At 41.7% G+C, this 144,179-nt stretch overlaps 4 protein-coding genes and 1 pseudogene across 5 annotated transcripts; 2 read left to right on the forward strand and 3 right to left on the reverse strand.

Annotated features, from left to right (window-relative positions):
* Window positions 1–13,952: 13,952 nt before the first annotated feature.
* LOC146614762 (protein Niban 1-like) lies at window positions 13,953–47,033 on the reverse strand. The gene is made up of 14 exons (XM_085376141.1): window positions 46,916–47,033; window positions 31,511–31,641; window positions 30,638–30,766; window positions 30,439–30,553; window positions 23,018–23,182; window positions 22,026–22,141; window positions 20,476–20,580; window positions 20,046–20,208; window positions 19,696–19,883; window positions 19,149–19,295; window positions 18,230–18,340; window positions 17,878–17,985; window positions 16,829–16,940; window positions 13,953–16,722 (listed from the first exon to the last, which is right to left on the reverse strand). Exons 1-14 carry the CDS (start codon window positions 46,968–46,970, stop codon window positions 15,509–15,511), a joined length of 2,859 nt encoding a protein of 952 aa, XP_085232267.1. The 5' UTR covers window positions 46,971–47,033; the 3' UTR covers window positions 13,953–15,508.
* A 1,925-nt stretch (window positions 47,034–48,958) lies between these two features.
* Window positions 48,959–65,946, reverse strand: trmt1l (tRNA methyltransferase 1-like). The gene is made up of 16 exons (XM_085375934.1): window positions 65,886–65,946; window positions 62,600–62,695; window positions 62,391–62,453; window positions 57,933–58,046; window positions 57,656–57,720; window positions 55,282–55,438; window positions 53,430–53,550; window positions 53,266–53,345; window positions 52,719–52,971; window positions 52,048–52,260; window positions 51,776–51,966; window positions 51,174–51,240; window positions 50,131–50,294; window positions 49,988–50,053; window positions 49,441–49,567; window positions 48,959–49,282 (listed from the first exon to the last, which is right to left on the reverse strand). Exons 1-16 carry the CDS (start codon window positions 65,944–65,946, stop codon window positions 49,093–49,095), a joined length of 2,028 nt encoding a protein of 675 aa, XP_085232060.1. The 3' UTR covers window positions 48,959–49,092.
* Window positions 65,947–68,527: 2,581 nt separating this feature from the next.
* Window positions 68,528–76,739, reverse strand: prpf38a (pre-mRNA processing factor 38A). The gene is made up of 10 exons (XM_085376106.1): window positions 76,561–76,739; window positions 74,344–74,503; window positions 73,135–73,256; window positions 71,868–71,953; window positions 71,673–71,783; window positions 70,708–70,814; window positions 70,539–70,565; window positions 70,348–70,439; window positions 69,534–69,582; window positions 68,528–68,695 (listed from the first exon to the last, which is right to left on the reverse strand). Exons 1-10 carry the CDS (start codon window positions 76,688–76,690, stop codon window positions 68,650–68,652), a joined length of 930 nt encoding a protein of 309 aa, XP_085232232.1. The 5' UTR covers window positions 76,691–76,739; the 3' UTR covers window positions 68,528–68,649.
* Window positions 76,740–78,518: 1,779 nt separating this feature from the next.
* On the forward strand, window positions 78,519–95,637 carry orc1 (origin recognition complex, subunit 1). Of its 2 annotated transcripts, none has more exons than XM_085376219.1 (17): window positions 78,519–78,613; window positions 80,372–80,496; window positions 81,515–81,687; window positions 81,762–82,194; window positions 83,472–83,724; window positions 86,019–86,081; window positions 86,396–86,497; window positions 89,567–89,810; window positions 89,888–89,994; window positions 90,406–90,507; window positions 90,648–90,819; window positions 91,130–91,237; window positions 92,866–93,015; window positions 93,419–93,538; window positions 93,636–93,805; window positions 93,904–93,991; window positions 95,443–95,637. In XM_085376219.1, the coding sequence occupies exons 1-17, from the start codon at window positions 78,519–78,521 to the stop codon at window positions 95,635–95,637; spliced, it is 2,700 nt and encodes an 899-aa protein (XP_085232345.1). The 2 variants fall into 2 exon arrangements, with proteins under 2 accessions (XP_085232345.1, XP_085232346.1); XM_085376220.1 differs by having other exon boundaries at window positions 83,472–83,697.
* Window positions 95,638–126,511: 30,874 nt separating this feature from the next.
* The window catches only part of LOC146614766 (desmoglein-2.1-like), a 21,823-nt pseudogene continuing 4,155 nt past the window's right edge, over window positions 126,512–144,179 (forward strand).

Below are 144,179 nucleotides of genomic sequence, written 5' to 3' on the forward strand. Positions count from 1 at the left end.
GTGCTGAGCAGTTTCGGACAAAACAATAAATATAATACAATAATAAAACCAACAAATTACATAAAAATAAAAAGGGTTCTGTGGATCTGTCGATCATTTCAGTGTCAAAAAGATCTTATACTGCTAAGATCAGAAGACTAAAGGTTTGAATTAATTGAATCTTCCAAGGAAGAACTGTTATAATGTGATGTATATTACAGAATTCTGTATTTTCGTTGTATTTATTAAATTGAATCAGAGCCCAAATTACAAAAGAAATGTTTTATTGTTCTACAACAAAAATGTAATAATTAATCTAAATTCAAATTCCAGAACCAATTCACTGAACTTCAATCTATGCGCTAGCATTTCTGCACTCTGTGGAGCATTCCTACAACAGATGCTCTGAGTGCTCAGAGTAGAAAAGCACTATATAAGAACATTTATGATTTCTATTCAAAAGTGATTTTCTCTGTTGATCCTCTCTTTAAGTCAGAGCTTCTCTCAAATTTCACATCAGTGATTAACTAACTGATGAATTTCTTGTGACTGACACGTGTGGTCAGCTCCCAGTCAGTGTGTGATCACTACCAGACCTCAGATCAACATAATTAGCTGTAGATTAGAGACAGGCAGTGCAACAGGGCAAAGGAAGTGTTTCATTGAAATTATCAGTGAGACCTATTAAGTTGTGAACCACATGAAAGGTAGCCATTGGGGCTCTGGAGTGTGTCAGCAGCTGGACAGCAGAGGTGAGAGAGAAAGCAGAACTGTGGACACAAACACACATCATTATTGCTTGGCAATGTGGGATCCTTTTGGCAGCACACGCCATAACTGCGCAGTCCTGAAATGCTTGCCTTTGATCATTGCAGCTCTGCTCATGTACAAATACACATTAACATAGTGATGGTTTCATGTGAAACTTTATAGATGCTCCAAGTGGGACACAGGCCCAATTCACAATGATATTCTTAGCCTGGGTGTATTTCCTTAGGAACATGTTCAAAAGCTCCCAAAACCTGTTATGTGCTTCCTTAGCCCTGCTGTCAGCTTATTTATATGAAATTAGCCATGTAAGAAATGCTGAAGGACCTTTAAGTGCTCAATCAAATTCTGTGTCATGATGTTGTGTCACCCTCTTGGTGACAAAACATGTCAGGACTAGTGCAAGATGGAGGGTGAAGGAGGGGAGGGGAGGTCTGAGTAACACTGTAATAGTCCAGGGATTTGGGTGGTTGCATAATCTTCTTTCTTACCCCTCCTATCTCATCTTTTTCTGTCCTCAGAAGCATGATGAGGATTGGGGCCCTCTGCAAAGATCCAGATGGAAAAATTCTGCTTGCACAACAGTAAGTGGTTAGAAATGATGGAGAACCACTAACTGTAACGGTCCTGTGTCGGTGACCCAGTGTGTTCCGTTTTATATTATTAATCTTTGATTTCTTGATGTCTTGTTAGTTCTTAGGTTTTGGTTCTGTATCAGTATTGAGTCCTGTGTGTGTGTTTTCTTAGATTTTGCCCAGTTTAGGTTTTGTATGGTTTTTCTGTTCAGCAATAAAGTTGCTTTTTGACTTTCACTCCCGCCTCAGTTGAGTCTGCATTTGGGTTCTTTTCCTGCCTGCACACAGCTGTAACATGACACTAACTATTGGACCTATATTTTTTTCTTTTTTTGACATTCAACAGTAAGTCACTACAAAATAAAATGACTGTTTGTGATCAAAACAGCAGACCATCGTGTGCTAACTACCTGTCTAGTGATGTCCTGTGTCACTCATCCTCTGTATTGGGTCAGTGTCCAATCCCTTAGGTTTTCAGCCTTTTGTTGAATATAATGATTTTAAAATTATACGAAGTGTTTTGTATTTATGAGAAAGGTTTTCCAGAATTGTAAAATGTTTTAATCTTAGCGGGGGATTAGTAAAGGTTTTTTAAATAGGGTAGGGCCTCTGGTTCGGTGTTTTAAGGTCCTTACCAAACCTGATGAAGGTTAGGGCCTGGGGGCTCCTGTTTGGGTGGTTCGGGGTGTTGAATGGTTGTGGTTAGGGGCAATCCTCAGGGTTGGGGATAGGATTGGGGGGGTATTTCTGTGGGTGGCAAGGTGTGATGGATGGTTGTGGTTAGGGCCAATTTCCCGGGTTGGGGCTAGAATCGGACGTGATTTGGATTTTAGATTGGATGTGTGTGCCAAATCAAATTCCAAAGGGGGTTTTAAGACTCCTATAGGATTCACAATGCGAGTAATATCCAATTTAGATCTATTTTATCATCGCCAATTATTTGTAATTTCTATGAGCGAGACTCCATATGGTGTCTTAGCCCCATCTAATATTCAGACCTCCAGGAACCAAGGTGTTAAGTAATCAGATCCACTTCTTTTCACATCTCCTTCTTTCACCATCCGTCCAGAAGAAGTTTCCTTCAATACCCGCAATTTTAAGTCACTGTAAACCGTGATAGGCAGCACGGTGGTTAGCACTGTTGCTGCACAGCAAGAAGGTCCTGAGTTCAATTCCACCATCAGGCCAGGGTCTTTCTGTGTGGAGTTTGCATGTTCTCCCTGTGTTTGCGTGGGTTCCCTCCAGGTACTCCGGCTTCCTCCCACAGTCCAAAGACATGCAGCTTGTGGGGATAGGTTAATTGGATAATCCATGAATGAATAAAATGTCTGACAAGAGGAGTATGGCCTTCTTTGTTATGTGTAATGTTATATTTATGTTGCCACATGTGAGTGGAAATTGAGCTTTTGGTTTCCCCAATGTACTGGATGTGGCATCTTGTACAGACAATCATGTAAACGCAATTGGAGGTCCTAGGACTAAAATTTTGTGAGAGTTTGTACAACCTGTTTCTTGTCCTGTTCTTAACATATGCTAATTTGACAAATGGTATAGATTAATTTCTGGTTTTCTTTGGTTGTGCCGGGCTAAGTCTCGCCCTCAATAAGTAATCCCTGAGGTTTTTGTTACGTCTATATGCCAAAATCACCTTGTGGTTTCCAATTATCCCGTGTTGCCCAATTAGGGTTGGGGTTAGGTTTAGTCACAAGTCACTGTCAAATTATAATATGGGCAGGACGATTTGTCAAAGTAGGACAGTTTCTCAGAACACCGATGAGAACAGCAAACTCCCGGCACATCGTTTTCAAACTGCTGCGGTCTTTCGCTACTCAGGGAAAACATGATATATAAGTCACTTAGATAAATGTTATTCTTTGGCTTTTTTCAGTGTTTTATTTGTTCGTGAGTAAATTGGTTTGGCTGAGATTAAAGTGATTAATTTAGATTAAATAAAACTATTAATCCCTCGGGTGGGTTCCTCCGAGGTTTTCACACAGCTGAATAAACGTCAAACAGAAAACTGATTAAATAGAAGTGTGAGATGGTTGAGAATTTATGCCAGCGTCCGGTTATATTTTAGATAGCAAGGAGCAGACGGCAGAGTTTAACTACATCGAGAGAGCTCTTGATGTAAATCTGAGGGCTAGACCGTCCAGTTTCACAGTCGCTCACTTCCGGCCTACCCGGCTTTCGGAGGGCCCGGCTCACTTAGGGGGTGTCCAAATTCATGGGCTGCAGTTGCAGGAGTTTGGAAGAGAACTGAACAAATATTTAAAACATAATCTGATCATTTTTGAAGCAGCCTTCAGAATCTCCACGTATTAACATGCTGTTTTTCTTCCCGGTGAAAATGTTTCCTCCTGAATTAAAATATTTTTAAGGTTAGGTTTAATTCAGAGTCAGCTAATCTCAGCCAAATCGATTTACTCAGGAACAAATAAAACACTGAAATAAACCAAACATTAACATGTAGAAGTTATCTAAGAGACTTGTGCATCATGTTTAACTTGAGTAGCGAAAGACCGCGGGGGATTTGAAAACGATGTGCGGGAGGCCGCTGTTCACTAGAGTCCGGGCTCTAGTGATCCTTGACCTCCCGGTCTGTTATCGAGCTGGCGGGTAACAGATGTCTCCGAAAGCATCGGAGCACTTTTGGAAATATGTGATATCTTGATAAATCAAGCAGATATTTGAAGTTCACACAACTACAGTCTCGCATGAAAATATCTTAAAAGTTTATTTTGCAAAATGGCCTGTATTTGTATAGCACTTTACTTAGTCCCTAAGGACCCCAAAGCGCTTTACACTACATCCAGTCATCCACCCATTCACACACTGGTGATGGCAAGCTACATTGTAGCCACAGCTGCCCTGGGGTGCACTGACAGAGGCGAGGCTGCCTGACACCAGGCCCTCTGACCACCACTAGTAGGAAATGGGCGAAGTGTCTTGCCCAAGTGCACAATGACTGTTGGAGCCGGGGCTCGAACCGGCAACCTTCAAGACGATTACAAGACAAACTGCCAACTCTTGAGCCACGACGCCCCATTTGTGACCCAGAGAGAGTAATATTTAAAAGTTTTTAGCTGCGCTCCTCTGGGTTTGAGATTTGGACGAAATGAATTCTGGGATATCAGAATCAGAATCAGAATCTAGCTGTACCAAGTACACACAAGTCACCACCGATGCATGCTCGATAAAACGGGCAGAGCGAGAACACATCCGGAATTTTTTGCGTTCTTGGCTTGATGTGTACTTTGAGTTGGAACAGTACTTGGTTTCTGACTGATGACATATCGCGAGTACACGAGAATGCAAGTATGCACAAGTACGCATATCCGGTCTTTAAGTCTGCCGTCATTACCCATGTCTGGGTCCAAAACTCCTCTACAGGTCTCTAAGTCACACAATCACTGCAACATTACTGAGAGTTGAAAAAATGTCTAAATCCTTTCGTCTGTAATAAAATGATCATTGTGGCTGCTCTACCAAGTTAAACATCCAGGCATCCATGAAAACAGAATTTATGAAATTCAGTGGAGTTAGAAGTTAGCAGGGAGTTAGCTCGCTAGCTTCCACCTAAATAAACACTGTAAATGCTGTAAACGGACCAAACTTCAGTCAGGAGAACAACCGAGATAATCCATCCACAATACAAGGTTAGTCATTAATATACTGCTGCATAGGCTGGGCTATCGTTACATCGTAAGACTTTAAAAACCGAGCTTTAAAATGATTAGCGGTAATAAAAACTGAGAGAAGCCGACAGTGATTACTGACTGTTTTTAGGGGCTTGTTGAAATTAAATAGAACAAGATACAAAGCATTAAAACATGTCAAAAACACAACAGCCTTATTAAATGCAGAGTACTTTGGGCCCAGAAGGATCTTCACTTAAAGACCGGATTGAGACAGGCCATGCGTCCTCCTTTTCCCCGAATTTGAAGGATGGCTCGAGTGTATCCTTCACGGCCCACCATATCTCAGAATTCATAGCGAGGCCCAGCCAATTTCAGTTTCCAACAATGGCGACCGCTATTAAATTTTAATATTACTCTTATTACTCTTTCTGGGTCACAAAATAAACTTTTAAGATATTTTCAGGTATAATGTAGCTGTGCAAACTTCAAATATCTGTTTATCAAGATATCACATATTTGCAAAAGTGCTCCAACGTTTTCGGAGACGTCTGTTACCCACCAGCTCAATAGCTAGCTGGGAGGTCGAGGGTCACTAGAGCCGGTGAGAACTGTGTTGCCAAAGTAGGTATCCCAGACAGAATTTGTTTTCCCTGCATTGGGAGCACGCAAGAAGTACTGATGTTTTAGTTTAGTGAAAAAGTGAAAAATTAGTACCATTACCATTCAGTTTGAGGGTTACAACAGAAAATTATACATTTATTGTTGTCATGTGGTATCGGATGGGATTATTTTAACAAACCAAGAACATTTTGGCTGATAATTATTTTTATCCTCCTGTTACTTTACTATATAAAGTGCTAAATCCTCCAAAGTTTCAGGAGTCATACGTCATAATAAGAAGTGACCTACAAATCAAGAATGTGGGATACTGTTTGTCCGTGATTTACACAGGGGGAACAAATTGTGACAGGACCATCCTGATATTATTACCCACTATAACTCCTAGTATAAAGAGCTAACATCTCAACAATTTAAGGAGTAGTTAGTCAATATAAGAAGTATTTGTATGTATATGTATATCCTCACCCCCCAACAGCCCTTTTGAATGTCTCCCTAATTCTGAGGTCTCAAGGTTGGCAAGTATACCTTCTTCTAGTCCTGCACCACAGATGAGTACTATTAGTAGCTCAAGTTAGAAACAACAAAAATTCAGGCATAAAACTTTGCTATTATGTTTCCTTTACTGACAAATCAAAATTATCTTAAGAGGGATGTTACTAATGATCACAATCTGTTTTGGACAACACTAATATTTTAATTACATTGATATTAGCTGATTATTGTTGAGATTTTTGTATGGTTTGTTTGGATGTGAAATGATAATAGTCTTAAAAATGTTATTTAAAAATCTAACTTCTTTAACCCTTATTTGTCCTTGTTTCCATGCCAACAGTACCAAAAATCCTTTTTATAACACCTTTCCTAAAGAGACCCAGCTCACTAAAACACACAGCAATGTATGCAGCGTTGTTGTGAATGCGAGTGTATGACAACAGCTGTAAGCAGGGCAGGTTGCCTTGTCCATAAACACTGGCTGTGTGAAAGCACTGAATTGCAGGTGTTTACCTTCAGCTCTCAGTGACTCCGTCAGCTCGTCCAGCAGCAGTACTTTCATACTGTTATTTCGAATCACCATTCACTGATCTGTGTTATTGAACCAGCCCGGGCCTAAATCAACAGCCCCCCTCGCCAATCCCAGAAGACATCACTCAATAGCATTGCTCCAGCTTTGAGAACAAACATTCTCCGGCTGTCTCTGTGTCACCATGTTCTTGTTGTACTCTCCAGGTTTCTCTCATTCCTCTGTGAAACTATGAAACTAGAGCCAGGGAATCCTGTTATCAGTAAATTCAAGTTTCAGTTTTGTAGTCCCAGTATTAAGCACCAGTTAATTCGATATGCTGCTGAGATGATGAATAGTCAGGGAAACAGAGAGTTTATTCATAGTAATTTGTCTTATTTAGCGAACCAGTACTTTTTGCCAATTATTTTATTTATTTATTTATTTATTTTTGCTTCTACCAGCAAGGATTGTTTAGTTTGGCTGACATTGAGAAGCTGACTGTGACTAGCTGAATCCACTGCAGAGTCAGTCTGAAAGGACTGGAACTTGGAAAGAACCAGAGTGAAATCCCAATCAGTGCTCCCTTCGCTCATTGCTCTGCTGTCTGTTTTTGCCCTTTCTCCTTCCTCCCTCTGTCGCTTGTCTCTCTCCCAGGTTTGTTACTGATACCTTTTAAATATACTGTGAGCACCAGGGGAATTGGCATCTGTGAGGCTGTTTTAATTTGGCCCCTGTACTCTAAGGAATCCAGGTTAACATAATAATCAAAACCAGATCTGCTGCCTGCTCTAAACTATGTGTGAAACAGAGTGTGAATGAGGCCTTTGAAAATGGACACATTCTTGTTCAGTCACCTGTATTATAATGAGCTGTTTGTACTATTAGCAGAGTAGTAATGAGGCTGATATAATGTTATTGATGATTTCATATGAACCATGAAAATAAATCTTAATTTAATCATGGAAATGTGGTATCCAAGGCAAGAATATAGTTTATACAATTCAAACAAGTTTAAAGGTCAATAATATTGGGGTAACTGTATTTCAGGAGATAGATCAGGTCACCTACTAATCAGAAAGTGGTGGTTTGATCCCTGGTGTGCATGCCAAATATCCTTCAGCAAAAGAAACTAACCCCAAGTTGCTCTCCAGTGCATCCATGTGTTTAATCTGTGTGAATGTTAGATAGAAAGCACGTCCGTATAGTGCTTGTATGAATGGGTGTGAAGCGATCAATGAGGCGTGTTGTACAAAGCACTTCGAGTGCTCGGGTAGAGTCAAAAAGTGCTAAATAAGAACCAGTCGATTTACCATATTTGGTATGACCATCTTTATCCTGTATTTTTTTATTGTTTTGCAAAATCCATGTATGTTTTTGCAGCATTGGCAGGGTCTTGGGGATCACTGTCATGCTGAAAAATGAAGCCATTGCCAATCAGACATTTTATTGCATGCTTTTTAAATCTCATGATACTTTTCTACATTTATAATTCCATCAATTTAGTTCCCAAGACCAATAGCTGAAATGGTTTATAACAGAATCTCCAGTGTGTTTTTAAGGGTGACTGTAGACGCACTATTGTACCTCTTCCTGACCTTCTCTGTACATACTGACAACAATTTGAACCAAGACCTCTTGCCACATGTTTTCAGTCCAGTTCTTGTATAATTTGGCTTGCCTCATCTTTTTCTCCTTGTTTCCCTTAAGAATGTCTTCTTGACAGCCACCTTTACACTGTGACCATTTCTGATGAGGCCTCTACACACACTGTATGGATCTGTTCATGGGCTAGATGAATTGCAGGTCCCGTGTCAGGTCTTTATTCCTATTTCTTAAGGGGAAGACTTTCAGATACTGCTCATCTGCTGTCGAACCTTTTAGGCATGCCACTTCTTTCTTTTGTTCCTTTATCCTCAACTTGTTCCTTAAAATTGCAAGAACACAGTGCACAATTTTGGCTAACAGCACTTTGAGGATCACTGGTAATATTTAATGGTAAATGGCCTGTATTTGTAAAGCGCTTTACTAGTTCCTAAGGACCCCAAAGCGCTTTACACATCCAGTCATCCACACGCTGGTGATGGAAAGCTACATTGTAGCCACAGCCACCCTGGGGCGCACTGACAGAGGCGAGGCTGCCTGACACTGGCGCCACCGGGCCCTCTGACCACCACCAGTAGGTAACGGGTGAAGTGTCTTGCCCAAGGACACAACGACCAAGACTGTCCAAGCCGGGGCTCAAACCGGCCATCTTCCAATTACAAGGCGAACTCCCAACTCTTGAGCCACGATCGCCCCATAAATGCCTGTCAAACTGTTTTAACTTTGGCATTTTTCGTAATGAAAAATCATTTTTAATGCTAAAGAAACAACAAACTATGTGTTAAACACTATAAAGAAAATGTATGAAGACAGAGTTTGAAATAGTTTTTTTGCCAAGTTATCTGTTATCTGACCTAACGCTGGTTCATCCCTGAAGTTTGTGCATTATTTCCTACTTGAATGATTCATACATCAGTGTTGAGTAACTTAACAAACAAAAAACCTGCCCACTGAAATTGGTCAGGTGCAAAAAAAATCAGGACTAATACATGTAGTACAAGAATGCAAGAGTAAAGTATATGCAAATACAAAAAAATAGGTCTAACTGCTTGGGGCCGTCTAACAGTGAGGGGCTGTCAGGAGACGTGACCTGAGCAATGACAGCAGGCAAAGTTCAAAGCGAAACCCTGGAAGAGTCAGACATATGTGAAGGAGAACACGCCAAAGGAGGAAAAGGGCCATATTCCCTTTCCTGTTCATTCCAGGAGAATTTTCCCAGTATGATATATTCTGCTCGGGCTTCTCCTCTGAGGCCAAACAGACATCTATGAGAACACTGGGCCCCATTATCCCAGTTGCCACCCTCCTCATTTTGTTGCCCTCATTTTGTCAGCTTCTCACAACACACATGATGTATATAATGTAGCAGACAGGCTGATTTCCATATTTCATCATCACAAATATCAGAGCTTACAGCAGCCATGTCATGTGTCATTTCTGGTGTTCAGTCCTGCTGGGCTTATAGAATATCTCAGTTACATCCTAAAAAAAATGTAGTAGATATTCTGAGGCGCTACACTGACAGAAATAGGAAAAGCATCAGTTGACCTGTTGGATAAATCAGGTTCTTCAACTGTAGTGTTTTCAAAGTGATCATTATCCACTGCCTGGAAGGTTTGTGGTTTGATCCCATTGTCACAATACCAAAACGTACGTTTTGTCAGCATGTTTCAGCAACAAAGTTCAATTCAGTTCAATTTTAGTTTTATGGCGACAAATCACAACAAATTTCCCTCAAGCTGTTTGCGCATTGAGCAAAACGCAGCGTAAATGTGTGTCTGAGTAAATGAATGTGACTTATATTGTAAAATCACTCGGATGGGTTAACTTCTGATTTTAAAAAACAGAACAAAACATATTTCGATTCTCAGTTTAGCCTGCTTTTTAAGCTGTTGCACTATAAAAGATAACCATCATAACAACCATGACTCTCACCAATTGGCTTTACACTTCACATTTAGCATTTTGGCTTCTACCACGCTTTTTTAGAGAGCCACAAACAATCACAGGGTGTAATGCTGAAGTTGTCATCTACACACAAACACATGTATTTGTTAATAAACCAACTAATAAAATACAACAATTTCACTCACCAAAACTGAAGCATGAACGTCTTGGAGGTTTCTTTACCACACAGCAGTCGTGTTATTTGTCACATAATTACATAAAAATGCTCCATAAGCCACCAATTTCACAAACATATCAAAAGGTTTTAATGAGCTGAAGTAGTGTTGATGAGGCCCAGCAGCTACAGCTGCCTGTGTCACTACCACCATGTTATTTCTGTTGGTAACGTTGGCATTTTAACATGGGAGATTGTTTTGGTACTAAAAGCTACAACTTAGCTGGTACCAACTCCTATTTAGGTCTTACTACATTGACATGAATTAAATCAAGTCGTCCATACATTTAGAGTGAATGGTCTGATTCTTATATAGTGCTTTTCTACTCTCCTGGAGTACTCAAAGCGTTGTATACAACATGCCTCATTCACCCCCTTCACACCCACTCATACAAGCACTTCTAAACTTAAGTGCAATCTAACCAACATTCACACTCCGATGTTAGTATTTTGCCCAAAGATATTTGGAATGCAGACTGGAGAAGCCAACCTTCCGATCAGTAGCTGATCTCCTCGACCACCTGAGCCACACACTTTATGCACCTTAATATAAATTTCAGTATAGATAAGAAGTTTACCTGGACAAAAAAAGGCCTAACTTATAAATGTATTTCATTATACTGATGTTTCAGAAAGCAAGTTTAACAAATCGGTAGACATCAAATACTTAATTTTACTAACACAATAAATAAAGAGATGAGGCTACGTTTTAATCAGGTGCATCTTAATGAGGTCGAGGATGTTTCATTAACTAACAGGGACAAATGCCAGTAATGGCAACTGCGAATTAGTTTAATTATGGAGTTTTCCATTAGGAAGTGAGGTGTGAGTGTGTATTAGACAAAGAGCTTAGGCTCTATATAACTGTGTGTGAATGAGTTTTGTAGTAAATATGAATTGAAACAAAAGTTAGCTTGAAGTTCATAAGACATGAACTTCACATCATCTCCAACATGATGTCAGTAAATGGGGCATTTTTCCATCACGGCAACAGATTACAGCATGAAAAAGATCATTGTTCTCAGTCGATATCACGAACCTCAATCAATACCAAAGCTTAGGTCTTCACTCAAACCTGCAGTTTTAGAACTTTTATATCATAAGTAAATGACTAAAGTAAACCAGGAGGACTCATACAGGTCCTATACAGAGCCTCGAGGTCCGGTAAGTGTAACCAGTAAAGCCACAAAAAGGGTAGACAGGCATGCGGATGGTGTGACTCAGAGCTCCAGTGGTTCTCCAGCCACCTTTAGCCTGGCTCTCAAATCCCCCCCTGACAACCGTAGCGTGCAGAAAATAAAAAGACATATTTCTACCCTAAGAGGAGAGAGAGGAAGATTGTGGAGGAGGTGAAGTGGCAGGGGGCAAAAGCAAAACATCAAGCAAGGAGATGAACCCAGTGGGGGTTGGGTGGGTGTTGCTGCAAGCTGAGCAACTGATCGCTGGAAGTGATTTGGCTAAAAACAACATGTCATTATAGGAGCTTGCAGGGGCAAAGTAAACAGCTCGTATTTTTAGAAGGCCAGGAGAGGACAACGGCTGGGTAGCAGAATTCTCCCACTTCCACTGAAGAACGAAGGAATTTGCGAGATGTGGCGTCATCCATCACAGCCTGCTTTATCCATCAGCTGCTCTGTCCTGACAAGGCAACCGGGCCCAACCCATTGACCCCTTCACCAGGCTCAAACTCCAAGCAGCTGGTCAGAAGATGGAGCATGAAAAAAGCCCCCAACCTTCAAATCCACGCCCCATAGTAACTGATTTATATGGTGTAGATACAAGCCCTTTATCATTGCTCCTCAACAGGCCCCTATTGAGGAGGGCAGCCAGGTCCTCTAGGCTTGGCTGTCAGTCCTCGCTCTCATCATGGTGGGGCTTTTGTTTTTTTGGCATATCTTTGGTTTTTATGGCTTGGCCACTCTGATGTTTACCCCTCCAGCTATTAGCGAAGTGTAATTCATAGAGTCACTGTGATGTCCAATGTATGCGTCATTGTAGATGAATATTGCATTTACTTTTTATGAGGCTTTTTTAAAGTCCCATACCATGACTGAGTGAGTGGACGGGTAGGGCTGATGGAGGGGCTTCTTTATGAGATGTTTGGTGTCATAGCGCCATCTAGTGGTGTGCGTTTAACAGTATTTAACTGTCATTCATTTATGGCATCAACGCTGATGCTGATTGATAAGATGCAGCTCACAGTCTGTCTCACTCTCTATCCAGTTGCGTTTACTCTTCTTGTGGGAGAAAACAGCAGTAGCTGTATTTCATTTAATTGAATTTCTGCTTTATACAAGCTGAAGTTCCTCAAAGCACTTCATGTTCTAAGATAAATACTCTAAAATATTAGAGAGTAAGTTACAACAATCTGAAATTCTGATTAATCTGAATAATTCACTTTTAACAGGAAGAAAGCAGGAAGACAGCAAAACCAGACTGCAAGCCTTTTTTATATGTTTATTTTGTTAAATAAATGCAGTCTAAGGATGTTTTAAAAACAAAAAGTCAAGAGGAAAAAAATCATCATGTGTTTCTCTCCCATTTTTCACTCTCAGTGCTGCTTAACCTGAACAAGATATGACTCTGGGAATGCTAATCTCCTCCTTTTGATTACTGACCTAAAATAAAGTCGAATCTAAACTATTTCTTCTTCGTTCTACATGTCAGACCTCATTGTTTGTCTGGGATTTTTCCCCCCCAAGCTTTTTCAAATATTTTCATTATTTCCAGCTTCACGTTAAAACATGACACACATTTGATGCAGCCTCAGACTTCTGGACGTCACTGCATTGACACACTGGCTGTGAGGCAGCTGTGACTAATGTTAGTCTGTTAAAGCACCGGCTTGCCGATTTCCCTCTCTTCTGTTCACTGCTCTGATTCGATTGATTCACCGCTGAACACAAGCTTACCTGAATGTTTTCAAACTTTGCGCCTGCCCTGCTATGATAAGTAGCGTAAAAAGTCCATTGGACATTTGCATAGGAAAATAGAGATGGAGTCAGTTTTTGTATACAATGAGGTTTATAAAACACAGCACATATATTTCAAGACATACTACCTTGCACTTGTTTCTTCAACATAGCTTTCAGTCAGGTAATACTTTCTACCTGTATCAAAGAGTGTAACTCTTTTTCCTCATCTCCTTTTGTCCTTCAGTGACTATTTTGTTTCTTCAGCTCAAATCCCAGGAGATCAATCACTCCGAGAGCTTCCATCCTGATAAACACGTCTACTACAAACCTATAATACTGCACAATTAATTAAATTAGCCTTGAAACAAACTTGATCTCTCACCTGAGCACTGGAAGATATTTTACTTATATTAATGTTATGCTGTTGTTAACTGCCTTTTATCGTTTTATTGTGAACAATCCGTTTTAAATATGAACATTTGAAAAATAGTATATTGATATTTTCTTATTTTGCTTGTCCTTGATGCACCTGGAGTACTGCTGAAATATGACAATATATCAAATCAGAAAATAATATTACAGTCAAATTTTTTCTGTGGTTCATTAAAAATGCTGAGGATAATAAATGATTAAATCATTCTGCTGCATTTGATTTACTGGCTGATAAAAGTATTTATCAATTGTTTCCAAAACACAAAGTTTTCACACGAAAAGCTTTCAGGGAAAGTTTGTTTAATATATGTATTTACAGGCTTTTACTAATGAGACATATTCAGCCGGTGGACAGTTTACGGTCAATATGCTATAAACAGGCACTGTTAGGAATACATGCATGCATGGACACATGCATGCACGCACACACACATGCACACACGCATGCACGCACGCACACACACATACTCCTCTGCATGTCCCCTGATAAGAGGAAGTAAATGAATGAATGGATGGATTTACAGACCAGTCTCTATAGCAACTGCATCCAGTTGTATATCTGGTGAAATCTAAGGCAACGTGGATGTACTACAGAGGCACTTTAGGCTGATCCATAGTAGTATTTAGGTGGATATTTAAATTTTTAAAAAAATCACAATAAGGAGAAATAATGTAAATATTGTATGTGTATGTTAAATTATCTGTTAAAGTGATTTCCAAACACCCTGAAACTTGAAAATACCAAATAAATACAGGGCCAGTATTTTAAGCTTATGTCGGGGAGATCAGTGTGATTTTTGCTTCCCATCTTGTTTTTTCTTTTTCTTGAGACCTGGAACGTATGTAAAGTACTTTGAGTCAACTTCTATTGTGTAAATGTGCTACAGGATATAAATAAAATATATGTGACAATCAACACAAAAAGATTCAGACATTTTTCATAGTGCATATTTTTCATTCCCCCCCCCCCAAAAAAAAGAAAACAAATGAGTGGACTACATACTGAACACAATAGTATTTATCCTATCGTGCTAGTATTGACCTGATGCCAATACCAGCATTGGTTTAGATACTATCGACATTTGGAACGATCCACCACCCCCAGTGCTCATACTTTGAGGAGCCGGTTACATCACTCTGATCTAAGGGGACCCTCACATACTTGCGGACACCTTAAATACAACTTTTCTAAGTGGAGCATCGTCCCTCAGAAACAACATCTGGCCAAGTCACACTTTCAGTAGACAGCAGGAAAATCTTCCCTGCAGTCACACTACTTCAGAAAAAACATGCTACATTTGGTGTTTATCTTTGGTATAAATGACAAGCTGCTAACTAAAGGTTTAACAAAAAAAGTAACACCATTAGCACTGAACCTGTATTCTGCAAAAGTATATTTGAATCAGTTGCACTCAAACACTTCATCCATTTTCTTCTTGGAAAGAAGAGCAGAAATGAGGAAATGTGTTCTTTATGGCCCTTATAATCAAACATAACACTCATATGAACCCCATCCCAAATGCATTGATCCTTCATATCAGATTAATTTACAGAAATTTCTTCACTTATAAAATTGTTCTAAATTCTTTTTTTTAATAATTTAAGAGTTGTAGTGTTTAAAAAAAGCCCTGTCCAAGTCACTGAGTGGAGAAGACATTTTGGTTTAGCCACTTTTCAGCTGAAATCAAGACTAATTTATTCATATAAATAATCATGCTATCATGCATATTTATAGGAAGGAAGCTGAGGAGGCTTCCCATCTGTCACATGGTCGCGTTTAAATATAATGGATACAGACTGGTATCAGAAGTGGAAGCCGTTCTATATAGAAGTGACAACTACTGGAATATTTAATCTTCTTTGGAGATCCCGCTGGGGTAATGCTGCACAGGTTCCTCCACCTCAATCACCTCCACCACCAGGTCACGGATCTCCTTGACGCAGTCCAGAGGCCGTGCTTGGGCAGGACTGGAAGGTGTCTCCTCTTGAACGGGTTCACTAGACAGAGATGCTTTCATTTTCTCCACCTCCTCTGCTTCCACCTCTACAATGGCTCCAGTTCCAATGACAGTCCCACTCTTCACCTCTGTCTGGACTGGCACCTTGTCACTTGCTGTTATGTCCTCAGTAGCATCTCCTGAACCCACTGGTGACTTCCTGATGTTAGCTTCGCCCTCCAAAATGTCTGAGGATGTTGACACGTCATCTGTGGACTCAACATCTGAGGGATGAGACTCGCTTCCCACTGACACAGCCAGAGAGCTCGTCTCTGAGAAAGCAACTGGTTCTGCGTCCCCTACGTTCTCACTGAGGACTATTCCTCCTAGTGCTTCACCACTAGGTGGAGCCTCGACCATGATTTCTGGGTTCTCACACTGTGTCTTTGCTTCAGTATTGGCAGGCAAGGATTCAGTTCCTTCTGCTGAAAGGTTAGAAGCATTGAGAGATTCTGCCTGCTTTGGTGCTTCTGTTGTTGTTATACTTCCTACAGCAGTGGGAGGTTCTTGTGGAGCATCTGCGCTGTTCGTTTCAGGCTCAGCAGCTGTCTTAGTTTCTTCTGTTTTGACAGAAATCACATCTTCATGCATCACAATCGCTGGAACTGCTGCTGCTGTATCATTTGTGCAGCTCTCTGGCATGTTCTCTATTAAATCAGGGCTGTTGAGGTTACTATTGCTTCCTGCTTCTTCTGCAGCAGTTTGGATGACATCCTCTGCTTTAAGTGCTGGTAGGTCTGATTCCTGACTGCCAGAGGAACTAGTACCAACCCCTGTTTCAACCTTCCCCAGAGGTGTCTCACCCACTATCATGTCCTTTAAGGCCTCACTCTGAAGCTGGTCTTTCCCTTCCTCCTGCTGTTCTTGCTTCTGGGAGCTGGCGAAGACATCATTAGAAGCAAGTGGAGAAGGCTGCGGCTCTAAAGAAGGTTTATTGAGGGAAGCCAGTGTCATGGCTGGGCTGCCAGGAATAGATGCTGGCAAGGAAGAGAGGCTAGACTGACTGGTCAGGTCTCGCTTGTCTGTGAACAAGTTGTACTTCTTTAGGTTGGCTGCCTCCTTCACCACTGCAGAATGACAGAACAAACAGGAGGATCGATTAGACGTAACTCTACACCTGTGTCTGGGGAAAGGCTGTGTGTTGCTAAGTTGCCATTATTAGTCTTTTTGTACCTTTAGTGACTTCCTTGTCCAGAATTTGCAGAAGGATGTTTTCATAAACATTGTCAACATGAACGAAGCTTGAATGGTCACTATAGATGATCTGTTCAAGACCCTGAAGCTCCTGTATAGAGGGACAAAGACAAAAGTGTCAGGCTTTGTTGAGGGATATGTGTGTTACATAGTGTATACAAATATAAAATCCCATAGACCTGGCGTCCACATATGTGGACATCACATTTTGCTTTACAAGGGCCTGATATCCACTTTCCACTTACGAGGACATTATACTGCCTTTATTCTATCAAAATTTAAAGCGAATGTCATTTTTCTCAGAAACAAAAATCAGGTACAAAAAAAATAAAAAATATCACATAATTCTTTGTTTTTACATTCATCAGGTCCCAATCAGCCCAAATAGCAAACAGAAATTTAAAATGCATGCCATGGAAGAGTTCGGGTCTTTAAATTTTCATCAAATCAAAATACAAGAGAACGTGATAAATTTCCTTGAAAATTTTATTTGAAAGACACATAAACTATACAGGCTATTCCCTATAAATTGCTAATGCTGCTCAGTCATATGCTAACTGTTAAGCCAATGTATGTCCCACCTGCCAATGGGACACAAATGTCAATATAAGAGCAGTAAATTTAGGTCAGAGTTATGAGTAATATCACAAACTGACCACCTCCAAAATTGGCAGTTTGCTATACCTGTATGGACCAACAGCCATTATGGGGACAAATTCCCGTCCCCATGAGTTTGGAGGCATTTTTGAGACTCAAAATGTGGTTTTAGTGTCAGGGTTACAATTAAGTTATTGTTAGGTTTAGCCTAAGGATTAGAGTTAGGCATTAATTTTTGATGTTTAGGGTTAGGGTAAGCATTTTGTCAATTAGATGTCCCCGGGGTTAGGGGTATGGTTAGGGTTCAAATAAGCTAGGGTTGATAAAGCAACTACTATTAATTGTAGAGTTATGGTAGGAACAGATGTGCTGGAATTTAATGTCCATAGAAAGACATTATGCTGTGTGTGTGTGAAAGACAGAGCCCTCACAGGTTTGCAGGTAGACACCAGGCTCTTCTTGATGAAGGGCAGAGTGATGGAAACCAGAGCTTCCTGGAAGATTCTCTTCCTCACCGTGCTGCTGTCATAGTCGTATTTCTGCAAGAAGATGGAATAAAACCAGTCAGTGCATCTGGAGGAGAGTTTATTAGTTTTAGATAAACAGGACCTATTCTGATTGTTATCTCTTACAAGCATTTGGCCTACAGTTCTGATGACATTTCTGTATACAAGTGAACATTTCATATTAGGGGGTAGATGTGAACCTCACCTGCACCTGGTTACAATTTTCTCATGTCTTAACTAGAAACTTGGGAAGTTTTGTTTTAGATGACAAACTGACCTTGAGCACTATGTGTTTGACCTTCTCAGTGGCAGAGCTGGCGTTGTCTGGGTTGTCCTGGATGGCTTTGTAGAGCAGCTGCTCGAAGGTAAAAGCTGCATTCTCAATCAGCTAAAATGAAGAAGCAGAGAATTAAATTGGACTTAACACTCCCAATATGTTATGATTTTTTTTTTGCTATCACTGTACACTATAAAAACTTAATCCAAATTTTCTGGAGCTAATCTAAGGAGCTTGGAAAGAAAAGTTGCTTGAAGACGTTTCACCTCTCATCCGAGGGGCCAGGTTTCACAATGAGCTCACCCGAAACTCCATTGTGACCCACACCCGTTTTCACACCTTGGCTCATGTGATTAGGTAGAGGATCATCAGGGGGTCCCTTTGTGTCCACCATTTGACCTTAGAACTGAAGAAGCTTCTCGGATGAGAGGTGAAACGTCTTCAAGCAACTTAAAGAAGTCCAGACGCTTTTCTTTCCAAGCTCCTTAGATTACGATGACCTGGATGACTGAGAACCTTCACAGACATATTTCTGGAGCTAGTTTTCTGGCATCTTCTGGTTTAATCAAGGGTAAGTAGCAAAGTTAAAGCAATTTAAGAAACAACCTTTCTGCTTTTTGTTTCTACTTTGTTTACTGCCACTCAACAGGAGTGAACTCACATTTAGCTAATTATCCAGTTGATTTGACAAAATCAACAGTTTTTTTTCTAATAAGAAAAGTGAAGCTCATATTACGAATCACCAGCAATCATAAACTACACTAAGTAAATAAACTATCGCCAGTGTTTCATAAAATGCTGATTCACAAACGAGTTGTGAAATCCTTACACTCACTCCATCTCAGTAGAAATACCCTCTCAGAAGGAGGGAAAGGGAATTCAAATAAATTGCCATGTGAATGACAGCATGAAGCTGTACCTGCTGCAAATCGATCTGAGCACTGTGCATCACTCCTGTGGTGTCGGAGAATCCAAACCTCGCCTCCAAGTGCTGCAGTTTAACCTGCAGGGAGCCGATCTTCTCATAGCAGTTCAGCAGGTTCGGTTTTGCCATGGCGTCGAGAGACTGAGAGACAAAGAGAGAAGAAGACAGAGTAGAAATTAATGAGATTAATAGCCAAGGTTTGTCTGTTCACTTTCACAAGGTATGAAAGTGAATGCAAATGGACACTTTGTGTCAGCCGTGCAACAGACTGGTGACCTGTCCAGCATGTATCCAGCTTAATATCTAATAGGTCACCAACAACTTATGTAGAGGTAAATTTGGGCTTGAGGAAACATCTAGTTTCTGAAAAAATCCCCTGTATTAAAGAAAAACACTACTCCTAACCTTAGTTAACTCTTTCCTGTGAATGTTATAAAGTTGAAGGTTTAAAATGAGATGAATCAGCCCAACCAAAAGTAATTCTCAGGAGGTTTGTTCCGTTATATCAGAAAAAAACCAAACAAGTGAAATTCCAACCAACCTGTTTCAGCTGTTCGTTACCACATCCCTGCTTGATGTCCTGATACACTTGGTCCATCGTGTTTTCACTTAGTCGCCGTCCTTCCTGGAACCCAGCGCTGATTGGCTCCATCAGCTCCTCCAGGACTGAGCCTAGGTACGGCTGGACAGAGTCGGAACACAGCTTCTCAGCTGGCTCTGACACTTTGGCTGGAGAAAAAAAAATTACATTTGAGAAAACAGCCCAATTCCGTCACCCTTATTCCCTATACGAAGCTGCACTTCATTAGATCATTACATGGAGAGGAATGCAACACATCATTCTGTTTCTGAATGTTCTAAGTAACAAGGCTATCAGATAGATGAGAATACCTCGGATTTTTTCCTCGAGTTGCCTTCTTGAGTTGAGGATCTGGTCCATGTCGGAGTGAATCAGCACCTCTTGCTGCCGAACAGACACCCGACATTCCTCCTTCAATGCTGATAGCCCCTCAAACATGTCCTCCTGGACCAGGATATATACTGCCTCCACCATCTGAAGGTAGCAAATTCATGAAAAAGATGGGGTTTTTTTCTTGTTTTTCCTCTTTTTAAATGAATTTCAGCTCTTTTTTAAAAAATAAAAATGACTTCCAAGAGTGCAGAAAAGAGCCCGGAGACTTCATGAATAATGTATTAGTGCACGACTTTTTCAGATATAACCCTGAAAAACAGACTTCCATTCATTTTTCCTTTCAACAGCTGGGAAATGAAATCATATATTTCTTAGAAACTGCATCAGTTGCAAACATAAATGACTCACAGCAAACCAAACTCTCTTCCTCTCAGTCTTTTTGGCTTTGAGGCCAGGCAGCATGTCTTTCTCCAGAGACGGCAGCAGCTGCTCCATCACCATGTTGGCCATCACCTAGAGTTAACAGACACAGAAAATATCTCAGGTTTGTCTCATCATCATCCAAACGAGGCCAGAATAAACTTTTATAAACTCTCAGGTTTTACTAGTAAGACAGGATTTCAATATTTTTTAAAAAACGAAAAAAACAAAACAAAAGCAAACAAAGCAACAAAAACACACCATTTATATAGCGATATATACACACATAAAAAGAGTGTTCTCTGGAATATTTCGCAAACCTATGTCAGGAAAAATGTCCAACAAACCCCGAGTTTAGAAATTAACTCTGAGCTGATTAACTCTGAGAATATTAGCTAGTTACTTCAATCAACTCTGAGTATATTCAAAGAGTTCAGCACGTACATGAGTAGAGAAAGGAAGCCATCGTGAATTGAGCTCCAGTAACACACGTTGCTCTGTGGCAACAGGTAAATAAAGAGCAAAGCCTCCATTATAATCTGAGGGATACTGATGCATGGGAGTGTGGACATTTTAATTAGCTTAAAATATTTATTTATTTTCCTTTGGTCATCATTTACCCCATTGGTACTTTAATTTCTTGAAGATAAACTGTATATAAACTGTATGAAGGCCTGATAGCCGATGTCTTTGTGTGCAGACCCACTCAGACTGATTTAGCTGATTTTCAGTGGAAAAAAATATAAATTTTCTGTGAATTTCAGACTCTGTGCCTTGTAAAATACTGTTTGACAACATTTAAATTTACACTGTTCTTGAATATACTCCAGTGGCTCCAGCAAGTGTTTGTGTTTTACGCATGTTTAGTTTGTTGTTATATCAGAGGACAAATTCCTTCTATAATGCTAAGAGGAAGGATTGGAGACTGTTACGAAAATGTCATGTGGGTAAAGGCATAGTTTATGTTCACTGCCCCAAATTATTATATCTCTTTCTAATAGTCTGTGCTAGTGGCTTATATAATGGGAAAAGTACGGGGACAAAGAATCAACATTGCCGGTAGCCTCTTTCAAGGTCCACATGGTGAGACAAATGATTTCACACCTCTGATTATACAGACATCAAAGCCAAAACAGTATCCCCAAAAAAACTGAATCAAAGCCCTTTTAAGTTTCAAGGCTTAAAACTATTAATTCTTCAGAGGAATTTTGCATCTGGTCAATGAGATTCCTAACATAAGCCAATGTGTGTGTTTTATAAGAAGCCTGTTTGATCTACATCTATAAGGTAGAATAGACAGAATGCCTTTTGTTGCCACTATACACATGTACATGTCCAGGGGTGCGTTACACAGCTAATAAGTCAACCTAGCTTTCCTGTACCATCCTTTATCCGTTTAATTTTCATTTTGTAAATGTATTTACATGTATTAATTATGTAGCCATTTCACTATTTATACTTAAGTAAATATTCATCCTCAGTATTACTATGTTGGGAGAAATAACTGTTGCTAAGAAAAATAAAGAAAAGAGACATACCCTTGCATCACTTCCTATCAGCATGTCCCAGGCTTCGTATTTGCCTTTGTCCTGTCTGTAGAGCTGAATAGCTTTAAGGAAGGCCTGAACTTCACAAGTCTTTTTCTTCAGGAAGTCTGACAGAGGGAAGAGAAAAAAGTCAGACATGCAGGGAGCTTTGAGAAAATGAATTCACTGTCAAAACATTGGGCCATTGCGCTCGCTTGTTTTATCTTTATCATTTATTCATCAGCTGATTTTAACAGTACTTCACTGATCGCACACAGCAGATATTTATCTTTCATCTTGATGCTCAGATGACAAAATCGTCACACGACAGTCTTTGTGGCACAACGGCCAGTCATAATCCTCTCAGTTTTTTGTAATCCGGCCACAGCTGGGTAGAAGACACGACTGTATGATCATGTTGGTTTTTACCACCATTTTAATGATCTTGCGTGGGTTCTCTCTGGGTACTTCGGCTTCCTTCCACAGTCCAAAGACATGCAGTTAGCTGGGATAGGTTAACTGGAAACTCTAAATTACCCATAGGTGTGAATGCAGCAGCTTCCTGCAGCTTAACTGCAGGTGTAAATACAAGCGACTGTGAGACGAGGTTGTGGGGCCGAGCGAAGCGACCATTGTGGCGGGTATACTGTGGCCACTCTGTCAGCACTCAATGCTCCATCCACAACCCATTCAGCCTGCCATTATTATTCATCTTTTCTCTGACTACAGTCCACAAACTGCTGGGTTAATGTTAACAGATGGCTCATGTGACTACCAGAGAACTGCTAGTTTAATGGATAATGTTAACATGTGTACTGGCCAAGTTAACATTTAAAATATGTAATTAACACTTCAGTCTTGTTGAAACAGGAACTTTATGAAGACTTTCAGAGAGATCAGTAAAGGGTTGTTCGGTGTTATGAACATTAATTACTCACACTATTAGTAAGAGGAGGAACTGTGTGCCTGAGGAGGTAAGAACATCCTTTTCTGTAGCATCTTACCTTGGTTCTGGTGTCTGATGCAGTCTGATAGGATGGAAATGAAGGTAGCCTGTGTGGCCTGTTGTTTGAAGCAGAAATAGGAGTCCCTTCTGTAGGGCAGACGCAGGTAGACTGGAAACTGTCCCGGCATCCCTGCCATAGGTGGAGCAAAGTCCTCTTTTGCACCTGAAACAGAAAAGAGTAGATGAAAGTCTACATGTGCTGCTAGTGAGCAGCTGTCAAATGGCCAGAACCATTTATTCTTTAACTTTGTAGTGCACTAAAAATTAGAGATGGCACGATACCACTTTTTTATGTCCGATACCGATACCAATATCATAAATTTGGATATCTGCCGATACCGATATGAATCCGATATAGTGTTTTTTAATCAACAAAACTGTTTTTTAAAATATCTTGCTGCATTTTGCAAGTCTGCAAGTTCATACTCAAGTTTAAAACAACAACTACACTAAAGCTATTCTGTTATACCTGTATACAAAAAAAATATTTCATAGTTCAGCAATACTGATCAATCTAATAAACTTAGACCTACACCATCCTCCCTATTCTGGTATTTTAAAGAGTACTTAGCGTAAATATTAAGCAACCTAACTAATAGGGTTCCAACTCCCAGCAACAACAAAATTAAATAAATAAAAAATAGGGAACCACCCCTCACGCTCCACCTCATGATGCTTAATCGACGTAATCAACCTTAATTTGATGCAGTGTGGAAAAAAATGCACAGAAATCAATTATTTTTCAAGAAATATTAAATAGATTCAACATCTTTCTTCAACAAAATTGCAGACTGCACAGATGGTACCTTCCCAAAGTAAAAAGTACTATAGCTTACTAGGGTATATATATTAGACTTAATAGTCACTATGTACAGTAATTGACTTCTATTCATTTTACATCAAATTAAAACTTTGGGTGTCAGATAATTATTTATTAAAAGCTAGACATTTTAAATGAGAATAAGAAAGAAAAGTATGTCTTTGTGCCCCCTTTTCCCTGTTAATGCCCTATCAGCCCCCCTGGCTAAACTTTGCTAGATCCGCCCCTGCACAGTTACCAGCGTCAGCTACGTAGAAAAAGATCCTGGTGTAGAAATTAATATTAAATAAATTCTAACAACAGCTTATCAAGCTTAAACGTGCTGCTGTTGTTCAGCCGCTGGTTTGCTCTTTCTGGCGCAAAGTGGGCCAAAAACAAACGAGAGACAGACTCGCGACAGAAAAGCCGATCAGCTGATTTAAGCAGTTTCACGATTGAAGTAGCAGCCGGAGAGCGATAGGCAGTCGCTTGTTAAGCTTAACGTGGGAATGCTTTACAAACATTCAGAGATGGACTTACACACTTGCTTTACTTCTCTCGGGATAACTTTGTCGGAGATGAAATGCCAGGTTGCTAGCGAAGCTCCACATGCTATCCAGACCACCGACAGGTCCTGCATGCCACAGCTGCTCTATCACGTGATGCATACGTTCTGAGGTGAGTTACGGCGTGTTGCAAGTTTTGTGAGGTGCTTTCGTGATATTTAATGGATCGGATTACATTTTTTATTTTTCTCCGATATCCGATCCAGTAATTTAGGTCAGTATCGGACCGATACCGATACGTAATATCGGATCGGTCCATCTCTACTAAAAATTAGATGACAGTAGCAGGCTAGACAAGATTACTTTGATTATGATGTAGGAGAAGGTAATGGAAAATAGGTATTGACTTGGAGATGAATAACTTAGGCTTATTACTATAAACAGTATGATACTGCAGTATATTTCTAACTAAGCAGCTCTTTCTATTTCGCTTGACAATACTTTCCTTAACAAATACCATGCATTTTGGGATCAACTTGAAAGAAAGGCAGATATGAAATGTAAAAGTGAGATCAGAGGTCAAATGTGAACGATATTAGAAAGCAATCTTTAATGTGATTTTATCATATCTTAGATGTTGCCATTACAAAGGCAGTATCATTTTAAGCATAATTTTAAAGACAAACATTTTATGAGGGTTTGACAGTCTTAAACATTGAACCTTTGATCTCTTCTTAATGTGATATTTATAATTTTCTTATCATTCCCTACATGCCTACAGACAATATTGCCAAAAGCATTTGCCTGTTTGCCTTCTCATACATATGAACTTGAGAATTGTTAATCCAGAGGGTTTAATCCAAGATGGCGCCGCGTATGGATGCCCTGGTGCTTCAGTGCATTACTTTTGTCTTGTTTTTGTGCATTTCTTCTGTGTCTGGGAACTCCTCTGGATACTCGTACACCAGAGAAGAGCTCCTTAACTGCAGGACTACAACGCCTGTGGATTTATTTCCAATATTTGTCGCATCTGCGGCAGATTTACTGCTGACTCTGATCAGGAAAGTGAGACGTCGAAAGAGAGGTAAGCGAGCCGGCGTACTCGTGCGTTTGAGGAAACGCGGACTGAGAACGGCCCTTCCTGGGATCTTCCTTTCTAATGTACGCTCACTCTGGAATAAGATAGACGAACTGGCCCTGATGAGAAGCATGAACAGAGACTTTGCCTCCTCCTGTGTCTTATGTTTTACGGAGTCGTGGCTCAGTGAGGACATCCCGGACTGCGCGCTCAAGCTGGAGGGCTTTCATCTGCTGCGCGCGGACCGGCAGACCGCTCTCTCCGGTAAAACCAAAGGTGGAGGTGTCTGCTTCTACATCAATAGTGGCTGGTGCACAGATGTAACAGTGATTGCTCAGCACTGCTCTCCCTCTCTGGAATATCTTTTTATTCACTGCAAACCGTTTTATTCTCCGCGGGAGTTTGCTTCATTCATCCTGGCCGCTGTTTACATCCCGCCAGACGCGGATGCGCAAGCAGCTCAGTGCGTACTCGCAGAGCAGATTCTCCACACGGAGCGGACATACCCGGACTCTCTCATCATTGCTCTTGGGGACTTTAACAAAGCCAATCTGAGCCATGAGCTTCCGAAATACAAGCAGTATATTAAATGCCCGACCAGAGAGGAGAGGACATTGGACCACTGCTACAGCACGATCAGCGGGGCCTATCGCGCGGTGCCGCGCGCTTCACTCGGACTTTCTGACCACGTCATGATCCACCTAATCCCCGCGTACAGACAGAGGCTGAAGCTCTCCAAACCTGTCGTGAGGACCAAAAAACTGTGGAGCAACGAGGCTGTGGAGGAGCTTCGCACGTGTTTGGAGACCACAGACTGGGACACAATGAAGGCTGCTTCTAACAGCTTGGACGAGTTTACGGACACTGTCACCTCCTATATCCACTTCTGTGAGGACAGCATTGTGCCATCACGCACCAGGGTGAGTTATAACAATGACAAACCCTGGTTTACTCCTAAACTCAAAAAGCTGTGGCTGGAAAAGAGTAAGGCGTTCAGAAGCGGAGACAGGGACTGCTACAGAGAGGCCAAGTACAGGTTCACTAAGGAAGTGGACATTGCCAAACATCAGCACTCTGAGAAGATGCAGCAGCAGATCTCAGAGAATGACTCGGCCTCTGTGTGGAAAGGTTTTAGGAATATCACAAACTACAAGCCTAAAACCCCCCACTCCACTGATGACTTGCTCTTAGCCAACACCCTCAACGACTTTTACTGCCGTTTTGACGAGCCATCAGGCAGCCTTCACACCTCCAACGACCCCAACAATAGAGGCACTTTGGACACTCATTCCCCCACCTCTCCCCCCTCCATAGAGCCATCACCACCTTCAAACTGTTCACCTGCAACACCCGCCCCCTCACCCCACACAAAAGAGGATTTCACACCACCTCCTCCGACCACAACTCTTCATATTCATGAAGCAGATGTGAGGAAGCAGTTTAGGAGTCTGAATGCTCGGAAAGCTCCCGGCCCAGACGGTGTGTCTCCTGCCACCCTCAGACACTGTGCAAACGAGCTGGCCCCAGTGTTTTCTGGCATCTTCAACTCCTCACTGCAGGCATGTCATGTGCCTGCCTGCTTCAAGTCCTCTACCATAATCCCTGTCCCCAAGAAACCTAGGATCACTGGACTAAATGACTACAGACCCGTGGCTCTGACATCTGTGGTCATGAAGTCATTTGAGCGCCTAGTTCTCTCCCATCTCAAGACCCTCACGGCCCCCCTCCTGGACCCCCTGCAGTTTGCATATAGAGCCAACAGGTCTGTAGACGACGCCATCAACATGGCCCTACACTTCATCCTGCAGCATCTGGACTCCCCAGGAACCTACGCCAGGATCCTGTTTGTGGACTTCAGCTCTGCCTTCAACACCATCCTTCCAGACCATCTCCGAGGCAAGCTTTCCCAGATGAATGTGCCTGATCCCATCTGCCGGTGGATCACTGACTTCCTGACGGACAGGAAGCAGCATGTGAGGCTGGGGAAGAATGTCTCGGACTCCCGGACCATCAGCACCGGCTCCCCTCAGGGCTGTGTTCTTTCTCCTCTGCTCTTCTCCCTGTACACCAACTGCTGCACCTCCACCCACCAGTCTGTCAAGCTAATCAAGTTCGCAGATGACACCACCGTCATTGGGCTCATCTCTGACGGGGATGAGTCTGCCTACAGGAGGGAGGTTGAACGTCTGGTGTCTTGGTGCAGCCACAACAACCTGGTGCTGAATGCCCAGAAGACAGTGGAGATTATTGTGGACTTCAGGAAGCACACAGCCCCACTCCCCCCCATCATCCTGACTGACACCCCCATCACCTCTGTGGACTCATTCCGCTTCCTGGGTACCACCATCACCCAGGACCTGAAGTGGGAGCCCACCATCACCTCCGTCATTAAGAAAGCCCAGCAGAGGATGTACTTCCTGAGGCAGCTGAAGAAATTCAACCTGCCAACACGGACGATGATGCAATTCTACACTGCAATCATCGAGTCCATCCTCACCTCCTCCATCACCGTGTGGTACGCTGGAGCCACTATCAGGGACAAACAGAGACTGCAGCGTGTTGTGCGCTCTGCTGAGAAGGTGATTGGCTGCAGACTCCCATCTCTGCAGGACCTGTACACCTCCAGGACACTGCGGCGTGCAGCCCGGATCTCAGCTGACCCTTCTCACCCTGGACACAGTCTGTTTGACCTGCTCCCCTCAGGCAGGAGGCTCCGGTCCATTCGCACCAGAACCTCTCGCCACAAGAACAGTTTCTTCCCCTCTGCTGTTGGACACATGAACAATAACCACATGACTGTCCCCGCCACTAACACATGACCCTACGCTGTGTCACTGCATCATCTCATGTCTGGCACTGATCACCACCTGCACTCATGTATATATCTTTCTACGTAGCACTCATAATTCTTATTCTCATGTATATATCTCATGTATATCTCATGCACATATCTTTCTTTCTACATAGCACTTTAATTCTTATTGTCTGCACTGAAGCACCGCAGCAATTTCCTAATGTTGTAAACCTCAACATCTGGCAATAAACCCATTCTGATTCTGATTCTGATTAATGTGATGTCGACACTCCCTTTGCAGCTATAACAGCTTCAACTCTTCTGGGAAGCGCCTTCCACAAAGTTTAGGAGTGCGTTTATTTAATTTTTGATGATTCTTCTAGAGGCACATTTGTGAGATCAGACACTGGTGTTGGACAAGAAGGTCTAGGTCTCCGTTTCTATTCATCCCACAAGTGTTAAAGTTCTTTATGAACCTTGTTTTGTACACTGGAAAATAGTTGTATTGGAACAGGAAAGGTCCGTCCCCCCTTCCACAAAGTTGGGCACCCTCCAAACCCAGATTCGTCCCATGGATTACCAGACAGAAATGCGTGACTCTAGAAATATGTTGTTGGTCATGAAGTAGTGTACAGGCAACATCCATTGAAAAATACAAATGAAACACATGCAAACAGAGAACATCACATTTACAGGGGGACAATGAAATGAACATAATATATAGGAAAATCAAAAATATTAGGATTTATAATGAATCCTTTTTGAAAAGCATATAGATTTTAATAATAACTGTGTGTGACACAATGTGTGTAGAAGGTTTAGTTCAGATTGGCCCACCCTCTGAGGAGCTACGGTACATACGAACATATATACGCTAAGATTATTGTTGATTATTATTATAAAATAATAATTGATAAAATAACCATTTCTGTTTGGACATTTAAATTCTCATGATTTCGTCTTTAGCTGTGCTTCTTAAGAGGCTTGATGCTTTATGTACCCTTTTCCCATCTCTAACTGTTACCAGTTTGAAAATTTGAGCTTTTCATACGTAATAGTACGGTGTTAGAGGCTGTTCTACTATTAAACCAAAAGCAACTGACTTTTTCCAGCTAAAGAAAGGTCTAAGATAAAGCCTATGATGTCATCACGAGCCAAAACTATGGTTTTATTACAGAAATGACGGCGAAAGGTAGATAAAAGCATTGGCTGTGAGTAGAGCAATGTGGAAAATGAACCCATCACACAGTTACACATTATTCTTACTAAAATATAAAGCGTAATATAAACTTTCATCATTCAGCTGGCTTTTTAAATATACTAACTAATTGATATAACATTAATATTAGCAGTGGAAGAAAGGGTATTATCTAATATTCTACAATTGGTTTTTCCAAATTTGTCAAAGATTTTTAATAAAAATTCAGCTGACGTTACTAACACTGATATTACAGAATCTCCTAACAAGGTGGCTTTAAAGAGAGAGTAGCTAATACTAATGGAAGTTTAAGGTAAGCGTTATTTTGAACTGCCAGTTATCGGGAGTTAATTTAGAAGAAGAGATTTGAAGACAGGAGACAGACACGACCATAGTCCCCTTTATAGCACATATAAACGTATCGTGCAATGCCTACATATAGTTTAGACAATATTAAATTGAAAATGTTCTCTACTGGAATTCAATATCTTCTAAAATTACTGTCTGATGATTGCTTTGTTGTGTGATAGAGGAAATTTGCAAAGCTTTATTAAGAACCCAGTACCATAAGGCGATGTCATAAAAGTGTAAGTGAATCTAATGACTCTTAAACCATATGTTAATCCAGTGGTTCCCAAATTTTTTCTGCTAGGCCTCCCTTTGTTTTACAAACACATCCTCACACAACCATATTTTGTTTCCAAACTCTAACATTTCATAAACAATTAAACAAAAACAAGTAAACTGCAATAAATCACAGGCAGTAATAAAATACACTACTAATTCTTTTACGCTACATCCACACCTACACGGGTATTTTTGAAAACGCAGCTGTTTCTATGCGTTTGGGCCTTTCGGTCACACGTAAACGGTGTTTCGAATCACCGACAATAGAGACCCCTTTTTTGCGCTTACGTGTGGACGAGGAATACAGAGTTCGTCACGCAACGTCAAAGGTATGTGCCCTTTTTCACGTCACGCTGTGCGCCACGTTATTGTGACAAAAAAAGAAAGAAAAATAGTTGTTTTAGGTGTTTTACTCACAGCTTTCATCAGGAAAACATTTATCCACTACAGCCATGTACGCCTCTTCTGCCGTCAGAACCTTGCCCCCTGTAGGCAGGAGCTTGTGGCATGGAGGAGCTCCTTTAACAAAGGTCTGAAGAAAGAAGACACAGAATGAATAAGAGGGGCCCCTTATGTAGATGCCTTTGATTTGCTGACATCACTTTCACAGACTCACCTCAACGCTTTCGTGACACTCCAGGCAGTAGTTGGCTCTCACCACCACATACCTCTCCCGCCACTTCCTGGTGTCATCAAAGTAAAAGACACTTTCCTCATATAGCACTTCACCCTCCTCTGGAGCCGCCTGGTGAACACGAACACGTGCATGAAAATTTGTGCCTGCTCGTCTTTGAGTTGACTATAAACTCAGTTTGCATATCAGCACATATCAGAGTTGAGCCTCCAGGCTATTGTGGACTGCATGATGAACTTTAACTGTTTCTGCTTTTAAAATAATTCATTAAAATGAGTTTCTTACTGCCAGCTGCCAGGTCAATTTTAAAATGCAGGACGTGATCAGGTCTTTCACAGTGAATGCTCTGTTTTTTATACCTTCCTTATTTTAGTATAGCTTTTCCAAAATGCAGCTATTCTACAATTATTAAATTGTTTAGAGGTTATCGTGTTGTATTCTCTATTTATTAGTAGATGGTCAAATATAGATTTACCTTGACAATCCTCTTTTCCAGTCTTATTGACAGAAGAGCTTAAAGCACTCACGTTTAGTGCTCTATATAAAGAGTGCTTTTACCTCTCACACATATTGCAGTGTTACTTCAGTCTCTATTGTGTGTTTAACATCTTCATTTTCCCCTCAGTATAGGGTTATCTTCTTTTGTAAAATCAGCTGCTCTGTTCCCAGCAGCCTACACTTCCCGGTATTTGTGTTTGTGATTGGCCAGATGCTGCAAGCACCACCCCTTTCATGGGGAAACCCCTGTGTGTTTATTATTGATTCAGCTCGGGTGAAAAGTTGCTAAGATAAGGTTTGTACGAAGCACATGCATCATGGATGTTACATTTCTCCAGTACATTTTAAAAGACATACCCTCTGTTTGAGCAGCTGTGTGATCTTCTGTTTGTGCTGTTCCACATCATCTTCTACCTGAGAGAACTGAGCCACAGAGAACTGTTTCCTGTAGTACGGGCTGAACTCTTCCAGCACAGCCTCGGCCTGGCCTGCAACAATACAGAAGAAAGGCCGCGTTTTTAATACATTGCTTTTGAAGCTTAGAAAAGCACATATTATTGTTGGGGATGGGTGGTGAAAACTGAACACTGAAGCTGTGAATGGATGGTGGTCAGATTACAGACAGACTAACAAAGAGACTGAAATGCAAACCAGCAAGTTTAGACCAAGGGGAAAGCTGTAGAGCTGCACTTAGTGTGAATTGAGTTATTTTGCAATACCAAAAATACAAAAATTAGTTTACAGCAGCGTGAAGACCAATTTTGAAGACCAAAGGAAATGAGATAAGAGAGCCACAATTTGTCAGTGTGAAACAAAATACTGTAAAACCCATATGGACCCATAACCCGGTGTTTTAAAGATCTTTAAAGTTAAAGATCACCTTTCCCTCTCCTGCATTTTATAAACTATAAAATATGTGTGTGTGTTCATAAACAGTTTTAAAGTTAATGTACATACAGAAAACAGGCTAATGTTATGACTTTATTTTATTAGACTAAAAAGATTTAAAATCATGACTTGGCCTTCTGGAGCAGGAAAAAATTAACAGCAACAGAAGTAGGTTAATATGTAAAACTACATTACTGGTAATAGATAACCTATAAATAATGAATACATCACTGCAATAGCTGTGAATATGAGGTTAGAATGTTTAGCTAAATTATCATGAATTTTCTATTATTCAAGGCCCACTTTAGTGTCTGCTGGTCTTGAAAAAACATTAAAACAAGTAAAGAGAATGATGACGGCTTACAAGAAGTCAAGGAAAAGGTTAAATTCTAACGCTAATGACACTTGATCGATAAACTGCAGACACATTTATCCCTGCTTCACTACTACAAGCCAAATTAAAAACGTCTTAACTGGTGAAACAGTTCAACCACTTCAAAAAAAAAAAAAAAAAAAAAAAAAAATTGTATAAAATGGGCCGTGCTTGACTAACAAAACAAACACATGAAGTCCGAGTTGAAATTTCCATATCTGATTCAAACTTTTCCAGATGCCTTTTAGGAAATATTGAAGAAAAATGGCTCTTCTTTCTGCTTATTTTCAGTGTCTTTCAGTGTCCTCTAACATAGTATTCCAGTCTTAATACATACCAGATGGTATCTCGCTGTACCTGATGTGACCCGTATAATTCTCCTATAATTAGGTGACTGAGGTTGTTGTTAGTAGCTCTCGAGACTATATGAGTCATCTCTATCCAGATTACAATTGGCACATCAGACTCCAAGACCTGTCACCAATAATCGTCAACCAGAACCCCTTTCTCTTTCTGCTTTTCTTAGTCCTTCCTGTTGTCAGCCGTACAGTTGCCAACACAGAGAGAAAAGAAAACCTCTCAGATTTCTCTCCATTCTTATTAAATCAGGTCAGACGCCTTGTGTGAAGGGATCCTGATTCCTGGGGGGGGAATAAAATTGAGCTCACCAATTCTTTCCACTGTTGCTTGCCTTTGCAAACCAAATCACACCACCAGAGAGATGAGGAGGGGTAGGGATGCGTTAAATGTGTATTTATGCTCCCCCAAATGTTCAGTATCCCCAATTCCCAGTGATACATCATTCACTTACTGGACGAGCAGCGACAAATATTTGGCTGCTGCTTGTTGTGTCTCCCAGTATAGGTATGCTAATGCTGGGGTTAATGCCTCTGCCGTTATGCCTGCATTCTGCCTTCAGACTAGTATGGAACTGGAGCTCTGTTACACTGTATTAATGCACTGAAGAACAGAGCACTCACGGAGCAGAGTTGGGAAGTGAAGTATGTGTTTGTGTAGCATTGTCCAAGGCAAAAGCATTTACTAATGTAGCTATTAATTTATGCATTTTTCACAGACTCTTATTGGAATCATAATGGGAAATAATATAGTATAGCAGCCTTAATGGCCTTCATGTACTGGCTACAGCATATAAACTAATGGCTGTAATTTCATAATGGTTTATGGAACATTTCAATTCAACCCATGTCAAATTATCTACTTGATACTGACTCACAATCAGCTAAAACTGTGCTAGCATCCAAACTGAGGGTTAAAAACCTTTAAGGGGACAACAAGACCTAATTGTGGATTGAGGAAGGAAAAGAACAAAGAAAAAGTGGCGTAGTAGTAGTAGTAGTTTGTCATAGTCATAGTCAGAAGTACTCGGAAGCTAGGAGAAAGGGAAAGAGAAAGGTGGCAAAGGTGAAGGCTAGTGAGTTCTAAGGAAGCCTGAAGGAAGAGTGGGACAAAATTCCACCCAGTGTGCACTAGGAGTGACAGGTGGGTTGGGATAACATCAAGTATCAGGCTCTGAGCCCATTCTTGCTTGCAGTGGTGATGGACAGGTCTATATGGACGACTTGCAGTACACACTGTGATTTGTAGTGAGAGTATGGAGCACAATATATGTGTGCATGACAGGAAGGCAAGTGTAAGGTAAACGTGTGGTCAACCATTCAAAGCAACAGACAGTCCGCAAGAGACGTGCAGAAAAGAGTACAAGCAAGGTGAGGAGTGGGTGGAAATGAATGTCACGGTCATTTATGACAGAAGAATACATCGAGAATGAAGACTTCAGAGAAGTTCACGTATGTTGTGCATAAAATAAAGGATAATGGAGTGTGTTTTAATGGACTATTGTGTCACTAGGTACTGATAAGGAGGATGTAGTGGAGGAGGACATGGAAAACGGTTGGTGTGACAGAACAGGATGCTAGCAATATGGTGAGATTGAGGAAAATCATCCACTGTGGCAATGCCTAAAAGGAGCAGCCGAAAGATGAAGACAACAACTATGAAACATTTAAATACCCTTGATCTAAAGTTGAGTAAAATTCCTTTCTGTAAAACAGTTTACATGGCCAGACACTTTCCATCACGGCAAAGACAGACGATGATGTAATGATGTAAACTGCTGGCTGTTCTGCTTCAAGAGAACATAGAGGAAAAGGTGAGATGATTTGGACATGTGCATACAAGGGATAGTGGATATACTGGACAAAATGTTGAAGATGGAAAACAGGAAGACCTCAGAGAAGTTCATGTATGTAGTGAATAAAACAAAGGTGAATGGTGTTTTAATGGATTATTGTGTCACTAAGTACTAAAACATAAGCTGTGAATCATTTAGTAGCTGGTTTCACCTTATTGATGCAGATGTGTGTGGGCGGGGATCCTCTGCACTGCAGCTACAAACAAGGAAATACTAGGGGTGGTGGAAAAAATCAATACTGTGTAGTATCGCGATATTTTGTTTGCTAATGATGTATCGATACAGGGACAGCAGAAATCGATATTTTGTTACAAAAAGGTTTTTGTGCTCTGACTTCAGAGCATGTTGATCCTTTTTCTGAGCAAGAATCCTGACATTCCTTCACTGTCCAAATGTGTTTAACTTTTTTTTTGGCAGCAATAAACATGACAGTTTACTTATTTTAATTTAAGACATGTTTTATTTTAATTAAGTTTAAAACTTTTTTATTTAACGCAAAATTATATTTTGTTTTAATTTACTTTCAAATTCTTCAGTTGCTGAAGGGGCTGCATAGTTTTCATAAATTGCATAGTTCAGAATAGCTATAATTGTACCAGATGGTTGCATTCAGTTAAGTTGGACTAGACTGTAATACAAACCGTTCAGTTTGTCAACAATAAAACTGACTGAAATGAGAGAAAGACTGAGTGCGAGACTTTGATATTAGATAAAATGAATATTGATAAAGTTTACCTTTATGTACAGAATCTGAATATCGCAAAATATTTTTTAAAATTGCAATAATATCGTATTGTGCATTAAGTATTGTGATAATATCGTATCGTGGGATGTATGGTGATTCCCACCTCCAGGAAATACCCCTACTAACTTATATATACACACTTACAGGCACACTTATTCTGGCTGCCAGCTCTCTAAGCTTTCTGTTAGAATACATTTAACAATAAAAAATAAAAAGTTATTTTCGTAGTCTCAGTGGAGCCTCTTCACAAGGTTATCTCAAATCGTCTCTGACGAGACTGAGCTAAGTGTCTGTGAACCTTCAGCTCAAATCTGCTGCTGTTTATGCAAAATGTCTGCAGCCACTATTTGGTTAATGTATCCTCTTTTTCAGGTTAAGTGATCATGCAAACACAGAAAGGTGCCTTTAGCACCTTTTCATAAATCACTGATTTAAATAAATAAATAAATACATGATAACAACTAAGGTCATGGCTTGCTGTATGATACATCCTTTCCAAGACAGGATGTATCTTTTTGTTTAGGAAAATTCTGATTCTGATTCAGACGTGTGTCCATGTGTTACGCCTGTACAATTTATGACTGCTGCTAGCAAGTTTGCTAGTGTTAGCATGTAGCTTAGCTGGGCTTCCTTTCAATCAACTTTCAACTTATTGCTCTAAAATACAAAACAAAAAAAATTATTGACACAGTGTGGTTAGCTGTCACAAAAATTCCCTTATGAAGTGAGACACACAGAGGAGCGAGTTCTAATGCATTTATTTTCACTCTCGGTGAACGTCTATGTGAGTGCTTGTCAGAGCAATCCTGTTGGGCCTTTTTATACATTTCTCCCAACGTTATCCTGGGAACAGATATGTGTGTGTCGCTCTTACAGAGAAACAATTCAGCCACATGGTGTGCTACATGATGCTAACGATGCTTTGGATAACAGATAGCAGAAGAGTCAGAGAGAGAGATACAAGGACTTTGAGAAAGACTGATTAGCGGGACAAGGAAACTGACTGACAGAGAGAGCGATTCCTTTAGCTTACTGAATGTCGTGTTTTAAGTTCATAGAGTCTGTTATTGTTAAGCTGTCCCTTACTGAAGGAAATGCACTTATCACATTGCCACGGTAATTAAGTGATTTAGAAAATGATTAGAAAATTGTTCTACTTTATTTCAGTCTACTGTTAAGCCTTTTACACTGCTGGAATTATAGCTACTAGAACAAAGAACACACACCAAGAATACTTGTTCAACCATTTAATTAATTTAACCACAATCTACCTACAGATCTGCTTTTTATTCACTATTTTATTATCATCTGATAATGTCTCTGTTTGGAGTACGTGGCACTCAGAGGAATCCATCTGCCTTAAAGAAGAGTCACGTGATCCACGAAATGCCCCTTTTAGATTGGCTAGATTCTGACGACACAATCCTTTTTATGTGAACATGTAAGGGAAAACCTGGGTTTACCTTAACAAGCTGATAACCATCTTTATGTGGACAATGTTAGGGTAAGTGAATCCTGACAACAACAACATACCATAGGCATGTATGCTGTACTTGCTTTGTAGCACAGAGCCAAAGATTTATAATAACTAATGATTCAATGCAGGATTCAGGGTCACCTGATCCAGCCCTGATAAAGAAAGGGAGGAGCTAACAAGCCATGTGATAAATAGAAGAGACAATGATAGTGAGTGACAAACAGAGGTAACTGCATACCTGGAGATACTGGGGCTAAAAATGTTATAGCCATGGGCTGTCTACAGCTGACAGGGAAAATGTTGGACTTTTAAACCAGATGCAAGATAACATTACTAAAATGTACCCAGAGCTAAAATTAGCATTTTTGCATTGTATTATACGTGAGACCTATCGAGAGCTAACTTGAATAGGGGCTTCAAGAAGGCCAAACACTGGTATAAAGGGTATATGTTTTGATTAATATCATCTTATGTGTCGGATTAATTCTTGTTATGTTTCTGGAGAATTTCTAGTTCTTAGGCTTTGGTTCCCGTGCTTCCTCTGTTCTCCATGTCTGTGTCTGTCATGTGCTTGTTTTGTTTTGACATTCCCTGTTCTGCGTTCAGTCTCTGTCCTCATGTTTTCTCTGTGCCCGTCCTGGTTCCACGTTTCCTGTCTAGTCATCCCCGTCTTTATGTTCCCTCAGTATCGTGTCAGCTTGTGTCTCTGAGTCTGGGTCTGTAAGTTAAGTCGGTGTGTTTCCTGTTTTACTTTGAAGGTCCGTGTCTTAAGTCAATGCATTCAGTTTTGCTTCCCTTGTCTCGTCCTGCCTGATTAGTCCCAGCTGTGTTTCCCTTCCGTTTCCCGTTTCCTGATTACTCCGCCGTGTATTTTAGTCCTCTGTCATCCCATGCTTGTTGTCAGAATACATTCAGAATGCATTTCTTTTAATACCGGTCTTTTCTGTGTAGGGTTAACAGATCTAATTTATTAGTGTGAGCTCGTTTAACTTATGTTCACTACTAACTCCCATGACTAGTTTTTTTTTTCCCTTTTACAGGCAATCAAATGTTAACAAAATTACTTTTGGGTATAGTGACCCTTTAGGTTAGAGTACCTATATGTAGAGGAGGGGTCCAGGCCTCATCCAACACCCAGAAAACTCTCTGAAGTAGAAAAACAAACAAAAAAACTCCATCTACAGTATAAGAATTACTATAAAGAATCAAAATGAACAGTTTCTGCATCGGTGAGAAAAGGAAAATAGCAGCAGTTCCTCCTCTCAATGCCATCCTAATGCAATATAATACAAATGCATGTTCAAACAACATGTTCTCACTCCCACAGCGCAACATTTTACGCTAGGTGACAAATCGCCTGTATATTATGCTTCCGGGCACCCAACACGTCCCTATATACGAGATCGGAAGAATTAGGAAACATGAGAACCGTTTGGAATGAATCTACACATGTACGTTCGTTTTACTTAAATTGCTTTGGAAAACACTAACGTCATTAAAGTGCTGGTTAAGCTTAGGGATAAGCTTAGGGTTAAAGCTGAAATACATGTCCGGAAAGTGTATTACCCCAGGAGCGTCATTCTACTGGATTCCTTCCATAACATAAGATGGCGCATAGCATAAGAATGTGGAAGGTCACCTTTCGCGTTCCTCAGGATCCCCTCGGGACTTGACAAATCATCATTATATTACACCTCGGGAGTGAGAACAGGCTGTCGAATCACAATTAAAAACCAAATGCACCTACATTTGGTCACATAAGTCATAAGTCAAAACTCAAATCTACTGTATTATAGATTCAGCCTGTATCAGTATCTTTGTATTCAGTAGTAATCCATCCATCTCAGGAATTATTCCATGTCTGCAAGCCTATGCTGGTTTCAGGTACCCGTTACAGCTTTCTGTGAGATTTCTTGCAGACATTGAAATATACTTAAAAGGTTCATGACTCCAGCAAATCCAACCGTCTTCTTAATGAAGCCATTTCTTTTACTAATGACTCTTCTGTTTGCTGATGGAAAGACAAGCTCAGGCCATTTTTGATTTGTGTGTTTATTAAAGGTGACACACAAAAGCACAAATGTGTTTCTGTTGTCAGACTCGGTAGAAACTGATGACACTGCAATGAAATATGTGAACAGGTGCAGTGCAGTAGGTGTTGTGCGTTACACCACTTACACTTGTTGCATGTTAACAAGAATATGAAACCCAAAGGATCTCACCTAAGTCTATAATCTGGATTATCCTATAAGTAAAACAACCATTATGAACGGAATAATCTTTAATTGTGTGCAAAGGAATTCACTTACTAGCTAAAAAAAAAACAACAACAAACAAACAAACATCAGGGAACACTACAACCCAAAAGGAATGTAGACAACAGTCACTGCAATGCAGTACAGGCAGGTGCCCAGTTTCTTACCTGAACAATATCTTGGTATGTGAACTATGAGTATGTGCAGGGGAGTGTTGCAGGATTTCAACTGCAAGTCCTAGTTTCACAGGAGAGACCTGCTCTTCCACTTCCACTTCATGTCACAGGATAATCATGGACTAGATTATTCATTCAGTTTCATGCAGATGCTTCCAAGTTAATGCAACTGTTCAGAAATGTCCTCTCTTGAAATTCTTTGAATATTTTCTGAGTCTGTTTCTGCAGCAACAAGTAAACTCAAAAGAAAAAGACTAAAAATGAGACATCCTGAGCCAGAGTAAAAACTTTTCCTGCAGTCTTTTATGGCAAAAGTCTGTTTTATAAGTGAGGCAACATGAAAATAGTTTTGTGGCTCGCCAAAATAAACTGAAGGGCCCCTGTATGGTACAAACTTCACATTACCAGACCAGAAAGCTGTCCATAGTCTGACTGCACAGAAGCAAGTGTTTGGTAGTGAGCAGTTTTATATAAAAAAAAAAAAAAAGTATTTTACAAAATATATGTTTTAACAATCATGATGTATATATTTTTCAGTAATATTGCAAATACAGCATCAAAGAAAAAGTACTATTTTGATATACTTGTACACTTCCGTTCCTGTTGGGAATCCAAGTTTTCTCTATTTTCCTTCTTTAGGAATGCCTTTTTGAAAGCAACCCTTTGATTAAGATCATTTTTAAAATGGTTTTTAGAACCTTGAACATGACCTCTGAGACGATTACTGGGATTGTTATTATGATGACATGACAGTGTATAAGAGGAGAATGCCAGAAAGAAGGTCTTTCAGAGGTAAAGTTGGAGAGAGGTTCATTTAGATACCAGGTTTACGGTTTACCGTCTAGTGGAAAAATCCCAAAGTTCTTCCAGGACAACAAATGTTGAAACATTAACATGTCGGCTCATGTCATGCATGCTTTTACATGCATTCATGTAAACATGTAAACCCACATGAGCAAATGGACAAGCATCAAGTTTGTAGTTACAGCACATGGCTTTTACCAAGTCAGACTTCAGTAAACAGGTTTAAGAAACAAGTATAGTTAATAGTAAATACTGGGAGCATTGTGCTAAGAGGAATAACACTAAATTGAAGTCCAGTGTCTGCACTGAAGGTTTGGCAAGTCAGGAAATACCTGAAACAGTAACTCGCTGAAAGGCAGAAAAAAAACAATGGCCCATAGAGACAAAGGCAGAGTGAGTGGAGAGGAAGACGGCACGAGCGCATGCGTGTGGGTGTCTTTGACAGAAATACAAGTATTGTGAGAACACACACAGAGAAATGAAAATACGCCACAGCAACACAGTGCAGTACGTCAACTTGTACTGTACATTTCACCGCTGCATGTAGAGCTGTCAGAAGTATCAGGCTATAATGGCTGAAATGTACAACTGTATGAATATAATTCATGAGCATAACTGGTTTGCTCATTGCCTGTTTTTGTAGAACAATGGAAAATATAAAAGCATTTGCATGTTTACAAAAGCTAATTAACTTAAATAAATTAATGACAGAAAATACTTCATTGGTCATTTGTAAGAAATAATAGTCTCCTTGGGAGCCACATTAATAATATTTTAATGTGCAGCAGAGAAGCTTTGGAATCCCTGTGGTTTAAGAATTATTTGAGAAACGTAGTCGTTCAGGTGCTGTCAAATAAAGTTACCAATAAAATTAAACATGGCAGCAACAGTTAGTGCCAACGTTACTCCATTCCACCCATAGCTGAAAGGTTTTGCTGCACTAAGAAATGCCACTCTCATTAGAGATGTTCTCTCTATCAGGCTTACATAACCTGAGAAATTGCTACAGATGGCTGACACTCATCATAAGCTCTTCTTGAACAACTGCATTTCAGCAAGTTTCATGGCTTGTAGAGCCAGTTTAACAGTTGCATGCCATCGTGACTTGATTACATAAGTAAAAAATAAAGGTCTTTTGTCCACAGTCCTTATGTTTACACTCACAACAGCCTTAAACAGACTTCCCTTGCAACTTCATCGACAAAATATTAACTTCTGTCTGTGCTTCAACTTCCCTGATTGAAAAGTAATATATAAATATACACTGTCGCTGTTTATTATTACTATTATTAAGTATCACACATAAACTTGTGGAAAGAATAAACAAGTAGTTTATGAATGAAGGTCATTTAACAAGCTTGTTGGTGTTATCAGATAACCATCAGCTAACAAGCTTGTGTTGACCTCCAGCTCCAAAACCACAGCATCTGCTAAAGTTGAGACGTCAGAATGTGGAGCTCAGAATCACCTGTGCCATCGCCATCTTTCATGTACAGGCCACAGTGCTCATTTGAGATTTAAATGAGCAGAAGCAGCACCAATGCAAACTCTATACACATCTTCATCAGTAGATGCAGGGTGGATTCATGTTGAGGATCCTCACTCATGACTAATGTTGAGTAAGTAACCAAGAGACAGTTTTTACAGTGAAAGACGTCCCACCCTCGAAATCTAAAGAGTACAACCCAAAGAAGGCTTCGACCTACACCCGTTTCCACGCCTTGGCTCGTGTGATTAAGTAGAGGATCAATAAGAGGACCATTGTCGCTCTTTGAGGGAAACTCCCACAGGGCTTAAATCTGGGACTCTCCACCATTTGACTCTAGAACTGAAGAAGCTTCTTGGATGAGACGTGAAACGTCTTCAAGGAACTTAAGGAAGCCCAGATGCTTTTTTCTTTCCAAGCTCCTTAGACTTTGTGCTTTTAGTTTTTATTCACTTGATGATCAGAGGCTGTGTATCAACCAGCATATAATGTCAAATCATATATAGTGTTCCAAGGTCATTTGGTGGAAACAATCCAAACTATGAAAACAGTAGTTAGTTGTTGGTCAGTTGTTCGGAGTAAACAACAGGTGGGTTTCCAGCTGAGAGCCTGAGCAGCAGCAGTTTCCTCTCTTTGTACAGAGCAGTGCATTCAGATCCAAAGGGTGGAAAAGTCCCACAGTTTCTCTCAGCTCTCTGAATATCTGAGGGATTGTGTAATGGCAGCTGGAGGCAGAGTGACACAGCATGAAGGATGGCAGGCTTACAGCAAAAACAGACTCTCCACAACACTACAGCAATGAAAGCCCCCTTAACTGCCACAATAAACTTTTATTACAGCTAATATAAAGTCCCGAATTATTTGTTACATATATGATTATTCGCCAACATTTGGCCAAATGACATATTTTGCTGATTAAGTAAATACCGACACTTCAGAAAACACAAATTAAAGCATATCTTAATAACCTCCTAAGTAAGTGTGGGGAACTGCTGAAAACTGCTTGACCATTACTTACAAGTGAATACAAAATGTTGCAGTTACCTTAGTCTGTAACCTTCACACCAGCAACACGTGTTCAAGCCAAAAGAAGTAGATTTAAGAGGATAAAGGGAAATCTTTGACATTTAGACCACATGCATATAATCACCAACTAAAAAGAGGGAGAGTGTGTAAATGAAATATCTAAAAACATCTTTTAAAGTTTACTTAGGAATTAAGAGGGGAGAGTTTGTTTTCTTTAACAATGGCTCATTTTCTCTCTCAGATTTATGAGTTCATTCAAACACACATACAGACATATCAGCTTTTGTGCTCTCAGACACAGCAACACAGCCTCTCCTCTGGTGTAGTTCATATACAGGCAGTTTGATCATCACTGAGGACTACGTTTTTCAAGTTTAGGTTTGTTGCTGAGGAAGGAACAACAACAACACACACACACATACACAGCTACAGTATATGGACAAAAATATTGGGCCACCTACACATTACACCTCCAGGAGCTGCTTGGCAATAAAAACCCACACCATGAACCTACCGGTGCATGTGCCTCAGCACTCGACAGTCCTGCTCTGTAACATTACGTGGTCAGCGACTTCGTGAAAGAGTTGCTGTGGTTCCTAATTGCTTCCATTAGGCAGTAATACCACTTACAGTGGCCCGTGAAATGTCTGGTTGGGTATTACAGTACCGTGCTCTAATTTAGTGAGCTCTTCAGAATGATCCACTCTTTCAGAAACGCTAGGCAGGCTGCATGTCTACGTGCTTGATTGTATACATTTGTGGCAATGGGTCTGAAAACACCTGAATTCAAAGATTAACAGGTGCAACCCACTACTTTTGTCCATATAGTTTATGTGTCAGAATGTGCAGAGAGCCTTGAAAATTAGCAGCTATTTCACTGAAATATATCTCATCTGTTAAAGTGCAAAGATTGATAAATTCAACTATATTTATAATCAGCATGAAAAACTGAAAAAGCTGATAACTGTCATAATGAAAAGACACAAAAGCAGCCTGATATCAGACAGAACTGTCAAGTAAATATCCCTGCATGTAGGGCTGGGCGATATGGCCTAAAATCCATATCGCGATATAATTTGAAGAACGTGCGGTAACGATATATATCACGATATATAAGCTCAGTTTTTGGCTTTCCCCATATTTCAAAAGTGCTTCATCTCTCTTGCTGTGACTGACGCCCGGCATAATTTGCAGATGATAATGGTTGTAGCCGCTGCAATGCTTTCGACCAAAACAGGCACCGCTTGATGACATCATCAACATGCGCTATCGCGATAGAGCGGTATAGTCAAAATCTCTATCGTTGGCCAAATTTATATCGTTTCTATCGTTTATATCGCCCACCCCTACCTGCATGTCTCCTGACACAGCAGCAGTAATGTTAGATGTGAAAAGTTGATCATTTTTTGAAAGCAATGCCAGCAATCAGAATGCAGGAAGCAAAGTTTCTGATGCTCCAAGTTTCTTGCAGACCCTCTGCCCTAAGCTCAAGTGAAGCATATGGTAGCCTATGACAATGTTAACCCTGAAATCTTTTACTATAGAGAGAATTACAGGTAAATTTACATCTAAGCACTGTAATGCTTGGAAATATTAACACTTGCAGTGTATTATGAAGTCCACAAAACTACCCCTCAGACTCCTAGTAGATGCAGTTTTCAGTTTTTAGTAGGTCCCTAATTAAATAAAGGCTTAAGTTCAATGACTTTTCCCCAAAATGAGGTCTGGAGAGATTTTCTTCCATGCTGGTTACAATTACTATGCACAAATTTACGCACCAATGTGATTGCATCAGAGAGCTGCAGACTATGCTTGTACATGAACGTAAGTAGGCGAGATATTTGATGTAATGGAATTTTCCTATACATTTGTATTCAGGATTTTTCAAGAGATTTGTCTCTGCCTTATAGTATAATGGCTCAAAGTATTGGATGAAGCCTAGCAGACTCCTGGGACAACTGTGAATCAATGCAGGGCCTAGATGACCTATAATTTTTGCCTCTGCATTTGCTTGTTTTTTCAGCTTTAGAGGTTGTATCTTGGTCAACTGTCAGAAAACACAAATTCAAAGAGAATCAATTTTGTAAACACAAGACTAGGAAAAGCAGCATATCGTTAAAAATAACAGGTTGCAAGAGTGTGGAACGTGGCACAACTTTTCTTCAAAACAGATTCATCTGCAGCTGATCAACTCATATTTTCAAGTCTGATTAACACTACAAAAAAAATAAATAACGAAAGATTGCTTCGCCCCCCCCCCCAAAATAAACATAAAACTGAATTCATTTCAATGCTAAACATTTGATATTTCTAAGGCCACTGTAATAATTTAAGCTTAATAACCTGGAGAATAATGACACCAAACCAAACTGGAACTGAATGACAACACACCATGAATCAAACATTCAAGCCCCCTTTATCCTGTGTGAATCTGGGGTATGTGGGATGTAAGGTCTGGGGTTTTTCTGAGGGGCGGGTGGGGGGTGGTATCCCATATTCCTTCTCTACTCCCCTTTTTATAACTCCAATGTGTTAACATGCAGCACCAAGCAACACAGCCCTCTGCTAACAGTTTAACAACAAGAAGACATCGCTTTGGAGAATGATATAGTCAGAGTTAGAAATATGTTCAGACACAGTCAGAAAAAGGTCAAATTACATCAGTCAGAAAAACTGCTAGTGAGTGTCAAGGGACGGAGCTCCATCAAAACTGGACCTTTGTCAGCTTATGAATCATACACTATGTACTGCAGTAGGATCACTTCATCTAACCCAACCTTGGAAACTACTCACCAAATTGCCACGCTCCACCCTGTACACACATTTCACAGCTACATAACGATAGACAAGAATGCTCTGGCCATGAGAAATAGATCTAGAGTGTCACTGATCTTGACTGTTTTAAGCCTCCCCTCAGTAGCAGCCAGGAAAATCTGACAAGGCAAACGTGAAAGCACACGCTTCACCCCAAGACTGAGTGTACAAACAGCTTGTACAGACCATAAGCATAAACTCCAGAAGATAGAAAGTTCCCAGGGGATGTCATTAAATGAAGGTCTGAACACTGGCTTCCTAACATACAGAGCATTTCCACTCTGATATTATTAAGAACGGCAACAAAAATAAACACAGACTGCCCCAGTTGAACCCATTTTACAGCTGAGTACTGCAAACTGGTATCAGGTCCAAAATCAGTCCAAATTTTGTCACAGCATGGTGTCTTCTGGTATGCCTGTTAATCAGGAAATAGAGTGGGGCTGATTTAATAGCCGACTCCCCACATTGCATGTTGAAGTGGGAAAGAAAAGTCCAACTTGCCCTGAGTGTATTCATTTAAGTGTGTGTGAGACAAGGCACTTACTCATGGAATAAAGGGCTGTATGAATGTGTGTGTGACTAAGCGAACAAAGCTATTCTAAAAAGCACTCTGAAACTGCTCAGTTGGCTTTGAAAAGCACTATAAGTACCAGTCCCTCTGAAATAAACCATATTTGTGGTTAAAAAAAACTTGAATTATGAAGCTCAGATTCGCTTTAATAAAAAAAAACAAAAAAAACCTCCCTACAGCAGCCTGTATGATGAAGAAAGCATGAGGGAAGATGCTGCATGAAGGATTGCCTTCAAATCAGATTTCACTATTTACGCAACACACATCACCACATGTGCACCTGTCTGCTGTGCACGCATACACACAATAAAAGACAGGTAACATTAGTCCACACCCCTGGACACGCCCAAAAGAAAGAGAGAAAAAAGAAAGAAAGTTCGATCTCTCTGATTTTCCTTTTTCCTAGCAGTACTGGAAATACTGGAGTGACCTCCACGAGCCCCCCAGACTAACCAGGCGGAAGTGATAAATGCATGAACTAATGTTTTTGCCATGAAAAATACATGTAAAGTGTCCCCCGCCCCCCCTCCAGAGAGCTTATTGGGAGAGGGACAAAATGCCTGGTTAAAGATAACCAGGCATAACCAGACGGACAGCTTTGCGAGTAGCCTGATACTCGGCTCTCTGGAAAATCGACGGGAACTGTTTCCCACTCTAACTCACATTTTCACGTAAAAAAAAGCTCAAACTGGCATTACAATTCAAATTAAAATCGCGCTTCTTATATTTATGCGCAAACTAACAGCTTCAAGCGCCTCGACTCCAAACAGTGATGTGAAACGTCGCTCTAAACCCGACAGAAACAGCCCACTCTCTTCATCGGTGCTCAATGAAACGCGCTGAGGAGTGCGCTGCGCCCTCGTTGCGTCGCTCACCCAACGCATACCAAAATTTCAACCTCAAACTTTCTCGGTTATTTAATTTTTTTTTACCTTTAATGTACTTGGATTTGTTTTCATCCAACAGGCTGGACGCGGAACCCCCCATGATGCTTCTGACAGGAGACGATCCGCAGGTAGTGTTCTGCACTCAGGTACTTACACCGTCACATCAGCTAGCAGGGCGTGCTCTCCTCCTCCTCCTGCCAGTGTGTCATTCAGTGACGCTCCGCCACTTAGGCCAGCCCCAATAGCGCCTGTGGTCTCCCTAATCATCCACCGTGACTTGTTGAATCACAGCTGTAAAAAGCTCTATTCAGTTCGGTTCATCAAACGACTAATAATGAATAAACAAATAATATTAATGTAACTGACCCTTTGGATTCAGGAGTGCTCTATCTAGACAAGGAGACAAGAGGGTAGAATGTAAAATATTTACTTCAAACATCAAACTTAGAAAGGGACAATCTTGTGATAGATTTATAAAAATACTAGAATTTTACCAACCCAAACTGTGCTGTCCCGGAGCTTGCGCAAACAGAATTGTGATGTGAATGCAATGTGGTGCCGAACACGTATTGCTTTTGCAAGAACAGCTATATAACATCTTTTTGTTTTTTATTTATTTATGGATTTTCTATTTCAGTTATTACATGTGCTATTAATCTCAGGCTCTCTTCCACAGCGTGTCTTTTATCCTGTATTCCTTCTCTCACCCTAACCGATCGCAGCAGATGGCCGCCTTTCCCTGAGCCTGGTTCTGCTGGAGGTTTCTTCCTGTTAAAAGGGAGTTTTTCCCTCCCACTGTCGCCAAAGTGCTTGCTCATAGGGGGTCATATGATTGTTGGGTTTTTCCTCTGTATGTATTATTGTAGGGTCTACCTTATAATATAAAGTGCCTTGAGGCGACTGTTGTTGTGATTTGGCGCTGTACAAATAAAATTGAATTGAATAAGCTTCGGTGGAAGCACAACCATCTTGGTTGATCAAAGAAACAAATAAATAACTCACATAAGCAATGCTAGTCTCGAGTGATTGAAAAGCAGGCAATTGAACTTGACATTTGACTTCTCATCCAAGATGCTTTTCACACACAGTAGCTAGGAAGAAACTACCCACAGAGACCGAAACCCTTTTCTGTATGACACTGTAAACCGGATTTTAAATGTTGAAAAGGTTGACATTTTAACGCTGAAATCTGCAGCGACTTACGGTAGTTACTTTTGGAGCCATGCATGGGAGGAATTGCAGTTTCTTAGTACTTCCATGGCTCTCGAGTTTGCGGTTACCGTTTTGCTGGTGACTAACAGACAAGCCCAATATTAGCATGTCCAGTGGAAAGAGCCAACGCAAACAAACTTATCCACAGAGCAACAGATTTGGAAAACGAAGTCTTTTAATGTGTTTTTCTTTTCCCTGAATGCACTAAGGTTGTTTTCATCACTTTTTAGGCTGATAATATTTTCAGTGTCACTGTTCTGTGGCTAAACGGGCTGGTTCTTATTCAGCGACTTTTTACTCTGAGCACTCAAAGCACTTTATACAACGTGCCTCATTCACACAAGCACTTTTTTCCTATGCTCTTTCTATGGAAGTGTTTTCTGTCTAACATTCACACACTACCTGGGTTAGTATATTGCCCAAGAATATTTGTCATGCAGACTTGAGCAGACGGGCATCAAACCACCAACCTTCTGATTAGTATGTGACCTGGTCTACCTTCTGAGCTACAGACCACACAAATATCTAATGTATATCTCATGCCTATTACAGGTTACATTTTAAATATAGTAGTTCTTAGGTGTCTCTCTGCATATGTCACTGCTTAGTATTGACTCTGACCCTTCATTGTACATTTTGGGTAACATGTGCGCCTGTTCCACACTGGACAAAAAAAACCCAGAACAGTTTAAAGAATGAAATTAGAGCCCAGTAAAGAATTACTAAGACAGCAAGAGACGAGATTTTTATGATGCTTTTATAAAACAAGGGAAACAAAAAGGTAATAAAGAGATTTTCAGCAGAAATAAATAGAGATAAAATGAGCCATCTGTAACACTTGAATTTGTGTACAAATAGAAAAATATCTTTCCTTGGTTTATGTTTGATTAAGGTTTATTCAGAAAAACCACATGTTTTGACTGAAACTGACTGAGAATTTAGTTCAGGCGTAAAGAAGCAAAGAAATAAAGTTTCACTTCAGGTGTGGAGTAGTGAAGCCTTTTATTTGCTCACACTGTTTTCTCCATGCTCACGCTGGTCTGAGTGGCGCTAGCGTTGGTGCATGTAGGAACGCTGTACTTGGCGAGGACAGATTTAAACTGCAGCAGCGTGGCGTCGGTTCGAACCCCCGTTGGATCAAAGTGAGTCCGACTCACTCTGAAGCCAGCTTCTGTCAGGTACTGAAGGAACTTGTTCAACCTGTGCACAGAACAAAGTATTTACAGCGAGGTGCACTCTGATCCTGACTAGTGTTTGGCCTGTTTTTGTACTTTGGTCATTAGTTTCCTATTTGTTGCAAAGTCACCAAAATGTGAAAATACCTGAATTCTTGAGAGAGTTTGGTAAAGGTCACTCACTTGGGCATATTCATGCCACGAATGCTGTGGCGATGGATGCTGTAGTAGAATGGTGGGTGATCCAGAGCGGCATCAGACTTGAGCTTTTTCACAAAGTTCCCAGATTCATCTGCAATCTTCCTCTTTCCTACGGGAAAATTCAAAATTATACCTCAACAGAAAACTGGAAATGAAGAAGTCAAAAATCATTTTTATGTAACGTCATATATGTTATACTGAATACTGAATATGTCTGAAATAATGCAGTAAAGGAAATTTTTAGGACAAAACTACAATAGTTTTTTTAATAGACGATGCCTGTAAAAAGTGTTAAAATTAAGACCAAGTAGTTAATTTATTCATCATGAATCTCTTTAATGCAGGAAAGGCTTGCACTGCCCTCTAGAGGACACATGCATGCTTAGAGTATGGCCGTCTGTGTACACAGTCTTTACTCCTTTCCCTTGTCTGCTGCAGGTTTTCACTCAGTTGTCCATGTGTGTGAAAATATTTCACACCAAGTAGGAGGCCTGAGTGAATAATGGAGGCTTAGAAAACTTTGACTCACCAGACTGATCAGCAGCACCCGACTCCTCTCCAGTGTTTAAGGTCTTAATGACAACGCCGCACTCCACTGCAGAAGAACAGAAGATCCTTTTAAGATTCAACCATGTCAACATCAGACCCATGTTACAGATGATAGATTGGTACCTTGGTTGGTGAGAGCAGACGGTCCGTGGACTAAAGACTTGAGGGTGTTGCACTCAGACTCATAGATCAGGGTTTTGACAAGCGGCTGGATATCATCCATGCTGTGCTTCACAGCTGCAGAAAGCATCCTTCTCAGAAAGCCTGTGTTAAATAGAGGACCAGACCTGCACATGCACACATACACAAACAGCTTGGTAAGTATTTGGACAATGACACTTTAACTCTTTGCTTGTGTACACAACTTCATAGGATTTTAAATGAAAGTCTTTAACAAAAGTATTAACTTTGTAGCACCATTTACATTTTGTATTACCATCTGTGTGTATTATTGTAGGATCTACCTTACAAATAAACACTTTGAGGGAGCTGTTGTTGTGATATCAGCGATTTTTCATAAACAGCCCCCCACTTTCAGAGGCTCAAACGTAATTGGACTGACTAACAAAGTTTTAAATATAAGGAATGTAAAATGTAAACAAAGCATCCTTCAAACTAAAGAAGAGAGGAAGACGGAATTGGCAGCTCGCACATCTGAAAAGACGTGCAAGCGCAGTTTGGAAAAACATACAGGTTTTCGAGCAGCACATTCTCCCATCCAGATGATATCTTTTTCAGGGAATACCTTGCATATTTAGACTTTAGATGGGTTATTTAGTCTAATTAAGGAAGGCATTAGAGGAATAGAGAACTAGGGCCAGGATGAGCCACACAGTTTTAAAATAGTTCTTGATTGTTGGTTCTTGTGGTGATATCATGCTTTTATCTCTTTCTGGACTCTTTACAAGCTTGTTTTTATCATTAAATTATGCACCCAGTTTTTGTGGGTGTTAGATGCATCCTTCAATAACAAAAATGGTTTAAAGTATCAGGATTTTGGTAAAGCATTTCTTTCACTGGCCATTAAATAATTTAATTGCCACAAAAATGTTTTAAATTAAATGTTAGCACAAGGATAAGTGGAGGAGAATGGATGTTAACACCAAACTATTACAGCTACATGAGAACGCAGCAGTCTGTGACTGGTGTTGCTATGTGCAGTTTACCATAGAGGTCCCAGCTGCACTGCTGTTTTTCCAGGCAGACTTCCATGACAGTTGCAGGGTAATGTGTCTGAAACAAACAGGCATTAGAACACGATGATGAGGTAACTTCAGCATCTTATTAAAATTAAAATTATTTGCTACAGCTCACCAAATATGTGACAGATTCTTAAATTGCTTTAATGCTTCAATGCTTTAATGCTTCATGACGAGGCTCCGGTCCATTCGCACCAGAACCTCTCGCCATAAGAACAGTTTCTTCCCCTCTGCTGTTGGACACATGAACAATAACCATATGACTGTACCCGCCACTAACACATGACCCTACGCTGTGTCACTGCATCATTCTATGTTTGGCACTGATCACCACCTGCACTCATGTATATATCTTTCAACGTAGCACTCTTAATTCTTATCCCTACTTTTATTTTTTTCCATGTCTATTTAAGTGCTATTTATGACAGCATGTTTGCACTGAAGCACCGCAGCAATTTCCTAATGTTGTAAACCTGCTCAACATTTGGCAATAAACCCCATTCTGATTCTGATTCTGATTTAAAAGCTTGTAAATAATCCTCTACAGTATATGATTTTCAGCCACTCACCATCCACCATGTTTCCCTGTTTGAGGAACACTCTCTCCTCACACCACTGGCAGTGCATCAGTTTTCGTAACTTCTTGGCTGACTCATCAGCTTGCACAGGACCTCTGAGGACTCTCACGACCACCAGCACAAAATGCTCTAATGCCACCGCTAGCAGCACCTCAATGCCCTTGTTGCAGCGTGCTGCCGCTCTGCAGCAGATGGAAGTTAATCAGTATAAAAAGCTGATTTAATTCTGCATCACATCCCACATTAAAATAAAAACAGCCTACCGGGCGACAGTCGCCACGACCATTCGTGCTGCCAACTCCTTGTAGTATTCGGTACGTACAATGTGGCAGCCATAGTGACGCAGGGTGACGTTGGGTGACTTGGCATAAAGGGAGCTCGTGTCTGTGGATGTCACAGAGATGATGCCCAGGTTTCGGACGTTTCTGAAGGCAGCATCCAAGTAGTTCACTGCCGTACCGAATGGATCTAGGTGACTGAAACATTCATGAAATAGAAAGTAGAAATTTTTTAATGACATTCTGACAGAATTGGGACCTCCCATAAACCCATAACACAGACTGTATTTAGATTCATAACATGAAAACCCTACAAAGATGAAGCTATAGTCAAAGATTATATTGAAATAGGGTCATAACCACTTTGAAAGGGAACCTGTTGTTTTGAAACTGGACAAGATGAGAAATAAATGTTTCCAATTCAACTAAGAAACTAAGAGACACTTAAAACTTATGTAGTTGTTCATCACAAGTTAGACTCAACCTGAACGATCGCATTTTGACTAACTGGATCAAAATAAATGTCATGTTAAATGAAACTTGAAACTAGGGATTGAGTCTATAAACACTTCAGTTACAGTAACTGAGTAACTGAGGTTAACTTTTATGACTCAGCGTTACTAACTTGCCATGTAAAAGATACCCTGCACACTTACATGTAGTCAAAAGGTCGCAGGTGCATGATGACATTAGCATCCATTTTGACGACCTCAACAGTAGCAATGGGCACTCCTTCGACCTCATCGCTGGGCCCGTCAGACCCCCGGGGAACTCGCATGCCTCCGTCCACTCGGATGTTGTTTAGCTTGCAGTTCTCTTTGATCATTTTGACACATGTCTCACTGATATCTGTTATAGTAACTCTCACAGCATTAAGAAGATGCTTCGCCCACTGGAGGCCCATGATGCCTGAAAGGTGGCAAAGAAGAAATGTTGTGGAATTTCATTGCTGATTAGCTAATACTGCTGAGACATGATGTAAATTTACTTTCTGTGTCACTGCAAAGAACAAACAGCCTTCCAGCCTCTTAATAACTGATTTGAACTAAACTAAGCTTAATGAATAGAATTTTTATAGGAAAAATAAACAAGATTATGCTAAAACTTCTGTTATTTTATTGTTTGTTTGTTTTTTAAGGTTTTGGTTTGAACTCCTGACTAAAATGAAACTCTTCCGTGGAGTTCTGTACATTTCATACTCACCTGTGGCTCCAAAAGCATCCAGACACTCAACAGGGTTTCTCTCCTCGGCCAAAACAGCCAGCGAACAAAACACCAGCTGCCTGAAACAAAACCCCACAAATTCCACTTTAATTTCTCAACATCAGAGACATACTGGACATATTTTAACAAGAGCTCATCTCCACCTGTTGGGCTTCATCTTGCGATTGAAGTAGGTGTCACTCTTCTGCGGAGTGGTGTGGTTTGGGAGGAGCTGAACATTTGTTCCGAGTTCTTTCATGATTTCGTAGGCTTGACCTGACGGACCTGTTTGCACAATAAAGCAGACGGAGAGATCAGTTCTTTATCACTAATACCTTGTGATTTTGCAGAACAAAAACAGGACCTTTAACAGCTGTGTTGCATTTAAAACCCTGAAATTAAGCTGCAGACAGCTAAAATAAATAACAGACAATTTACATTCAAAAACAATTTGGAAAATTGACTCAATAAATAACTTTATAAGCCATTGGTCCCTGTGATGGCCAAACCCATGGCCAAAGTCGGTAACTCTTGTGTATTTTCATTTCTTTATTTAAACACAATAACACGCGTTGGTTTCCAATAAGTTTGTTGATTGGTTTGGATACATTTGTTCTATTTGTAAGCGCACACATTTAGTTTACTTATGCATTCATACCAGTTCATTTTGATTTTTGACTAACCATTTGTTTCTTTACTTCTTACTTGCTATGATCCAAAACCTGAGTTCATTTGTGTTTCTTTGACATTTTTTATGAGCTCAACATTTATGACTTTTGTAAATATAATTTTTGGGGGTTAAATAAATGAAAACCCTATTTTTCTAATAATTCCTGTGACGACTCCTGCTTTTTTTCAACTCGGTCCATCACAGTCCCCACCACAGTTTGTCCAGTTTTGTAGCCAATCATAGGCCCAGCTGTCTTAAACAGTCTATTCAGTTGGCAGTTGTGATGCTGCTTCCCCAGCAGACCACAGCAAAGTACACGGTGCTCACCACAACTGATAGAAAATCTCCAGCAATGTTCAGAGTGTGGATACCTAGGAACTCATATTCCTCTACCACATCAACATTCTACGCCAAGACAGACAAAAGCTGTGTAGCAATCGCTGCTTCTCTGATCTTATTCACACTGCGAGTTGGACAAAGTCTGATGTGTTCAAAGAGTAATGCTCAAGTAGTCAGCAATCCATGAGACGGTGGACATGTTTACTGAGATTTTCTTTCTTGGAGTGGGAGCAGGATTGCACTGGAGAAATCAAAGATGAAACTTTTACTATCTAGACCGAAGTAAGCTCTCTGCAGCATCGAGATGATTGTGCCAATATAGAATTATATTTGTGTCACAAATCACAAACAATCATAATCTGAGACATTAGTTGTGTTTATTTTTGAATGGTACTCCTGGTCCATCTCTGATTGTTTCTAAAATGTTAAAATTGTGTCCATTTCACTCATACTACAACGAACAGCCATTTTTTTTCCAACACCTCCCCCCAGATGTTTGATTGGATGGAGATCTTGGAAATCTCAAGGCCAAGACACAATCTTCATGTTGCTGAGATCTTTATTGAAGCATTTTTTGTGATATGGCAGGAGACATGGTTTTGCTGAGAGAGGCCACAGTCACCAGAGAACATGGTTATGATGCAGGGCCTGCCTCTGATAGATCACCGTCTTCCCAAAGTGCATTCTGCTTTGTTCTCTTATTTATTATTATTATACTCTTATTTAATTTATCTCTTTATTTTCAAATAGCTGTACAGCACTTTGTCTGAAAGCGCTTTATAAATAAAGTTATTATTATTATTATTATTATTACTACTACAAGTAAACATGACAGCTCATGGTCAACTTCTTCAAGTGGCCCTGGGTCCAGACCTGCCATAAAACACCTTTCATTTGGGAGATTTTCTGGAAGTCATAATATAAACTTCACTTCACCTCTGAGGGAACTTTTATGATTTTTATCAATACTGCAACTGTAAACGTCAGCTTAGCTCAGTGTTTCTTACTTGGCTCTTCAAACAGGACATCTGAGGTCCCGGAGTAGCTAGCCTCAGTCTCCCCTTTGTTTACGTGGCGTTTCAAGTGGCTAATCATGTCCGTCTTCCTGGCAATGGTAACAGAGCACACTACGCAGTGGTAGTGAGCGACGTGTCTCCCAGATGCCTACAGGGAAAGAATACAAACAACAAAGTGATAAAATATAAGCCCAGATCATTCTCTCACAAGAAAAAGGAATATGCAATATGCTGATAATATGAATTTAATGTTGCTGTAGTGTCCTGTATTGCCACATTCCGTATTTTCCGCACCATGAGGCGCACTTAACCCTTGTCCTCCTGATTTCCATACACCTGTGGTCCTCAGGGGTCAAAAACGACCCGATGTCATTTGAGTGTTTTTTCAAGTACAAGGAAAATTGTCAATCAATTCAGTGTTCACCTTAGTTTTACTTAAGATTAACATATTAACACAAAATTTACCTTTCATTTTGCAATTTAGGGCCACCAGACCTTGTTTACATAAAGTATTTGTATTTATTTATATTTGTATCTGTTTTTGAGCGAAAATAAAACGAAACAATAAAATATTTAAATGTTTAGATTATTTTGACTATCTGACTAACCACAGAGTGCTGTATGTTAAACTTTAGTGAGAATGTTTTTTTGAATCATTAAAATTTTTAAATGGCAGCACATAATCACACCTGTGGTCCTCAGGGGTCAAAAATGACCCCATATGGTTTGAAGTGGATTTTTCACCCACTCGCTAGCTTCCACCTAAGCATGATATAGCCATGTTCTGACTGAGAGATTTCTGAAAGTATTAAAAGGTACAGCTCTGCCATCACTTCCAACATAAATGAAGACAGAAAACTAAACAGCAGTGACGTTTGTAGGGTTACTGAAGTTGGACTAGCTGGTATATATTGATTTGCTACATGATTGCTAGCGACACATCTATGTTAGCATAACATAAACAGTGAAGCTGGAGGATGATCGCTAACTTTTTTCCACTCAATAAAAGTTAACGTGAGGGTTCCTGATGGTTAGGGACAAATGCAATCGCATGGCAGGATGCTGTAAACGGACCAAAGTTCAGTCAGGAGAACAAATGAGATAATCCATCCACAATACGAGGTTAGTCATTAATATACTGCAACAACATGGGAATAGAGCAGCTGCGAGAGAATTCAACATTAATGAATCAATGGTACAGAAGTGGAGGAAGCAAGAAGAATGAGTTTAATAAAGTTTGATTTATCTGACTGCTTTGTTTCGCTTAATGCGCCTTATGTATGAAAACAGACCCATTCATCAACAGTGTCGATGAATCAAAAACAGATACAAATATAAACCTGCCTTATGGTCTGAAAAATAGGGTACATAACCCAAAATTACTGTTTGTTATAGTATCATATCATCCCAACAGAGCAGTTTGCTCTCAGCTCCTAGTTTGGATTTGGAAGCCAGACATCCTCTCTACTTTTACGATTAGGCTTCAAACTTTCCTTTTTGATAAAGCATATAGTTAGGGCTGGATCAGGTGACCCCGAATCTTCCCTTAGCTGTGCTGCAACAGGCGAAGGCTGCTGGGGGATCCCCATGATGAGTATTTCTTCTTTCACTCACCTTTTTTGCTCACTGTGTGGTTATACACCACTCTGCATTTAATTATTATTCATCTCTGGCTCTCTTCCACAGAGTGTCTTTTGTCCTGTCCCCTCTCCCATTAGCGCCAACCGGTAGCAGCAGCTGGCCGCCCCTCCCTGAGTCTAGGTCTGCTGGAGGTTTCTTGCTGTTAAAACTTTTCCTTTTAAAAAAGTTTAAAAGTTTTTCCTTCTCACTATCACCAAGAGTTTGGTGGTCATTTGATTGTTGGGGTTTTCAACAACCACTGTATGAATAAAATTTCATTGAACTAAATACGTTAAGCATAAGGAAGGAGGCCGAGGACTAGTGAGCGTCAGAACCACTATTGAAGATGAAACAGCAAAAATCTGTAAGTACAACAAGAAGATGCCCACAATTGCTCATGTGCTTAATGAGGACCTCAGGCAGCAGAAAGAGCAGCAAGAACAGGAGTCCCCTGCATCGCATGCATCACCAGCAGATAGAAAATGTGTCTCATAGAACAAAAATCCTACCAACGCCTGGACAAAGCTTTGCTGACACACAGCACAGAGGCAGACAGCAATGTGCAATCTACTCTTACACACTGTAACGTTAAAGATCCATTTATTTTTTTCATTTCAGCACTTTAGCCCTGCACACTCAGGAAGTCTTAAAACTTGTTAATTGTTACCTGTATTTATGTTTATCTTATTAGCATTTTATTGTTTACAAAAACCTAAATGATGTGTGTATGTGTTTTGTGTCTCACATGATCTCCGCTGAGGCTGGGCTTAACATTTCTGCAGGGCAGGTGACAGATGCACATCCTGTAGCCTGTTCAAAGAAACAGTTTTCACATTTTGATACAGAAGAAGATCCCTGGAGTACAAACAGTGACCACACCCTTATCCAGGACAAATTTAAACACAAAATATGATCCAGCATCAGTCACACAGAAGAAACAACTCCTTGCTGCTGCAGATTTGAGTTGAAACCAGATGACTGCTGGTTATTGTTGTATGTGTGTCGATTTGTATTGTTCCTACCTTCAAACTCTGCATACACTTTCCAATGGAGGTTCTGCAGGTGTCGGCGGAGTTTGTGGCTGTAACAGGCCTTAAATTTCTCCTCAGGACACAGAGGACACGATTTCCGCCCAGCTTTTGAGCGAAAAAGGCAAAAATCAGCACAACACTAATCAACTGCTTTATTGATTAAAATAAATTGGTTGGTGTGTGACCTATTACATAACTGTATTTCAAATGTAAAAAATAAAATAAAATACAGGACTGAATCAATATTTGCTTTGTCCATAAATGTCTGAATGGTAAAAGCTGATACATCCTGATACAACGTCTGAAACTGTGAAGATTTTCAATCATGTAAAATCTGACACATCTGATCACATTTGACAGGACTCAAAAAAATTACTGAAGTAATTATTAGAGTATCAATAATTACTGATTCATTGTCAACTAACCTCTTAAACACATACTAATTTCAACCTTGTGCATTTACTATCAGTGTGCTTTGATGTGTAATTTAACCTCAAACCAATACTATCGGCTGATATTAACTATTTGCAAGCCCTATTAGTATCAATATTTAATATGGCCAATAAATGAACATTTTAAAATTAAACACCCTTCAACCATGTGTTGCTGTTTTTCCCAGGAAATGCCACTCTGTATATTCCCAGTTGGCAACACACGATGAGCTAACACCAGCAGAATTGAGCAAAGTGTAAATGATTAAATAAATAGCTCCACATAACTAATGTTAGGGAAATCTGTTTGTATATCATGTGTCTGAAAGAAAAAGAAACACAGCTAACATATCACAATATTGGATTTTTGAAATGACCAAATATCAGTATAACTCTAAAAATCCTCTATCGGTCGGGATCTAGAAGTAATGGTATTTGTTACTTGCTGTTTTGTTTGTCTCTCCTGTAGTTTGTGTTTTGTCCCATCTTTACTGGTCTCCCTATATTCTTATTTTTTTCATTTTACCCTCTGACCAGGATGTGCCTGAGCCTGGTTCTGCGAGAGGTCTCTTCCTGTTATAAGAGAATGTTTCCTTCCCACTTTCCCCAGGTACTTGTTTACAAGGGATCATGAGATCATTGAGGTGCACTCTACAGAAGTGTTTTTGCCTTTTTAAACTTAACAAGAATTGTTGCACATTTGTACAGCTGTTTGTATTTTCAGTTCAATATCTGTCAATTTAAATGCCTATCGTTGTCCCTTAAAGTTCACTAAAATGTATCACCCTGCACTATAAAAACAAAGAGTGATTAACAAGTATGAAATGGATTCCTTAAGAAATGATTGTCAAATACACACTGAAGGTGAGGGATTGTTATTGTGTCATTTAGCTACTTTATTGGTATTAGCTAAATAATTACATAATCAATAAGCTAACATAGGACAATGAAAAGCTGTTCTTTTTTAAAACGATAATATTTCATAATACTCCCACCACAGTGTTTCTATTTGACGACAGTATTCTCTGAGTGTCAGCATTCTCTATAACCAAAGAGTCTAGAGCTCTTTCATCTCATCTGACCAAAGGACATATCCGTATAATCTGTCTCTAGGTTATCCTTAACATACTTCAGGCTGGCTTGAAGGCATCTCTTCTGCAGAAGTAAAGTTTTTCCCGACCTGCAACATAATGGTCCCTTCCTGTGCATAGTTGTTGTGAGTCTCCTCACTATAGTTCCCGGCTTGGCTATTATTGGTTATTCACTAGTGTCTTGGTAGTTTTACTGGAGTCTTTATACACATCTGTCACTATTCATTTTTTTATTTTTCACTTGCCTGTTCTTTACTGTGTGCCTCTCTTTGAATTTCTTCATTACTTTTCCCTCCAGTTCTTGACACTTGGAATATCTGTGATAACTTTGTATATCCATCGTTTTTTATTATTGTTTTTTCTTAAAGTATTTACTGTGTACTATAATAATAATTAATTCTAAGGAAAACTTTCTAAGGAAGTTTTGTAAGGAAAACTACTATGTTTAGAAATGCTATGTTGAAAATCTGACGGGGGGGGGGGGTATCAATTTTGTTCTAATATGTAATTAGAATATATGAGGAGAGCGAGGAGGCTCTTAAGGATTGTTTTGAGTCGACTGTGTGGGAGGTGATTTGTGATGACCACGGAGAGGACATCGACAGCCTTACTACATGCATTACTGACTATATAAACTTCTGTGTGGATAACACCGTACCTACCAGGACTGTACGGTGTTTCTCCAACAACAAACCTTGGATTACCCCAGAAATTAAAACCGTCCTCAAGCAGAAGAGGAGGGCCTTCAAATCCAGAGACAAAGAGGAGTTGAAAAGGGTGCAGAGAGAGCTGAGGGGACTGATAAGGAATGGGAAGGAGAGCTACAGGCAGAAGATGGAGAACCAGCTTCAACAAAACAACGTTGGTGAAGTCTGGAGAGGCCTCAGAACCATCTCGGGCCACAAACAGCAGAACTCTCTGCCTGGGAGGGATGTGAGATGGGCAAATGAACTGAATCATTTCTTCAACAGATTTGATTCAGCCATGAGGCAGTCTGCAACATCGGCTGCAGGCTCACCCACCCCCACTGCTGCTGTTCCACCTCAGACACTTCACACCTCCTCTATTCACCCTGCTCACTCCCCCCCACCCCCAACTGCAGCATCCAATACACACTCAACACAAGGCTCCAGCCTGTCTCTCTCAACCACCCAGGTTAGGAGGGAACTGAGGAGGATTAATGGCAAGAAGGCAGCGGGTCCAGATGGCATCAGCTCGAGGGTCGTCAGGTCCTGCGCGGACCAACTGTGTGGGGTGATGGAGCACCTCTTCAACCTGAGCCTGAGGTTGGGAAGAGTCCCACAGCTCTGGAAAACCTCCTGTGTTGTACCAGTGCCAAAGACTTCACGCCCCAAGGACCTCAACAGCTACAGGCCGGTGGCTCTGACATCCCACCTGATGAAGACCCTGGAGCGGTTGGTCCTGGCTCAGCTTCGGCGCCTAATAAGCTCATCACTGGACCCACTTCAGTTTGCCTACCAGCCTGGCATTGGAGCGGATGATGCCGTCATTCACCTCCTACATCGTTCCCTCGCTCACCTGGAGACCGCTGGAAGCACTGTGAGAATCATGTTCTTTGATTTCTCCAGTGCCTTCAACACCATTCTTCCCTCGGTTCTAAAGGACAAGCTGGTGAACTCTGGAGTGGACCATCACCTCACTACCTGGATCCTGGACTACCTCACCGACCGACCACAGTATGTGAGGACTCAGGGCTGTGTGTCGGACAGGGTCGTCTGCAGTACGGGGGCCCCACAGGGAACGGTTCTGGCTCCGTTCCTCTTCACCATCTACACTGCAGACTTCTCCCACAATTCCACCCAGTGCTTCCTGCAGAAGTTCTCTGATGACTCTGCAATAGTCGGCCTCATCACTGATGGGGACGACAAGGAGTACAGAGGTCTGACCCAAGACTTTGTGGACTGGTGCCAGCTGAACTACCTCCAGATCAACGCCAGTAAAACCAAGGAACTGGTGGTAGACTTCCGCAGGCACAAGCATTCTCCACTGCAACCACTGAACATCCAAGGTATGGACATTGAGGCTGTGGACAGCTACAGGTACCTTGGTGTTCATCTGAACAATAGACTGGACTGGACTCATAACTCAGACGCCCTCTACAGGAAAGGGCAGAGCAGGCTGTACCTGCTGCGGAGACTCAGGTCGTTTGGGGTGGAGGGCCCACTCCTGAAGACCTTCTATGACTCTGTGGTGGCTTCTGCTATCTTTTATGGTGTGGTCTGCTGGGGCGGCAGCATCTCTGCTGGGGACAGGAAGAGACTGAACAGGGTGATCCGAAGGGCCAGCTCTGTTCTAGGATGCCCTCTGGACCCAGTGGAGGTGGTGAGTGACAGGAGAACGGCGGCTAAGCTGTCATCCCTGTTGGACAACATCTCCCACCCCATGCAGCAGACTGTGACAGCACTGAGCAGCTCCTTCAGTGGGAGACTGCGGCACCCACGGTGTGGGACGGAGAGATTTCGCAGGTCTTTCCTCCCCACTGCTATCAGACTCCATAATAAAGACTTTAACTGATCAAGCACACACATCCACACATATGCAATAATACTAAGTGCAATAATCCTTTCTGTCATCGTTGTATTTTTACTCAGTTGTATATAGTATTTGTATTTGTATTCTATTTTTATCTTATTGTATATTTATTTTTATTTTATTCTACTGTATATAGTATTTTATTTTATTCTGTACAGTTGTGTACTGTATTTATTCTTATTGTATTCTAATTTTTGCCTCATAACTTTTGCACTGTCCACTTCCTGCTGTGACAAAACAAATTTCCCACGTGTGGGACTAATAAAGGTTATCTTATCTTATCTTATCTTAATTGTTCAATAACAAATCAACAAGTCTTTAAATCTGCCCGTCTGTCACTGACTGTCTAATAAAAACTAAAGAAATGAATTTACCACCACTGAGGTCAACCAGCATCTCAAGGCCCTCCAGTTTAGTTTGAATGGAGAGGTGTCTCTCTATTTGGAGAAAAACAGAACACTTGTTATATTATTACAAAGACCAGTTAAAGTTTAGTCATTATTGCTACCTGATTCAATTCTGATGAGCACAGGAATGCAGCTGTTATGCAAATCCTAACAAAAATCGAGTTGTATTTAATTACCAGCGGTTGTGATGGAGGGTTTGGCATCATCATCTGTGGCACTTTCACTCTTCAGTGTCTCCTCAGCAACAAATGGTCCATCGCCCCCATCCCCACCTTCAGAAATGAAGAGAGAGAAAAGAAAAATACTTCCTTAACTATTTTAAAGGAGTTCAATGGCTCAAAGTTTTAATTATTATTATTATTATTATTATTATTATTATTATTATTATTATCATCATCATCATTGGTAGTAGTAGTAGTATTATTATATTTACCTCTATGACCAACTTCTCCAAAACTAGACAACTAATACCAAATTAATCACTACAGGTCAGAGGAAAATGATGGAAATTCGATTTTATGATTTTATTTCAATAAAAATAAAAAATATTTGACATCGTTTCACAAAACCTGAGAACAATAAAGTTAAGGAGTTGCCACTGAAGTTTACTCCCCACTTAAATTTGAATGCACTTAAAGAAAAAAAAACAGCTCATTAAAAGAACATTTGGATTTTTCTCTACCACACACAACTGTTAAGTATGTCAGGCATAAGCATTTCAGATAAATGTCAGCAGAATACACTTTTTAAAAAAGTTACTAACAGACTTCTTTGAAGAGAAAGAAAAGCTTAACTTAAAAACAACATTAACAAGAACAAGAATAACATCACATCATGTTTCCAGACAGTTTCTTTATGTTTTACCCATTTGTGCTTCATCTGGCTTTATCTGTGGTTCTGATGCACGTTTAAGGAACAAGTGATCAACACGAGGCCCTCGCTAATCCTCTCAGACACTTGGGTTAGGCCTTTGTGAATCTTGAGACCCTTCTCCAATGTTATCCTTTTTCCAGGTATAAATGTAGGTATACAGTTTGTCCTTCAAGTGTTGTTGTTCCATCCACTGCCAAGCTTATCATTTTAGTCATTTCCATTTTTGTTTCATGGTTTAATGCCATGTGGTCCACAATTAAGTCTTCTTGCACTTCTTGTAGCCATAAATGGGTGGATCCAAACCACTATGTAGAGACTTGTCAAGACCCAAATACAGAGAACTGCAATAATGCAATCTAGAGGTGATGACGGCATGAATACGTTTTTCAATGTGTTTTGGGGGACGACAGGATTTTGCTTTGGTAATTTCATGTAATGGCGAAAACTAGTCAACTGCTTGTATAATTTAAAATAAATATTTAGAAACATTAAAGATTTCTAACAGTAGAAGAACAATAAGAAGGAAGTGGGCAAAGTGAACTCATCCATAGGGGTATTATTCTGAAGCCTTGTTTTCATTAAGGGTAAGAACATTTTGTGTTTACTGATCTTTGGCATCTTGTAGGCAGTTATATAGTAAAACTTAATTTGTTACAGAGTCAGCAAAAACAAGTCACTCACTATGTGCTCACAGCACAACAAAGACAGTGTTATTGTGGGGCTCAGTGTGAGGACTGAGCGAAATTTCAGGACAGAGCCGATGTTTTGGCACTGCAATAACAACTTGAGCCATCCACTTGAAGTGCAGATGACTCACTCGCCTGATAACGTAACTGGTTTAAATATTCTCCTCCTGAAAGTGAAACTCCATATTTCAGCCACAAAATTCCTCCTGTTCACAACTTTCAATCACAAAACTAACACTGGGACTCTTTAAAGCCATGAGCTTTTCAACTTCAAAAGGCAGCTTAGACATTTGTAAATATGGCCCTAAAAGTTCCTCTATCTTTAAAATTCCAACCTTTGGAACAAAGGGATATTTGTCCACAGGCTGACCTCATTTATATGACTTCCATAAATCACTGATATGAGAACACGTGTTGGCAAATGTGCATCTTGTAGTCCATCTTCTGCCCATTGTAGTTTTAATCCATCTGTCCTTAACAATGTGACACCCAGCATTACATTTTTAAGGACAATAGTGTAAGGTCATTATAATTAACAACACAAGGCTCTTGTCTTTACCCAAGTTCTTAGCAATTCTCCTAGCCACCTTTCCTTTCCTTGAAAAGAGTTACAGTCGAAATGTGGAGATTACTCTTGTTGTTTCAGGACAAACTGCCACAATTGCGATACCCTCTGAGGGTCGAGGGTAAAGCAGCTGTAATCTAATCATCTTTTTGATGTTTTCCAAAAAAAACAAAATTTTGACTTTTATCTCAAAATAGAATTACAAGTCTGAAAATAGTCTGAAATAATATTTTTTTCTTAATATGACCCTAACACTCCTTCGTAAAATGCTGCCCTGCTTTTTTTTTGTTAAATGTGAAACAGTGAATCTCAGGAAGCCAACATCTATCAGGTTAATATTTGACCAAATGACGAATGCTTACACTGGCAACATTAAAGCAAAGTTTTTCTGTCTTTAAGCATTTTTATCCAATAAAAGGTAGAAATAATGGAATTCTTTATCGTTACTGGAGTTATAGCAGAAACTGTTTTTATTGAAGGTTAAACTAAACTGTGGATGAATGCATCTGGACTCTTTGCTATCTGGGTCCATCAGTAAACTGTGTCTGATCAGTCTCTCTGCATTTCATCTTCACTGTCTCTCTCTTGCATTTTGACCTTTCAGGTTTCAGCTGAATCATTAGATCTAAAATCAAACGTAGAATTAGGATTCAAATTCATCTAATGAAAGTTCAAGCTGGCTAAATGATGAGTATGGATATTAAATTAAAATGATACATTTTGGATCTAACTCAGGATGAACTTACTCAGAGTTAGTTGACTGAACTTACTCTGATCAGCTGTTCTGGAGCAACCCGGAGTTGCCGATCATAAAGTTGACCAACTCATATTTTATTTTTAAGCTAAGGTTTGCTGGACATGCTTCCTAGAATAGGGCCCTGAATTTGGGTCCACAGATGAAATGTTCACAAACATCACCAATGAAAACCAAAACCAGTTAAGCTGGAACACCGGTTAAAATAAATGAACAGTTTAAGCGGTATGAAGTGAGCGGCTCTGCGGTCCTGTAGTGCAGCTCCGTGATGAGACCAGGTTAACTGAAAACGCAACTCAAACCACATTAAAATCAGCAGATGTTCAAAGCCAGCTGCGCTATCTCATGCAACAGGAAGCGATAGCGGAGTACTATTACCGCCTGCCTTTTTGTCGTTGATGTTGTTGACTATTAGGTCCTATGGCGGAGCTCCATGCTGAGGCCCTCGTTTAGTTCCGCAGTTATAAACTCAAACTCCCGTTAAATAGGCTGCGTAGCATTAATAATGCCTGTAGTATGATTTATGCTGCATTGTATGTTTGCAAATTTAGCGACCAAACATGCAGGCGCTACAGTTTACCCACGTTTGTTATCGACGTCCTCCTGGTGTAGCTGAGCAGCGTCCGCCTCTTTAAGCTCCGCCATTACGAACTACAGCAGCACACACAGGAAATGTTCTATTCTACGTTCTTTACGTAGGGCGCGTTGTTTTAAACGCAATTTGACATTTTACGGAAGCGCATCGCATTCACGACAGAAGCGTGATTAATACACATTTTATAATCTAAAATGAGTTACTGTTGCAAATAAAATAATACCACACTCAGAATACCTGACAACGTGCTGAGGATAACCAGATACCTTCAGTGTCAAATTATGCAAGTAGCCTATAGAAAGTGAAGAAGAACTCTTACTGGTTCATTTCAATGATGTTGACAAAAAGAATTACAAGATCAGAATATTTGTAATTATGACATACCTAATTATAAGATAATGTCTCCAAACAGGTTTTCCGTTTTTGTTGCAATATTTTGTCATGGAATTTTATTATTAAACTGACTGTTAAAAAATGAAATGATTAATGTAATGGCTAAAGGAATGAACCACCCATTCATATGGCAAACCAGTTTTGAGACAATTCCTAATTTTCCTAAGCAAACATGTGATAAGCATGTAATTACTCCACAAAGAATGTAAGCTTTTACACAATGACTGCAATGACTTATACATTGCTTTTGCATTAGGGTCACTACTGAGAACAGGAAGGCTGTGCAGAGCGTAATTAACACTACCCAAAAAATCACTGGCTGCGCTCTGCCACCCCTGCAGGCCATCGCCAGCTCCTCCTGTCTTGCATCCCACCACCTGTTTGACCCGCTACACACTGGCTGACTCCTCAGGTCAATCAGGTCCCACACTTCCACAAACAGCTTCTTCCCCTATTCAGACTGTTATTGTGGATTAAAGTTTTGGCCTGTCTTAGCAATGCAAAGACCCAAGCATATAAGTATATATAATATATAAGTAAGCATATCAGTATCAAGGAGAAGGCGGCACTCATACCGCTTAGTAATATCATCATCATCCTTCCGGCAGACAAGGGTAGGTGCACAGTTTTGCTAAACCAGGACAGACTATCATGAGAAAACTTTGTCACTGTCATTTACTGACAAAAATACATTGCATCTGGAAAGCATTTACAGCACTGCACTTGTTGCACATTTTCTCATGTTACAGCCTTATTGCAAAATAGAGTCATGTTGTTTTTCACCTCAAAGATTCTGTACACAATGCTCCATAATTGCAAAGTGGAAAAAAATTCGCTTTAAATTCTTGTAAATTTATTGAAAACAAAAATATAATATTTACAGTATTCACAGCCTTTAACATTACACTAAAAAACGAGCTTTGATACATCCTGTTTCCAGTAATCATCTATCAGATGTTTCTACAGTTTGGTTGGAGTCCATCTGTGGTAAATTCTCTTGACTGGACATGATTTGAAAAAGCACACACCTGTCTATTTAAAATCCCAAAGTTAACAGTGCAAGTCAGAGCACAAACCAAACTGAAGTCAAAGGAATTATCTGTAGATCTCCTTGACAAGACTGATCAGGGGAAGGGTCTTCCACGAGAAAGCGGCGTCTGGATTGGTACTTCGAGTTGGATTTCAATATCCTGTTCATTTCCGCAAATGCTGACTGATACCATGCATGGAAAAGTGTTGACTCATTTCAGGCCAGTGAGCCCTTCTAATGCTTGGTTTAGTGCCATTAGGTGCAGTGTTGTTAGGGATAAACGTTCAACAGCACGTTCCGAACATCCTGCATGCCCTGCTGTATGCAATAATGCAGAAAGAAATACAGGTTACACTTGGGGACAGCGAAGGACTTCTAAACATCTGCAGCATGCATGCTAGGCTGGCTGGACAATTACCTGATGGTAGTCGAAATGGTGATGTGGCCAGTGTTGGCATAGCAGGTGCACAAGCTACACAACAAGAAATATTAGTTTCAGAGGCAGTCTAAAACATCCAATTATCCGTTACAACTACTCCTGTGTAGGTGTGGGATTCGTTGTGTGTCACAGTGAGTTCGATGTAACCAGGTATTTTGCTCAGCTATTTTTACAGCAGTAGGTGTGGACAGCAGTGTCTGATATCATACCTCCTACCTGGGTTGTTGACCATGTTTTTCTTTTATGACCTTGACAAACACCCAGTGTCCAGGCTTCACCAGCTCTTCTCCTCTGTGCTCCGGTAGCTTCTACAGTCATTATTATAGTCAAGGCCGGACAGGCTGGACTCAAACGCAGGCCTCCGGGGGAATCGAGGGGAAGTCCAGGGGCACACTCCTCTTCACACAGTCAAAGTTTCCCCAACCCCTTACTACTAACCGCTTCTAGAAACTACAATTCATATTTACTTGTGTTTCAATATGTTACAAACATGCAAAGAAAATGTGGAAATCAGGGAGTGGTAAAACACTTTCAGTTCCCTCAGCCCTCATCTCATTTACAAATTTCAAACTTCCCTCATTTGCCTATCAGTTAATAATAATAATAATAATAATAACAACTATTACTACTACCACTAATTCTATTACAACAACAACAACAACCTTAAAACATCCGAAGAGTCACAATTTAGGGGCCTTTATTTTTGAAATGTCAGATCAAATCAGATTATGAAACACATTCTAAGCACAATGAACATGTTTACATGAAATATTTTATATATTTATACTCCCCCCCCCATAAAAAAACAACAAGGGAAAAGAAAACAAATACACAGGAATTAGAAAGCAGATTTCTGAAAGTTTGGTATAAAAACAAAAAGAAAGAAAAAAATCACTCGTTTCCTCTTCGACTCTTCTTGTGACTCTTTTTTGAACTCCTGTAACGTGAAACAAAACAAAACCAAGTTAAATAAACAATGAATATTCTAATACCACTACACTGGAGTTGGTGAATACAAATATGCACACAGAGGGAAACTCTTTCTTCTCCCTCTCTGTCTTGTTATTTTTAACCTGGAGCTTAAAAATACACATTTCTCTTTCTTCCTCCTTCTTTTCTGTCTTTAGCCCATATCAAATTACGGCACAGTATAGTGTGCTTGTGCTATTTCTTGTTAGTTACTTAATTTAGTTACTTGTTTATAGACAATTAAAATCATGAAAGTATAATGGAGAAACTGCTCTCACAGCTAGAGACTGGCAAGGAACAACACAAATGCAACACAAGGGGGAGCCAAGACGACAAGTCAGGGGTAGATACCCAAGTTTGGGTGAGAATGAAGCCCCGGGTATCAAGAAAGTATCGTTAAGTGAGAGAGGAATTGACCTGAAAGACAGGATCCTGGACCCTCTGTAGCCGGTTACCAAGATTACATAAATTACCCTCTGAAGGTCTTCTAGATGATGTGAATGCAGCACTACGGACAATACGTACTGCAAACATTACCGAGACTAACCAGCTGATCTATGGCAGCAGTGATCATGAGATGTTTGGCTACAAGATGAACAGCCCCAAGGAGCAGTACGCAAGGAGTCAACTGAATGGTAAGAACAAGATCTGGGCTATCAACACCTATGCCTGTGATCAGGTACCCTGCTGGGATAATAAGCTGGTCACAGGAGGAGATCGAAGTCACTGACATCAAGACCAGGAAGCACAGCGCCCACTAATCAAATAACGTTACCCAGATATACATTAATAATAATAATACTCACCTCTCTGGGGACTTGGAATGGCTGCGATGTCTGTGGCTTCTGTGGTGACCTGGATCACAACAATGACACCAAGTCATTTTTAGTTATAGACAAAAGTTTTCCAAACTTATGTAACTATGGAAATAACTTGAACATTTCCAGTGCTAAAAACTTAAAACACAGTTGCCAAAAGGATGGCAGAAGAACAACATGAATTTCTATGATTGCTGGCTTCATTTCAGTGGTTTAAAACCCACTGATATTGTGGCACAAATCTTTGCAAAAAATAAACAGATGAAAACAAATTTGAATCCAAGTCATCCTGTGGACCACTGGCCCTGATCCTGAGTGTCCCACAAAAATGTCTGGCTCAGGTGTTTTATGGTTTGCATGCATTTTTTTTAAAAACCCTGTTGGAGGTAAGAATGTCCGATATATATTCAACCATATATTATTTTTATTTTAGGATTTCACCTATTGTGGGTTATTATTAGAATGTAACTACCACGATAAACGAGTCACCACTGTACATATATATACATATAACAAAAATAACAGTAACAAGCCAATCGATTAATTTTGGTTGATTAACTGTAAACAAAGTGCTTTGTTCATTAGTAAGTGAGCAGTTAAAGATATAATGGCTAAAATGCTTTGGAACTCCAAGTTGATGGAGAACATACATGTTCTAAATCATATGAATGATATATTTGGTTGCTTCTTTAACTTAAATGTCTGCAGACTCTTTAATAACCCATATTTTCCCCCATTCTCAGCTGTCTGTTATTGTGGTTACACCATATGGCCACAGAACACTGATCTCCCCTTTAATTACCTGGTGATTTGGAGCGGTGGCGTCTCTCTCTGGACCTGCTGCGGTGGCGCCGGGGGCTCTTGCTGCGATGGCGATCTCTCCGTGGTGAGGGGCTGTTTATGTACAATAAAAAACACAGATATTCCTGTAAGACACACATACTAGCAGTGCAGTTTTAACAAGATTAAAGTGAATGCAAAACGCAGTCATACCTTCTCCTCTTTGGAGACCTGCTCCTCCTGAAGAAGAAATAATGGAGCTTACCATAATGAAAGCAACTGTATAAACTCAATGTGGGAAAAGGTTGCTCTGCAAGTCTACTTGTCTTATTCACAAACATATGAAGACTCAAGAAAATGTAAGGATGAGCACAATGAGTACCGTCTGGGAGAACGGCTGCGTCTGTAACGTGGTGATGGGGAGCGGCGAGGTCTGTCATTGTCACGGTAACCACGTCTATGTGGCTCAGGAGTCTGAATTCTCTCCATCTGCAACCAAATTCATTCATGTTTTTATTTTTCAGTTAATCCACTAACAGACAACATTTTCAGTGGACATAGAAGCTATTTTATGCAGACGCCTCTATATAACTGAGCTGAGCAACCTAAACCAGTCATTGTATTGCAAAGGAACTAATTTACACTATGTAATACTATCTGTATTACTTGTGTTTGCAGTTTTTACATATTCGGTGCCAGATCGCGGATACAAGCGGCAGAAATGAGCTTCCTCCGAAGGGTGGCTGGCCTCTCCCTTAGAGATAAGGTGAGAAGTTCGGCAATCCAGGAGGGGCTCAGAGTAGAGCAGCTGCTGCTCCACATCGAAAGGAGCCAGCTGAGGTGGTTCGGGCATCTGACAAGGATGCCCCCTGGGCGCCTCCTGGGTGAGGTGTTCCAGGCATGTCCCACCGGGAGGAGGCCCCGGGGCAGACCCAGGACACGCTGGAGAGATTATATCTCTCGGCTGGCCTGGGAACGCCTTGGTGTTCCCCCGGATAAGCTGGAGGAGGTGGCTGGGGAGAGGGAGGTCTGGGCCTCTTTGCTTAGGCTGCTGCCCCCGCGACCCGGCCTCGGATAAAGCAGATGAAGATGGATGGATGGTGCCATCTTGTGGCAGTACAGAACGTTACTGCTATTACAGATGGATTTTCATGTTTCAGTGAAGCTGAACATAAGCTAACTGTGCAGTTAAACAAAAGCTGATAGTTGAACATATTGTGTTTTGTTATAGTGAGGGCTCTTTAAACATTAGAAATATATTTGGAAAATGAACATGTCAATCAGAAACCACCAATTTATTGCATCAGTTTTATATGGTAGATTTTTACTGATAATTTTATTTTTAACCTTATCTTCTTCCTCATCTTCTTCTTCACTGCTTTCTACTTCATCCAAGTCCTCCTCCAAAGCGCTAATCCTTGGGTCCAGCATCTCAGCCTCCTCCAGCACTTGCCTCTTCTGTAATACACGCATAAAAAAAAGAAAAGTCAATGACATTGGCACGTCAAACAGGTCAGATATACAAAAATGACACTAACACACCTGAAGCCGAGGAAGGATGACGTCACACATTCTCTCTGCGTGAAGAAGCCCGTCGATGAACTCGTCCACATGCATCACCTCAAACTCTGTAATAATTTACAAATAAAAATAAAAAAATTACGCATTTGTCCTGGTTCAAACACATCCACTTTGAAGACAAAATGTTTACTTGCTACCTCACATATCCCACCCACTAACAAGTGTCACAATGACGAAAAAAATCAGTGTCTCATTGAATGATCGGTGCCTGATTGGTGTACATATACATGCACAACGCCTACAAATATAAACAACCACCCAATGTAAGGTTTTTGCCAACGTTGTCCTAAATTGCAAAGTTTAATCCACTAGTATGTGCAAGTGCTTTGTATGGAAGAGGATTAGGGCCACTGGGAAAAAAAAGTGGGCATGTCCTTTTTTTTTCTTCTTCTTTTCCAGAATTTTGAGAAAAAAGTCAGAATTTTGACTTTTTTCTCAGAATTTTGACTTTTTTCTCAGAATTCTGAGAAAAAAGTCAAAATTCTTTATTTGCAATCGTAAAACAGAATCAATACTGTCAATGAATTTAAAAAAAATACTGTTTTAACAAAAAGAAGAGACGAACAATAGTCAAGTAAAACAGATATTTTTTTATTAAGATGTCAAATTACATTTTACTGTAATTTATTTATTTATATTCTTTAGTGGGTGAAAGTTATGCTTGATGAATTCCTCACTTCTCTGGACTGTGCTGTCTCAAGTTTCGGTATAAAATAACATAAATTGAATAAATGTATAAAACATATAAAAATTGACTTAGAAAAACATAATTCAGGTTTATTATATTACAATTCTGTACAAGCTCTTGACAAGTTACAAGGTTAAATTACTTTAATTATTGTTAATCTAAAATGTTAACCAGTAGTTTCATACTTAAACACCTATGCCACTTTTGTGCTCACCTTTGCCTCATGCTGTCAGTACTGCTACACTGTAATGCTCCTAGTGCTGGGGCCTTGTTTCAATAAGATTCACACTTCAAATTAGGAAGTTTATTAGTGACATTAGCTCATGTGAAAAGATGGAGAATGCATTTCATGCACTTACATTGTACATTGCAAGTACTGCTGATTGCAAGCAGCGAGCAAATAATAAAATGTTTAGTATTTTTCTTTTATATGTCAGAAATATCATTATTGCAAATTTTCTTGAAATATTGCGATATCATTCACCTCCCTCCAACACCAGTTAGAGTCCAGTCATTTATAGATTAACTTGTCAAACTCACCTCCATTTCTGTTCTGGCTCTTAATCTTTCTGTAGTCATTGTACAAAGGCTCCAAGTATTTGTAGCAATCCACTGCAGTTCCAGTTAACCTCATGTACATCGCTCCAAGTAAACGCACATATCTAAAAGAAAAGGGAAAAAAATGAGCACGAACATGTCATACCTCATCTATGTGTTACACACATAAAAATATATTCTTAATCAATCCAGCACGAAATGTGCTACACACGCTGCTGACTGCCGACAACAGTTTACCAAACTGCTGTGCAACATTATAATCAGCAAGATCACATTCAGGCACAAAGACATTTAAAAACACATAAAACTATAAAACAGTACTTAAACAATTTACAGAGCTTTTTATTAATAACAATTTTACAAAATAGCAGAAACATATTTTCCTTACCTAATCATTATCAATAAAGTATTCAACAAATACACAGCCATGTGACAGCAGCAAAGTAAACCGAGGAAAATAGGTTTCACTCATACAAATTAACTGAAGAAATGTACAAATATCTCAGCCCCGCTATCATATAGCCCGACGGGCGGGGCTGAGATAGATTTTGGTCGCCCGACCGGAGATATCGCTAGCCCCGGGACGTCGGGCTAGCGATTTTGAGAGCCCTGGTGATTCATCACATTTGTGTTTGAGTTCATCATTCGATTTGTAAACACAAAAGCTTAAAAAGTTTTGAAGAAATTCAGATAAAACTCAAGGGTCATAATAATCTATTACAATTTGGCTTACATCCACCAAGATCAACTGAACAAAAAGTTAAGTTATGATTCTTACAAGTGTGTATTTTGAACATTAAAAAAGTACCATATAAAGGTTAAAAATCTTGTCACATTTGACCTCTGACCTCTCCTTCAAGGTCAATAGACTGATCTGAAGTTTCGAGTGATAATACTGCTATAAAGAGCAATTTAAAATGCCATTCTCAATGCCACTGTTTGCACTGATAACATACAGCCATATAAGAAATCATATATGGGTATTCTAAATATCATGCAACTTTTTCTTAAGGTCAAATGTTCATAAAGGTCTGTTATCTTTACAACTATGCTACAACCTTAGCTAAGCAAAATAGTGGGAATGTGCCTAAAAGTGTCACGAGTTTGAGTGAATTCTATACACTATGAACTTGGTTGAGAAAATTAACACAACATAAGTGTTTACTCCTTTTCTCTCTGCAGAAAACTCACTTGAAATCCTCGTTTTTTATGAATTCGACAATGATGTCTTTTTCAGGTTGAATCTGCAACATCTTCAGCGTGAGACAAAGGAAAGGAGTGGGTTTGATATTTCCACCAAAAACTCCACCAACATACTTAAGTTCCATGGCTTTGTCGACAACCAGCTCAGCTGAGGATGAAACAACATACAAAAGCATTGTTAACAAAAAACTATAAATACAAATTGCATTGTATACAATTGTTGCCTGCAAATGCACCTGCATACATGTTTCCAATTAGACAATGAACAGAGGTATACAGACTTGTACAGATTAGAAGTTTACAGTTCTACTACTATTTTACTACCAGTACCATTTCAGAACTGGGGAGTGATGTCCCTCACATATTAGCATATTAGCACTCTGAGTCAATTACTGTGGTATCCAACTATCAGAGAAGGAGATGAAGAAAGATGAAGAAAGGAATGCCTAAGTAGTACAACAAGCTGTGTCCTGGATTGTTGATTGCCTGACAGAAAGACCACAATATGTGCGTTTTAACATTGTGTGTTTGACAAGATCATCAGCACAACTGAGGCACCAGAAGGGACCGTCCTCATGTGATGCAAGCAGAAACATCTGCAGCTCAACGGGACAAAGACCAAGGAATTGACTGTGGACTTTAGGAGGACCTGGAAACCAATGACTCCCACTGACTTGGTAAAAAACACTGTACAGGAAGGGCCAGAACAGTCTCTAATTTCTGAGGTAGATGAGGTCTTTTAACATTTATTCCTTTTGCTGGAATGCACCAAATTGGGAGTGACATCACTTTTTCAATATTAATGCAATTTCATAAACACAAAATTTTACACCATTTCAATTGCAATCTGAAAAATGTTACGAAAGCCTTTAAATAAATATGGCCAAGAACAGTCCATGTCTCCCTTTAGACCCCCGTTTGCTGCAGGTAAGGCTGTAAAGGCTGCCATCAGCCTTTAGCAAGCTGTGTAATATAAACATGGTATGAAACCAAGTTAACAGCATGTTTTAATACTACTCTTGGAGGCTTACTGCAGATTTTTCTCTGTGTAAAACAAATTTTGGTGTTTGTTGATCAGGCGCTTTGATGAAGGGCTCCTGCCACCTTTTTCCCAGTATAGGTTTTATTGGTGGTTACAGGAACAACTGCTGTTTTTGGGCTCTAGAAACACGTTTTCTTTCCTCAGCTTCTCTGTAACAGCTAAGCCTATTTGCTCTTCCCGGTGCATGTGTAAGTGTAAACAGAGTTCAGCTCCATGTTAAACTATGCCAGTGTTATCATCACTGCTGCTATTGTGTTATCAGTGCTTCTGTATAAAACTGGGAGCCACGTGGACTTAATGTTGTCAAACTAAATATGTTTGCAGGTCTGTTTTTTAGTCACAAATGTGGGTGAAACATTTGCATTTACATCGTTTAACACAACGGCATGTTACAGAACCATGTGTTAAATTTGTTTATTTTTTCTATAGCCTTTCTTCAGTAACAAACTGTTTCAACTTCTGCAATCAGGCAGGTTTCGCACTATCAGGACAAAAACAGAGATACTCAAGAGGAGCTTCTATCCTCAGACCATCCAAGGCTTAAATCAGAACATGCCCCCACTCCCCTCATAGCATCACCATAAGGGTCTAGAACAGGACCTTATTTTATATTCTTGTCATATTTCATATCGTATCTGATTTATTATTACGGCACACGCTGCTACACTGATCATGCTGCTTACCTACTGCTTATATTACTCTGGTCACTGTTGTACTCCAGTCACTGTTTACATTACACTAAATAACTATAGTCACTCAGTTCAATTACTGTGTTTACGTTACTTAATTTTGTTTATTCTACTTCCATTGCACGGTCAGACATTGCTGTGCTAATATGGTACAAACACTTTAATATTCCATTTGCAAAATGTACATATTCAGTTTTTTAATTTAAAATTTCCGATTTCTAATTTAAAGTTACTTATTGTTTATAATATTTTGCACAGTCAAGGAGCAGTTCAGGACACATCTTAATGTGTGTTGTACTTGTATGACTGTGTCTTGAATTTTTAGCCTAAAATAAAATAATTTCTGTTGCCTAAAAATATCTCTCTATCTATCTCCCCAAGAATATAACTGAGCCCGCTTAATGTCGATAGTAACCCGCTTGCTAAAATGAGCCCTCATGAAGCTAACGTTAGCTCACTGGTGACACTACTAACCGGTGAGACCGAAGCATTCCTCCTTCCAGTACTTAGACTCGTAGATTCGTGTGCGGATGATTTTCTCCACCAGATACTGCGGGTTAGTCCCGTGTATACTGTTAGCGTCTTTAACGGTTCTGTTTGCCATGATACTACTATTCTGGCATGGAGAAAATGAACAAAAAAAAGAAAACCTTAGACGCCAAACCGGAAAGAGTAAATATTATTTCCGGTTCGACTTCTTCTTCTTCTTCTTCCTTCCGCTTCTTCTTGTTGGCAAACAGCGAAACGGTGCATTACCGCCGCCAGCTGGTATGGCGTGTGGACAAAAATGACACACACACAAAGAAAAAACGACACTCAATTTCATCCATCCATTCGCTTCCGCTTGTCCTTTTCAGGGTCGCGGGGGGTGCTAGCAACACTGTTGAGGATTTATTCAAAACTGAAAAGACACTGAACCAGAGCTAACGCAGCATCCTGCAGCGACATGCCATCCCATCCGGTTTGCGTTTAGTTGGACCATTATTTATTTTTCAACAGGACAATGACCCCAAACACACCTCCACGCTGTGTAAGGGCTATTAGACCAAGAATTAAAGTGATGGAGTGCTGCGCCAGATGGCCTGACCTCCTCAGTCACCTGACCTAAACCCAATCGAGATGTTTTGGGATGAGATGGCAGAGTGAAGGGAAAGGGGCCAACAAGTGCTCAGCATCTCTGTGAACTCCTCCAAGACTGTTGGAAAAAAATTTCAGGTGACTACCTCATGAAGCTCATCCAGACAATTCCAAGAGTGTGTAAAGCAGTAATCAAAGCAAAGGGTAGCTATTTTGAAGAATCTAAATATAACAAATATAAAATATAAAACATGTTTTGAGTTATTTCACACTTTTTGTTTACTACATAATTCGATACGTATTCATTCACGGTTTTAATACCTTCAGTGAGAATCTACAATGTAAAGACTCACACATTTACTATTATGTCTATGTTATAGCACATAGAGTGAAGCGTCTGTCTCAAAATATTAACTAAACGTTTCTAACTTTTGTTGAAAATGTGATTTATGTAATGCTGACCAGGTTATTTCAAGTATGCGGCTTGTTTTGTGACACTGTTGACCTAATGTGATTAAATTATAAATATGTCGGGTTAAACAGCTGAGAGCACCTTGAGCACAGCATAGAAAAAGTTGTGCATTGAAGATGATTCTGAACCATGAAGTGTTCATCAGAACAAGCACTTCTAATTGTACTTTGGTCCTCATTGTCTTTGAAAAGCTAGAGCTGACAAAACAAACCCAGTAAACACATTTTTATCTGTAGGTTTGGTATAGTAATCTGTCTTAATTACATTTTTATTTTTATGTTTTATTTATTCATTATATGGGGGGAAGTCCTGTCAGCCTTGTGCTCAGAGGACTGCAGTCACCCATCTGTCCTGTTCTAATAAACACCTTCTTTAGATCTGTTCAGTTTTATTCATATGGCACTACTTAACAGTCAACAAATCTTGTCTTAAGTCACTTTATACTGTAAAGTGTTCATTTAGGACAAAGTATACTGCAAATCTACACAATTGTCCGTTTTGCCATTTAGTGAACTTCCGTAAAAAAACAAAACAAAAAAACCCAGAAAATGTTCAGGCATGAATTTACCAGGACATTTGAAGAGCAAATGAAGAGCAAAGCAGAAAGTTACAGAAAGTTCATGCCTGGTGTCCTGACGCAACCCCGAAGGGCTGGAGTAATCAGCAGGGGGCAGCATGACGCCAGTGTTGGATCCTCAAGACACGAAAAAGAAAACCGGAAACTACGCATTTTTCGCGCGAAATCTCGTTGCTGTCCTGTATTGTATTTTCAGTAGATTAAATCAGAGAATCGGGCAGATCGGCTTCGCGGTGGGGAGAAGGTTACTTTGTTTTTTGTTGTTGTGATTTTGTCCTCTGTGTGAGCTGAAAGAGACGAAACAGGATGAAATATTTCACTCGAATGAAAATCAGACGAGTATATGAGTGGAGTGGAAGGGCACGAAGCTTCAACAGGAGGCTAAAAACCCACGACTATGAGTGAGTAATTATTTTTCCACCTTAAAAAATGGCTTTTTATGCTCCGTCTTTTCAGTGTGATGGTTAAAAATGTTTCTGTTGGAATAATTAAGGGAGATAAGAGTCCTGCGGATGAATTAAGTAGAATGACAAACTATCAAGCAACAACTATGTGATAATCATTTAAGGCAGTGGTGGGCCGCGTGATTGTGCTCTTTTGTTGTCCCTAGCCCTCGATCCCTGGGGCTGGGGGCAACAATTGTCTGTTTATTTTAAAGAAGGGAAAGTCTAGCGCTCCTTGATCTTATTCTTCACTTTATGTTGTCGGCCTTTGCCTTTGATGTGGTTACAAAAATGTCAAAGTTACCAAAGTCGACACTCATACAAAGTTAACATATAATTTACTGCCATAGTTTGTTTTATTGACTTGTTGCTAGCAGTTTGTCCACAGCATTGAACTCTCCCAGGTACAAAGATGGTAACTGTGTTGTGGACATCACAGCTCTAATCTGGGCTCATGGGTGGAGTCAGTTTTAATGCAGTCTACCATGTTACTGTTTGCCTGGAGGGGGGCACAGTTTTAGTGATGGGTTGATGACGCCTCGTGGAATGTGTGCCACATTGGCTTTACGGTACTGTGTGTTTTTTACTGTTTGTGGACTTTAAATCCACACCGGTGTTGTGACCAGATGGAAGTACTCTACCCTTCTTTCCATAGAAATCTAGAAGAACTGTTAAAGTGTATTTTCAGAAGTTTGTTAGTTATGTTTTGGTGCTTTGAAATGACCCTCCAAAAGTTGATTCTGTTCATCTGGACGTAGCGTTTTGTTGGAGAAACGTTTCGTCACTCATCCAAGTGACTTCTTCCGTCTCAGCTGACTGCAGGTTTCCCCAATCTTATAAACAGTACATTTGCATAATGACTGAAACCAGCCCATTGAAGGAACAATGGATTGGGAGGTCAGTTCCTTAATCATAATTATGCAAATTCTCATTACCATTGATCAACAACCACTGACCAAAACCCACTGGTCAAAGACCACTGATCAATGGCCATGAGTACCATTCACAGAGAGTTGGGGAATGGCTGCGATCACAGCATTGTAAGATGGTGAAAGATGTAACCTTAGGCCCCCTCCTCGATTCAGAGATGGTCTTTCCCTTTTCACGTAAATGGCCTCCTTGACTCCCTGCTCACACCAGTGTTCCTCCCTGTCCAGGATGTGTACATCCTCATCATTGAAAGAGTGTCCACTAGCCTGTAGGTGTAAATAGACTGCAGAGTCCTGGCCTGACGAGGTAGCTCTTCTGTGTTGTGCCATCCACTTCGCCAGAGGTTGTTTGGTTTCCCTGATGTATAAATCCTGGCAATCCTCCTGGCACTTAACAGCGTACACTATGTTACTCTGTTTGTGTCGGGGACCCGATCCTTGGGGTGGACCAATTTTTGGCGCAATCTTTATAAGATTGGGGAAACCTGCAGTCAGCTGAGACGGAAGAAGTCACTTGGATGAGTGACGAAACGTTTCTCCAACAAAACGCTACGTCCAGATGAACAGAATCAACTTTTGGAGATTTACTTTCCTGGATGACTGAGAATGCATCAAGACGTTTGAAATGACCCGTTTTCAAATTTTAACCCTAAACCAGAAATCAAATATCTGCTAGATGACAAAGGCGTTTTGACACCATTGATCAATCTGGCTGTATTTTGAGATTCCAGTTCTTGCTCCCATAATCGGTAGTTTTTGATTGTTTCTTTTCTCCCGTTTGTTTCAGCTCATTTGCGATCAGTGTGGAGGGTCTCTCAAAAATCATCATCAACACAGGCCAACACATCCTCATAGAGGGGTATGATGAAGACAACCCATATGTGGCCAAAGTTACCAGGCTGTATGGTGATGGTGAGTCGTATTCACACAAGCTTGGAGCTGGCTCAGCTAACCAAGGACCTGACGTGTACTTTTCTCAACTGATGACAAATAACTTAGGCTCTGATTTGGGACTTAACTCAAGACAGATTTGGTTCTGACCCTCAAGCTGACATGGACGTGTCTCAAGTTTGACAAACAGCTTTTTAAAATTAATTAATTGTTTTTATGAATTGACATCGACTTTGGCAACTTGAGTCCTGAGCTGGACTTGCCTTAAACGATGATACATTATTTTAGACTTGAATAACCCAAGGAGCAATCAGGGCTCGCAAAATCACTAGCCCGACGTCCCGGAGCTAGTGATATCTCCGGTCGGACGACCAAAATCTATCTCAGCCCCGCCCGTCGGGCTATATGATAGCGGGGCTGAGATATTTGTACATTTCTTCAGTTAATTTGTATGAGTGAAACCTATTTTCCTCGGTTTACTTTGCTGCTGTCACATGGCTGTGTATTTGTTGAATACTTTATTGATAATGATTAGGTAAGGAAAATATGTTTCTGCTATTTTGTAAAATTGTTATTAATAAAAAGCTCTGTAAATTGTTTAAGTACTGTTTTATAGTTTTATGTGTTTTTAAATGTCTTTGTGCCTGAATGTGATCTTGCTGATTATGTAGCCCGCCCGTCGGGCTACATGATAACCCGACGGGCGGGGCTGAGATAGATTTTGGTCGTCCGACCGGAGATATCGCTAGCTCCGGGACGTCGGGCTAGCAATTTTGCGAGCCCTGAGCAATCAAGTCCAACACAATCAATCATTGAATGTCTCTTGGCTATCTTAAGTCTGAGATCATATTAGTGGACACTTGAAATGGTCTTGTTTCAAATAGTAATGGATTTAGAATAATTTAGAACGCGACTTGACTTTCTTGGACTTCAGTTGGACTAAAACAACTCGAGACTAATCTCAAATGGCCTAACTTGATATTTACTCTGTTCCACTTTGAGACACTGACTTTCTTTGTCTTGTGCCTGTCTCTTCCAGAGAATGGGCAACAGATGAAGGCAGTAGTTCAGTGGTTCATGCGTGTGTCTGAATTGCCTGTCAACAAACTGAAATTGCTTGGCAGAGAGCCTCATCCGCAGGAGATCTTCTACTATGAATGTCGTAATTGTGATAATGAGGTCAACGTCGAGTCCATCCTCAGGCCTGTGAAGGTGAGCTTCATTTAAATCACAAATGCTTTAAAGTCAAATGCGAAAATGTTTAATTTCCTTCCTTTATCTCCAAGGTGAAGCACCTCGACAGCAATGACCCGTTCCCTGACTCCTCTGACAAAGATACCCTGTACGTGAAGTTGTCCTGGGACTCCAAGGTCTTCGGGGTGGTGAACTCGACCGTGATGGAGTCTCCCGCTGAGCCAGCACCTGCTTCTTCACCTCCTTCCTGTCTTAAACCCTCCCTCCCGATATCACCTTCTTGCTCCCAGTCTGCAGCCACCCCCAGAGGACCCTCTCGGCGTGTCCTACCCACACCGGACCACGCCATAATGCAGAAGGCGTCATTAGGGGAAGTTGGCTGCAGCAGTGTAGGTACACCTGCCAATGTCGAGGCTGAGTCACTTCACTCGGCCACTAAACTGTCAGCGTCAAAATGCCTCAGTGCCAAGAGGAGGAATGCCACGGCCAGGACGCCTGGTGTCCGAAAGAGACTGGAGCTTAGCAGTGAGTGTTCGCACAAGGATTTTAAAATGCAACCACTTTGTCGTACCAGAGAACAACAGGGCTTTTTATATATCTCTAATACCAAAAGTCGTGAAGTTTGATTAAAACCAGAATGCAAGAATTTGCAAGTCTGCATAAATCCATTTGTTATTCACAATCGAGCATAGAATACCTGAGAAAATGTACGATTTTAAGAACAAAAAAAGTCAAATTAAGAAGAAAGGTTATTTCTGGATGGCACCAGCACCTGGACCATATTTGTCACTGTGTAGCATACCACCTTCTTCTTCTTTTCTTCTTTTCTTTTTCCAGAAAGGAATTTTCTCGCTTCTTATCTTATATAGGATTCTAGCTCCTCAGCAGAACTGGATCATTGTCATATTTATAGTTTCATGATCCAGTAAATGTTTTCAATTGGCCAATGGCCTGGACCAGGCCAGTTCAGCCCCTGGACCCTTCTACAAAACCAATATGTGTTTGACAGGAGCAAGTTTCTCTAAACCCCGTAGATGCCTTTCAGCATTTTCGGTGCCTTTCCAGGTGCGCAAGTCAGTTCCATAAACACTAATGTACCTCCATATTATCAGAGATTTAGACTCACTGATGGCCCCTCTTCCTTTTTGTCCCAACGATGCAGCATTCTTGTCTCCCAAATTTCTAGTTTCAATTTATTTGACCAAGCAACAGTTTTCAACTTTGTCTCAGTCCATTTTAAATCACCTACGACCCAAAGAAGACGAAGTGTTTCTGGATCATGTTCACGAAGAAGCTTTCTAGAAGCTTCCTAGCCCACGCAATGATTTCCATGACAGATCTGAGTCCTGTGAAGTTTGAAAGCCCACAGATTACAGGAATCCAAGACTGATTTTCGGCCGTGTCCTTGATGATAAGATATTCAAAGTCTTGGCTTTTATGTTGAGAAACGTTTTTCTGAATTTCTTCCACAATTTGTAGACGTATTTGCAGATTTAGTGACAATGCCCATCTTTACGTCTCTGAGCTTTTTAATCCAATCCTGCTGCAGTCGATGTTCATTTTAGATGTATTTAAAAGCACTTTTTTAGCCCTTTGATTTGTTCAATTGTGAATAAAATATGGGTTAGAGATTTGCAATTCATTGCATTTTCTTATTTATTGACATTGTAAACAGAATCCCAAGTTTTGGGGCCAATACCTTACAATATGAAGCGCCTTGAAGCGGCTGTTGTGATTTGGCACTATATAAATAAAACTGCATTAAGTGAATAAAACTCTGTTGTCCATCTTTGTCCTGTCAGGTCCAGACAAGTCAGTGACAGGTGAAGAAGTCCTGAGTCAGCTGCTAAATGAAGAGTTGGAATCAAAGGTGACACTGACTCGCAGGCTTCCTCCCTCTGCCGCTCATCCTCTGCCCGTCACCCACAGCCTCACACCCCTGAGGAAGGCCCACAGACCCACCGGTGCTCGGTGTGGTGTCCCCTCATCTGTCTTCCTCAACAAACTCTCTGATTCGGATAGCCCTCTGTCACCAGCCAAGGATGACTCCACAAGGTCAGCGCCGTCTCGCACACAACACACTGAAAGCCAGTCATTTAATTATGTAAATTCAACCGTCACACAGTTTACAATATGCAGTAGAAACTCTAAGTTAGGTTTAGGGATTTTCAAGTTAAGATTGAAAAATTAAGAGATTTTCATTGACACTCACAGCTTCCTACTTTCAGCTTAAGGTCCGTTTAGATTTTGCTTGTTTTAAACTTTTCAAACGCAAAGATAAACCGGCTGAAACAAGAAAGCTTCTATATTTAGTTTTTTTAAATGACTTAAACTCGATGTAAACATACACACTTGTAGTGGAAGGGGTTGTTGTAGCTCAGGAGGTGGAGCCTGATTTTTATACAGGTCAAAACAGGTACAACAGTTCAAAGGAATGTGAGCATAATTAGGTTATTGGTTTAAAACCTGAGATAACTGGTATAAAACCAAGCACACTGGTGCCACTTTCAGTCCTTGGGAGGTGATGAAATGGTGACTGGTTCAACAAAGATCTTGGTTAGGACACAGAGGATAAGCGATGCCACTCCAAGGAGAGTATACAGTGGTGTGAAAAAGCGTTTGCCCCCTTACTGATAGGGATGGGTACCGGTGTCCGGTGCCATCATGGCACCGGTTCTGACATAAACGGTAGTAACCAGACCGAAAAGCAGCGCACATTTCGGTGCTTTATTTCGGTGCTTTTTTTTCCTGAGCTGTGATACACTTCTAGCCAATCATTTTATGTTTCCGAGGATAGTAGGCGGGGCCAGGTACGTACGTTCTGTTAGAGCAGAGCTACAGATTAAAAATGTCCAAGGCGAAGCGGTCAAAAGTCTGGCTGTACTTCACAGCAAAATATGCAAACTCAGCAGCCTGCAACAAGTGCTTTAAGCTGATACTGTGATACTGTCAAAGGAGGTAACACCTCAAATCCGATGAAACACCTGGCGACGCATAGCGTTTTTTTTAAAAGCCGAGAAATGCGCCGTATTTGATGGCAGCAGCAGCCGTTCTTCTCTGCGTGAGTAGCTTAATGTTGTTTGTGTGTAATTTACGTTGAGTAGGCTAACCACGTTATTACATTAATGCATGTAAGGTGAACTAGCAAACATCATCATAGCTACATGCGGCTGTCTTCTTGTTTGATGGCAGATGCTCCCTTCACCCTGGCCAAAAAGGCTAAAATGACCAAAGAAAAAGAGGGAAACAGTTAAACATGAGAGGTTTTTGGACAAAGTTTGTGTTTTTTCCATTGTTTAAGCACTGCTTCCAGCTAAGAGTGATACCATATATGCCCCATAGCTGCAGAAAAGGCTAACATTGTTATCTTTTTACAAAAAACCAGCTGAATATGAGAGGTTTTTGGACCAATTTTGTGTTCTCCATTCTTTAAGCACCGGTTCGAGCACCGTTTGAGCACCGGCACCGTTTCAAAAGTACCGATTTGGCACCGGTATCAGATAAAACCTAAACGATACCCATCCCTACTTACTGATATCCTCTTTTTTATGTTTGTCACACTTTAGTATTTGTTGTTGTTTGATGCTCTGAAACATTTGACAAAGACAACAAACATGCACTTACTAAATAAAGGTGTTTATTATTAAAAGGGGGGGATCCAAACCTACATAGCCCTGTGTGGGGAAAAGTGACCCCCTCCCCTTCTTATGGTGACTCTACCATAAGAAAGAGACTAGGCAAGAAATGGCCGGCATGGCAAGAATATCCTAAACGTTGGTGCGAAATATTGTGTGGATGAAGAGACAAAAGTTGAACTTTTTGGAAGGTGTGTTTCACATTACATCTCATGATAGTAACAGCATTTCAGAAAAGGAAGATCATACTAACAGCTGGATGTGATGGTGGTAGTGTGATGGTCTGGGGCAGGTCAGGACCTGGAAGACTTGCTGTGGTAAATGAACCATGAATGCTGCTGTCTGCCAAAACACCCTGAAGGACAAAGTCCAGCCATCTGTTTGTGACCTCAAGCTGAAGCACACCTCAGGTCTGCAGCAGGACAATGATCCAAAGTCCACCTTTGAATGGCATGACCTTAAAAGGGTGTTTCATGCTGGAAAACCCTCCAATGTGGCTGAATTATAACAATTTTGCAAAGATGAGTGGGTCAGAATCCTCCACAGTGCTTCACTACCAGTTATCACAAATGCTTAATTGCAGTTGTTGCTGCTAAGGGGGGCCCAACCAGTTATTAGCCATGTAGGTTTGGATAGCTATATTAAAGTGATTAGCCTTTCAGTGTCTAGAGAGATTTTCAAATGTTGTAACAAGTCCTGTGTGTTTTCAAACAGAGCTACAACTGTGTCACAAAAGAAAGAGCTGAAAACCATTAAAGAGCCAGTCCTCAGTGTTCTGTGAGTACACTCATCCATACATTTACCCTTCATAATCTTTCACTCTGCACACAGACAGCACCGCGTGATGCTAACGTGACCTGTTTATCCTTGTTGTTTCAACATGTTTGGTTTGCTACAGTTTGTATCCAGTTCTACTTTCCTCTGAGAAGTATCAACCAGGTTCACCTGACTAACATTCATATTCACATACAAGTCACACACACTGTGCATTTGATATATGCGTTGAATTTAAGATGTGGTTTTCCTTGTGTAGACTAAACCAAAAACTACAGGCTGTTCCTCTTATACCCGTCCATGTGTTGTGTGTGTAGAGCGGAGGTGGAGAATGAAAAGTCTCCAATGGTCACTGAAACACCGAGGAGCTCTAAGAGGAAGTCGGCCATGGTGGTGTCATCACGCATCAAGAAACAGCTGTGAGTGCAAAAGTGGATCCATGGGATCTCTCTTATTTTTACATACAGTGGTGTGAAAGAGTGCATGCATGTGCCTGTTTGTATGTGCAGTTATGCAAAACGACCCTGCAGGCAGTCTTGAAACTTGGATCGTGGCTCAAGAGTTGGCAGTTCGTCTTGTAATCGGAAGGTTGCCGGTTCGAGCCCCGGCTCGGACAGTCTCGGTCGTTGTGTCCTTGGGCAAGACACTTCACCTACCGCCTACTGGTGGTGGCCAGAGGGGCCGATGGCGCGATATGGCAGCCTCGCTTCTGTCAGTCTGCCCCAGGGCAGCTGTGGCTACAACTGTAGCTGCCTCCACCAGTGTATGAATGTGAGAGTGAATGAATAGTGGCATTGTAAAGTGCTTTGAGGGTCTCGAAAAGCGCTATATAAATGCAATCCATTATTATTATTATTATTATTATTATTATTATTATTATTATTATTATTGTCCTCTGCCAGAGGCCTAAGAGCTTGAGATCCTGTGCAGTACCTTTGCTATTCCTAGGATCACGCTCTTCTGGACAAAGATCTTGGATGTCATTCCTGGAATCTGCTGGAGCCACTTGGCTGGTTTGGGGGAAGCTTCACTGTCCCAAGTGCACCACTTACCACGGGGACCATAGTTGCTTTCTTCCATATCTTCTTTAGCTCCCCTGTTAGCTCTAGGTATTTCTCCAGCTTCTCCTGTTCCTTCTTTCTGATGTTGCTTGGCACAGTTGGATCTATCACCACAGCCTTCTTCCTCTACTTATTCAGCACTAGTATGATCGGTTGGTTAGCCATCACCAGTTTGTCCATCTGTGTCTACAAGACCCACAGGATCTTAGCTCGGTCATTCTCAGCCACCCTAGGGGCATATATTCCAGGCCACACTCGGCACGGCACAGATGTTTCTGTACGCTATGCCGGCGACTTGTTATGGCGTTCCATGTATGCCTTGCCTGCTAGCATCTTGCACCCTGCTGTTATGTGCTGGATTGTCTCTGGGGCATCTTTACACAGCCTGCACCTGGGGTCTTGCCTGGTGTGATAGACCCCAGCCTCTATGGATCTTGTGCTCAGAGCTTGTTCTTGTGCTGCCATGATTAGTGCCTCTGTGCTGTCTTTCAGTCCAGCTTTGTCCAGCCACTGGTAGGATTTCTGGATGTCAGCCACCTCCTCTATTTGCCAGTGGTACATACCGTGCAGGGTCCTGTTCTTTCTCAAGTTTCTGCTGCCTGAGGTATTCATAATGCACACATCATCTTCTTGATGATCACGGATGTTTGTTTCATCCTGGTTGTTGGTTCTGACACCCACTAGTACTCACCCTCGTTCCTTTCACTTAGCACACATTCTCAGGATGCTGGAGTTTGGGTGAAACCCTCCATGGATGACAAGGAGCTTTCTTGTCTTGTTGTCAGTGGCTTCTGTCTCCTTCTTTTGCCAGCTTATTATCTCAGCAGGATATCTTGTGACTGGCAGGGCATAGATGTTAATTGCCCGGATCTTGTTCTTGGTTGCAGCTTTCCTAGCGGCCCTTTCGTGCTTCCCATTTGCCTGTGGTATTCCAAGGTACTTTTAGCTGTCTGCAATGTTGCCTTCTGGTAGTTCTGACTGCCTTCCCTATCCTTGTTACCATGTGACTACACTCCAGTGTTGTTGGTGTAGTATCCACTGGTGTGGATCGGTTAACTGATGTGTCATTCACTCTTGGCATACAGCTCGGTGTCATCCATGTGGCGGAGGTGCTGACGATTGCTCCATTTCGTAGTCGGTATCCTTAGCTAGTCTTGATTCGGCTGAGGCGGTTCAGGTCTTTGCGAAACGGCAGCAATGACAGAGCATCTCACTGGTAAATCCCACACTTAATGGCAACTTGTGCAACTGGCTTATAGTTTGCCATTGACTTTCTGATGGCGAATTTGTTTGTGTCCGTGTGTGTGCAGCGTGATGGTTAGCACTGTTTCTCCTCACATGCAAGGCCTTGAATAGTCAGGCCCCATCTTATCTTAATGACCTTAAAGTACCATATCAGCCCATTAGAGCACTTCTCTCTTGGACTTCAGGCTTACTTGGGGTTCCTAGGATATTTAAAGGTAGAAGAGCATTAGGCTGTATAAATAAGGATGATCTGATATCGTCGTGTGGGTGTTGTTCCTGGAACAACATTGCAAGTGACCAATCACATTGTTGTGGCGTTATTCTTCGGCGCGCCAAGCCATTCGTGCATTTATGAAATTCCAATGTTCCAAGGACAATATCAATTCTGCTTAGCGTTTATTAAAGGGTCAGGGTCAGGATCCGTTGATCGGCGGACAGAGGCGGTTTCTCGCAGTACAGTTTTTTGTTTTACGGCGGTTTTTCCCGAAGTCGCAAAAGTATGACGTCACAACGTTCTGATTGGTCACTTGCTATGTTGATCTGGGAACAACACCAACACGACGATATCAGATCATGCGTATAAATAAACCTGAATTGAATGGAAAGTTGAACGTTCTGAGTTTGACTCAACCAACTAGTCGAGGCCTTTCTGTGTGGAGTTTGCATGTTCTCTCCAGGTACACCGGCTTCCTCTGAAGTTAATTACATCTAAATTATGCATAAGTGTGAATGTGAAAGTGAAGGATTGTCTTTGTGCATCAGGCTGCCGACCTGTGCAGGGTGTACCCCACCTCTTGTCCAGTGATTGCTACATCATAAAGTCACGCATGAATATGTGGAGCAAAATTAAGTATAATTAGTGAGCGTTGTTTGAAACCACACAGTGTGCATAATTTATTTATAAGGGCCAGTAAGCTTCCAGGCCTTAAAGCATTTCAAGCAATAAGAAATACCTGGATTAAAGGTGTGAGGGCACCATTACTGCTGCTTGAAGCTTGAATTAACACGATTTGTTTCAAATGATCATTTTATCGTTCACACCCTTTCTGTTGTTTTATTTTTTTAACTTGTGTCAGTCTTATGTAGTCTGTGTTTTGGCTTCGTAGCACCACCAGAATCAAACATTAACAAAGTGAAAAAGGACTCGTAAATCTTAAGGGTGTCTGTTATGTGTTCCATCAGGAATCTTCTGGAAAACGATCAGGACCTAAACTCATCCGGAGAGGAAGAGGATGAGTTTGTTCCATCTAAGAATGACTTGCTGAGCAGCAGCGAAGAGGAGGGTCAAGATGAGGATGGGCCGAATATTGATGATCAAGTGTCAGCGAAGAAGTTCCGATATGTTGCAACGGGTTCTGGCAATTCGCGTTCAAAAAGGAAATCTTACTCCTCAGCGAGAACACAACGAAGAACTCCCGCAAAGAAGGTGATGAAGACCAGACGCACACTGATATTCAGACATGAGATCACCACTTTCTCACCGTCTCTCTCCTATTTCTACAGATCTCGCCGGGAACGCCCAAAACCCCCCGTCACGCCACGCCCAGCATCCCCATCAGGTCCCTGCAGACCCAACAGCCGGCTAACATCCTGGAGGAAGCCAGAGCCAGGTGAGCTCACGGTAGACACAAGTGAAAGGACTCAGAAAACTAAACTTTCTTTGTTGCGGTGCAGACACATCGGATGGTGAGCATGACGCTTCATGCGTATCCATGTTGTATGATAAAGATACAGCCGTGGACCTTTTTTCTTTTCTTCTTTTCTTTGAACCGCAACCACAGTGCAGCAACAATGCATGCACCCGTCAGGTGGACTTTGAGTGTCCTTGAAAGTCAAACAGGAACAACTGTGTTATTGTGTCTGCAGCTGACCTTTTAGTCGCATATGTGTGAAAGAGGGCTGTAGTAAAGCACGTTGCAGTCACGAAGTAGAAGATGGAGAGTTGGTGCAGTAAACGTTTCCTTGCGGATCGACTGAAATTGAAACTGTTGTATTATAATGAGTTCTTCCTCTTTTATCAGGCTGCATGTGTCATCGGTGCCAGAGTCTCTGCCCTGCAGGGAGCAGGAGTTTCAGGACATCTACAGCTTTGTGGAAAGCAAGATCATTGACAACACAGGAGGGTGAGAGAAAGCTTTTAGCAGTCTTACTGGAGTCGCATCTGCACACTTCAGGGTCTACGTGTCTCGAGGCTGTTGTTTTTTTTTTTTGTTTGTTTGTTTTGTCTTTTTTTGAAAAACTGTGGGATTTTGTTTTATTACAGGTGCATGTACATCTCTGGTGTGCCAGGAACTGGAAAGACAGCGACAGTTCATGAGGTGATTCGCTGTCTGCAGCACGCAGCTGACATGGACGAAATCCCTTCATTCCACTTCATCGAGATCAATGGGATGAAAATGACAGACCCACACCAGGCCTACGTCCAAATCCTACAGGTGGGAATGAAGCTTTTTCACAGCCGCTGCAGGTTTTAGTCAAGTAATAATCATTTTGCTTTATCACTTCACCAACTTACTCTTCAGAGCTTGTGTGTGTGTGTGTGTGTGTGTGTGTGTGTGTGTGTGTGTGTGTGTGTGTGTGCGTGTGCGTGCAGTGCTATCTATCCCTATGTGCTTTTATCCAACATTCACAGACTTGTGATTAATGCATGGGGGCAGCTCGGGGTTCATTGTGCTGGCCAATGACACATGGGCTATCTGCTGACCTGCCGTAGTAACGTCTCATTTATTTATCTCATCCCTGCAGAAACTGACTGGTCAGAAAGCCACACCTGACCACGCAGCAGTTCTGCTGGAAAAGAGATTCAGCAACCTAGCGCCCAGGAAGGAGACTATTGTGATGCTCGTGGATGAAGTAAGAACAATTTTTTTTTTTTTTTTTTTTTTCTTTTAAAGAGGAAATTTTTTCCGCTTATCCTTATCATAGTCATGGGGGCCCGGAGCTTATCCCAGCTACAATAGAGCAAAAGGCAGGGGACACCCTCAGTATATCAACAGTGTGCCACAGTGCTAACACAGAGATAGATAACTATGTGCACGTACATTGACAAATATGGGCAATTTAGAGTCACCAATTAACCCAACCCTAGTAACCGCATGTCTGTGGACTGTGGAGGAAGCCGGAGTACCCGGAGAGAACCCACAGAGACACATGAGGAACATGCAAACTCCACACAGAAAGTCGACTCAGGACCTTCTCCCTGTGAGGTGCTAACAGTGCTAACCACCATGCCACCATGCGGCGTGAGAACAAGTTCAGCATTCTTAAATTATATTCTGTGAGCAAAGCCCCTGACTTCACATTCCCTTGTTCACCATTTATCACAAGGTAACTGGTATTCTGCCTAATAGTCCAAGAAATGTAGGTTGCTCTCAGGAGCTATGAATTTCATACTGTGATACGATGCCATCTGCACATCAAGTACAGTCGTGAAGTTTCCTTGATATTAAATATTCCACAATCAGCTGTTTGTGGTGTTATGACAACTCAGGCACAAAGTGGAAAGCCACATAAAATCACTAAGTAGGGTCAGCGAAGGCTGAGTTGCGTGGTGTCCAGAGGTCAGCAACGCTCTGTAGAGTCAGTCGCTATAGACCTCTAAACTCAGATTAGCTCGAGAACTGTGTGTAGACAGCTTTCCATTGAAACCCATGCAGCTGCATACAATCGTTAAATCATGAAGCACACTGCAAAGCAATGAACGCAGAGGTGTAAAGCATGTCAGCACTGGACTGTAGAGCAGAGAAGACGTGTTTCCTGGAGGAACAAATCATGCATGTTTGTAGTTCCAGAGAAAGGAACTCTTAATGCTTCAGCAGAACGAGACATTTTGATCGATTTCATGCTCCCAACTACGTTGGAACAGTTTGGGGGTGGCTCCTTCCTGCACACCACTGCACAAAGCAAGATCTATAAAGACCTGCATGAGCAGGTTTGGTGCGGTAGAACTGGACTGGCCTACACAGAGTCTCCACTCAGCTATATAGAACATCTTTGGGATAAAACAGACCCGAGTCTATAAACCGGACTTTGTCGTCCAACCACAATGTCTGACCCATATTTGGAAATATAGTCTATTTAGTTTTAACAAGTTCATGTCTGGTTGGGATATGTTCATCACAGAGGCCGATATTACTCTAATTAGTAATATAAATCATACTGGATAACAGTTTGTTCTGTCTCTGTGTTAGCCCTGTGTTAGGTTGGTGACCTATCCAGGGTGTTCCCCGCCTCTCACCCTATGATAGCTGGGATAGGCTTCAGCCCCCTCCCACCCGTAACCCTTTCCCCTGTAAGGATGAGCGGGAAGAGGATGGATGGATAATTTTTGCTAAACATGTTGCAGAACCCCAGGTTTCTCAGGAAATGGTGCCTGCTCACACCATGTATAGAGCCTGTGTGCTTGTCTGTCACTTTTAACTAAGAATTGTGATAGCAGAATAACCATCCTGTACTATATTTTTTGTTTCGGCCCGCTTTAGTTAGACCTGCTGTGGACGAGGAAGCAGAACGTGATGTACAACCTGTTCGATTGGCCCACACGGCGTCATGCTCGCCTGGTGGTGCTGACCATCGCCAACACAATGGATCTGCCCGAGAGAATCATGATCAACAGAGTGGCCAGTAGACTGGTGAGACTGATTAAACACTGCTATTCTTTACATTCCCTGACAGCAATACTATGAATGATGGTTTAAAGGTCACTGCTGTGTGGTAAAAAGATTTGAGCATGAAGCCAAAGCCGCAATTTACCGGCTGATTTATGTTCCTGCCCTCACATGGACACAAGCTGAAGCTGTGACAAAGTAGTAGCAACAGAAATGCACTTGTGTAATTCTCATTCAAGACTGTGTTAAACAATTTGACATCACTTTACTTCCTGTCTTTTCGAGATCATTTCTTCTCCTACTTATTTTGCTTTTCAGCCCTTTGAATATCTGAATATTAATACAACAACTAAATATCTCATTCAGATGACTTGTAAGAAAAAAACATAAACTAAAAGCCACTGATCATTTGCATTGCTGCTTCCAGGGTTTGACCAGGATGTCATTCCAGCCGTACAGCTTCAAGCAGTTGCAGGAGATCATCATGTCCAGGCTGAACAAGTTGAAGGCCTTTGAGGAGGACGCTCTGCAGTTGGTGTCCAGGAAGGTTGGCAACCAGATTGTCTTTAATGCAGTCTCACCCGCTCTGTTGTGTACTCACCTGCCCACCGTCAAGTCACGTCCGTGTCCCTCATATCTGGCAGGTGGCCGCTCTGTCCGGTGATGCTCGCCGATGTTTGGACATCTGTCGGCGGGCAACGGAGATCTGTGAGCACTCAGCTGCTGACCCTTCCTCCACAGGATTGGTGGGAATGAGTCACGTGATGGAAGCACTGAATGAGATGTTTTCCTCTGCCTACATCACTGCCATCAGGTGAGACCAAACCTTTGGTCACTTTAGTAATGCACGCTGTAGAGATGTGCATTGGCAGCTGTGAGGAGAAGTGACTGATGTGGTTTGTTTTTTTTCAGGTGTGCGTCAACACAGGAGCAGCTCTTCCTCAGAGCTGCTATTGCAGAGTTTAGGCGGCTGGGATTGGAAGAGGCGACTTTCCAACAGGTGAGAAATATAAAACAACTAAAGTTACTAAAACAAAACCAACAAGCCTCTATAGACTGTATATGAAACGAATCCATAAGTTGATTTACTTTTTTAAAGGCTTCAATAAATACACATTTAAAGAATAAAACACAGACCTTAAATCTAACATGAATACAGATATTCATTCATAATCTAGAAATCATGTTTGGCTGGATGTTCTGTGAGGAATTAGATGAGCTCAGAAACACAGGCCTACATCTTTATTTAGATTACAGTCTGTACTGTCTATCTCTGTGCAGTCTATCACAGTACATCACACATGTACAAAACTCATCTGTTATGATGATAAATCACTGGGCTTTCAGCTTACCCAGCTCCAGTCGTCGTTAACTGGAGGTGAATGAGAGAGATCTCTGCAGTGTCCTAAAGAATGAAATGCGTGTCGATTTCAGTGACAATGGCAGTGATGCTTGCATAATATCCAGAGGATGTTGCATTGGAATAACTTCCTTCATCATCCAGGAACTTCCTGAATATTCTCTAAATAAGCCTTGGTACTGCCTCATTTTAGAGTCTGACAATGGGTCCAATGATTTCATCCCAAATCCTAGTGGCCCTCAGGGCTGTTGCCTATCCTGTAGCGGTCTGTGCATCCCTCCATGCCTGTGTTTTACCAGACCATCACTGGTCCACCTCAGCATGACCCATCAGTCATGCTGAACGATGTAACAGGCAGCATAATTTTCTGTACAGATTCTCCAGTCTTTTTATGTTTGTCACATGTGTTTAGAATGAGCCTGCTGTATTCTGTAAAAAGCATCAATGTACCTGCCAGTTCTGGTTCTCTATGGCAAAGGCCAGTCTTGCTCCATGGCAGTGAGCATAGGGACCACTAGAGGGTGTCATGCAACCAGTAGTACGCTGGTCAGAAAAGATGAGGGAAAAATTTCAGTTTCCGCTTCCTGCAAAACCATCCCTGTGTTGGGGTTTCTCATTGTTACCCTTCTAGTGCACTTGTTAATTTAATTTAAACCTGCTGAAATGAATTAATCCTCTCAGCTACTTAACTAACCTGATATCCTCTTAATTAGGGTTATATTAGCACAGAAATCGTTAAAAGTAGGACCTTTTTTAAAATGGGGATTTAAAACTTGTAATAGGCAGCTTTAGCTCTCTTTGCCTGTTTGCCAATTCCATGAATGTTTCAACTTATAAACCTTTTTTCCCTCAAACAAAATGTGTGATGATTGACAGATAACACAACAAACATCAATAGTTAACTCGGTTACTACAATAATTGCAGCCCAAATTTTCTACAGTTATAAGCTTAAAAGGCTACACATAAAGATAACAATTGTAGCTGATTGTGTCATTTTAACACAGTCCACTTTCACATTGCACTGTGGAATTGGAGTGCTGTGTCTCAACTTGAAATGCAACATCAGGTCCCCTTGTGTTTTGTATGCCAGGTGTTCGTGCAGCACCAAGCTCTCTGTCGGATTGAAGGTCTTCGGCCCATCGGTGTCTCGGAGGGTCTGGCTGTTTGTCAGCGTCTGGGAGCCTGCAGGCTGCTGCTGCTGGAACCGAGTCACCTGGGAGTCCTGCAGCACATCCGACTCAACGTCAGCCAGGATGACATCTTTTATGCCTTGAAAGCTGACTGAAGGGGGGAGTCTTTCACACAAACTGAACAATGACAGAAAAGTGAACCCTCGTCCACGGATTTTAGTTATGAGCTTAAATCTTTGTCCCCAATTTTACTGGAAGATTTTCTTCTGTCTCTGGATTTTATTTTTTATGTTTGTCTTAAATGTACAATAAAATTCTACTAATCCCTCAGTTGCTTTCTTGGAGTAATATTAAAACCTCTTTGATTATAGTTTCTTTAGAGTTTTAGCTGCACTTTAGGGATCAGGAACACTCAAGCTGTAAAGAAACTTAAAGACGCTTCTCTGCTAGCAGAGTTTGATGAGAGTTTAATATGGAAAACGCATCACCATCATGACTGTGGACCATGTTGCCGATTCACTGAAGCACAACTCTTTTCTCTATGAACCAAGGAATACTTTTTTTGGTAATCATTATGTAGCATATCCACATTTTGTACATTACACAAGTTGTTCATTAACACAAACCCATGTTTGTTTAATGGCAATAATCTGCAGCTACAAACAAATGAATTTAAGTGTTGTGCTTCTGCTGTAGGTTTTGTGACCTACATGTTTATTTTTTGTTTTTGACCTATGTGGTATATGTGATTTAAGATATTATGTGGTTTTCGAGAAGAAATAAATCTCATTTGACGAAGGATATTTGGCATGCAGACCGCAATAGTCAGGGATCAAGTCATCAACCTTCCAGTTAGTAGATGAACTGCTCTACCCTGAACCAGCAGTATGTACAGACACCATAAAGTGTTTGTACATACTGCCTGATTTCTTCCTGTTAAAGGGGACTTTTTCCTTCCCATTGCAGACAGGGGGTCATATGATTGTTGTGTTTTTTTCTGTGTTATTGTAGGGTCTTTACCTTACAAGATAAAGAGCTTTGAGGCAACTGTTGTTGTGATTTGATGTTATATTAATAAATTTTAATTTAATTAATGGTTGTTTGAGGAAGCTTATGAGCAGTTTGAGGAAAAAGTGGTACAGGAAGAGGCAGGAAACTAAAAATGTTTATTTATTTTTGTTCATTTAGGTATGGATAGTGTAAATTTGAAAAAAGACAAATGGTTTGCCCCCAAAAGTTTCTGTTCATCTGGACGAAACGCTTCATCACTCACCGAAGTGACGTCTTCAGTCTTAGCTTAATGCAGGTTTCCCCAACATAACAAATAGTACATTTGCATAATGACTGAAACTAGCACTGCTGGCCACTCGCAGTGTTTGTGCTCTTGGAATACAAGGGTCAGTAATACAGGCATAATCATAGGTGTACCGTGGCTTAAAAGTTCCTTTTTTCTAAATTAAAGAAATATTTTATGCACTTTCTTCTTAGATCTAACAAATGCACCTCTCGCTTTATTCTCATATTTTGTCCTGATCCAACTGTGAGTATTCCTCAGATTCTTGGTCCGCCAAATTACATTTTGGAGATCATCTCATTATTTTGGCTATTATTTTTGATTTCTCTTTAGAGCAACCCTTTTCCATATTCATATGGCCAAATCTATGATGTCTGGGGCCTGGATCTCTTCCATGCCTGCTTCATGCCCTGGAGGACGGGGCTATGGTTCCCACACCCTCTAGCAGATCGTTACATGGAGAACACACACAGGTGTGCACACTATATTTTTTTTGGCTCCAACCTCAAAGCACATTGTGTGCTGCAGAATGACATTCAATATTTAGTATTTACTGTTACTTATAATTATCTAAGTTATTGCTGCAGTGATGTGTTTCTTGTGTTGCTCTCCTTTTGCTTGTTTTCTCTATTTTTTCTTCTAACAGGTCATCCAGCTGATTTGTGTGTCTTCTCTCACTGTGCCTCTCTACCTCTGGTTTTCTTTCCCTACCTTTCATTCTCCCTTCCTGGCCCCCAGTTAAGGCAAAAATAAATTATTTATTCTCAATGATCCCAACTAAACCGCCACAAGATTGGTTCAGATCTCTAGATTCATGTATGTCCAAATTCCTTTGGAAAAATAAACCCCCACGTATAAGCTTAAAAACACTACAAAAGACCAAGGATAAAGGAGGACTAGAACTGCCTAACTTTCAGCACTACTTCTTAGCCAACAGGCTTCAGTTTATCTCAGGATGGCTAAAACACACCCTCTTAGATGAACCTTGGCTAGATGTAGAACAAGCACTCTGCAATAATCTAGAGATCTCAGACCTACCATTTATCAGCTCAAACATCCAACGACATGAATGCTTTAAAAGCATCAACATCAGCTCTTCTCTGACAGCATGGTGGGAGTTTCTAAAATTGACGGCGTCTTCATTAATCCCATGCAAACGTACACCTATCTGGAACAACCCTGACATATTACAAAACAATAATATGATAAACTTTTCAGATTGGAGTGATAAAGGAATCAAATATTTAGAACATATACTAGAAGGAACAGAATTTATTTCATTTGACGGACTAGTTACACAATATGGGATCAACAAGAAAAGATTTTTAGAATATCAACAAATTAAATCCATAGTAAAAAAGAAATTTAAACCGGGTCAAGTTGAACTACAAACACCACCAAGTGTGGTTCAATTTCTTACTCTTAAACCCCCCAAATTACTATCCAAAATATACAGAATGCTTTCTAAAACAGATGAATCAATATCACTTCCTATTGCAAAATGGGAAGCGGATTTATCAGTTAACTTAGACCTAAACTTCTGGTCTCAGATTTGCTTAAAAACCTTTCATCTAATTAGAAATCCCAGTCTTCAATTAATTCAATACAAAATATTACATAGAGTGCACTATACAGGTCATCAGATGTTCAAGATGGGCTTTACGTCTACCAACAACTGCTCACACTGCCAAACCAATTCACCGGACAATTATATCCACGCTCTTTGGTTCTGTCCACCAGTTCAGAAGTTTTGGCGCGAGATATGTGAAGACTTATCGAAGTGTCTGAAATGTAACATTCCAACTTCCCCCTTAGTGTGTTTGTTGGGCAGCTTAGATAATGTCACTTCAGAAAAGAATATCGCCCATATGGTTTTCACTGCCCTATGCATAGCCAAGAAAACAGTCCTCATGAACTGGAAAAATAAAAATAATCTTAATTCTAACCAATATAGAAATTATCTATTAGATTACATTAGTCTTGATACAGCCTCTGCCACCACATCAGATCAATTGCTCTGGGCTCCTTTGATCAGCTCCATCACCTAGTGGGGGTGGGGGGTCATAGTTTGGTCCCGCCTTCACTGTTGTGATTGGTGTGGGGGTAGGGACAGGCTTAGGGCGTCGGGGGGTTCCCCGGAGGCATCTTCCTTGGGGGGCTCAACCCGGGGTAGCGGTCATGTCCGGTTAGGGGCTCTGTTGGCTCTCAGGTGACTGTTTCCTCGCGGCTGCGTGCAGCGGGGCTAGGGGAGGGTCTGTGCTGACGGACGTGGGTTACTGACCTGGTAGCCTGGCTGCCCCTGGGTGGGTCCGGGATGGGCGTGAGGTTCTGGGGGCGCTCCGTCTCTGGGCTGGGGCCCGGACCGGGCCTCGGGGGCTTGGGTCCTGGTTGGTGTGTTGCCGGGGTTGTGGGCGGGTGGGTGCATGGGGGCCCAGCCCTGGAGCAGGGTGCCGCCGGTGCGTCGAGCCACCTGGGGGGCTCTTCAACTGGTGGGGGAGATTGTCACATCTTGCAGGAGCTTTCCTCTCCTCAGGAGCTCCCTCTGCAGGAGGGGGAGATACAGGAGAGGTGGAGGAAGATCTCAGCCTGGGTGTTTATTGTCTTATGTAGTCTGGAAGATGAGTGGATGGTGGGGTGGGTGCAGTTTTCTCTGTGGTGGGGTTGGGTGGACTGTCCTGGGCTCTGTGGGGCCGGGCGGTGCTGCTGCACTGTGCCCCGGTCTGGATGGGCCTGGGCCCCCTTTCCCTGGCGGGTCGCGGAGTATGGGGGTGCCTACTGGGGTCAGCGGGGGAGAGGTCACTTGCCCCTCCCTTCCTTCCCTCCCCATCTCCAGCTGCCTCCCTCTTCCCGCTCCACCACAACCACCCACACATGCAGGGCCTTGGAGTAGGGGTATGTCACCAGGGTGCAGAGGAGGCTACCCCCCCCCCTCTGTCCCCTTCTGGCTGCCTCTGCCTCAGTTTTATCCCACAACTTAGTAGAGATGGACCGATCCGATATTACGTATCGGTATCGGTCCGATACTGACCTAAATTACTGGATCGGATATCGGAGAAAAATAAAAAATGTAATCCGATCCATTAAATATCACGAAAGCACCTCACAAAACTTGCAACACGCCGTAACTCACCTCAGAACGTTAGCACGTTGGAGCAGTAGGCATCACGTGATAGAGCGGCTGTGGCATGCAGGACCTGTCGGTGGTCTGGATAGCATTTGGAGCTTCGCTAGCAACCCGGCATTTCATCTCCGACAAAGTTATCCCCGAGAGAAGTAAAGCAAGTGTGTAAGTCCCAGAGGTGTGGACTCGAGTCACATGACTTGGACTCGAGTCAGACTCGAGTCATTAATTTTATGACTTTAGACTTGACTTGAAAAAATGTTGTAAGACTTGTGACTTGACTTGGACTTTTACACCAATGACTTGGGACTTGAATTGGACTTGAACCGGTTTACTTGAAAAGACTTGATATTTTACCCCAAATATAAAATTTAACATGCATATTATATAGAGATTGAAAATGTGATGTCATTCACGGGTAGAACCGCAAAGGATTCTGGGAACTCGTGGCAAGCGGTACTAGCGCACGCAGGCTTTCAATTGAAATCAGTCACACAGCGATAAAAAGAAACACAAAAATGTCAAGAAGCTGTTGTATTATTAACTGCAATAGCCGGTCACATGACAGCCACGGGAAGCCGACGGGTAAAGAGATCGGTTGTTATCGGATTACGTCGTTGAAGAGAAATTGTTCGAGCCATGTTTCCGAAGTAACAAAGATGCGACGGATGGCCTGGATTGCAGCCATTCAAAGATCAAATATAACGTCCCAGAACTCTCCAGCTCACAGGTTAGTCTGCTCCAAGCATTTACACGAAGGTCAGTGTCTTTTAGTACTTAATACGTCATTTTCATAACATAATTGGTGATATAGGTTACAAGCAAGTCTGGCGCTGAACAGAAATTGTGGCGCTATGCTCCTTTGTTTATTGTGCATGAATAGTGAATTGTCCTGACACAATATTGCGTTTCGCTTCTGTTATTATGGTACATTGACAAAAACATATACTTTTATTCACAGGATAAAACAGTTGTTTTGTATCACTAATTGCCCAGTACGATTACAGCATACAATATTGTTGTCACTGCTACATTTCTGTGATGGGTACCAGAAATTATTTCCACTACTAATTAATTACCGTTGAGCTCAAAGGTTATATTAATAAACGGTTAAGGAATGTGTATTTATGACGACGATTTGTGAGACTGGTAAACTTATGATACGTACGATGGTCTTTACTTTCTACACGGTGCATTTCAAGGTCCTGCACCCATCCGTCGGTAAACTGTACCTGGGCTTGTTGCAGTGACCGGAAGTTACTAAACTTCATGAGTGTATGCACTCACTCCAAGAACCGTATGATTATAAATATGCATATAAATATGCTAAGATGAGATAGCTGACTTCATCTAACTAGCAAATGTTGTCCAGGCTACGTTGGTGATGCAGTTTTTTTTAATGTGTATGATATTTTTGTCATGCGATTTTAAAGCCGGTCCTACAAGCGCATCCAAGAATAACATGCAGCTTATCTCAGAACTGTCGGTGAAAATTATTCTTGGAGCTAGGTTTAATTGAGCTGCATTTTAAAGAGGTGCAATTTCACAATTTGTGTATATTTTCTAAGTTCACTATTTTGTCATGTGTTGAGAAAAACACAGATTTAAAAATTACATGGTCTAATATTTACATTTAGCATAACTGCAACATGCTTTTTTCGTTTTTTTTTTAAATACTCGAAAGGACTTGAAATTCAAAGTTTCAGACTTGTGACTTGACTCGGACTTTTACACCAGTGACTTGAGACTCGACTGTGACTTGCCTGACATTACTTGAGACTTGACTTGAGACTTGAGGATAAAGACTTGAGACTTACTTGAGACTTGCAAAACAATGACTTTGTACTGTTGCACCCAATGTGACCCAGTGTCCTATATTGAGATTCACAGCCAGCTAAACTCTCTCTTGCATCACTTCCTCCAAGGAACAGGCACGTGTTGTATTTGGACAGGATTTAATGCAAAAAAGTGTGAAACTGAAATGATACAGAATACAGAAATGTCACATAAACATTAGCTTGGGTTGAACTTAAGTGGACATATAAAACACATCAAAAGTTTCCAAATCACTTCAATAATGTCATATACCCTCTCTTAAAGGTAAACACAATTAAGAAACTTACTCATATTGCCACTCAAAGGGATTTAACGGAGTGGATGGCTTTGGATCAGAGGAAAACACACCATGTCTTGCTTCACTCATGAGCAAACACTTCCTATCACACTTCTTTTAGTGACTAATTGGCTCAACATAGCAAACTGTGCAAACCTGCGCCCCCTATAGGCCTGGAGAAATAACATACAAACAGTTCCAGTACACTCCCCGCCTGGCATTATTTTAAGATTGCCACTAGACCCTATTTACACATGAGACCAATCTCTCAGAAGAAGGATACAGTCCGAAATGGGTCTACAGAATGTCTTTGCAATCTTGTCGCGTGTCACCTTCACTTCCATCTTTCTGACAACTCCATCTCTGCTTGGAAGTGTCTTCACGATGACACCCATAGGCCACTCATTTCTTTTTAGTTGCTTGTCCTTCAGAAGAACAACGTCTCCTTCCTTCAAGTTTGGTTTGCTGCGCTGCCATTTCTGACGACCTTGGAGCATGTGGAGGTACTCCCTCTGCCACCTGGCCCAGAATGTGTCGGCAAGGGCTTGAACTCTCTTCCACTGCCGTGTATATATGTCGGCCTTGGTGAATTCCCCAGGTGGAGTTGGAATCGGATCGAACTTCTGGGTGAGCAGAGCTGAGGGGGTCAGGATTAAGGGAGCGTCTGGATCCGAGGAAACGGGTACAAGTGGCCTTGCGTTGATAATAGCCGTGACTTCCGCCATTAACGTTGTCAGGACCTCGTGAGTTAGAGTAGGGTTTCCTGCTTGTAGGAGCATTGAGTCCAGGATGCGTCGTGAGATGCCTATCATACGCTCCCAGGCGCCACCCATGTGAGATGAGTGAGGAGCATTAAACACCCAGGAACACCTCTGCTTGCGTAGGTAGTCATCCACACTTGTATCACCAGGTTTTGGGGAATGCAACTTTAGGTCCTTGGAGGCACCAATGAAATTGGTTCCGCAATCTGACCTCAACTGTTTGGCAGGGCCTCTGATCGCAAAGAACCTGCGAAGAGCATTGATGAAACTGGAAGAGCTGAGAGTTTCAATCACTTCAATATGAACAGCCCGTGTAGACATGCAAGTGAACAAGACTGCCCATCTCTTACTGTTTGCATGACCACCTTTGGTGCGGCGTGTTGAAACCTCCCACGGTCCAAATACATCGAGGCCAACATAAGAGAATGGGGGGTCCGTCTGAAGGCGTTCGGCAGGTAAGTTAGACATGATTTGCTGCTCTGTTCTACCTCGAAGCTTTCTGCAGGTGACACATTTGTGGATTACACTGCTGATAGACCTCTTAGAACCAACTACCCATAAGCCACTTGCTCTCACAGCCCCCTCAGTGAAGTGTCTTCCTTGGTGCTGGGTGGCTTCATGGTGATGTCGAATGAGCAGTGTTGCAATGTGATGCTTCCCTGGTATCAGAAGAGGGTTAGCCTGATGACTCGGCAAGCCAGACTCTGCAAGTCGACCTCCTACTCGCAATAAGTTTTTGCCATCGACGATGGGATGAAGTTTGTGAAGAGCACTGTTGCGAGGTAAGTCTCGTTTCGCCATGATGCATTTTATTTCTTCTGCATAGGCTTCACGCTGGACACACCTGATGATTGTGTGCTCTGCTTCATATAACGCTTCATCTGTGAGACTAGCCTTACAAAGATGCCAGCCGCTACAGGCACCACCATCTTTAGACTTGAAACTGTGGGAGATGTGGCGAAGGTAGGCCACCGCTTGGACAAGGGAAGTCCATTTTGAGAATCTTTCAAAGCGTGATGAACCCAAGGCACCTGGAGCAGTTGTGGTCACAAGCACATTGACGTTACGTCGAATTTCAATGTCCGACTCTGGATCGACGAGTTCAAATGGACCCTTTTCTGGGGAGAGAGTCTCGTGATTGAGAAGAAATGCTGGGCCGTACAACCATGAAGTACCAGAGAGTTTGTCTGCTGGTACAGACCGAGAGCCATGATCGGCAGGATTGTGCTCTGATGGGACGTATCTCCATTGATCTGGTAGGGAAGACTGCTTGATTCTCTGTACACGATTGTTCACATATACATGGAATCTTCTGTTTTGATTGTTAATGTATCCTAACACCACTTTACTGTCAGTGTAGAATGTTGTCTTGTCAATCTTTACGTTTAGTTCTACTGTGAGAAGCTCTGACATCTCCACAGCAAGCACTGCAGCGCACAGCTCTAATCGAGGAATGGTCGGTTCTGGTACAGGAGCTAGTTTGGCCTTACCCATAACGAATCCGACCTCACTGTGCCTATCTTCATGTGTGACCTTCAGGTAAGCAACCGCAGCGATGGCTTTCACTGAAGCGTCTGAGAAAACACAAAGTTCGATGAATGTGGCTTGTGAGATGGAGAACGTGACGTAGGGGCGGGGAATGTGCAGGTTTGTGAGACTTCGTAGCGAGTCATGCCACCTTCTCCAGCCGTCGTACATGTCTTGGGGTAAGGAACTGTCCCACTCAAGGTTGCCGCTGGAGAGCTCTCTGAGAAGAAGTCTGCCTTTGATGGTTACAGGTGCAAGCAAACCAAGAGGGTCAAACAAGCTGTTCACTGTTGAGAGTACGCCCCGGCGAGTGAAGGGTTTTTGCTCTTGTGGAACGTGGAATGTGAACGTGTCTGTTGTGGGGTTCCAACTTACCCCCAAGCTGCGCTGGACTGGAAGCTCATCTGTTGTTAAATCGAGATCTTTGATATCTTTGGCCCTATCCTCAGGGGGGAATGCACTCACCACTTCCACTTTATTGGAAGCAATCTTGTGGAGACGTAGATTTGAGAGGGCAAGCATTTTCTGAGTTCTCTGTAGGACATCAACAGCCTCAGCTGCAGTTGGGAAAGACTTTAATGCGTCATCGACATAGAAGTTGTGCTCTACGAAGTCTCGGGCATCAGTTCCATACTCGCTTTCTGCTTCCCTTGCTGCCAGTCTCAGCCCGTAAATTGCCACTGCAGGGGAAGGACTGTTACCAAAGACATGCACCCTCATTCTGTAGTCTACTACGTCTTTGCCAAGGTCGTTGTCTTTGTACCAAAGAAAGCGAAGGTAGTCTCTGTGGTCTTCTTGGACCACAAAGCAGTAGAACATTTGTTCAATGTCAGCTGTGACTGCGACTGGTTCTTTCCTGAAGCGAAGCAGCACACCCAAAAGTGTGTTGTTCAGGTCCGGGCCAGAAAGCAGCACCTCATTGAGGCACACTCCATCAAACTGTGCACTCGAATCAAACACAACGCGTATCTTCCCTGGCTTTTGGGGATGGTACACACCAAAAATGGGGAGATACCAGTTCTCTTTGTCTCTATTGGGAGGTGGTGCGAGCTCTGCATGTTGGTTATCTAGCATTTTCTGCATGAATTCCACAAAATGTGTTTTCATTTCTGGTTTCTTGTCGAGCGTACGTCGTAACGACATCAGCCGTTGGTAGGCGTAGGACCGGTTATCCGGGAGTTTGCGTCTGGGGGTTCGGAACGGGAGTGGTGCAACCCAGCTGTTTGTATTGTCCTTGAAGAAGCCTGCCATCTTTTTCAAAAAGATTACATCTTCAGCTGAATGAGCAAGGTGGTTGTCGTTGCTGGTGTGACAAAACACAGAGTCTCCCAAATTCTCAGCCGTGGGCTTTTGGTGTGAGAGAGCAGATGGCGGTTGACTGGAGATGGCTTTGGTTTGGCTCAGACTGAAGTCCTCCTTTACACTAAGGTGACTGTCGCAGGGAGTGAGATAGCTTGGGCGCCCATTGTCCAATACATAGGTTTTCAGAACATTCACTTTACTTGGCTTGTGGGCATTACCAAGACACACATCGCCAATGATAACCCAGCCCAGGTCAAGCTTCTGTGCAAATGGGTCATTATCTCTGCCATTGATTTGCTCCCTCACTTTGTGAACTCTCAGAAGGTTGCGTCCTATCAGCAACAGAATGTCTGCACTTGGGTCGAGAGGTGGTATTTGAGCAGCTATTGCTTTCAGGTGCGGGTGGTGTAAGGCAGCTTCTGCAGTTGGCACCTCTTCCCTGTTGTTGGGGATGGCATTGCACTCAATGAGCGCGGGGAGAGGGAAACTCATTTTTCCATCTAATGACTCAACCATGTAGCCACATGCTCTTCTACCAGTCGTGTGTGTTACACCACTACAAGTTTTCAGCATGTATGGTTCAGGTGTGGTTTGTATGTTAAATATGTCAAAAAACTCTGTCTTTGCAAGTGACTGGTTACTTTGATCGTCAATTATTGCATACATCCTTCTGGCGTTGTCTCGCTGACCCTTGGGATAGACTTGCACTAAGCAAACCTTAGAACAGGATCTCCCTGTGATTTTATTTCCACATACCTCTGTGCATGCGGCAGTAACATCCGGGTCTTGTGGATTTGCTTGCTCCCCGCCGTGCACTTCAGGAGATGAAGGAGGTCTGAGCATTTGCAGTGTTGGGGCAGGATGAAGAGCTGCCAGGTGTTTCTCACTATTGCACTCTTCACACTTAATCATGACTGTACAGTCTTTGGCTTGGTGGCCGGTGGAAGCAAGGCAGCGGTAACAAATGCTATTGTCTCTGAGGAACCTCTTCCTCTGCTCAAGCAGCATAGCTCTAAAGCCCCTGCATCTTTTGAGTGGGTGGGGTTTGTGATGTATGGGGCACTGTCTTTCAATGTCTTCGTCTGCTTTTTTTACCTTTGATCCCTCTGATGATATGTCCATCTTGTGCACTGTAACCGATGACCTTTGGTTGTGGTTACTTAACGGTTTTTCTTTTCTGTAGCTGGACATGTGGTTGGCATAGGAAAGAGTCGTGTTGAAAGGTGTGGTAAAGCTTGGATCATTCCTTGCTTTTGCTTGACGTTTCACAAATTCGACAAAGAATGAGAATGGTGGGAAGCTAACATTGTGGTCTTCTTTAAACTTTGACCCTACCATTGTCCACTTCTCTTGAAGATGGAAGGGCAGCTTCTCCACAATTGGATGTACTCCCCTAGCTGTGTCGAGGTAACTTAAACCAGGCAAATAACCATCTAGCTTTGCAGCTTGGAGTTCACACAGCAGATCTGATAGGTCGCGAAGCTTGTGTGGTTCTTTACTGGAGAGCTTTGGAAAGTCTCGTATTCGGGCAAACAGGGAGTTTTCTATTGCTTCTGGTGAGCCGTAACATTCCTCTAGTCTCAACCATATCATGTTCAGACCGGCAGGTGGATGCTTTATGTTGACTGCTTTTAATCTCTTGGCGTGTTCAGAAGACTCTGGGCCTAACCACTTAATGAGTAGGTTGATTTCTTCAGTGGCTGTTAGACCAAGGTCCCTAACGGTGCTCTGGAATGTGGCTTTCCAACTAAGGTAATTTTCTGGCTTGTCGTCAAATTTAGACAGCCCTCCAGTTATTAGCTGACTCTTGGCTAAGAATCTGGCGAGGTCGCTTGCTATGGTGTCTGCATTATCATTTGAGCTTAATCCGTGCTGCAGTTGTAATGCATCGTGGAGAGTCTGTGGACTTACATCTCTTTGTAGTCGTCTCTCTGCCCCATCTTGTGGCATGAATGAGTACTGCACTGGCTCTTGTTTGGGACAAAGAGGTGTGTACATTACTGGTTGTTTGGATTGTTCATTCTGATATTTACTGTCATCATGGTGAGATGTAATGTCTGGAACCAGGTCAGTGTGGCTGTGTTTATTTATGTATTCACTCACTTTTTGCTCTGGGGTTACTTGTAGGGGTGACAATGGCCACTCTTCCCCTGATTCAGCTTTGTCAAATTGAGCTGCTGCTGACTCCATTACCTCTGCTTTAGCCAAGGCTGCATCTGCTTCCTTTTGGAGGTTGATTACATCCAGAGTTGCTTCTAGACGGGCCTTTTCTACTTTAATGTTCATCTCCTTCTCAGCGTAAGCTAATCTGGCTTTTGCTGCTTGAGCTTCTGCTTGTGCCCGCGCTGCTGCCATACTGGCTCGGGTTGATGCTGACGACCTGCTTGAACATGCTGCAGATGATCTAACAGTCAGTTTTCCTGAAGACTTTGAGGACCTTCTTGAGCGAGTGGACCTTGCTTCCTCGTCGTTTTGACCTTCAGCCTCTGATTTCTCCATGTTAGAGTAGAACTGTCACTCGACGTCCCTCGCAGAGCGCTATGATTTCACTGTACTGTTGCACCCAATGTGACCCAGTGTCCTATATTGAGATTCACAGCCAGCTAAACTCTCTCTTGCATCACTTCCTCCAAGGAACAGGCACGTGTTGTATTTGGACAGGATTTAATGCAAAAAAGTGTGAAACTGAAATGATACAGAATACAGAAATGTCACATAAACATTAGCTTGGGTTGAACTTAAGTGGACATATAAAACACATCAAAAGTTTCCAAATCACTTCAATAATGTCATATACCCTCTCTTAAAGGTAAACACAATTAAGAAACTTACTCATATTGCCACTCAAAGGGATTTAACGGAGTGGATGGCTTTGGATCAGAGGAAAACACACCATGTCTTGCTTCACTCATGAGCAAACACTTCCTATCACACTTCTTTTAGTGACTAATTGGCTCAACATAGCAAACTGTGCAAACCTGCGCCCCCTATAGGCCTGGAGAAATAACATACAAACAGTTCCAGTACAGACTTGGTCCCACCTCTGGTAAGTCCATCTCTGAATGTTTGTAAAGCATTCCTGCGTTAAGCTTAACAAACGATATATGGAGCGACTGCCTCTTCTGGCTGCTACTTCAATCATGAAACTGCTTAATGATCAGCTGATCGGCTTTTCTGTCGCGAGTCCGTCTCTCTGGTTTGTTTTTGGCCCACTTTGCACCAGAAAGAGGAAACCATCGGCTGAACAACAGCAGCACGTTTAAGCTTGATCAGCTGTTGTTAGAATTTATTTATTATTACTTTCTACTCGAGGATCTTTTTCTACGTAGCTGACGGCTGGTAACTGTGCAGGGGCGGATCTAGCAAAGTTTAGCCAGGGGGGCCGATAGGGCATTAACAGGGAAAAGGGGGCACAAAGACATACTTTTCTTTCTTATTCTCATTTAAAATGTCTAGCTTTTAATAAATAATTATCCGAATCTTACACCCAAAGTTTTAATTTGATGTAAAATGAATAGAAGTCAATTACTGTATATAGTGACTATTAAGTCTAATATATATACCCTAGTAAGCTATAGTACTTTTTCCTTTGGGAAGGTACCATCTGTGCAGTCTGCAATTTTGTTGAAGAAAGATGTTGAATCTATTTAATATTTCTTGAAAAATAATTGATTTCTGTGTATTTTTTTTCACACTGCATCAAATTAAGGTTGATTACGTTGATTAAGCATCATGAGGTGGAGCGTGAGGGGTGGTTCCCTATTTTTTATTTATTTATTTTTGTTGTTGCTGGGAGTTGGAACCCTATTAGTTAGGTTGCTTAATATTTATGCTAAGTACTCTTTAAAATACCAGAATAGGGAGGATGGTGTAGGTTTAAGTTTATTAGATTGATCAGTATTGCTGAACTATGAAATATTTTTTTTTTGCATATAGGTATAACAGAATAGCTTTAGTGTAGTTGTTGTTTTAAACTTGAGTATGAACTTATACAAAATGCAGCAAGATATTTAAAAAAAAACAGTTTTGTTGATTAAAAAACACTATATCGGATTCATATCGGTATCGTGCCATCTCTACAACTTAGACATTCACATTACTCACACTCTCATTACACATACATATAGGATCTTGGGGGTGGGCACGATACACGGAGTCCAAAGTACCATCAGGGTGTACACCCCACCCCTGGCATCGTTACCCACCTCTCAATTTTAAATACACGTAGACATTGAGGGCTAGCAGGAGGGACCATGCGCTTACCTGCTGCTCTCTGGCAGGTAGCTCCAAGCCCTCCTGGGTTTTAAATGCACCTTAGAACACACATGCATCAACATTACAATGAGCGGGTGGAGGGAGGTTTGGAGTCTTCTCTCACCCCCATTCTCTGCGACCTGCTGGAGCAGGGGGGCTAGGACTAGGAGGAGGAGTTGGCCGTCCGACTGCGGTCTGGAGTGTGGAGCCTTCCTGCTGCTGCGGAGTCGGGGCGGTCTGCCTCCCCCCACCGCAGGGAAAAGGGAAACACCACCTGGGTCTGGGTGCAGTTCCCCCCTCCAGGGGCGGGGGCACCTAGACCCGGTTTGTAGAGTACGCTTGGGGAGTGTGATCGTGTGTACAACGTCTCTTTATGTCTGTCTCCACGTTGGTTGAGTGTGGAGTAAGTGCATATGAGAGCATGAGGGTGGGAATGGATGTTTGTATCTGTGTGTGCCTGTATGTCTGTGTCTATATGTCAGGTTGGGTGTCAGGCGCCACCTCTCTGGGGACATCTCAGGCCCTCCAAGGTTTGGAGGCCTATCTCCCCCTACCACCACTTCCCCTGCCAGTGGCGGACCCCCTCAGACATCGGTGCATTGGTGGTTCTTTGTGTCCGGGGATGGGCGTCCAGGTACACACCGGCTCACTCCTTGGCGGCCGCTTATCGGGGCCTGGAGCCTGGGGCTCGCTTGGGCCACTTCGGAGGTGGAGTGCCCCCGGCCTCTCGGCCTGGGGCTCGGTCACTCAGGCACGGCTGGCTGCCGGCGGAGCTCACGGGCGCGTCACTGCAACTCCCCCTGGCTTCTGCTCCGCGGCAGCTGAGTGAGCCCTCATCTGGGACTCTCCTCAGCTCTTTCCGGGACAGTGGCGCAGCTGCCCCTCTGTTGGTCTTCCTTGGTCTCTTGTGTTCTGGGGGCCTCTGGATGTCTGGAGTTTTGATCTCCTCCACACCTGCTTCATGCCCTGGAGGACGGGGCTGTGGCCCCCCCACACCCTCTAGCAGATTATTACATGAAGGAACCTTTTAAAAAACAAAAAACAAGCGCGTCCATGCTCACAGGTGTACACACGGGTGATCACACCCACAAACTACACCCTTTTTGGCTCCTACCTCAAAGCACACTGTGTTCTGTTGATCTTATGTGCTGCACAATAATGTTTAACATTTAGTATTTACTGTCATATTCCCATATATCATTGTGATGTTGTTTATTCTATTACTCTTGTTCTCTTCTGCTTGCTTTCTTTTTTCTTTCTCAGCAGGTGATCCAGGTGATTGATATATGCATTTTTTTTTCTCTGCCCGTTCTGTTGGCTTTTGTCTTTTGCCCTTCTCCCCCATCCCTCTTCTCAGCTGTTTCTCTTTCCCTCTTTCTTTCTCCCCTTCTTTCCCCCAGTCAAGTCTGTCCCGTATTCAGTAAGTGAAAATAAAATAAACAATAAAAGGTGAATCAAATGGACCATTACGGCAAGGCTGGGATGGTCAGTTTGGTAAAGTAAATCCGTTGGGCATCTTTCTTTGCCTTTAGACAACAATTCTGATGGCAAAAGAGCCAAACGGGACAGGCAAAAAAAAAAAAAAAAGACAGGGCAAAAGTAAGACAGGGCAAAAGTAAGACATCCCCGGACCGTCAGCTGACATGAGGATGTGCTTGCTGGGTCCTCCAGGGCCCCCCAGCAGACGTGGCGTGAGGCTGGACGGACTCGAGCCCCCCAGCTGAGATAGACGGCTGAATGGGTCCCTCTGATCCTCCAGCAGAGGACAGGGGCAGAGGGGCGAACTCACTGGAGCTCTCAGCAGGGGATGACGGCTGAGACTGCTCAGTAAAGTTCTCTAGTGAAGCTGCTGGTGCTGGCATCTTGACCTCTAGGGCTCCAGAGTTGGCTGGTGACTGACACCCAGCCTCTGGGGAGGCCCTAGAGGGAGCAACTGTCTCTGAGATGGCCAGCTTAAGTGAACCAGCTAAAGTTTGTATGAAGTGTGTTCCCTGCTTGTAATGAGACTGTGAGGATGATGACTGAATGAATGAGTGGGTAGGCTGCTGAGCTATAGGTAGCAGAGACGATTGTAGTGGATGCGTAATAGGTGGTGAAGTGGCTGACTGAACTGGGGGCAGTGTGGCTGCTGACTGAATGGGGGCAGTGTTACAGGCCTTCCTCCGTGGAGACGGCTCCGACGGGCCAGGTAACTCCTCATCCGGCGGTACGGATGGCACGTCCTCCGTTGAAGCGAGCAGGCGAGCAGTAGCGGGGGGGGGGGTAAGGTGTAGCTCGTGGAGAATGAAGTTTTGTATGAGCGGGTGCACTGAGTCCAATAGCAAGGGATAATCGGAAATAAGCTGTTGTAGCCTGACTTCCAGAACGTCGAGAAACGCTTCTCCCCCATGCTCGAGCCACAGGTTGATTAATTTTGACGCTGAGTCCGTTATGAGCTTTCGAAGCTCCGTGGGTGGGGTGAATGCCGCTGAATCCATATCTGGCTGGTCCATACTGTCACGGCAAGTCAGAAGAGCCGTGTGGAAAAGGAAAAGGAGGATCCAAACGCAGGCAGTCGTGAAGGTGTGAAGGTGATTTACTGAACACGAAAAATAGAGAGGCAAACGGCAAAACGGAGAACTAAACTATACTGGGACAACTAGACTACTGAGCATGAACAAGAACATAAAGGAAGGAAGACGATGGTACATGATGATGACGGCAGGGAACACACAGACGAACCAGCAACTACAAACACAGAAGACACGACTTAAATACACTCAGAAACACAGGGAGATTACACACAGGTGGGGGACACAGCTGGGAGTCATTAACGAGACGAGACAAGAGGTAAAACTGAACACACACATGAGACGCAGACCTTCACAATAAAACAGGAACAAGATACCATCACACTAAGACGCAGACTCGACACTGAGAGACAGACAGAAAATGACACATGGAACTAGACCTATACTAAGCAGACACAACCGAAGAACAAATCCTAAACACAAATAAACAGAAACATGAAACTCTAATAATAAACAACTTTGCCAGTTACTGTCCGAGAACACTACACTAGAACCAACGTCTGTTACCTTATGAAATTAAGTAAATTAAATATTTTCAGCTTATCAAAGGAATAATAGAGAATTCACGGTATAGTATCTTATCATCATATTTTGATCTCGTTCCCATTGATATAAGCTGCGTTCCCCACGTAATAGACCTTGTCTCCTCTATTCCTTGCCTCCTTCACAGCCAGCCACAGCTTGCTACGGGTTTCTCTATCATCAACTGCCAGATCCTCTTTCTAAAGTTGAGCTGGACGTTCTTCGAGTAACTGCACTTGTTTGATCCCCTCCATAGGAATCCATGCTGTTCTGGACAGGAATCTAATGATTACTCTGTATGCAATTTGGTCGTACCCAACAACTATGCCAGCCTCCATGTCTGTTAACGCTCTCCTCCTGTTCTCCCACCAAAAACTCATTCCTTACAGACTGTTTCTGCTCCCCAAGTACATAAATTAATAATTGATCAGCAAATTCATGTATGCTGCCTTACAGAAACCTGGTTACAGTAAAATGATTTTGTTAGTCTAAATGAATCAAAACCCTTGAGATATACTAATTTGTCAGAAGCCCCAAATATGGCATTTAATGTATTTTTGGACTCAACTGACTTCTTTCAAATGTAAAAGCACCCAGTCACTGCTCTAATCACACTCTAGATCTGACATATGGCATAGAAACCGGACATTTAACTGTGTTTTCTGAAAACCCTCATTTGTCTGATCACTTCCTAATAACACTTTCTCAAAAGAAAGGCTTTTCTCCAGATTATTTCCAGAAAGAGAAACTGAGCACAGCGGCAAAAATGTTATCTTCATTAAAATGAATCTTTATTAAAATAACAAATAGTTTTTAAAAAACCAGAAGTAACCCTGAAACATAGAATCAAACATGCAAACTTGACACAAATTCAGAAATGTTATGGCCCGTCTAGGCGCGGCCAGACCACAACATAAAGGGTGATCCATCCCCGTCCAACCCCAAGCAGCACGTCACACACTTAATATTTTGTGACAGTGATTTATTTACAATAAGTGCAGTTAAACAAAGGAAGGGAGCATATCATAACTTCAGGGTGAACCAAAGGCCAAAACAACAAACAAAAAGTAACCTATCTTAGGAATAAACACAACTTACCTACTCAAAAAAACTAAACCAAACGACAATCACTTTCCTCCCTGCCTAACAAAAACAGGAGAAAACTGATCAACCAAAAAGGCGGTCCACCCCTACATGCTCTTACATTAACATAATATTTTGACACAGTGAATGGTCTGCCGGTTGGGTTGGGCCGTGGATGAATGAATTGGCAGTCCCTGGCGGTCTCTTCTTATCCGCTGCCTCCCAGTCCTCAGCCAATCGGTGTGAGCCATCCACCCTGGATGCACCAATCCCGGAGGAGCACCTGGACACTCAAATTCACACATGATTACGATCACAGTCGTAACACCCTTTCCCAAGAATTAACATTACCCCCAAAATGTTTAATTCAAGGAGAAAGTGCTCTAGACAGGGTATCAGCCAACACGTTATCTTTCCCTTTCTTGTAACTGATCTCCAAGTTAAAATCTTGCAATAACAAGGACCAGCGCATAAGTCTTTGATTGGAGTTGCGCATTTGGGAAAGAAACACCAGTGGGTTGTGATCGGTAAACACCTGCATAGGGAGCACACTTGACCCAACATAGACCTCAAAATGCTGTAACGCAAGGAGTAAGGCAAGAGCCTCTTTTTCCAATGGTGCTATAATGGGTCTGGTGCCTGTTAAACTTTTTTGAAAAGTAGCAGACGGGATAATCTACGCCGTGACCATCTTCCTGTAACAGAACAGCGCCTGCGCCACACGAGCTGGCATCAACTTCTAGTTTAAAAGGGCGCTCAAAATTCGGCGCAGCTAGCACTGGTGCACTACACAACAATGCTTTGGCAGATTCGAATGCCACCTGACATGCTGGAGACCAATTAAAAGGCTTTAAGGGGCTAACAAGATCAGTTAGGGGACTAACCACATCAGAAAAATTTCTGCAAAACCCTCGATAAAAACCGGCCATTCCTAAAAAACGACGCAGAGCTCTTTTTGTCTGCGGGACAGGAAAATCAACAATGGCCTGTAGGGGAGACCGGGGATAGTTGTAACATTTTTGACATTTGTCTGTAAATTGGAGCTCTTTTAAGGTAGTGGATTCAAAATGTAATGCAAAGTATTTACATGTCTCGGCTATTAAATAGTGCAGCTATTTTCTCTGCAGCACAATTACCCATTGCATGGTATGGCCTCAAACACAAAGAGTGAAATGTTACCACTATACTGTGATACGTTTTTACGCACTGCTCTTGGTGACCTTTTTCGTTCAGATAGATTTTCCTGAAACGAATTCTGTGCACAGAACACCTTTTGTTCGTTTAAATAAGTCACGATGGGTTCCGGCAAACACTTTTTAAACTCCTCCAGCAAAATAAGAGTTTAACTCTTCCACGGTTTTAACTTTACATGAACAACACCATTTCTCAAACAACACATTCTTTTCTCGCGCCAACTCAACAAAAGTCTGGTTAGCAGTTTTATTAAGAATCCTAAATTTCTGCCGATATGCTTCAGGGACAAGTTCATACGCCTGCAGCACAGTTTTCTTAAGAGTTTCATAATCTAAACTCTGCTCAATAGACAGGCTTGAACACACTTCTTGGGCTTTTCCCACAAGCTTACGTTGGAGTAAGAGGGACCAAAACTCTTTCGGCCACTTCAAAGCAGCGGCTATGCGCTCAAATGCACTAAAATAGGAGTCTACCTCAGACTCGCGAAACGGGGGAACCAACTTGATGTGCTTACTTATGTCAAAACCAGCAGAAGAAGAAGCACTTGTGCTTGATGACGTTGGGGAAACACCAGCTGAGCCCTTTTCAAGCATCTGCGCCTTTCACTGGCTTGCTTTCCGCATCATCTCCCCGTCGTAGAAGCACACCTTTGTCCACTAGCTTTTCAGCCAGGGTTTCCTTCAACTCTGCCTTGCGAGCACTGTAAGACACTTCCACATCGTAAGAGTTAGCCACAATGAGCAGGTCCGCTTTCTTACATTTGTCAATTTTTTCCCATGAAGGTGCCTCCACAAAATCTTCAAGTGAAAAATCCATTCTCACACACACACACACACCCCCACACACAAAAACATAAAACCGCTAACCAGAACAAGACACGCCAACCCTACTCACCAACAAGCGAGAAAAGAGACGGAACGAGCCCCCAATTATGTTATGGCCCGTCTAGGCGCGGCCAGACCACAACATAAAGGGTGATCCATCCCCGTCCAACCCCAAGCAGCACGTCACACACTTAATATTTTGTGACAGTGATTTATTTACAATAAGTGCAGTTAAACAAAGGAAGGGAGCATATCATAACTTCAGGGTGAACCCAAGGCCAAAACAACAAACAAAAAGTAACCTATCTTAGGAATAAACACAACTTACCTACTCAAAAGAACTAAACCAAACGACAATCACTTTCCTCCCTGCCTAACAAAAACAGGAGAAAACTGATCAACCAAAAAGGCGGTCCACCCCTACATGCTCTTACATTAACATAATATTTTTGACACAGTGAACGGTCTGCCGGTTGGGTTGGGCCATGGATGAATGAATTGGCAGTCCCTGGTGGTCTCTTCTTATCCGCTGCCTCCCAGTCCTCAGCCAATCGGTGTGAGCCATCCACCTTGGATGCACCAATCCCGGAGGAGCACCTGGACACTCAAATTTACACATGATTACGATCACAGTCGTAACAGAAAGGTAAACAAGACAGAGTTGACACACGAGGACAAAACACTGAGATGAAACTAGGATGGAAAGACACGAAAGGTGAGTGAGATCGTCTGAAAAAGAAGTAAGAACTAGAAGCAAAGGAAACAAAACTCAAAAGCAGTGGGAAATAAAATAAACTAAAGACCAAAACCAAACGGGAACTAGAATGTAATAGCACTTGAAGTCCAAAAGAAACCAAAAAGACAGAAAACTCAAAACTCTGGATTAAAGACCAAGGACCATGACTGTCAATATATTTAAGGTCAATAGTTTTACACATTATGAAGCAGAAACTTATCTCCATATTACACAATATAGTTCAATTAAAAGCATTTCATAAAGTTTAAAGAGTTGGCAACAGAACATAACATCACTGCGAAGGTTTCTTTTTTTTTTTCTTTTTTTTTATTGTTTATTTTATTTTCACTTACTGAATACGGGACAGACTAGACTGGGGTAAAGAAGGGGAGAAAGAAAGAGGGAAAGAGAAACAGCTGAGAAGAGGGACGGGGGGGAAGGGCAAAAAACAAACACCAACAGAATGAGCAAAAAAAAAAAAAGAAAAAAAATGCATATATCAATCACCTGGATCACCTGCTGAAAGAAAAAAGAAAACAAGCAGAAGAGAACAAGAGTAATAGAATAAACAACATCACAATGATATATGGGAATATGACAGTAAATACTAAATATTAAACATTATTGTGCAGCACATAAGATCAACAGAACACAGTATGCTTTGAGGTAGGAGCCAAAAAGGGTGTAGTTTGTGGGTGTGATCACCCGTGTGTACACCTGTGAGCATGGACGCGCTTGTTTTTTTTTTAAAAAAGGTTCCTTCATGTAATGATCTGCTAGAGGGTGTTGGGGGGGGGGGGGGGGGGGGGCACAGCCCCGTCCTCCAGGGCATGAAGCAGGTATGGAGGAGATCAAAATTCCAGACATCCAGAGGCCCCCAGAACACAAGAGACCAAGGAAGACCAACAGAGGGGCAGCCGCGCCACTGTCCCAGAAAGAGCTGAGGAGAGTCCCAGATGAGGGCTCACTCAGCAGCCGCGGAGCAGAAGCCAGGGGGAGTTGCAGTGACGCGCCCGTGAGCTCCGCCGGCAGCCAGCTGTGCCTGAGTGACCGAGCCCCAGGTCGAGAGGCCGGGGGCACCCCACCTCCGAAGTGGCCCAAGCGAGCCCCAGGCTCCAGGCCCCGATAAGCGGCCGCCAAGGAATGAGCCGGTGTGTACCTGGACGCCCATCCCCGGACACAAAGAACCACCAACGCACCGATGTCTGAGGGAGTCCGCCACTGGCAGGGGAAGTGGTGGTAGGGGGAGATAGGCCTCCAAACCTTGGAGGGCCTAAGATGTCCCCAGAGAGGTGGCGCCTGACACCCAACCTGACATATAGACACAGACATACAGGCACACACATATACAAACATCCATTCCCACCCTCATGCTCTCATATGCACTTACGCCAGGACCGCCTCCTACAACGCGGGTCTCGCCACTGGCAATATGAGCGCCTACAAAGCGGCCTCATACGGCGTGCAGCGCGCGGTGAGAGATGCCAAACGCCGGTACCGGGAACGTGTGGAGTCCCACTTCCACCAGGGCGACACACGGAGTTTGTGGCACGGACTACGCACCATTACGGACTACAAAGCCAGGGACACTGCGCTGATCAACGCTGACTCTGCATTCACCAACGAGCTGAATCAGTTCTACGCCCGTTTCGAGGTTAGCCAGGCGGCTAATGCTATCTACCGCCTGACTACCGAGGACAGTGACGTCATCAGCGAGAGACCGGTGACCAGCATCGCGGAGCATGACGTCCGAGCGGCACTGAGGAGAGTGAACACAAGGAAAGCGGCGGGGCCAGACGGCATCACCGGCCGTCTGCTGCGCTGCTGTGCTGACCAGCTAGCAGGTGTGTTCACTTACATCTTCAACGAGTCCCTGGCGAAGTCTGTGGTCCCCACATGCTTCAAAAGATCCACCATCATCCCTGTGCCCAAGAACAGCAAACCCTCATCCCTGAACGATTAACGGCCAGTTGCACTGACCTCGGTAGTAATGAAGGTGTTTGAGAGGCTGCTGAAGAACATCATCTCCTCCTCCATCCCAGACACCACAGATCCGCTGCAGTTCACCTACAGATCCAACAGATCCACAGAGGATGCCATCGCCCACGTCCTACACACCACTCTCAGCCATGTGGACAAGAAACAGGGTAACTATGTGCGAATGCTGTTTGTTGATTACAGTTCAGCGTTTAACACAATAGTGCCCTGCAGACTGTTCACAAAGCTGAGGGATCTGGGACTTAACAGCCGTCTGTGTGCATGGGTGTTGGACTTCCTCACTGGCAGAACTCAGGTGGTGAGGGTGGGCAGGTGCTTCTCCAACAGCATCACCATCAACACAGGAGCACCTCAGGGATGTGTCCTCTCGCCACTGCTCTACTCCCTCTACACTTCAGACTGTGTGGCCACCCATGGCTCCAACACCATTGTGAAGTTTGCTGACGACACAGTGGTGTTGGGTGCCATCTCCAACAACGATGAGGCGGCCTACATGGACGAAGTGAAGAATCTGGCATCGTGGTGCCAGGACAATCACCTCCAGCTGAACGTCAGCAAGACCAAGGAGCTGGTGGTGGACTTCAGAAGGGGTCAGCACAGAGACTACAAGCCCATTATCATCAATGGAGCTCCAGTGGAGAGGGTGCAGTCCTTCAAGTATCTTGGTGTCCACATCTCCTCAGACCTGACATGGGCTGCCCACATTCAGGTCCAGACCAAAAAGGCTAGGCAGCGCCTGTATCACCTACGACAACTGAGGAAGTTCAGGGTCTCTCCAAAGATCCTCAGGATTTTCTATACAGGCGCTGTGGAGAGCATCCTCACACAGAACATGACATCGTGGTTTGGGAACAGCTGTGTGAAGGACCAAAAAGCTCTCCAGAGAGTGATCCGTACAGCAGAACGCTGCTGCAGGATTGCTCTCCCCCCGCTTCAGGACACCTACACCAGGAGATGCCGGACTAGAGCAGCGCAGATACTGAAGGACCCGTCCCATCCAGGCAACAAACTGTTCCAACTTCTGCAATCTGGTAGAAGGTTCCGCATCTTCCGGGCAAGGACAGAGAGACTCAAGAGGAGCTTCTATCCCCAAGCCATCCGTGCCCTAAACACACACACCCGCCCTCTCACATCATCTATAATTGACTGAGACAGGACTCTTCCAGACACTAAACCAAGGCACAATGTACATTTCAATTCCTTTAATTTTAAATATGTTTATATTGTCTATCCTGTAAAATAGTCAGATGTCTATTCATATTAATGTACAGAATTCACCTGCTTGCTGCTACTACTGCACATTCACCCAATGTATATACTATATATATATATAGTATATAGTATGTGCAACGATACACAAAATTCACGGTTCGGTTCGGTTCGATACTTTGGTGTCACGGTTCGATATTTTTTCGATACAAAAAAAATGTTCATGCCTTTTTAATTTGTCATTTATTAAAATTATAAATATATATTTTAACTCAAAAGTACAGTTTTTAAATTTAACCCTAACCCTTGTGCGTGTTTTTTATTTTGACAGCGAATGCGCACCTGCGGACCACTTATGTGCAGCCCTGGTTATTTAGCTCGTCATATTGCAGCCACAGAAATTCTTTTGTCCATGAAACCATAAAGCTGCACTTTCTTTTTGCCTTATAGTCTGATTTGTCATAACTTCTCCGTTTTGTGGTAAGCTTTTCTTTGGCTGTCACTTCTTCACCCTGACCTGTCTTATTTGGCTCAGCAGAACTGAAATATATATCCTGCTGCTTTTACACACGCACTCACATAAGCTCAGCGATTCTCTGCGCGATCAACCTCTCACATGTTTAAGCTTGCTGCGGGAGATTTCACTTGTCATGTTTGCATAGTAAGCTAACGATTAATAAGACGATGTCAGAGGAATTGGTGCACAAATTATCATCACTCACAGATCAGTGCTGTCGCTCTCTATACACAGTTCGCGCGATTGCAAAGTGAAAGCAAAAAACAAGCGCAAATTCAAACGCGATTTCAATATGTCACATTAGAGCTGGGCGATATATCGAGTTTTTAAAACATATCGATATATTTTTATACGAGATATAAGATGTGACAATATCCTTTATATCGATATAGTCTATGTTACGTTATAATTATAGTTGTGGAGCCGCAAGTTTGCCTCTCTTTCGTCCACTTTTGTCTCTACACAACGTTACTCCGCCTCGCCTTCACTGAAGACAACTCCCCCTCCTCCCCCATCGCTTCACGTGCAGGCAGCGACAAGACGGACACGGCAAATCTCCGTTAACGAGTTACTGCGCATCGCCCCATGCGTGGGGCTGGACGGCGTCAACGTGTTAACGAGCTAAACATGCTAACGAGCTAACCGCGCTAACGAGCTAACGGCGCTAACCCTAAAATCCTTTCATTCTCTCAAAAGTTGACAGCGCGCCTTATGTATGAATTCTGGTTGTGCTTGATGGCCGCGAACCGATTTTATGTGGTACACGGCACTCAGCAATCTGTCAAAAATGTTTGAGTACGACTTTGGGAAGCTACGGAGCTGCACCGCTTGATAGATTGTCGGCGCATTACGGCTACCGAGGAGCTTCGCGGAGTGATACGTACTGTGCATCAACGTAATATTACCATATTGTGTGTGTATAAGGACCATAAATGGCACCTGTAAGAGACGTGGTTATGAAGCGGATTTCAAACTCCAGGCTGTCAGTCACGCAGTAAAACTTGGAAATAGAGCTGCTGTGAAATCTGTCTGTCTTTGTTATTACGCTCAGCGTCTTTTAGTTTACATTTTGACTGCACAATTGTGAGCTCTTTGTTTAGCACAAAAACAACCTTGTTTTCTTTTATTTATGGAGCATTATTATTTAATGAATGCTCATAATTTAATTTTGAGTAATTTTTCATGTACATCTGTGCTGTATGTTAATAAAAGTGCCTGTGTGACATCTGGGACACAGCTTTGACTAAGAACTCTCTTTTTGTTCTTACTTTATGGCTTAAAAAAAAATATCGAGATATATATCTTATATCGCCATCCAGCTAAAAAATATCGAGATATGAATTTTGGGTCATATCGCCCAGCCCTATGTCACATATTGACAGTGGCTCACCGATGCCAATGACATAACTACCCAGCTACATTTCTGAAAGAATGCAAAAGCATTGACATATATTTTTCCTTCCTACAATAGCCCGACGGGCAGGGCAGAGATAGATTTTGGTAGCCCGACTGAAAAAATCGCTAGCCCCGGGACGTCGGGCTAGCGATATTGCGAGCCCTGTATCTGATTGAGGAATCACTCATCTTTGGAAAAGAGTTTATTACAGAGAAATGGCTCTTTCCAAAATAAAAGCTATACTATACGCTTCTTCTGGGCTATATTCTCAGCAGCATATTAAACATATCAGGACCCCATAAGGAGAATCATGTGCTAACAGCTGTCTAAATGACTCGGCTAAAGTTAGTAGCATGCTTGCTTGTTTTTTTTCTGTTTCCACTTGTCTTTGCACTAAGATGATGTCGGCGTAAATGTGCAGTCATATTCGTTGTGTTCCCACTAGTGCTTTCAGGTTAATCTCGTTGAAATGACCTTAAAGCCACAACACGGCAAATCTCCGTTAACGAGCTACCGCCGATCGCCCCGTGCATGGGGCTAGACGGCCAACACGTTAACGAGCTAACTGCGCTAACACACTAGTTCCCACCCATGTAATTGAGCATTGCATGGCACATCCAACATACTGTTTTACTTTAGTCCACGACTCGCTTACCTTCAGGGTCATACGTCACATGAAAACCAAAATAATTCCAAACGCCAGATCTGAATGAGGGTGGGGGAGGTCCATGTTGCAAGGAGAGCTTAACTTCTGTCTCGCTAGCTTGCCCTGCGCTCTTCCTTCTGACGATGCTGTCTGTGTTGAGCGCTCAGTGAATCTGCATTCGACTACTCCGCCTAGGCTGCACTGTCGAGCCTAGGCGGAGTAGTCGAGCGCAGATTCACTGAGCGCTCAACACAGACAGCATCGTCAGAAGGAAAGTTGATAAAATAAATTACAAATTTTGTATTGTTCGATACATATGCGTACCGAACCGAAAGCACTGTATCGAACGGTTCAATATCGATACGAATATCGTTGCACCCCTAATATATACCGTAATTGTCGGGCTATAAGCCGCTACTTTTTGCACAAGCTTTGAACCCTGCGGCTTTTAGTCAGGTGCGGCTTTTCTATGGATTGTCCGTGATTTTTGTCATATCGTAAGACGATTTGTTTTGTTTGTTCCGCTGTTGTACGGCACTACGTTGCCTGGCGGAAGGGCATGTGATCAGACACACAGTATCTGGGTTCAAGAGTGGTATGTTGGTCACGTATCCATCCGCCAGGCAACATAGTGCCGTACAAGTAGCGCGAAAAACAAACTTCAAATTAACGCTACGCGTTCAGCGGGAGTCGTGGATGACGAGCGGCGATAAACTTGCGAAAAGCAAGTTATGCTCAACTCCACCGGTGGAATCTGACAGCGTGGAAAAGTGTGAAAACATCCACGATCACCAACGGATTTCGAAGGGCTGGACTGCTGCATGATGGAGAGGAGGACACCGCCACGGCCCTTCTGAGGGTGTTTGACTCTGACACTGACAACGAGGATTTCTTTGGTTTTGTAAGTGACAACGAAGGAGAGAAGCGGAGAGTGGATGACGAAGCCATCCTGAGCCTGTTCGTATCCGACACTGGAGAAGAGGACTTTGGTGGTTTTTAGTGTGCAGGAAGAAGAGGAAGATGGTGGTGAATGACTGACTTTTCTTCTTGTTAAAGCCGTGTCACTGCACCTGAGCCTAAAAGGTAGTCTGAATCTATTTTTCTGGTGTGCTGTAGGTTATTGTTATGTACTACATTTGTTACTCATTTATGAAGCACAGTACATGTTTCGTACTTGTAATTACCGCTACTTGTACATATACCTAAAAAGTTATGCAAATATGTACCCATAACTTGTTTTTCAAAATATTAATAAAAGGGGTGTGTCTCCAAACAGCCATCTCTTTCCTGACAATTCCCTTTGTGCATATTCTCTTACATATGATGAGTCAACATTGAAACACCTGCGGCTTTTGGTCAGGTGCGGCTAATGTATGTACAAAACAGGATTTTCCCCTGATTTTAGCTTGTGCGGCTAATATTCAGGTGCGCTTTGTAGTCCGGGAAATACGGTATATATATATATATATATGTTCTTCCTCTACACCCCCCCCCCCCAATTTTTTTGCACATGTCGAGGAGCGTGTCAGGCTACATTTCACTGTGTGTTATACTTGTATAACTATGCATGTGACAAATAAAGAACCTTGAACCTTGAACCTACTCCACACTCAACCAACGTGGAGACAGACATAAAGACACGCTGTACACACGATCACACTCCCCAAGCGTACTCTACGAACCGGGTCTAGGTACCCTTGCCCCTGGAGGGGAGAACTGCACCCAGACCCAGGTGGTGTTACCCTTTTCCCTGCGGTGGGGGGAGGCAGACCGCCCCGACTCCGCAGCAGCAGGGAGGCCCCACACTCCAGACCGCAGTCGGACGGCCAACTCCTCCTCCTAGCCCCCCCGCTCCAGCAGGCCGCAGAGAATGGGGGTGAGAGAAGACTCCAAACCTCCCCCCACCCGCTCATTGTAGTGTTGATGCATGTGTGTTCTAAGGTGCATTTAAAACCCAGGAGGGCATGGAGCTACCTGCCAGAGAGCAGCAGGTAAGCGCATGGTCCCTCCTGTTAGCCCTCAATGTCTACGTGTATTTAAAATTGAGAGGTGGGCAACGACGCCAGAGGTGAGGTACATAACATCACTGCGAAGGTTTCTTTAAAGTTGGAGAATGGCCTAAGGGCTGAACTCTTACCTTGGATGCAAGCCAGTTTCACTATTTTGACAGAGAAACATGTCTATAGCTCTTTATATGAAAATATAAGAACTGGTGGTTGCCTGCTAGACCCTGAGCAGCTGGCTCCTTAGAGCAATGACCCAGCTCCCTCTGAACTCCTAATCCATCCAAATAAGCTGTGTCTGTGAGGTAGAAATAAAGTCTGCATGTGAAGTATGACCTCACATTGAGGAATTCAAACTTTATGAACAAGCCATTGTTAATAAGGAACCTGATCTGTTTTGCCCAAAGGCAAACTGTGTACATTGCAGTGTCACACTAACGCCGTCATTTGCATAGTTCCAGTAAAAACACATGGATATCAACATCAGTCAATGTCTGTCAATCTGTTCTTCTCACTTTACTTTATTATTTTGTTATAGTTGACTGATTTCCATTTATATGCTTATTTCTGCTGTGTTATTGTTAATAGTAAAATTCCATACATCCATCTCCTCCTGCTTATCCTTTTAAGTGTGTGTGTGTGTGTGTGTGTGTGTGTGTGTGTGTGTGTGTGTGTGTGTGTGTGTGTGTGTGTGTGTGAGAACAGTTGTTACGCTACCTATCTTGACCTCTCAAACTGGTTGAAAGATATACCACCGAAAGTATGTGAGAGCGTTCTTGTCTGTACCTGCATGTAAAAATAAGAGTCTTAAACCAGCAGTATGCTGATTTTATCTTTTTGCCTGAGGCTAAAACATTAATGAGAAGGACTAGCATTTTCATTTAACACACTACGCATTGACGATAGCGTCCCTGGAGTCATTTGACTTGATTTATTTATTTTGCTTTATTTTGGAGAACGCCTTAAAGTGCCCAAAGGCAAACTGTGTGCATTGCATTGTCACGCTAACACCGCCATTTGCATCATTTCAGTAAAACTTTATGGATATCAACATCAGTCTAAATGTTGATCCATGATTGAAATGGAGTATTTCACAGTATGTGTGTAGGCACCAGTCATTTGATCAAAATACAAGGTTCCAACAATGATATAAGTTCATATGAATTAATTTTCAGATGACTTGCAGATTTACAGATGACTGTCCAACAACAAACTACAGAGATTACAAGACTACAGTATGAAATGGTGACATCATAGGCGCCATGGTCGATGGACTCAAAACCCCTATACATGAAACAGTCCCTCATCTGATATTGCAGTTTTCTTTTATGAATGTTCTAGATTGATGATTTGGCCACTCACAAAGTCTAAAGTCTCTCTCTCTGATAGTTTTCAGCCCAGTTGATCCTTTACTTGAATGTTAAATGGTAACAAGTATTTAGTGGAAGGCCAACATCTGGAATCAATCTGGCGGAATTAATTTTCCATAAACTGCACAAAGACAGTCAGGAAAACTCAAAATTCATTTTGCCAGACTCTCTTCCCAAAATCAAAGAACTTATTTAAATTTTACCATGGAAAACACTGAAAAAAGCTAAACTAGTTATTCATTTATCTTTTTGAAAAGTAGCCTCTTCTCACGGAATGCCTTTGAAGTGTGCTTTAGGTGTGGATTACCTTTAAAATTATTGTGCTGATAAGACACACCTTTAACTCTCAAAAGTACATGCTGTACATGCTTGTGTTACATAAGGACGCTAAATAGAAAGGGCCTGCACATCACAGAGTGTGTTGGCAGCACATTGTGAGGTAACATCATGTTTCCAAGCCCTAGAGGGACGGACTTAAACGTGATGTGGGTGTGTCTTTACATTATTACATTATTAGATTACATACAGCCCATCGGTTTGTTCTTTTTTGAAAACCTGACTCAACACATCCCAACGCGTCTCTGCACTCATGGCGGAGTTGAGACTACTGCTTCTATTTTTACTGGCCTTAGTGAGTATTCAGTCTTAAACTATTATCACATTAACATGCTAGGGCATCCTTCTTCTTATTTAAAGCGACAAAACAGCACCATGAAGTGGTGCGGTCAGATATTATTTATTTTACTGCCTAACACAGATTATTATTTATATGCTACAATCAAAGTTGGCGGTTCGCAGATAACACAGTGTAAGGAAAATAAGAAAGCCTCGCCCAGCGTTTTGTTGTGGACTGAGGGATTTAACTGTACTATTGTCATTACAGATGATGAGTTCTGAGGCCAAAGAGAAGAAGGTAAAGAAACTGAGGAGGAATCGGAGAGAGTGGATTCCTCCTGCTACAAAGCTGATGGAGAACATCGACTACACCCATTTGGAACACATTGCAAAGGTCTTCAGCTCATTGAAATCTTTATAGCATATACACATGTTATATGCACGTTATATTTTTAAGCAGTGGCTGAGTGGCTTCTATCACATCATTTGGTTATCTTCCGCTACTTTAGGATAGCATGTCATGAACATTCCTTTAAAAAAGTCCAGTTGTACTCACAGTTGAACACTTGAAAACAACCACAAGTCATAGGTTTGCTGTCAGTGCAGATTTCCTATTAAAAACTAATTGTTAAAGGATTTGCAAATCCAATATGATCGCAGTGATACATTTCAGGTGCAGACATTTGTAAAGTTCTGCATATACTCTTTCTTTTCAATAGTAAAATTAAAAGTTTAGACATCATCTATGTCTGTGCAGTATCTGTTGTACCTGCAGTGCTTTGGCATAGTTTTTGTATTATTACAAAAACAATTCCAGTAGAGAGTGAAAAACAGTTCTTGAACACATACTTGCTCTTGCTAAAAAGTATAACAAGGAATATTTAAGAAGCACCCCAACCTGACATCACTGTCTGAGACTTAAGTTCAACTTCAATAGTAGAACAATTTTTTACATGTTTACCATCTATTTTACCAAGTCTTACTATGTAATTTACAGTAAATGCTCCCCCTGTTTTATTTCAGATGCGCTCTGATAAAGACAAATTTGAGATAGTTCAATATTTCCTTTCTGGAGAAGGGGCAGATAAAAATCCATTAAACCTCTTTGTGGTGGACCGAGAGACTGGTTTTGTACGTATCACTGATCTGCTGGATCGGGAAAGCTGCCCATCCTACAATGTAAGTTTGTTTTGATGTTTGTTTGTTCATTTTTTCTTTTCTGTTTTTTACTCTGCATAGTTTTCTTTCACCATTTTCTCTATTATGTAACACCAAACAATATCATGGAATTCCATTCCTGGTCTCAGCTCCACTTCTGTGAGATACAGACCTCAGGGAACGTATCCACAGCAATCGCAGAAAAATAGAGTTAGCATTTTTGTATGGTTGAAGGAATGTACATTAGCTGCTAACATTAGCTACTAGCAGCTAAAATATATATTATGAATGTCAAACAGAAGTACAGTCATTGCATTTATTTCTGGCCTTTGTATTTCACCGAAACTATTAGAGTCAATCATTGCCATCCATTAGCTGGTGGCCAGGACTGCTGGTCATACTGCTGTTGGATGACAGGCAGCTCCAGCTGATTTGTCATTCTTACAATTGTAAGTCAGTCCCTTCTTCATGGCTTATCTTAAGCTTACACAATTTCTGATTGCTAATAGCTGGTGATAGCTCACTGATGCCAATTTGCAAACTTGCTTTGCAGCTTGTTTTATGAAGTAGGCCACAAAACCAACAGTTTCCAGTCCAGTCTTTTATCACAACAAGTCCACATAAATCCAATCTAAAATCAATCCTCCTTCTGATAAAATGTAATTATTTTTAAAAGCAAAACTACTCAGGCCAGGTTAAAAGTATTTTCCTTTAAAATGTCCTTTTCTCTCACCGGAGTGTTTAATTTCAACCACCTTCAACCTGCCACAACTGTGTCCAATAGCCTCCTTCCTTCCTGTTTTTCTCCCTAAACTCATTCTTACTCTCCCCTTTATAGAGAAGGGCCCTATCGCACCAGATTAATACCAGATTGCAAATTTTACTGAAGAAAAGAAATGACTTTTCTTCAGTAAAAGTTGAATTTTAAAGTTGAACTTGAAGGATCAATTTTAATCTTAGGCCATAGAACTCCAGGTACGATCTGAAATTCCGAAGTCATTAATATAGTTTCTATATATAATTGTATTACATATTAAAAGTTACATTTTAAAACTATCTCAGTCTGTCATTCACAATTTACACAGCTATCAGGGATCGCTAGATACAGGAATGGGACCACGGCAGAGGATACCATCCCACTGATTATAACAGTCCAGGACCAAAATGACAATGCTCCTTCTTTTGAGCTGCATACTGGAAACATTAATGAGGCAAGCGAAAAAGGTAATGATGGATTTTAAACACAGTTTTCTATATGTGATGGGATACAAATTGCATTTTAGCTTTTATGGAGTTCTTGTGAGAAAATCCCTGAAATCTGTCCTCTTCTGAAGATATTTCTTCAGCCTAGGAGTAGTGAGATGATATTGCACGAGCAATAGAGAGAGGGGGAGTCATGACAGACAGGGGAAAAGAAGAACAGAAGAACTCTGGGGTAGAAGCTTAACATTTCACAGACGACCTTCGACTTGCTTAGTCACAGCCGTCCGCATCATATTTACATCTTAAAAACTGTTAAAATATGTCTGCGTTCTATAAGATCCAGTTGACATTCATTTTGCGAATCAGCCTCTAACCTTCTTTTTTGTCGCATATAAACACAGTCTGCATATATTATGTATGTGAAAGTTGTTTGTCAAATGATCATGTTGAGCTGTTGTGCTCCACTGCAGGAACCTTTGTCATGCAGCTTAAGGGTAAAGACAACGATCAAGCTGGAACAATTAATGCAGAGATCTCCTACAGCATCGTCAGTCAGAAGCCAGAAGGCACAGGTCACATGTTCCATTTAGATGAAAAGACTGGAAAACTGTACGTCAAAGAGCCCACGCTGGACAGAGAGGTGAGGCTAGCAGTCACTGCACGTACAGCAAGACACATATATGCTTCTGCATTTTTGCACGAATTTCTTTCTTAGCTTTCTTAATATATTTCTTAAATATATACATTTTGGTTCAGGCAATCTTTGTCAGGTACAATAAAACAATGTTCCTGGACTGAAAATGTAATTAAAATAAAATATTCTTAAGAGAGACAGTGTGCAGATGTCATAATTGGACCATACCTGCTAAACGCGCAAAGGTGATTTTCTCATCGTGGAAGGAAAACAGGACCGACTGGTCCGACTCATCTTAGCTTAGTATGATTACAATTCTTCTGAAGTATTTGGATATAAGTCATGCGTTTTCACCTCCTTTTCACAGACTTATGACTTCTACAGCCTGGTTATAAAACTAACTGATATGGGAGGAGCAGCAAGTGGACTAACAGGAACTGGAACTGTAGAGATCAAGATCCTGGACATCAATGATAACATGCCTACTCTGGAAAAATCTGAGGTGATGAATATGGCCTTTACTTGTTCTTAAGGCATCCAAATTTATTCTTATATCATTAATCACTTTCAAAACAACTGTACATAGCTGTGTCTGTCTCATTATTTATGGATGGCTTGAGTTATGCACTTTACGTTAGTGGTATCAAGTGTGCTTTGGTGGCCCAAGCTGCAGGGAGTTTAGGAATATCCAGTAGCAGTAAAAGGCTGTTACTTCTGCACGCTACCTGTTCCCAGAGTTTTGAGAAGCAGTCGTAGATTCATTTCCATCTTCGTAGTATGAAAGTATTCATCTGCGTGTCAGACAAATTGTGGCAAAATGGTGTTTAAAAAATTCTTAAACTGTGTTGGCCCATTTTGGAAAGCTCTGGAGTTTGCTCCTTTGGACTGTCTATGTAATTTAGACATAGCTTATGGATTTGAAAAGTAATACAGGAAGAAAGTTACCCTGCATTCTTTCTAATTGCCATGGGGTAAGTCCCTTGGTAGCAAAAACCAGTTTCAGTTGTTGATTTATTACTTCAGAAAATATTTCTGTCACAGTCTGTCTGAGGCAGACTGCATGTATTGTGAAAAGGACTCAAATGCAGACCAAAACAGAACGTGAAAAGTGACGTGGATAAACAAAAACAAGCCGTTTATTAAGGCCTGGGTGAAACTAAACAAAAACCTAAACTGGGTGAACTAAAACATGGAAAACTGGCATGGATACCTGGAAACACAACGTGGACTAGCAGACAACCTAACAAGGAATGACTGAAAACAAACGGACTAAGTACACACAGGAGGGTAATGAGGGAAGTGGGAACACATGGGGAAAAAAGCTGAAAGAAATGAACATAACCAAGGGGAGAGTAAAACTAAACACAATGAACACAGGAACACAGGACCGCTTCAAAATAAAACAGGAAACATAATGAAATACAGACATGAGAACATGAACTCAGTGGCGTGTCTAGAAACTTTTTGTTGGGGGGGGCAGGTAGGGGCACAGATTTGGAGAAGGGTGGCAGATGTAATTGGCAGATAATGTTTAAAAAAAAAATTCTACCAACCATTAACCATAATTCAATAATCCTATAAACCTAATAACCGAATGAGCTTTTAACTCTTATTAGAATGAGATTTTAACCACTACGGTGCAAAGTTTTTAGATACTGCGTTGATAAAGTACAAGAGATACAATCAGTGCTTTGTCAGTGTTTACTCAGCATTCAAGGACATCAATATTTGCATAGTATTTTTACTGACATGTAGTGCACATACGTATGTTTTGGGCAAAAACATTTTTGAATATTAAAATACGAACATTTGTAACAAACAATTGACAAATTAGCCAGTTCCAATGTAAAACTTTCTCTGCCTGTTAAAAAAAGAAGATAATCTTCTCACAAACTGGTGTTTGATTTTGAAACAGGAAAAAAGTGGGGAAACAACTGAAAAGACTAACATTTGAATGAAACCTGAAAGCAAGTAAATACTTTCTATGCTGCCTTATGGTAAACTTTAGTAATATTGATAAAGAACAACACTGGCTGATGATGAAATACAGTCAGCTGGCATGGTGACACTGCCAGTATAACCTGCAGGGCTGGACTGGGACAGAAAATCGGGCATTTTGACTACAGACCGGCCCACCAGGTATTAAAACCATAAAGCCTTTGAATGAAAACAAATGCTGTTGTGACAGTGATGTACACTGTCTTGTTGGTATATGTATGATTTCTATACATTTTACATCAGATAAAAACTTTGGTTGTAAGATTTAGATAATTATTTAATAAAAGCGAGATATTTTAAATGAGAATAAGAAAGAAAAGTAATTTCTTTGTGCTCCACCTCTCCCTGTTAATGCCCTACCTGGCCCCCTGGCATAACTTTGCTAGACCCGCCCCTGCACAGTTACCAGCTGTCAGCTACGTAAAAAAGGATCCTGGTGTTATTTGTCTCTCAGAAACAGTTCATAACTTCCCTTCAACTCATTCATGTCACCTAAACCTGTTTCTCCATCACCTGTTCAGCTCTGATGATCCAGTAAGGACATCTCCTGGTTTCATCTTCATGTTTCCCTCTCACCACATATCCAAACTGACATCATGACCAGCAGCTTTACAGCTGTGGCTCCAGCAAACATCAGCTGATACTGGAAATTAATATTAAATAAATTCTAACAACAGCTGATCAAGCTTAAACGTGCTGCTGTTGTTTAGCGCGACATCTGCTGGTTTCCTCTTTCTGGCACAAAGTGGGCGATAAATAAACAAGAGAGAAAAGCTGATCAGCTGATCATTGATCAGTTTCATGATTGAAGTAGCAACAGAAGAGGGAGGGGGAGAGAATGAGAGAAGAGGCAGCTGTGCAGCGTAACGACAGAATAACTCCAGCTTTGTGTCTTTTTCCATTCTAGCTAAAGTTCGGGACAAACTGCGTCTCTTCTCAGCTCAATACCAAATGCATAATATTTTCTCTGAATGAGGGACCATTCCATTTTTAAGGAGCCGTTGGCAACTCTACTAACTAACCTTATGAATAAAATAAAGTTCACTATCAGTAACATCATAGCAACTGAACAGCTGTACAGAAACTCCGTCATGCTAGCTCGGGCAGTATGAGTTATTGCAACTGACGGTAAAAAGTCAGCACAACAAAAATAAACTCCACCTAAACTTAGTTTATATCTGACCCAGATAGACTGCAGGTCATAACTTCTTACCTGAAGTTCAGTTCACCTGACACTCGGACTGGCGGCTGCCTCGGGGCTCTCCTCCTGCCTCCCCTTCCCTCATCCACCTGCTGGCCTCTGTGGAAGCCCCGCCATAGCCACCACCAAACAACTGAGTTATTTTTACACATCGATCTGGCCAATCCACCACCTCTCATTGTGTGGATGCTTTAAGCATCCACACTATTGAGTTCCTCTTGGGACTTCCGTACACTTTTTGGCACTTAACTACTTCCGCAATTTTCAGCCGATTTTCACCGTTCAAATTTTAAACTATTCTGCTATTTCTGCTAATGTGTGCTATGTCTTTTGGTATTTTTCACTATTATACTTTTTAAAATATTAAGCTTAATTTGTCCCATTGAAATGAATGGGAAACTTCTGCAATTCTGCTAAAATTTGCTTGTTTCTGAAACTTAACTACTTCCTCATATTTTCACGTAGAACAAGCATTCAAACTTTAAAATGTTCACAAATTATTGGGCTATTCATGTGTGATTCAGCTTTTTCAAATCTTTTACCGTTTTACTTTTATGCCTCTTAAAGTTTTGAGTTGCACAATTGTGATTTTTCACAAAATACATGCGTTGTTATGGTTGCTATGCTCTTGGCTTCCAGTGTGCCACTGAAGCTTTTGCAGTCTTCTCTTCATGTCCGAACAACTGTTTGCTACTTGCTCAATTTTCACTCAACTTCCACAAATTATACATCAAAACGTAGGTATTTTTGCTGGCTTTCAGGAAATGTCACTATCATTGTTGTGGGATTTATAGAATTTTGGCAAATCTCCTCAGACCAACACAAACTCTCAAAACTCTGCATAGAAAGTCAATGGAGAGCTTGTTCAAAATCATCGCTGGATTTCTGTAATGAGAGGCATATTTGAATCGTCATATCTCCTTAACGAAGCGACTTTAAGACATGAGGCTTGTCCCGGTATATCTTCAGACACTCCTGACGCTCACAATTCAAGAATTTCTTTCTCACCTATTACCGTTCTGAAATGAGTTGGACTTGTTTGAGGGTAGGAAATTCGTCCGTCGCACAGATTTCTTCAGATTTCAAACTCTGGAAATGAACCACTTTTTTCTCTCGTCATAACTTTTTGTTGGATTTCCACAGAGACCTGAAAATTTCCATGACTGTTCCCCAAAGCCTGCTGTCTCTTACGGTGAAAGAATGATATCAATGCTCCAAATAGATTTCGAGTTACAAAGCGTTGTTTGAGGGCAAGTCAAGGCAGTTTTTGCTTCACTCTACTCAGTTATGGTGCATTACAAGTCAAATATCTTTAATAATTCATATTTTAATGATAAATTGTTAACACTGGAAGATTCCCCCATCTCTTCTGAACAAAACGGTGTAAGAATGACCGCTCTAGCCCCTACGGTTAGGAAATTATGGTCATTTGTTTGAGGGGAGTCGTCACTATGAGAAATAGACTGCAATAATCCTGTGCCTCTCTGTGCTGCCTGTGTAAACAGATGCACCTGTTTTGGCGGGAAAACGTAAACAGCCACTCTGATTGGTGGATTCAAATTCAGCAGCTCCCAGGCTGACCTAGAAACTTACTTCTCTCTCCCTGTGTGTGTGTGTGTGTGTGTGTGTGTGTGTGTGTGTGTGTGTGTGCGTGTGCGTGTGAGAGAGAGAGATGGGATGACCTCATTCTAAGATTCAAATTCAATATATTTAGACTGGTTGACTGAATTGGATCTTGTGTGTGTGTCTCTCTGTGCATGTGTGTTTCCTTCTGTGTACATATTTCTGATTGTGTGGCTGTTATATATTTTTTTTGCTGATTTTTTTCATTTAACAAGTATATTTGAGGGACTCTCAGCATGTTCAGCATTTTTTCAGCTGTCCATTTTGCTTTTCCAATTTTTCTGTTTAACTTATTACTATTGTGCTAAATCAAACTATTTCTGCTATTTTATAAGATTTGTGCTTAATATACTATTTCTGCTTTTAATAGGATTTGTGCTTAATATAGTATTTCTGCTTTTTATAGGATTTGTGCTTAATATACTATTTCTGCTTTTTATAGGATTTGTGCTTAATATAGTATTTCTGCTAAATGTAGTATTTATGCTTAATCATACTATTTCTATATATTTCTGCCAGGCAGCCAATCCTCTGTGCGAACTCAGACACATATCACATATCAGGGCCTGCACGGCTTCCCAGCCAGCCAATCATGTCTGAGGTCTTCCGTTTCCTCTCTCGTCATATCTCAGCGACGGTTGTACAAAGCGCAATGAAAATCGCAGTCAAAGTACACCAAAGTCCGCTGATTCACCCAGCACAAGAAATATGCCTCTAGTCCACCTAGTTTTTGAGTTACACAACGTTTTGTAACTCCAAAAAACTGCGTTTTTCGCCTCTCACCGCGATCTAATTCTGACTCCTCATCACCCTGTTTTTCAAGACGGCTCCTCTCTTTCCCAGTGGCGCAGTTGGTAATGACACGGGTCTGCAAGCCAAAGATCGTGGGTTCGATTCCACCTTGGTCAACATGTTTTTTTCCCTACAAATTAATACACTGTCACAGACCAGTAATTCATATTCATCATTTATTACAATTCTGCAAACTGTTATGATTTTACCAGCTTTTCTAATATGGACCTCACATTCTTAACACTCCATGGCACAAATACTCTTCCCTTTAGGCTCTGTGTATGTGTGTGTGTATCAATATTTCTCCCATTTTAAAGTATTACTCCTCTATAATTGTATTTCTGTTAAATCAAAGTACTTTTACTACATCTTAGTACTTCTGCTCAATCATAGTATTTCTGCTAAATCATAGTATTTCTGCTACTTTTTGGTACTTGTGCTAAATACAGTATTTCTGCTAAATCATACTATTTCTACTATATTATATTTTTCTTTCTAAATATAGCATTTCTGCTATATAATTGTATTTATGCTATGTTATAATATTTGTGCTAAACCAGAGTATTTGTGCTGAAACATAGTATTTCTGCCAAATGATAGTATTTCTGTCAAATTATAGTATTTGTGCTAAAACATAGTATTAATTTAAAATTACAATATTCATAGTTCATCACAGTGTCTCTGGTAAATCACAATATTTCTGCTAAGTTCTGCTATGCTATTGTATTTCTGCCAAGTATTATGTTTCCTCTAAGATATTGCAGTTCTGCTAAGTTATTACATTTTAGCAAACTTCTTTTGCTTCTGCAAAGTTTTTACAATTTCTGCAACTTTTCAGCTTTTTCAGCTAGTTTTTGCAGACAGCTTCAGCTTAAAGCATCCACACTGCATTTTCGCAGGAAATGCAAATTTTTCTAGTTGTTCATGCCCTTACAAAATAAAAATAAAAAATAAGTCACCGGGCATATGCCCGGTATGCCCGATGGCCAGTCCAGCTATGTTAACCTGCAACCAAATCTGCAGCTCCATACAGCAATGTTACGACTTAGATGATATCTTATAACTCATAACTCTTATGTTAGCTCCCCTCAGTAGCATACTGTCAGAAATATTCGAGGGCTGCAATAATTCTTTAAGTGTTATTTTTTCCTTGGTATTCTAATTTCACCGAAGTTTACTAAACTCAACAAACTTAATATTACTTACCGGGACATTTATTCTGTCCTCATTTTCTTTCACCGAAAAATTGTTTCCTGCAGTGCCATCTTTCTTGCTTGGCTCTCCTACCTTTGCTAACGTGATGCACATAGCGCAGAAGCCGATGCTGCATTCACTTACACTCGGATATCTGAGCTTCACCGTGAAAACATAATCGGACATTTGATATTTGATTGAATTGTATTGTTTTGCCTTTGGGGTGGCACCTGGGGTGGCCAGTCTGGTTGGGGGGGTGGCCTGTGCCCCCCCAGGCCACCCCGCTGGACACGCCATTGCATGAACTTGACAACAAAAGACATGAAACACATAAAGGACAAGGAAGACTTAACACGGGTTGAAAACACAAGGGAATCTAATAAACACATGAACTTAGATAACCCAATGAACTTAACCATCAAAATAAACTCAAACTCAAAACGCTGGGTCCAAAGACCCAGGATCGTGACAATTTCTCTCCTGAGCTCAAGTTCAATATAGTTTTAATGTTTGTGTTGGGTCTGTGTTTCCACAAGCCCCGCTAATTCTAGAGACTTATTCATCATGAAGAAAACAAGACAGTCAATCGATCGATTATTTGCGCAAGGGAGGCCTCGACTGTGTCCACCATGAAAATGACCTCCAGATCTGACCTCCTCCTGCTGCCTGTGTGTGTGTGTGTGTGTGTGTGTGTGTGTGTGTGTGTGTGTGTGTGTGTGTGTGTGTGTGTGTGTGTGTGTGTGTGTGTGTGTGTGTCAGACCTCCTGCTGACCAAAGGGTCGTAAACGCAGGAAGCTTACATCAAAAGCACAAGGATGTGTCTGTGATAAAAGACTACAGCCCCCCACCTAGAACCTCGAGAATCTGGGGGGAAGGACAGTGGAATTTCTTTCATCAGAGTTAAAACGATGTACAAATGGTAAACATAAAAATGACAAACATTTAACAATTCACTCTAACAGTTTGCTTTGTTGAGCATGGGCCAATTTTCAATAAAATGGAAGGAGTGCATGTTTTCAAGCATACTTACATTGTAATGTCATGTGAGTTGTTCATGTTGTTCCAGGTTACTGTTATAAACAGTTTTTAAGTCAGCTCTACCTTATTACTTATTATCCCTATTACTTACTCAGTATTATAGTGTACTAAATATGTAACGATGTCTGCTGTTCAGTTTTTATAAAGCATGCATCGTGTTTTAACTTTTAACCAAAACTAGCATCCAAGCCAGGAGAAAAACTTCCAAGCAAGACAGTATTAGTGCCTCCTGCTATGGATGAGCACACCATAAGCTCAGAGATTCCAACAAGCCTCTTACAGCCCCATAAACCCTGCTCCCGAGTACAAACTACACTGTGTTCATTAAGGCTGTTGTCTTTAATTCTTTGCTCTAAAAATGCCCTAAAAAGGTCAGTGATCACTGTTTTATTACCACTATTAATCTGCAGCATGTTTTAAAGCAGACAAAGAGCGATTCAGATAACCCATTTACGTTGTAATAAATCAAGGGTCCAGTGTACACTGTGCGGGACAGGATTACCTGGGTCCTACCCTGGTGCCTGGCCTGTCAGGCCTGTAGAGTTGGAGAAATACTTTGAGAATCTCATCAATCTCATCTCAGGCCTTCTATAATAGAAGCAGAGTCTGAGGATGAGGGGACGGCTCGATTTCATCTTTGTTTTTTGTAGATGATGTAGTTCTGTTAGCTTCATCGGGTGGAGACCTGCAGCTTCCACTGCAGTGGTTCACAGCATGGCATTCTGAAGGATGGACTGATGGATCGCTTAACACTGGGGTTATGATAATTATTGGTGAAAAAACAGAACTGCCGTTTTTCATCTGGTAAATACAAAACATCCTGTTTCAGAATGACACTGAAAAAACGGTGCATGAATTTTTGGCAGGATTTCATTTAATCTAAAATTAACAAGAATGCTAACTGTGAGAGACCACCTTACAGAAAGCTATAGAAAATTTAAGAAGGAACTATGTACAGTTTATCATTTCATATAATTTCAATGTTTTTCTAGTCTTTTGAGCACTGTAAGCACAATGATAAAGAAAAAACAGTACAAGATGACAATAGGATAAGTTTGAATTACTAAAATCATGTATTATTTCCAGGCACTTAACATCGTATTATTACAAAAACATTTTCATAATGGGGTGTATCTTTATCACGCTGTTCTAATTTCAGTATTCTGGCTCAGTGGATGAAAATGTTGACAATGTCGTGGTGATGAAAATCAAGGCTTTGGACAAAGACCAACAATACACAGACAACTGGCTGACTCGCTTCACAATTTCCAAAGGAAATGAAGATAATCTCTTTTCCATTGAGACAGACAAGGAAACCAACGAGGGCATCTTAAAGTTGATAAAGGTATTTAATACAGCGGGTAAACAACTACTGAACGTGTCACCAAGTTTCAATATTTTCGATATTTCAGTAGCACCTTTGTTAGTTTTAAAGGAGCTATAAAAGCATTTTCACCAGATGTCAGTCGCAACCAGTGTTGGTCAAGTTACTTGAAAACAGTAATTAGTTACTAATTACTGATTACTTCTCCAAGAAAGTAATCCTGTTACTTTACTGATTAAATATTTTCAAAAGTAATTAGTTACTTTATTACTTACTTACAATTTAAAAAAAACATGATACACAACCAGAATATGTAATATTAGAGACACTATAACAAACACAATCACGGTTTAGTAGCGCAGTATCGCAGCATGCTCAAGGGAAAGTAACAGTACTCTTATTACTTTTTTTGCAATAGTAATCCCTTCAATCGTTACTTGAAAAAAGTAATCAGATTACAGTAATGTGTTACTGCCCAACCCTAAACCTGACCCATGCAATTCATACCTGCAAAGAAAACAAACCACAGATGCAGGGACACCGCGAAAAAAGTCTTGAGCACATGAAGAAAGGGAGGTGCAAAAAGGAATGGAAAGTCATGACACCAGCTGAAATCTGTCGGTACTTAGAAGCAATCCTGCCCGCCTGCCTGAATGTTTAAGTGAGCACTGCTAGGGCCATAACCAGGGAGTGGAAAGACCATAGACCGGCCATGACCAGGTGCTCCCCCACAAGATTTCAGACAGAGTAAAAAGAATTATCAGCAGAGTTGTCCACTTGTTGAGAGCTACAGAAAAACCTGGAATCAGCAGGTTGAATTGTTTTAAAGAAAACAAGTAATGCACTCGAACTATGGCCTGTAGGCATGCTCACTGAAGAAAAAACATCTTGAAGTGCATTTAAAGTTTGCTGACCAACATTTAGGCAAGCTCGTGAGATCCTGAGAGAATATCTTCTGGTCTGCCGATGCCATGTTTGGAGGTCAAAAAGCACTGCATATCACCACATATATATGTTATCACTGTAATATTATGGGTCTTTATATATTGAGCGGTTTGTATACACTAGAGCTCTTTCTTAGATTTAATATAATTTAGTTCAGTCTGTCACTGTTCTTATTGTTACCACATTTTTCATTTTTACACATAACTCAATACTTAAAACTTAAAACCATGAACATCTATAGTTTGATTTCTCTACACGTGTGGATTGGTGGATTGGTTGTTCTCAACATCTGGTGAGAATTTCATGACAGTAGCACCTTTAGAAATTGGTGACGTGTTCAATGTTTTACACTATGTATTTGTATAAACTCACTTCAAACATTTTAATTTGCAGCTAGTTCTGGGTTTGTCTCTTGAATGTATTTCATTTTTTGTGTGTGTCTGTTTTCTCTCAAGTAACTCATTTTATCTTTTATCATTTATTTTGCAGCCTGTGGATTTTGAAGAAGTCCAGAAGCTTGAGCTTGGCCTTTTGATTGAGAATATTGCTCCGTTTGTGATTGGTAGTGCTGTACACATGGATGTGGATGTTCATGTTGGAGAGGGTAACCCTCTAGTTACTGGAGCTGGTGCCGGGGCAGGAGCTGGTGCTGGTGCTGGTGCTGGTGCTGGTGCCGGGGCAGGAGCTGGTGCTGGTGCTGGTGCTGGTGCTGGAGCTGGTGCCGGGGAAGGAGCTGGTGCTGGTGCTGGTGCCGGTGTGGGTGCAGAGACAGAGCTGGGAGTAGATGTGGAATTGGATGTAGGCGAGGGGGATATAGGGTTGGATGCAGGACTTAAACCTGAGGTGGAGGCTGGCCCTGGAGTTGGACCTGAAGTGGGCACTGATGTGAAGTTTAAACCAGGACCAGGAACAAAGCTGAAGCCAGATGCACCAAAAAGCTACCCCATTAAAATATCAGTTAATAATGTACCAGAGGGTCCAGCATTTATACCTGACACCAAGATTGTTCATGTATCCGAGGACCCAAAGGAAGCACCTAAAGATGGCAAGATCGCTGTGTTTGCTGCCACCGATCCAGATACAGGAAAAACAGCTGAAGATGTCAGGTTTGTCAAGTTACAGTAAAATCTGTGAGACTTAGTTCCTCCTCCTACGCCGAGTGGCGCATCGGGCAGCTAGTGATCTCCATCGATGTCGGTCAGCAGCGACTGCTTCAGCTTCGTCCCAGGCAATGTCGACAGTTCTCAGATCGTCCATAAATGTTCGACGCCATGTGGTCTTTGGTCAGCCTTGCTTTCGCTTGCCAGTGCGTGGACGCCATGTCATGGCAATCTTAGCTGGGCGATGAGGGGGTAGGCGTAAAATATGTCCCGCAAAGCGAAAGCGCCTTTCTGCAACAACATCGGCTAATGGGCGGGTGCCTGCTCTTTGTAGGACCTCCTCATTTGTTATTCGGTCCCGGTAGGAAATTCTCAGGATTCGCCGCAAGCCACGTTGTTGAAGCACGTTCAGGTGTTGAATAATTGCACTTGTTGAGCGCCAGGTTTCACTAGCGTAAAGTGCAGTAGGGAAGACTATAGAGTTCAGTAGTCTGATCTTGACCCTTACATTCAGGGAGGTCGAGTTCCAAATAGGTTGGAGACGTCGCAGGACACCAACTGCCTTCCCTACTCTGGCGTCGACATCCCGATCAGAGACCCCGTCATTCGAGATGATGCTGCCAAGATATGTAAAATTCTCCACCTCTTCAGCACGTTGTTGGTTGATCATGACAGGAATGCGGGCACGTGCATAGCCAACTCGGAGTACCTTGGTTTTTTTGGCGCTGATTCTTAATCCAACTTTCGTTGCCTCCCTCTGCAGGGCCGCGGTCAACTTTTGGAGGTCTTCCTGAGTCGAGCCCAGCAGGGCGATGTCATCTGCGAAGTGCAAGTCAGTGAGATTACGCGCTTCGTGCCAGGGCACACCGATGTCAGCTTGGTCAACTGATCGTCGCATGATGAAGTCAATTACCAACAGGAAGAGGAAAGGGGATAGCACTTATCCTTGTCGGACGCCAGTATTGATCTTGAAGAAGGCTGTGCAGCCGTCATCCATCCGGACGCAGCAACGGGAGTTGGAGTAGAGACAACGAAAGGCATCTACAAACTGCTGAGGGACTCCATAGTGGCGTAGGATAGCCCATAGAGTCGGCCGGTGGACGCTGTCAAAAGCCTTCTCGAAGTCAATGAAATTAATAGAAATCTTCTTTTGGTATTCCAATGTTTGTTCAATGATCATGCGGAGGGTGAAGATTTGCTCGACGCATGACCGGCCACTCCGAAACCCAGCCTGCTCTTCTCGCAATCGTTCGTTCACAGCGTGTCGTAGCCGATTCAAAAGAGCGAGGCAAAACACTTTCCCGGGTACCGACAGCAACGTGATGCCCCGCCAGTTGTTACAGTCACCCAAATCACCTTTTTTTGGAAGTTTGATAATGGTGCCTTTTGTCCAATCATCGGGTACATGTGATGTTGCCCAGCAGGCGTTTAGGAGTCTTGTAAGGGCGGCTTCAAGATGGGGTCCACCATTCTTCAGCATTTCGGCGAGGATTTCGTCCAGACCTGCGGCCTTTCCACTCTTGAGTAGTCGGATCGCTGTCTTGACTTCAGTGATGCTGATTTGTCCGATATCGACAGGAAGAAGATCCATGGAAGGTGCCAGGTCTTCGGCCTCGAACCGTTGGGGTGGCTCAGGTTGGTTCAGAGTATCGCGGAAGTGTTCGACCCATCGTTGTTCTTGTTCAGCTGCAGTAAGGAGGACACGTCCATTTTTGTCTCGGATTGGAACACCGCGGCCACCACGAGCCCCAGTTAGATCTCGTACAATGCGATATAAGGTTCGGGTGTCGTTCCGATCGGCTGCTTCTTGGGCTTCGATGCCTTTAGCTTCGATCCATTCACGCCTGTCACGCCGGCAGCTGCGTTTGACCTGTCGGGCAAGGTCTTGGTAGGTGGCCATGGCCCTCTCACGCTGGTCTGCAGAAGCATGTGGGTCAAAGGCCACCTGGTCCCGAACTGACTTTGCCAAGCGACGTTGATCTATAAGTTCCCATGAACGGTCGGAGATCCAGCGCTCCTTAAAGCCGCCCCGTCGGCGACCAATCTTCGATTCTGCTGCACCGACCACAGCCTCTTTTATCTCATCCCAGAGTGTATCTGGATTTTTGTTGTTATTTCCTTCCGCAGCAAGGAGCTGGAAGCGGTTTCTCAATTCGAGTTGAAATTCTGCTGCCGTATTTGCATCTTTTAGGCGTTGAATGTTAAAAGGACTTGGCCGCTGCAGTCGTGGTTGGAGGTGCTTCAGGTGAAGTTTACATTTGGCAATTAGCAGGTAGTGATCCGAGTCAATGTCGGCTCCACGCCACACTCTAACATCGCTAATTGTGGATGCCCAGCGGGATGATATGCAGATGTAGTCGATCTCGCTTGTATATCTGCCACCGGGGGCCTTCCACGTCGCCTTGTGTATCCGCTTGTGGCTGAAGAAGGTGTTCTTGATGGTCAGCCGGTTTGCCGCACAGAACGAGATCAGCCGCCTACCGTTTTCATTTGTCATTGCTGCGATTCCAAACGGGCCGATAGTCGATTCCAGGCCATCCCGGTTACTGCTTATTTGCGCGTTGAAATCTCCGCCCACGATCAGCAAATCATGACGCGGGGAGTTGTCAATGGCATCCTGGAGCATCGCATAGAACCCATCCTTGTCAGTATCGTCAGCCTCTTCTGTTGGAGCATATACTTGAAGAATTGTGACTTTCACATGCCTAGCTTGGAAACGAGCTAGGCATGTGAAAGTCTGTGAGACTTATGTTCAGTAATTGAACAGTCATCAGCTTTTGACCTAGTCATAATGATCCAGTTTTCAGTAATTTCCATTAATGGCAAAGCTACCAATGATATGATTTATATAAAAATGTCACTCAACAAACACCTATTTCATTTGATCAAAGTATAGCAGAGTGTTGCAGTAATGGCAATAATAATATAATGGCTAATGCTTTACATTAAGGTTTTCTAAGAACAGGCAGTAATGTGGTTAAAATTCATTACAAGATATTTATTAACACATATGTAAATATTATGTGTCAAAAAGACTATAACTGGTTAACTAAAGTATCAATGATGACATTTTTTAAACTTTACTAAATTATTTTTAAATTTGGTAACATTTTATGATTTTAGCTATAATATACAAGAAAAGTATCCTAGTGAAGTCAAGAAATAAATTAAAGTTTTAGAAAAATGAATAAAATATAGTTTCTGTTGTTACTTGGTGCTATTTGAACAAAAATGAATTGGAAGAAATTGAATAGCTGTATTAATCTTAATGAGGGCTCTTTCCTTACTTTTACTCTGGTAACAGCAAAAGTTGTCAATTGGTGTAATAATACATTAACTAATCGTAGCAGGTAGCAGGGGTAGCTGTAAAAACAATAAAACAACGTTAACAGCTGTGTTCTTCTTAGCATTTAAAATATCTTTGATGGGTCT

This window comes from Diplotaxodon limnothrissa, linkage group LG17, assembly GCF_057381915.1.
Source record: "Diplotaxodon limnothrissa isolate DT_005_m linkage group LG17, D_limnothrissa_male_GT1.1, whole genome shotgun sequence".
NCBI lineage: Eukaryota > Metazoa > Chordata > Actinopteri > Cichliformes > Cichlidae > Diplotaxodon > Diplotaxodon limnothrissa.

Coding starts and splice junctions, on each gene's coding strand:
- LOC146614762 (XM_085376141.1), bottom strand. CDS start 46,970: ATGGGGGGTTCCGCGTCCAGCCTGTTGGATGAAAACAAATCCAAGTAC. Junction 31,642..46,915: donor CAAATCCAAGTACATTAAAG/GTAAAAAAAAAT, acceptor GTATTGTTGCAG/GCCAGGCCGAGGCTGTGCTG. Junction 20,209..20,475: donor GGAAGAGAGTTTGGTTTGCT/GTGAGTCATTTA, acceptor TGCTACCTTCAG/ATGGTGGAGGCAGTATATAT.
- trmt1l (XM_085375934.1), bottom strand. CDS start 65,946: ATGGCGGAGCTTAAAGAGGCGGACGCTGCTCAGCTACACCAGGAGGAC. Junction 62,454..62,599: donor ACCCTCCATCACAACCGCTG/GTAATTAAATAC, acceptor TTCTCCAAATAG/AGAGACACCTCTCCATTCAA. Junction 51,241..51,775: donor ACAGGGAAACATGGTGGATG/GTGAGTGGCTGA, acceptor TGTTTGTTTCAG/ACACATTACCCTGCAACTGT.
- prpf38a (XM_085376106.1), bottom strand. CDS start 76,690: ATGGCAAACAGAACCGTTAAAGACGCTAACAGTATACACGGGACTAAC. Junction 73,257..74,343: donor ATAAAAAACGAGGATTTCAA/GTGAGTTTTCTG, acceptor CTTTTCTTTTAG/ATATGTGCGTTTACTTGGAG. Junction 68,696..69,533: donor CATTCCAAGTCCCCAGAGAG/GTGAGTATTATT, acceptor TTCACGTTACAG/GAGTTCAAAAAAGAGTCACA.
- orc1 (XM_085376219.1), top strand. CDS start 78,519: ATGAAATATTTCACTCGAATGAAAATCAGACGAGTATATGAGTGGAGT. Junction 90,508..90,647: donor ATCATTGACAACACAGGAGG/GTGAGAGAAAGC, acceptor GTTTTATTACAG/GTGCATGTACATCTCTGGTG. Junction 93,806..93,903: donor GCCTACATCACTGCCATCAG/GTGAGACCAAAC, acceptor GTTTTTTTTCAG/GTGTGCGTCAACACAGGAGC.